Below are 144,179 nucleotides of genomic sequence, written 5' to 3' on the forward strand. Positions count from 1 at the left end.
TCTCATATTATTTTAGTTGCTGTATCTGTTAGCTGGAACTCAATATTATACTGCTTGATTGTGACAAAGGCCTGTTACTTTAATCATAGCTTTAAAAATTCCAGCAAATGTCCCACTGAAAACAGGATTACCATTAATTCATGCTGTACTATATATGTTGTACTATACATATTATACTATATTTTCTATTTCCATGGACTGTTATGGAATGATTTAATATTGTTCTGGGTTTAATATTTATTTGAAAAAAGAGGTCTATCATGTTAATTGGATACTGTAAATACATTTGGACAAAGTAACTCTTCTAATGGCCTTTTGTTTTCGTCACTTTGGGTATTTTGTGTTTAAAAATAATATTGTTAAAAATAAAATTCCAAACACTTTCACATAAATGATTAAAGTATTAAAGATGGAAAAAAAAGTGTGTTTAATCTACTTTTGAATTATGATTTTGTAAATGGCTATTAAAAACTATGTTTCTGGAAAATAAAATTATGAATTCTTGGCATCAAACTAGAATTTAATGTATAAAATATCAGCTAAAATATCTGATATTAGGCCACAATGAAGATAAAAAAATTGATTTGGCTACACTTACAAATGCGTCTTTACATTTGCAGATCATTTCAGACAAACGTGGAGTTGGGGTTGAATTTTCTCTTGAAATAAATAAATAAAGGGGAACCTCTGGTATTAAAATTTCTCACGACACCGTTCAGGCCAGCCATTTTTTATTCTCTACTGAAATAAAGAAGAGGCAGACATCAAATTTCTGATGTTGAAAAGGGACATGGTATACAGTTAGAGCACCTGGGAGTGTTCTTTGTGCTGTTTTCTTTCCTGTCACCCTTTTGAATCTATGAATCATTAAAATGAGTACATCCAGACAAAACAAGTCCTTCACATTAAAGCATTTCAAGTGCATTTCATTATTTTTTTTACATTAGCCTTTACTGTCTGTGAATTTATCTTGGACAAATGTTGGAAACACATCACATAAGATAACACACACACATTTTTTCTCCAATCAGCTCTTTATTTGCAGATGCTGTGTTAAACAGGGTAGAACATTTGCTTATCCAACTAAAAGTGCCATTAGGCTGCTCCAACGGAACTTATTGTTTCGGAGGAAAACACAAACACAGCGTACAGTCGAGTCTTAATAGCTTACTTACAACTGGGCTTGTCAGGCACTCTTCTTGGTTGCAGTGGCTATTATTATATTTACATGCTTCCAGCTCCCGTTTCTGCTCGGTGACAACTCGTACTTTTCGACTATTCTTTTTCTCCCTCCCTGGCGCTCACAGACACATAACGGGTATGGCAGTCCATTCTCCCTGCAGCACGGACTACACTGCCCATGAGGTTACATTCTTTAGGGCGATGCCTGTAACACTCTCTTATTGCCTTCATATTAAATCATTTTTAAAAACATTTCTTCACTTCATTATGAGACGCGAGATTGAGACACAGGCATTTGAGTCTCTTAATGCGTGTTTTGTTTGGGTTTCCATCGGCGTGCGAGGGCATAGCCTAACATATGAAACAGGAAAATACCGCTGTGTGATCCCTTTATTTCAACAAAGTAACTGTATTCTGAATACCCCCTTTTTAAATGGTAACTGTAACGGAATATGGTTACTCATATTTTGTATTTTAAATACGTAATGGAGGTGCATGTTACTCCCCAACACTGCTTGTGAGTTTGGTCTAATCTGTAACGTCACCTGCATAAGTGTGGGGCAAAACTGGTAAAACAAGAAGTTCTTGTTCTGACATCCCGACTTGCTGCCAGGCGTTTCAGTGGGGCGTATCAGAACACTTGTGAAAGTGTTTGTTTCTAAAAAGCAGAAGAGGAAGCTTCCAGGATCATGCTTGAAGAGCTTTTTAAGTCCTCCACTTCACTTTTGCTTTTGGGGGTCATCATTGGCCTGTTGATCATTCAGATTCTTTTATCCAGCTTCAGCTCTAAAGAAAGGAGAGCGCCTCCAGGACCCAAACCTCTTCTTCTGCTCGGTAACCTGCTACAGGTTGATCTCAAGAGGCTCGACAAATCTCTCTTTGATGTGAGAAACTTTAAAAAAAATCTTAAACAATACAATTTTGTGACTTTGTTGATTTTGTCAGTGTTGTTTCGGATTATGAGTCTCGCCTATGTGCACATGAATTCTGTTTAGCTTTCTAAAAGATATGGACCAGTGTTTACAGTCTACTTTGGACTAAAGAAGGTCATAGTCATAGCAGGTTACAGGACAGTCAAACAGGCTCTGGTAAACCATGCTGAAGAGTTTGGAAACAGAGAAGTCACGCCCATCTTCTATGACTTTACCAAAGGACATGGTAAGAAAATCCTCTTTGAGTTAGTGACTTTATTTATTTTCTCATTTTCTTCTTGTTAAAAAGTCAGTTTTATCTGCTTCCAGGAATACTATTTTCCAATGGTGACTCGTGGAAGGAAATGAGGCGCTTTGCTTTAGGTACCCTGAAAGATTTTGGAATGGGCAAGAGGATTAATGAGGGAAAAATCATTGAGGAATGTCACTATCTGATCCAAGAATTTGAGCAGCATCAAGGTAACATGAGCTCTACTGAACAATTTGACAAGTTCAAACACAATCACATTGGTTAAACAAGTGACTCAATAAACAAAATACTTAGTAACCTTAGCAGAGAGCAATATAAATATACTCACGGCCATTTCATCAGGTACACTTTGCTTGTACTGTTTTAGAGCCGATTTTGGGCTCAGAAGTGGTTTAACTCATCATGGCACAGATTCAACAAGGTGCTGGAAACATTTCACAGATTTTGGTCATTAACGGGACGGCATCACTGTTGTAGATTTGCCAGCTTCACATTGTGGATTTAAATCTCACATCCCACCACATCCCAGAGGCACTCTATTGTAGTTGGATCTGTTGACTGTGAAGGGCATTTGAGTACAGGGAACTCACTGTGATGTTCAAGAAACCAGAAATGAGCTAAGCTTTGTTACGTGGTTAACCTGTTGGAAGCAGCCACCGGAAGATGGGTATATCATGCTTGTAAATTAATGGATATAGTCACCAACAATACTTGGACAAACGGTAGCAATTAAAAAAAAATGGTATTAGTGGCCCCAAAGTGTGCCATGAAAATACACCACTACACAAACCACCAGCATGATGGATCCATGCTTTCATGCAACTTACACCAAATTCCTTCCATACCATCCAAATGCCATGGCACAAATCCACACTCATTAGCCCGGGCAACATTTTTCCAGTCTCCTTTTGGTCAATTTGGGTGTGTCTGTGCAATCTGTAGCCTTAGTTTCCTGTTCTTATCTGACACCTGGTGTGCTCATCTCCCGCTGTTAGCCCATCTGCTTCAATGTTCAACATGTTGTGCATTCAGAGATGCTCTTCTGCATACCTTGTTTGCAACACGTGGCTTTGTGAGTTACCATTGCCCACCTCTTAGCAGTTTGAGCACTTTGAGAACTGTTGTTTGCTGGATATTTTCTCTTTTTTGACAATTTTTGTAAACCCTTGAGTAGGTTTTGCTGGAAAATCAGAGTAAAAACATCATCCTTCATCCTCATTCTGATGCTCATTTTGAACCTCAGCAGGTCTTCTTGACCATGTCTACATGCTTAAATAGCAGTGAGATTGTTGTGTTGACAAGCAGTTGAACAGGTGTGCCCAATAAAATGGTCAGTGAGTGGATATTAACATTATTTTGTTCAACTAACAATACATTTACATTTTTGGCTTACGATGTCTAACACTTCACAATAATCCTACTTTAGTTTTTTTTTTTTTTTTTTTTAAAGTAACCTTAACACTGAGTCAGAACAGTCAGTATGACATTAATGCTACATTATCTCAAAGTGAGCCTAAACTGAGGCATTTATAATGTGTAGCAGTTCATTATACATTTTGTATCTAATTATTATTTATAACTATTTTTTATTACAGGGAAAGCCTTCAACAATAGCCAGACAATTGTTTATGCTGCTTCAAACATTATATCAGCTATAATGTTTGGAAAGAGGTTTGAATACAAAGATCCTGTCTTCCAAGCTATGGTGGAAAGAGACAATGAGTCCATCCGTCTGACGGGATCAGCTTCCCTCCTGGTACTTATATAATTTAATGCTGACATGGAAAATCAGCACAGATATACATTTTTTCTGAAATTAGAAATTGTAACATTTTCCTTATTTTTCTGATGAATTCATTTAAATGTTAAGAAGACAAACATGTTTAATTAATAGCACAACAATGTGTAGAAAAGCATCATTACACCTCTTCAAACATAACGAAAAAGGCAAATATTCCAAAATTATCAGCATCAGGATGAATAGGTCAAAATTTGAAACCCATGTTCAAACAATAATAAGTAAATGAGGCTCAACTGGGGCTCATGATTTTCATAGTTATGTTTTCTGGCTATAATTTATTTGTATTGGTCACTCTAACAGATATACAACATAGTTCCGTGGCTGGGACCATTTCTTAAAGACTGGAGGGATTTGATGAAAAATGTTGAAGACAACAAGGCGGAGATGAAAAGGATCATAGGAAACCTTAAAGAGACTTTCGACCCTGAGATGTGCAGATGCTTTGTTGATGCATTTCTGATTCATAGGCAAAAACTGGAGGTGAGGTATCAGCGCTCACTCCACTCCTATACTGTTAATGTTGTTCATTGACAGCATTTATTCTTCTCCATATGTCGTGTTAGGAGTCTGAAATCAAGGATTCACACTATCATGATGATAACCTGCTCTACAGTGTGATAAATCTGTTTGCAGCTGGAACCGATACCACAGGAAATACACTTCAGTGGTGTCTGCTGTACATGGCCAAGTACCCTCATATCCAAGGTGCAGAAATTCCTCGCCAGGCTTGTTTCAATTTACATGAACTTAAAAAGGGTCACATATTGTCAAATTTGATTTATATTTCATTTACATGCAGACCAGGTTCTGGAAGAACTGAACAGGGTGGTTGGAAGTCGACAAGTTTGTGTCAAGGACAGAAAGAACCTGCCGTACGCTGACGCTGTTATCCATGAGTCACAAAGACTTGGCAACATTGTTCCCATGGCTATTCCTCACAGAACCAGCAGAGATGTTTCTCTTCATGGCTATTTTATCAAAGAGGTTTGCTGCTAACATTTATTCCAATTAACACAAATTAGTTTTTCTTTATTTGTTATATATTAACTTACATTTTGAACATTATGCTTTACTTCTGCTACAGGGAACTACTGTATTTCCCCTTCTCACTTCAGTCCTATACGATGAGCGTGAATGGGAGAACCCGTTTACTTTTAACCCTTCTCATTTCCTTGATCAGGAGGGTAAATTTGTCAGGAGAGATGCCTTCATGCCATTTTCTGCAGGTGCCATTAAAAAAAAATTAAACAAATATGTTATGCTTGCATATACCTAGGACCATTTTCACCTCTGTCCTTGCAGGGCGCAGGGTGTGTCTCGGAGAAAGTCTGGCCAGAATGGAGATCTTCCTGTTCTTTGCGTCGCTCCTTCAGCACTTTCGATTCACCCCCCCTCCTGGAGTTTCAGAGGATGAACTGGACCTGACACCAATTGTGGGCTTCACACTCTCTCCTTCACCTCAGAAGCTGTGTGCTGTCAGACGCCAATGAAAAAGAACCAGAAATTTTTGATAACTAGGTGTTTTTTTTTATTTTTTTAATGAAATAGCATTAGTCGACAGAGTGAAGTACCTGTAAATCAAATGCACAGTGATGGTATTCTACCTACTGACATCTACTTTAGTCTATATATCCTCCTTGATTAATCTTTTCTAATGACAAATTAAGACCAATAAAAAGACTACTGCTTTCAAAACAGTAGTCTTTTTATTGGTCTCAATCAAGGGCGTAGATTTGGTTCTGGCATTGGTGGGGACGGATGATTCAACCACGGAACCCTGCCCTGTTTCTTTTTTTTTTTTTCCTTTTTGTTTTTGCTTCTTAATAAAAAAAGAGGAGAAATATACTTGCCTACATATGCAATTCTACATGCTTTTAAACCATTTAAAAATCACAATTCATAGTTTTATATGTTAATTATATAATGTTAAATTACTATTAAACAAATGACTAAGTATTTTAGGCTTTAGTTTACTTCAGCTATATTCCATATAAATCAGGTATCATACAAAAATAAAAATAGCTTCAAATACAGTCATGACAATAAAAGAATATGACTTTAAGGACTTAACAACATTACTTCAGTTATAGTACACCAACATCTTTTATACATTAGCACTAAGGGAACACTGAATGACCTCGTGGTTTTTGTCCATAAAACTACTCATCTAAGATTACCACAAAGTAAAAGATCTCTCAGCAAAATCATGCAACAGTTTAGGCACACTGTTGCCCCGATCAAATCAGTGAGCTGGGATTTTTTATTCTAAACATGAACTACTGTTACAGCAACAGACATGGACTACTGGTGCCCCACACAACAACTCAATGTCCAGTATGTGAAGGAGCCAAATGCATGCCTTCTCCTCTTGTTAACTGAGATAAACTGCTGGCATATTTGTTTTACATCTATACTGTCCAGTCTCTCCTGGTGGACATGGCATACAGCAGCATTGTTTAATCTCATTTGAGTCATTGTTTACCTTAGCCATGTTTTTAGTCTTCTGAGACACTGAAGCTTCTTTCAGCCTCAGTACATGCGTTTTATCCTCAGATTAAAATTATTATTCTGTGCTTGATGTGCCTCACCTTTGGCCCTGGCTCTTCCCCTCTGACTGCACTAGAACATATTGCCACCTGATAAAATAACACATTGATTCGTGCCATATAAAAAGTGAGACATGTCAATTCAGATTCTTTGTCAAATATACACTAATGAATCAATTTACATCAGCAGCCTAACAACTGTCATGATAATAAATACTAGTTAATCTATAGCACCAAAACATCAGTCAGTCACCTGTGACCTCGCCTCTTCACCTCTGTCCGAGCTACAACATGGCAGAGCTGCCTCTGTCACCTGATAAATAACAGTGAGACATTCCAAATACATGCAGTCACACATGTGCTTCAAATACAGTCATGAACCAACAAGTCATCATCCAATTCCACCTGTGATCTTGTATCACCATCACTCTCTGAGCTTTGTGTTGGTTCTTCTGTCACCTGACAAATAGGACATACATGACAATAAGAATAAAATGTGTAGCTGCTTCAGTGTTTCTGTCAATTTGTGCAGATCTTGACTCATCAGTAATGTTTGTAGGGTGAGTGCATTTTTAAAACAATTTGTGCAAACTGCACTACAAGTTGAAATATTTGCAAAATCACGACTACCTCATGATATTTTGTCTCAAAAATGAACCCTATGAATATGTCAACACTATTAGGATGAAATTATTGTGTCACCAACATTTTAACGTTAAACATATAATTTTAACGGCCTCTGTAAACTAATATCCTGGCTTGCTCGAGGCTGCCGTTTTCTCTGACAGTTTCAATCAAAATTAGAAATGCTACTCTGAGACTGAGATAACTAATAGTGCTGCCTGTTGTGCAGTTAGTTTCCAAAACACGTTATTTATGGTTACATACAATTTTAGACTGATGTGGGCCAAAGCCTAGCATAGCCTGTAACGTTATTATGACGGACACATTTTATGAGTGAACTTGACTTTAAGTGACTTACAGGTTTCTTTGAAAAATACTTTCTTATATCCAGGTTCTTCCTTTTGCTGCCATCCCCCTCTCCTCCTTGCAGGTCCAGCGCAGGCTTGCCGCTGCTAAAACTAAACAGAGCTCTCTGAAAGGCACAGCCAATCACATTGGCCATATTTGTCACATGAGGTAGAGAACGTAATTTAACTCTTTCTGCACCGCTGGGTGAATGAGACGTTGACAGATCGGGTTTTTTTTTCTTCTTCTTTCTATCAGGTTTGTTTTTCTTTACTCGAAGAGATCAAATTATTGGTGGGGACAGTTCAGTAATCGCTGGATATTGGTGGGGACGTGTCCCTTCCGTCCATGCCAAATCGACGCCCTTGGTCTCAATATAGCTATGCTTATGTTTGTATTGTAAATAAATTAAATCGATGCTAACACATACACAGTATCTGTATTTAACTACTGAATTACACATACTTTGCAGAAACAGGTTATGCAGAAATGTTGCCATGGCAATATTGCTGAAAGATTGCATCAAGTCCTCTGATTTAGGCCAAAGGTTACTACACAGTTACTACACAGTTACAGAATAGCAGCCTATTATTGCTAAAATCAGCAAATTTCAGCTGGGGCCCTACCTGTGTCTGCAGAAGTTCCCCTACTGCTGTTTACTTAAATTACAGAGCCCTGACCATGGTTTTCTCGTGACTTTAACTCCAATCCAACAAGCAGAAATGAAGACCACACTAATTCCGATTTCAGACATTTAAACTGTATCAGTCCTTGTTATAGCGCTTATTTAATAACATAATAACATGTAATCCACAGACTAAAGTCTCTTTTAGTAATTCCATGAGAAATTGGACAAAATAACCTTTGGCAACCAATAATAATGCCCACTGATTTTGCTCTTTCTCCTGCACAGTCACATAATAGATATAAGCCAGGTGCTCAACAAAGTAGCAGTTTAGAATCAACAGACATGTGATGAGGAATATGTTTCTATGTTTGTGTGCCCGTGGTGCTATCAGCTTCTAGTGAACTAGAAGCTGATAGCATGCAATGGTTAACCTCAGCTAAACCCACCAAATCGCTTTCAGACACTTTCAGTTAATGACTGTTAGCTTCTGTCATGGGAGGTTGCAACAGCTGAGTGGTGCTTCAAGCTAATGCATGTAAGTCCTGCCTGCACACGTCTTCATGTCCTCATCTTTGCTACACGTTAATAAGATCTGCACATGAACTGTTCCTGAGGTTGTCCAACTAATTCATAGTTTCAGATGACTGTGAAAATAAATACGTTCATGTTATTTAAAGGCGTTAAGCGCAGGCTAAACTGTGTGGCTACAGTAGGCAATATTGTGGTAAATGTAATCTGATGTCCATGTAACTCATGATACTCAAAGAATTGTCAAGTAACTATATGGGAGAATTAGACAACAAAAAAAGATGGTGGTAGTAAGTTTTCTGGTCCCTTTGCGTGGAACCTGTCTCTTGTGGACTGTGTGGGGCATGTATGAGTTACTGCATTATGCAGTTTTTATTGCGAAACTTGTGCCTGATCATGTGTAAAACTCAATTCTTTTCCCTTAGAACCCCCCCCCCCCAAAAAAAAAACAACAAACAAACAAAAGACTCAGTAAATAGTACTGGGAACACAATGTTCCCAGTAACTAATTCACACATTTTCCTACCAAAAAACAAGTAAGAGACAGAGAGAGCTTTAGTTTAAATAAAACAACGTTTGATTCTGCTGTTAATCATCACTTTTGCACTCTGGTTACTATACTCTTAAAGGATGTGTTAAAAATGTTAAACTAGTAGCTCAGTAATTACGTGTTGGCCCTGTTGTCAGTTAAATAAGTTAACTATTGTATTTTTACTATGCAAACTGAATCAGTGTCATATCTAGTTATCAGTCTTTTTCACAATCCTGCTCTCTTTATAATTTTACCAAATCAAATATTTCATGACTGAACTAAGGCAATGCAATTAAAGTGAAATTAGATAATGAAATAAATGAAAACACACAATAATCAAAATACACATTGGAAAAATGAATAAAATTCGGCCCAGCAACCTGAAATACCAGTGGCAGGAAGCGTGAGCCTTTTGTTCAAGACAATGAGTCAAATATAGGATGCATGGCAGGCCCTGCAGTGATGGCACCCTCTGCAGGCACCGATGCTCTACAACAGGGGTGTTGAACTCCAGGCCTCAAGAGCCGGTGTCCTGCAGGTTTTAGATCTCACCCTGGGTCAAAACACCTGAATCAAATGATTAGTTCATTACCAGGCCTCTGGAGAACTTGTTGAGGAGGTAATTTATCCATTTAAATCAGCTGTGATGGATCAAGGACACACTTAAAACCTGCAAGACACCGCCCCTTGAGGCCTGGAGTTTGACACCTGTGCTCTACAAGAATCGTCGCAGCTGTATCCAAGCTGCAAACCTCAAACCCCATGCTCTGAATCTGATCCAAACAAGTTCAGATTGAGCTGACCTGAAGTGCCTGCTGATCACCGAGCATTCCCATGGCCTCCAGGGGCCGGGCCTGTGTGTGAATAGCAATAGTCTCAGTAGGCCAGGGTCTGATTGACTGTTATCCAAACAAGGCATGTCTGTGTTGTTAATGTTTAATATCGGTTGGACAATAACCATAAAGTCTATTGAAACACAAGTGTAAGGGCAGACTCCTCTTGTTTCTAGGTCAGTATGGCTGCAATGGAAGATTTTTTACTACATACTCCGAATGTAACATCTCTGCTCATTACACTTGTGATCCTACTTGTTTTCTATCTAATCTGCACCATCCTTGCTTCTGAGAGAAATTACCCTCCAGGTCCCAGGCCACTGCCACTGTTTGGCAATTTGCTACAGTTGAATCGTCAGCCGCTTCACATTGCGCTCTATGAGGTATGCAAAAAATCAAATACAGTGCTTGACAAAATTATTAGGCCACCATACAATGTAAAGATTATACTTCAACTGCTCTAAAATAACAGTATTGGCTATTACCAAAATCTTTTTTGAATGTTTTTGGAATTAAACTGATATTCCACGCTAAACTATAATTTATTATGTATTTTTTAAAGCAGATGCTAATTTACGATTATTTACTTGAATTCCTGAACAAAAAAATGTTTGTGTGGTTGAAAGTTCTCTTTGAACAATTTCTGACTTTTCCGAGGAGTCCAGTGTGCCCGCTCAAATTTAGGTATAAAAATATGAATTGAATTTGCCTAATAAATAACAATCGAATTCTAAGTTTTAAACAAGTTTTTGACAGACTTCTAAAATTAAAAAAAAATCATGACATAAAGTTGTTTTTTGGGATGCAGTGTTTGTTGGCAAAGGCAAACAGATTTATTATTAACTGCTACAATTTATTTCCACTCAGATGTGGAGAAACTTAAAAACTTGTCTCCTTGTGTTTTACTCACTTCAGCTGTCCAGGAAGTATGGCCCAGTATCCACTGTCCATTTGGGGCCCAAAAAGACAGTGGTGCTGGCAGGTTACAAGACGATCAAGCAAGCTCTGCTGAATGTTGATGCCTTTTCAGACAAAGAAATACTTCCAATTATTAGTGACTTAAAATTAACTCATGGTGGGTGGAAAAATTGTTTTTCTCTGTGTGTATTGAGGTTTCTTTTTAATATTTGCTTTGAAAAATTCTCTAGGAATTGTTTTTGCCAGTGGGGATTCATGGAGAGAGATGAGGCATTTTGCATTAACAAACTTAAAAGAGTTTGGAATGGGAAAGACGGCAATCGAAGAAAAAATCATAGAGGAGTCTGAGTGCCTGATTGAAGTATTTGAAGAAAAAAAAGGTAACACACCTTTTGACACTAACTTTTGCTAATAGCTCTCAGTTTTTACAAATCAGTCTTAAATTTGTATTCATTCATTTAAAATTATCATTTATAAAATGTACATTTGAAAACTGAATGTTTAAGACTAAAATAAATTATACAAACAAATAAAAGTATGGACCCATCAACACATTGCAGCTACAGGAACAGCTTGGCCATTGAAACTCATGCCATGTAGCTCCCAGCGCATACTTGTGCTGATGTTTGTGCCGTTAATGAGGTTTGGAACTCTGTACTTATTGAGTCAGCACAGGGCAATAACTAACATTTTTAATGATTTTTACGTACTATGTAACTCAGCACTCGCATTGTGCAACCACATTCTGTAACATTCCCCGATAGGAGCTTTGAAAGAAAAGCATCTGGACTTACACAAATTTACATTGACCCTTCCCTTTGTGCAATACCCCACACTGGGTAACAGAGGCACCAGACCCCGATTTATTTAACTAGATTTTCTCATTCAAATTAGTCATTAACCAGGGATGTTGGCCCACATTTTGCTTTTCAGCCTTGTACACTTTAACTTATTTGAACAGGTTGTTGGCTTTAAATTCAAGACAAATATGTTTATAAACAACATCGAAAACAATTTCTTAGGTTAATATATTTTGTTTATACAGTTTAATGTAATGTGATTTGTAATTCACAGCAATTAAGACAGTGTGACTGAATGGCTGCAAAATGCATGACTGCATTTATTTTGTTATTTTCATTTTACTTGTAGTCCCAACTTGGTGCCTTCATAAAATGGTAGTTATACATTCATCCCTGGTTGGAGACCTTGAGCAAACATATCAGGAAGGGCTTCTGCCAAATGTGAAGATTGTGAGTAGCTGTAAAAGGTTTTGTCACTGTCCCAAGAAGGTTACATAGTCCAAGAACAGGAAGTCAAGGTACAGGTATGAGGTGTGGGAGCCGCTCTCCCGATTACAACTCAGTGTAATTGTCATGGTCCTGGGTCGTTCATGGATTTTTTTCATGTTTGCTCCGTCCCTTAAGTTCTGTTTCTAAATAATGATCCTCAGGGTGATTCTGAGTTTATAATAAAATTTTTTGCATTTTGTACAACAAAAGGAGTGTGGAAAACAACCCTACAAAGGTCCCACGGCTCCTGACTTATCCTCGGTTCACTGCAATATAAACACCAGGCTCACAGCCACAGAACAAAAGAAAACCTAGTCAGGACAAGACAGCAGTTCCTTAAAGGACGGGCCCAAACCAGCGGTTACCATTTACTACTACAACTGACAAAGTAATACCAGGAAACAAAACGTTGATGCACTGGGAAATGTAATTATAAAAGTGTTACCTATGTGAGTCTGTTGGTGGACTAATGAGGCGGATAATCACCCTAAAGGGTGGAGAATACCTGCTCAACCTTTCCTGGACTCTGCAGGAGTTGTAACACACAAACCAAATTTGTTCCTGCATCCTGCCTTTGTAAATGTTTATTACCTGAGGCTTCTAGTTCTTACTGTGTTGGTCCTTAAATAAAAACACCTTCCTTTTTCTGTCAGGTAAAGCCTTTGACACTGCTGAGGCTGTAAGCTCTGCTGTTTCCAATATCATCTGTTCGATTGTTTATGGTAAAAGATTTGAATATGATGACCCAGAGTTCAGAGTGATGTTGAGTCGAGCTATTAGGAATACTCAACTCCTGGGCTCTGCTTCAGTGCAGGTATGATAACAATCAGACAGAAACAGTTCTTCACAACCTCACTCCCCTGTCACTTGTCAGGTTGTTTTGCTGCTTACTGCTACTTACTACTACTCCTTTACATGTTTGTAATTATTTGTCTTTTTGTTTTTTTTGTCTTCTGTTTGCCTTGGTGACTGCTGACCTCATGAGCCTGATTAACCTTTGATTAAAAATGTAGATTTTAGGCCTTGCTCTTGTCTCCTGTGTTCTAAGTTCAGTAGATCAGCATTACTATTTATCTTTAGTCAAAATGCAGTTTTTAGTGTAAATTCAGAATGTTAAAAGAAGACATTAAGACCAATAGCATTCAGTCATTACAAAATATCTGCAAAATCATAACCATGTCATCCATGCCCTGCCATGAACCAGATTTCAGGTTCTCTTATCTAAATCGAAGACTAATAGCAACAGGATATCATGTCCAGTTATGCAGTTTTCTATAATTAAACATATAAATACAATGTATTTGTTAAACTGGTAATGTGTGGTGAATCTAACTTTCTTGTTTGTTCAACAGTTATATAACTACTTTCCTATGCTGTTCAGTTGGGTTAAAGCCCGCAAAGAGCTGATAGAGAACGCCTTTGCTAATAGAAGACAAATAGCAGCACTGATCAAAGGTTTAGAGGACACCCTTGATCCACAGATGTGCAGAGGTTTGGTGGATTCATTTCTCGCTCGGAAGATTCAGCTTGAGGTAAGACCTAAATTTGATTAAATACCTTTCCAAAGGAATCTTATTATTGAGACACAATTCTTCCCTTTTTTCTACTTGTAAGGCATCTGGAAATATAGATAAAAATATAAGTTCTCACTATCACGAAGACAACCTACTGATTACTGTTGTCAACCTATTTACTGCTGGCTCAGAAACTACATCTACTACTATAAGATATGGCTTAATGTTCATGGCCAAGTACCCTGAAATACAAGGTAAGAAATATAATACACTTATTTACTGGTGATGCTTCATTCACCAGACGTCTGGGCAATGTGGAAATGAAACAAAGGCATTTTAGGTGAAAAGAAAGCAAAATCAAAACTTTTTCATAAAATTTAGACCGGGTTATGCAGCTTTTTCTAACATGGAAGGAAAAGATGGTGAGAAAAACCTACGTCAAAGAAAAGGCAAACATAAGAAATTATTTAGAACAAAAATACAATCATACCATAGGCAAATAGCCATTGTCTAGTAACCCAGAATGCTGTCAAACTGGCTCTCTGGCAATACTCATCATTTCCACTCCCTGGTCTATTTACTTATTAGATTACTACCTACTACTGGGTAAGAATAAGATGGTGGCAGGAAGTGTGGCAGATAAAGAAGGGTGGAAAAAATAATACCAAACACAAAACCAATAACAAACACAGTAGACTTGCCACGGCTCCACCGGGAAGGAGGAGTTCACCGTATTTTGTGAAGATATATTGGCAATCAAGAAGTTGAAGCATATAAAACATAATCAAATGTTTCTCTTTTCAAGTATGTTCTTCATTTTATGTATGAAAGAACTGAATCCTATGACTTCCAAAAACTTATACAATGGCAATTGGATATAATTTGTCCAAAATCTGAATTTTTGTTTGACTACTAGTCATTGCTATTCTGACTAACATAGGTTTGCTAGATGTCCCTTTTACTTAGCTCCAGCAGTATGCAGGATACTGCAAAATTAACATGAATTCAAACCTAACAACAAATTAATAAATTGCTCTTAAATAGAAAAATTTGTGTAACAACACTACTACAGTTTTAATCATTATTTGGTTTGTTTTTTGTTCTTTTTGTAGACAAAGTCCATGAGGAACTGGATCAGGTAGTAGGAAATCGCCAGGTCCGAGTGGGAGACAGAAAGAGCCTGCCATTCACTGATGCTGTCATCCATGAAATACAAAGAGTGATTAATACTACACCTTTTATTACACGTTGCGTTTCACAAGATGTCACCTTTCAGTCCTACTTCATTAAGAAGGTAAAACAAAAGTTAAACAGTCCCAGTTCTGAACCGATTAGTGACACTGTACACGTCTATATTTTTATTTTTAAAAAGTGACACACAAGTGCAGAACAAACAGCATCAAGAGTAACATGAAACTAACACATTGGGCTGTATGGGACCCTCATCGTAAGGGCGATCGTGGCTCAAAGAGTTGGCAGTTCGTCTTGTAACCGGAAGGTTGCCGGTTCGAGCCCCGGCTCAGACGGTCTCGGTCGTTGTGTCCTTGGGCAAGACACTTCACCTACTGGTGTTGGCCAGAGGGGCCGATGGCGCGATATGGCAGCCTCGCTTCTGTCAGTCTGCCCCAGGGCAGCTGTGGCTACAACTGTAGCTTGCCTCCACCACTGTGTGAATGTGAGAGTGAATGAATAGTGGAATTGTAAAGTGCTTTGAGGGCCCCGAAAAGCACTATATAAATGCAATCTATTATTATCATTAGAACTACCCTATAGGTTATTTATTTTTTTATTTAACAACAAATGTGCTGAAATAAACAGTTACAATAAAAAAACAATAAGGAATGAGTATATTGTATAACATTACTGCACAAAAGATACAAAAGGAACACAGGGGGAGGTTACAATAACAAGAAAACCCCCCAAAATGGGATGGGACAAATGCAACTTTCTATAAATGTTAAAAAAAAATCCATGTAAAATGTACAACAAGCAATTAAACTTATCCATATTTAGGGAACCCCAGTGATTGGTCTGCTTTCATCAGCTCACTGGGATGAGAATAACTGGGAAAAGAGTTCCACTTTCAATCCAGCCCATTTCCTGGATGAGAAAGGCAATTTTAGAAGGAGAGAGGCTTTTATCCCATTCTCTGTAGGTAAGTGTGTGGGTTTTTTTTTTTTGTTTTTTTTTTTTTGTAAACACAAAGAAATATTAGCCAGATCTAACACATTAAGATGGCTTAACAGTTTGTGATTCCCTGATTTCTTGCAGGGACGAGGGTTTGTGCTGGAGAGAGTCTGGCCAAGATGGAGCTTTTCCTTTTCTTTGCCTCCCTCCTCCAGCGCTTTCGATTCACTCCCCCACCTGGAATGACTGGAGATGACCTGGATCTGACACCAGTTGTAGGCTTCACCCTCACCCCTTTACCTCATAAGCTCTGTGCCATGAGCAGAGTTTGAAGATTAAAAGTGTAGAACTGACAAATGGTATTTTTCTTTAACCATTTTGGTTACACAAAACCACAAAGAACAAGCTGTAGGAGTTTGATCTGCTTGTTCTTATGAAAGGGTATTGTTGTCATTGTTAAAGCCTTAACCCTGATTAAAACCATGTTTGACACTGTTTTTAAACACACCTATGATAAATCCCTTGAGTGGAGTTTTTAAAATTTGGCTACAAACACTATGAAATCAAGGATGAATAATTCGATTTTGGTGGTCTAAAGCCATTGTAACCTCACGAAACATTTTTGGCAATATATCAAGAATTCATTTAAGAAGCAAGGATATTTATATTATCCCTAAAGGACAATTTGTTTTTCAGACAGCAGAAATCACACAACCATCAAGCAAATGCAATAAATGTACAAAAAAGCAGGAATAAGAACACAGCATGGTATTCAAAATACCAGTCGCAGCAGGGACATTGACTTTTTCAGTGTATTTGTCCTGGATGTTGCACATACAATGTTTGCAGTTAGGACAGATTTACATTGCTTCCACCTAACTTCAAAATCCTAATCTTATGCATACAGCTCAGAAAGGTCATTCAGGGTCATACCTACAATTCTGCAATATCTAGACAGATGGCGCGAGCGAGCAAATGGAAGCATATGTACAATATTTGGTTAATTTGACACATTTTATTGCATCTATTTCTACTTTCTTTTAATTTTTCTCTCTTAGCTTTTCAGGTTGACCTTTTTTTTTCCATGTGTATCAATCAATTCTTCCACACTGAACTCTGTTCAACAAGATATGTGAGCGCACGGTGAAGGTAGTGGAGGGGCCCATATTTGCATTGGCCCAGCAGGCAAATGCCAGATTACCAGCCCTGGGTTCAGTGACCCTGTACTAGCTGATCAGAGATAATAGTGCCACTCCCCTCAGCTGAGCTGTAATGGTGGCTAGCTATATCTAGATGCCATAGGGCGAGAGGCAGGGTACGCCCTGTACAGAGAGAGATTTACGCTCACATTCGCACCTACGGTCTCGACCAGCTGGCAGATTAGAACCCAGGACCTTATTACTGTGAGGCAACAGTACTAGTCACTGTGCTGCATCCATACCTTACCATTGTGGACAAATGACTCCATTTTTGTCTCATCTGATCCTAAAGCCTTTCTCCAGTAGACATTTGGCTTGTCCATGTGGGCAGCTGTAAATTTCAGTCGAGGTGGAAGGTGTTGTTAGGGACCGGGGGCTTTTTTTTGTTGGTTGGCACACTCTCAGTACATGGCAATATAAAACCCACTTCACTGTGGACGGTGAAACTGCCATTCCAGCAGTTTCCACTTAATAGCAGGCTTGAGCCATTGTAGTTTTTAGACATCCTAACCAATTTCCTCTCATGTGGAGAGTGACAGTTTGAGTATTCTTTCACTCTGGCAAAGTGGTTACACATCTGAATAACTTAGATACAGTTATTTAAACTGATGATCTTGGAATCTGCATCTATCTATCTAAAAAAACCAAACTACCAGTTGTAGTGAAACATGATCACTAGCAAGAAGTTAATAGGAGTTAAGTTAAAAGACATTGTGAATGTAGCATGTGCACGTTTGGCCCTGTGTGGATTAGAGAAAATCCAAGATAAATTCAAACTGCAACCAATTCTTGATTTTTTTTTTAAGTCATTAAAGATGTATGCATTACAATCATTCCACCCTGAAAAAAAAAACACTTCAAAGAAATCATTAAAAGCCCAATTACTACCCATTTATGCCCATGATGACCACAACAGTATACAGCTTGTATGGCTAAAAGCACCTGATTTTCTTCTGTAAAAAAAAAACAAAAAAAAACAGTTTTACAGAAAGAAACATAACCAGTAACTTTTTTAGCATAACAGTGAAAGTGTTGTCTTCTTCCTTTATATTCAAAATAAGGCAGACACCCAAAACTCATCACCAATCTAGATGGATAAATGCAAATACCACAGAAAAAAAATATACACACATCTGATTTTGTCCTGAATCGTCCCTTGTAAGAATCAAGTTTTTTTTTGTTTTGTTTTTTTTTGTTTAAGCATTCTCAGTTTCATATGTTAGCTTGTCATCTCTAAAATAGTGAAATGGAAGCATGCTTTGGATCATTATAAGGTCCTTATGTTTTATAATCAGTTTGCCCATATGTATGAAAATTAACAGTTGATAATGCCAGTCATGGTGATATAAGATAAACATGTCATTTAAAATGTGAGAATTATTTAATCGTTGCCTGTGGCAAATACAAATTACAATATTTACTAAAAATTGTAATCAATGTATCCTATTGCTGATTGTACCCTCTCCCTTTGGAAATAAATAAATAAAAATTGCTACACTGTTTATTGTTATATTTGAAAACATGTTCATAATGCTACAGTCACTCTAAAAAAGTACATCAAAGCCCTTGTGGTCCTAAAACAGTGTGTGGAATCTAAAGCCATCTATGGTCCTTCCACTTTGATAATATTGATCTGCTGATCCTGTGAAGAGTGGTCAGAGTTCAGCACTGGTTGAGTGGAAACGCTGCAGTCCTGGAAAGTCCTTGTTGAGCAGCTGCTTTGGAATTCTGATGTTTTACTCTCCAATGCCCTGAAAGTCTGAGGATGTGACTGTATGCTGTATGTGGAGACATATGATTGCGTGTAGGGAGGCATGAGCGCTTGACTGGTTTGCTGAATATATGCAGCTGAATAAGGTTGTGTTTGAGAAGGGGTGTGAGTAACAGGAAGGCTTTCAGCATTGCTACATGCTGGAAACCCATTCATGGTTGTAGGACTGAGTCCCGGCAATTTAAAGGCCTCCACATTTTCTAAACCTTCTAAAGAGCTGTAGCTAGGCTGGGTTTGGCTACACTGAGTGTAAGTGCCTTGACTAAAACTGAAGGTGTCTTGGTTAAACGAGGTAGAGGCAGAAGCTGCTGCCAAAGCAGAGGGTGAAGGAGTCTTGTTTTGCTGCTTTTGAACACTGCTACCATGACCCATTTTGGTTGCAATGGTCTGTAGAGTGTTGAGGATCTGCTTCTGAATTTGGGTCTGCTGCGACTGCTCCCTCTCCAGACGGCACTGCTGCTCTACAAGCATCTTCACTGCCAGGCCCAAGCTGCGCACTTCAGAGCCCAAACTCTGAATCTGATCCTGGAAACCGCTTCTGACTCCAGCGTCCTGGGCTGCCTGCTGTGGACTCGGGTTCCCTTCAGTACGAGGAGCACCCTGACTCCCAGGGGCCTGTATGCGGATAACAGCGCCCCCGGGAGACGCAGATGTTAAAGGTGCTTGTGGCCGGTTAGAAAGACGAATCCCAACTCGAGGAGGAGGATGAGGGGGAGGAGGAAGGGAACGAACAGATAGCCCTGGTCTCTGGGTGAGAGAACGTCTAGGAGCGCTGATACTTCCAGGCTGATTCCCTGTAACAGTCTGTGTAACATTGAAAACATTTAATTTAAAATGGTGTTCATATTGCAGTCGTACTAACAAAAAGCTCAACAACAGACAGTGTTTGTATGGCCAGACTCCCATCAGGTGACAGCTAAAATTGTGTAAGGACAAATAAAGCCTATGATTTAACAGGTACTCTCTGATGGTGATAAACTCACATCTTTGTTTAGTAAAAGGGATTAAAAAGCTAAGTGTTAGCTAAAGCTAAATGTATCTCACCTTTTCAGTGGTCAGATCGTAGGTTTCAGGTGGTTGTGGCACAGCATTCCTCATGTCAGCGCCCTGGACACTTGACGGATCTCTCCTTAACAATGACGCCACTGTTGAAAACTGGTGAAAAACAACGTATGAAAGACTGAATAATATTTGGAGGCTAGTTTATGGTAAATTACACAGATTCCATGCACCTGAAGACAGTAAATATAAATGCTACAACTGGGATTATGACAAGTACACTAATGCTTAGGTACCTTCAATCTGTGTGACAATGCTTTATCCAAAAGTCTCTTTCGAGCTGCCAGCATTGAACTAGTGGCTGGAGAAGGTGTGACTCTCCGCCTCACTGCTGGCGTGGAAGTCATAGCACTGGTTTCTGACCTTGGTAGAGTGGACTGGGGAGCTCTTTGTTGGCTCTGCTGTGCGAGTGACGTGACACTGACAATCTGGATATCATTTTCATCCTTATGTTCTTCAGGTTGCTGTTCTTTCCTGTTGCCTCCACTGGTTTCCCCGGAGGAAGAGCCCTCTGAGCTGGTGGGAGTCTGTTTAGCAAAGTCAGCAGCAGCTGCAAAGCCAAGACGTTGAGATGAATCCCGCAATAGATTTCGGATTTGAATGTTACTCCAGCTCTGCTGTACTGCTCCAGTTTGAGCTTGCACCTGTGCTGGTGATGTGCTACTTCCAGGCTCTACAGGTCTCACCCTCCCTGGCGGCCTCCCCTGGAACTCTCTCAGGAACAAGTAGATGGCCTGAGCGGAAACCTTAATGTTCTCCAGCTCCAGCACAGCTTTGATTTTACGGAAACTCAGGCCCGCCTTTCGCAGCTCTACCACTTTGTGCTTTGCAGCATCATCGAGCCGGCCCATGGTGAATTCACCTGTTCTGACCTGTCATAAAAAAAGTAAAATTTAGAGTATGTTTAATAATATTATTATCAATAATTATATGTTTAATAATAAAGAAAAGTGGGATCTCTGTAAAAATGTTAGAGGTGTAGGGTAATAGCAGCCTTGGCAATAGCTTTGAAATAAAAAAAACAAACTAAAAATCCACATACAGTGAAACTTTTTCATAGCACACATGTAATACACATATGATCTAAAAGAGGCCACCCAAACACGTGAGATATCAGTGGAAAGCCCAGGATGTCCTCTATTTAATACATTAGGAATTAGGACTTAGTAGGGTAGCTCAAATAAGTCAAAAGACATAGACCAAAAAACAAATGTCCATTATAGAGGAGGATATATGATTACCTCACCATCTCAGATACTTTTAATGTCATTATGATGAATTCTTCCTGCCATGATAATCTAGTATTATGAGAACCCTAATATCTATCTATCTATCTATCTATATATATAAATACACACACACACATATATATACATATATATATGGAGAGAGAGTGACTGTCATAACAAAAACATTAACTTACTGGCTAAACAGAGGAAACTGAAAACACTGCCATTACATTATCATATAAATATGAAATACAACCAACTACAGATCCAGCGCATAAAAAACAGTTTTTTTAAATTTCTTCTTTTTGTAAGTTCTTCTACGAACAAGGCTGTGTGCTTTTTAAATTTAATTAAAATTTCCTCAAGAAGAAAAACATATTAGTGTAGGATCATTTTTTTTTAAAGGGCATTTTATTGCTGAGTGAGAAGGAAGGTAGTGCTGCACAGTAACTCCGTGTTAGCTGCGCGGGGTAACCGCCTCAGCTAGCACAGTATCCTTAGAAAGTGATGCACTCACTTGATCTAGAAGAAGGAAGCTCGATCGATGTTTCCTGTTCGGTTATTTCATTTCACGCAGCTCGACGAAACAACAAGGTTTTTCCACGAGTGCGCTGGGTCGCACACGCGCTCACTTACAAACTCACATTTTGTCGTCAAAAAATGTAAAATAAACAAATGAGTTGTAAGTGGCGCTCAGGTGGTCACGTAACTTCCGCTTATCGTCATCATCGTGCGACGTTTTCTCGGGCCGCAAGTGGTCGAACTGCGCCTAGCTCCTTTGGAAAACATGTAAGTTTAACCTTTTATTTATCTTCAGTTGAGCTTTTTTTTAAACCCGAAAACGTATTTAGGCTTATGCGGAAAATTATGCGACATTTTCTAATCGCAGTTGAGGTCGATTTTGGGTGAAACAGCAGCTCGTGCGTTGCCTTCTCCTTGTTTGAATGAAATTCAATGGCGGCGCGTTCGTGCTCAAGATGTTAGATGTGAAGTCAACTAGTTTACTTTAATGATTATTTTCCCTTGATAAACAATGTTCTTATGGGAATTTTACTATAAAAATCTAATAAGAAGACAAATAATTCTAAAACTATTTAAATAATTTCCAGTAATTTCTGTTTGTTAGAGGCAAGAGGCTTTGTTCTATATATATATTGGAGATTTTTTTCACCCCACAACATTTTGCTTACATCATAATAATTTAATCCTGCACGTGACAAATACCTACCAGATTATAAAAACGTAGAGGAAGTGATGGTGGATGAGTTTAAAACCCCGGGGTCAACAAAATTAGACAGGCCAGGCTGAAATTGTTTAGACATATGCAGGAGGAAAAGAGTAAGACCATAAAGAATGTTCATAGATGTAATGAAGGAGAACATGTAGAAGGTAAGAGCAGAAATAAGAAAGCTCAAATGAAATAAATAGGTATATTAAACATGCAAACACAGAACCTGAATGACTCTGATGGTAGTAATATAACATTAACCTGCATTAACCTTAAAACATTCAAGAAAAGAAGACATCCATAGACACCAAGCATTTAAAGGTTCCAATATCAGACCAGTTATTACTTAGATGTATAGGGAGAATTAAATTCCATACTTGTTAATGAAAAATAAATGGACACAGAAGTGGCAGCACAGAGGTGCAGTGGTTAGCACTGTTACTTCAAAGCAATAAAGTCCTGCCATTGAATGCGCTGGCTGGGGCCTTTCTGTGTGAAGTTAGCATGTTCTCTCCCCGTGTCTGAGTGGGTTCCTCCCACAGCCAAAAAACATGCAGTTAGTGTGTTACTGCAGTTAGGTTAATTGCAGGAAGGCGTTTTCTTGCATCCATGGCCGATGTTTCTAAATCGGCCATAGATGTGAATGTATGTGAGTGAGTGTCTGTCTCTGCCCTGTGATAGGCTGTCTAGGTACCCTGGCTTTTGGCCTGTAACAGCTGGTATAGGCTTGAGCAGTTGGTGAAAAAAATTAAAGCTTGTAGAGAAAATGGGTGAAATTAATAAAGATTTAAACATATCAAAAGGATGTTCTAATTCTAGATCAAGAGATTTGAGGCTGCTGCTCGTCCTGAATTGTTCGAGTATTGTAAGTTTAGAAAAACTTGTATTATTTCCTCAGTGCAGTTAATTGTTATTTTGTTCTGAAACAGTAACTACCTAACAGAAAACATATGACCTAAAATACAATTATTTTATCTGTGAAAAAAAGCTTTTATCTTTAGAATTATGAAATATGTTTAGCTATTTTCTGTCATATTTTTTTTACTAAATGCTTAATTGAAAAGTTATTTATTTGCAATGAAAATAATCTTAAGTGGCAAACTTTGTGCTATCCATAATGTAAACATATCAAAGTAACAGTGGCTTTCCTCTCATCTAAGGGCACCCTCACCTACAAAGCGGAAGGAGGACGAAAAAACAAAAGACAGAGGCAAAGAAAAGCCGGGAACAAAGGAAGGAGAGAAGGAGAGAGGACGAGAGAAAGCAAGGAAACGCCGCAGCGCATCCACTGGCAGCAGCAGCAGCAGGTTTGCCCTCTTTTAATGGAATCCTTTATCCCAGCGTTGAAAATAAAAATCTGTCCTCTTTCCTCATATATTTCTCTTTTTTATTGATTGTCACCAGATCTAGCTCTTCTTCGAGCAGCAGTTCTGGTTCCAGCTCAGGTTCTTCAAGCGGATCCAGCTCGTCTGGTTCCAGCCGCTCCGGCTCTTCTAGCTCCCGATCCTCTTCGTCTTCCAGCTCCTCGGGTTCTCCGAGCCCCAGCCGCAGACGCCACGATAACCGTCGCCGCTCCCGCTCTGTGTAAGTCTCGTCATCTAATGCAACTGCTTGGTAATTGTGCACAATGATGTGTTGTATGTTCTATTGTTTGAGTCTTGATAAGGTTATTTAGTGTTTTGCTTGTGATTTTCCAGCTCTAAAACACAAAAGACCAGAGATGACAAGGAACGCCGGAAAAGAAGCCCAACACCCAAACCAACTAAAGTTTACTTAGGGCGACTCACCAGGAATGTCACCAAGGTTGGTTTTTATAGCAAAAGAGAGACCTGAGGACCACTCACACTGGAGGGGAAAACAGGCGATGACACAGTATGCAACTGAGGGTTGAAATTACATTAAATTAAATTTATTTAGCACCAAATTACAACTACAGTTGGCTCAAGGCACTTTATATTATAAGGTAAAGACCTAACAATAATAGATAGAAAACCCCAATAATTAGACGACCCCCTGTATATTGATATATAGAGGGGGTATATTGATATCAGTATAAATATACTGATATATTGTGTTGGCGTTTGACATAAATGGAGACAGAGGAAACGTCCTTCAAGCATGTTATTGCTGTTGGGATTAAATAATTTGTCCACCAGAGGGCACACTGCAACTTTCCTGTTGGCAACACATCAACCAGGTGATCTAGAGTCCATTAGAGTGTAAACAGGCGACCGACAACTTGTAACAGTAAAACACATTTGTGACTGCACTTTTCTTAGTAAGGATTTTAAATCACCAAATATCAGTACTGATCTGACAAATCATACATCGGTTGGGCTTTAAAGCTATGGCAACATGTTATTACTGATTTTTCTACATTCCTCTATAATACCAGCTGCACACCAGTACAGTACTTTAGCTTAACTGACAGATAGTTGCCTAAAAGTGAAATTTAGGTGTTTTGGGGCGTCACTTATTAGTGACAAAATTCCTGATGTAAAAATCAGAAAACTAAGTGTGTATGTCACAGCTGTCAGATTGTTCCTGGTAAAAGCGTCTCATCTTTTACTGCCCTTTTCAGCTTTTTTCTCTAACAAGGTTTAGTTTTTAAAAAAAATTTATTTGACTGTTTATTTCCCCTAGGCTTCTCTGGGTTTCTTCTTCACTGGCTTTTTCCCCCACTTGATATTTATATGTCACTCTGCATTTAGTAATTAGTTTTTATTAAATAACTGCTCTCCTCCACAGCATGTTTTTGTACTGTCTTCCTCCCCTCACCCCCAACTGGTTTTGGCAGATGTCTGTCTTTCCCTGAGCTTAGTTCTGCCATAGGTTTCTTCCTGTTAAAAGGTTTTTCTTTCCCGCTGTCACCAAAGTGCTTGCTCATAGGTGGTAATCCTATTTCTCTAAAGTTTAATAACGTCTTTACCTTGCAGTATAAAGCACCTTAAGGCATCTGTTGTTGTGATTTAGTGCTATGTAAATAAGAATAGAATAGAATTCAACTTTATTGTCATTGCACATGTCACAAGTACAAGGCAACAAAATGCAGTTTGCATCCATCCAGAAACTGCTTTAGCCATAATATAGATATATTACAAAAATGGAATTGAAAATAAAAACTTTCCCTGCATAATGTAATTATTTTAATTTAAATTTTATATTTTTAAAACACAAATGTTTTTTAAACTAACAGCTATGTCTTTGTTTAACAGGAACATATCCAGGAAATCTTTTCTACTTATGGGACAATCAAAGCAGTCGACATGCCAATGGACAGACTCCACCCGCACCTGCACAGGGGCTGTGCTTATGTGGAGTTTGAGACCCCCGAGGAGGCCCAGAAGGCACTCAAACACATGGACGGAGGTATGTGGGTAGTTCTGTGACTTCGTCATGGAAGATTAATCTAGACAGACTTGCGTTCGTGTTGGGTAACTCTTTGTTGACTCTTACGAATAGGTCAGATTGATGGACAGGAAATCACCGCTTGTGCTGTGCTGCCTCAGCGAGTCCGCCCTCCACCCCGTAGACCATCTCCACCCCGCAGAATGCCCCCGCCACCACCTATGTGGCGTCGCAGCCCACCGCGCATGAGGAGAAGGTACTATGAATGATTCGACCAGTTACTGTTTCCATTCGTGTTTGACATTTGTGTTTTTTATTAGGCCTACTTGCCCTCCTACACTTACTTATTGATTTATCTTTTTCATCTTGCAGGTCCCGCTCCCCAAGGAGGCGATCGCCAGCACGCCGCCGCTCTCGCTCCAGATCTCCCGGTCGCAGGCGTCACCGCTCTCGTTCCAGCTCCAACTCCTCTCGATAGACGGGTTTTCGTACTGTACGCGATCTCTCATGGTGCCGAATCGGCTTCATTTCTTGATTCCTCAGTATTCATGTGGGCTCAACAGAATTCACTCATCTGCATTGTAGCCAACATGGACATTTCTTTAATAGTGCTCTTTGTGCAACATTTTTTTTCTCCATGTTTTGTATAAGTTTATTTTGGAAAGCTAGACCAGTATGTGTCTTTTTAGGCTGAGCTTGCTCTGCATACAGATCTACCAGTCTTCGAGTGTGTCTTCTTTTTACCTTGTCTTGAATTTTTAGACATTTTGAAAAATAAAACTTTAACAATGTGAAAGGCCTTACCTCATTAATATTTAATATGTGCGCCATACTGTTATTGACCATTTCCTAATGGTTCCTGTTTTAAGAGCACAGGCATTACAACCACAGGAAAGGAGAAAGGGACAAGGAAAAAGAGGACTTTGCTGACATTCGGGGTGTGGTGGAATAATCCGTTTTGCTTAGGAAGGTTCCTGCCTGAGTGACATCACCCAGAAGCATCTATGTGACAACATTATAAAGTCAAAATTTCTAAATGCTGAGGAAACTTTCCTCATTACTTCCTTTATTACCTCCTTTCAGCATATTATTCCTGGTATAGTTGGATGGGTTTGTAAAAATAGGCTCCTTCTTCACATTTCCCTTTTCCCATGAAATTTTCTATCACGATTATAGTAAATTTCATGCAGTCTTAATTTTCTTTAACAGGAAATGGTGGGGTGAAACGAATTTTATTAATGAGGATGTCCAGTTAACTGTGCCAGTGAGTCAGCTTACAAAGTACCTCTGTACAGTCTAATGGAACAGATCTAAAAGAAATGCAGTTATTATACACATTAAAATCAGTTTGTCCCTAGCATATTTAAATTAATCAAACCTTGATCTAAATTGTTCTTTTTTGTGTGACTGTGCCTGCCAAGTTGGTTAGTAGATTTGAATGACTGATCTGGCAGACTACATTTTGTAGTGAAGTGAAATAGCGAGGAAGAGGTCAAATATGGGTGTATCCACTCTCTGCGAAAGTCTCCATTATGACCACTGGAGGTCTCCCTCCAAATAAACAAAGAAGAGTTGCGTTTGCATTTGATGTTTCAGTGTTTCAGCATCTACACAACGCTGAACGTGCTTCATTTTTTTTCTTCTCATCGAGGCACCACCTAAAATCGACGCCGCTCCTGTGTGGCCAAGCGCGCTCCGACGCCCTGCGAATTTACTTCAGTTCGTCTGGGCTACTTTCTATGCAAGACTGCTGGAGGATTTTAGGGGTTGATCAGGCGTCGGAGCAAAATAGGTTAAACTTAAATGACCTCCGATCACGAAATGATCAGACAGCGTGTGAAAGCGCTTCTGGACAAACCCGGGAATGGGAACTGTGCCGACTGTGAAGCTGCAGGTAGGCTGGAGGAGTGGAGTCACTCTCAGATGCTGGACATCCAGTTTTAAGAGTCTTCATACATTCTGTGGCAATCCCGACTGAGACACACGAACGTAACTGCTTTAGTTTCTCTTCTCGGACAGTTATAACACCTGTGCGATAGTTGACATAATGAAGATTTTCACACTGATGCAATACGTTTGTGAGTTCTGACAAAAACAACAACAACAACCAATACTCTCAGTCGGAGGTTTTCAGTAGTTTCAGTGTGAAAATGTTTTATTTTATTATTATTATTATTTTTTTTAGTGGCCAAATAGGTGTTTATGTCCGTGGTTGGTTTTCTTCTTCAGCATGCAGACATGTGGTCACACACCCTGAGGAACACACCTAGTTGTTTAACATTAGTCAAATCTGCAGCTTAGTATATGAGAGCAAGCATGCATTTTCAAAAAGGTATTGCTTGTGAAATTTACTTTCACTTATCTACTCTGCAGCCTTCAAGATTCTGTTGTGTGGAAGGCGACAAGCACATGAGAGCATCCTATTAAAATACCAGTAATAAACACGGCTGCAGTTCTCTTGGAGTCCTTTCTTTCAGCTCTAAGTTTTGAACACACTCATACATTTTTAAATATATTTTTAGGCTCTGCGTGCATTACACTTTCTGTGTAGAATGACTTCAGTGTTAGACCGAGAGGGTGTGTCGGCCTGGGACTTGCTAACCACGCGGCAGCATCTTGTCTCAGTGTTACAGATACACGTTTTCGCATGTGCACAGTTTTTAAATTATGCTCGAGGAAGTAATCGAGCTCTTTGTTCTCATGCTCTCTTGCATGTGTGCGGCTTTGCCTTCCTCAGAGACGGTTTAAAGGCTGCTGAATGCTGACACCAATCTTGTTGCCCCAGTTCTGCGGTTGAGTTACAAAATAACCACAGTGGCAGGTGTAATATAGCCTCACACTGGTCAGTGCAATGACGCTAAAAATTAAACTTCGAGATTTATTTGCATCTCCTCACACCTTCACCGTATTATAACCCTGCTCAGCGTCTGTTCTCTGCACTAAATTTAAAAACATTAAGTGCAGCTTGTCATACTGCATGAGTTAAAAAAAGAGAGTGTGTGGTATATATAAAACTCTGTGAAGTTGTTTCTTTCCCTGCTTGTCAACTTTTAAACATTTTAAGCATTCATGTTAAAGGTGAATGTGATGTGTATTTATGTATCTATTCCTACATACAAACGCTTATTAAAAACACGGGGTCTTGATATAAATACTGAAGATTTAGGCTGCCTAAATTTAGGTCCTAGAAACAAGCTTATTGCGCACTAGTAGCTTCCTGTGTATACTATAGTGAGCATATGTGGAAATCTATTTATGCGGTGCGCTGATCATCTGCTTATGTTAAAGACGAAGAGGCAGAATGACCGAGAAACAACAAGAAACAATCAAGCTTTTATCGTTAGCTTGTCTTAATCTTGTTATGCTTCTGCCTGTGCTGATTTCTGTTCTTTCTCAGGCGACATTTGTAACATATTTGTGTTTATTTGAAATCTTAATCAACTACAGCAATGGTTGTTCTATTTGCCTGTGATAACCACTTTTCCCAGTTACTATTTGGAACCATTAGTGTCTGTCAGGAATTCAGTGTGGCAGTTACGTAAGGTAAAATATTTTGTGTTTGTGTGTGGTCATACACCTCTTTATCCTGCATTACAGGCCCAGAGTGGGCATCGTACACACTTGGCGTGTTTGTGTGTCACAGCTGCTCAGGCCTCCATCGAAACATTGCTCAGATCAGCAAGGTCAAATCTCTTATTCTGGATCCCTGGACCCCTTCTGAGTTGGAGGTGAGAAACCCAGTAGGAGATCCTCTAGTAAGAGGGGATCAGCAATCAGGCTTGAAATCACATCTGCACCCATCTCCCTCAAGCATCTATGAGCAGCTATCTTTCTGACTCCCACTCTTCCCCCTGCATCTCTGCTTGAAAAAATAATAAAGGTCATCTATATGAATTGAGCTTGGACTAAAAGAAACGGGCCAGCAGCTGACAGACACAACCAGCTTCTTTGTGTACTTATGCAAAGGCGTGTCTGTGTATACTTCTCTGCGTGCTGAGCAGCGTCCTCAATTTTAAATACGAAGACACAAAAGTGCAGCAGTCAAACTTTGGGCAAAGAGTCAGCCAAACTAACACTGAGCTCCAAACACAGCATTTTATATATCTACAGAAAGCTGTGAACAAAAACAGATATTCCTTATAGAGTCGTGTTTTTTCCCCTCCTCTGCAGTTTATGGACTCTGTTGGTAACAATGCTGCCAAAGCCATATATGAACAGCTAGTTCCTGCTTTTTACTACTGCCCCACCTTCAAGGATTGCACGTAAGTAATCCATCCTCTTTTGTTCCACTTTATGTTTGAGTCACCTCTAAATACGCAGTCATAATGTAAAGAAAGTACACCCTCTTTCACTTCGAATGTTTTACATATCAGTACATAATAAAAAATATTATGTTCCTCAGCAAATCTTGAAATTTGGTAAATACAACCTCAGACAAACTACAGTACACAACATACTGCACTGTGCCATTGCATATTTAACAAAGATTAAGCCAAAATGCAGAAGCCATGTGAAAGTATAACCTTAGGGATTGAGAGGGAAGGTAGCACACAGGTTCTACTAATCAAATGAACTTGATTGATCATCAGTAAGTGTGAGCACCTCAAACAAACAAGTTTTGGCAGCTTGTTGTTCTGGATCATTCAGATATGCATTAACACAATGCCAAAGATGAAAGTCATTTCCAGTGATGTTATAGAAGCAATTGTTGCTGCCCACTAGTCTGGAAAGGGTTATGAGGTCATTTTCCAACAATTTTAAGTCCATCATTCTAAAGTGAGAAAGATTCTTCACAAGTGGAAAACATTGTAAGACCTATTGCCAACCATGTTAAATGTTTAAGTACATGACAGTAGAAAATTAGAAAAACAAAAGAAATATGGCTTCTTTAGAAGGGTCGCCTTCGTGGCTTATGCTTGCAAAGTTGCATCTGAGCATACCAGAAATCTTCCTGAGCAATGCCTTTTGGACAGATGAAACCAAAAGTCAAAAGTCTGGCCATAATGCCAAGAACTATGTTTGGTAAAAAATAAATGCAGCACCTCAGCACAAACACCCCAAACCAACAGTCGAGCACAGTGACAAAGGGGTGATGATGATAATTTTAACACTGGCTAAGGACCAGACTATTTTAATTATGTCTTGATATGTAAAACCTTTAAATTGAAAGGTTTCCTTTTTCTTATTATGACTGAAACATGGATAGGCAGAAAGCAGTGGGATATGACAGAAACTGTATACCTTTTCGTTTTTAGTAATTAGTATTGAAAACTATTAACACTAGTAAATTTCTCTCTATATATACTCTAAATTAATTGTTATTTTATGCAGTAAATATTAGCAATGGTGCCTTTAAGCCTGCAGCTGTTGGGAAAATGGATGTCTTCATTAACAAGTGGTTTTGGTTTGGCAGGATGACATTGATAAGAATGCCCAGTTCCTGTAGTATGAACAGGAAGCAGCAATTCAGCATGAGGGTTTCTTCTTAACTGTTCAGTGATATAAATAACAATTTTGAACAGCACCACAATGACCTGTCATGTCAGAAAGTCTAAACGGGCATGTGTTGTGTTTTGGAGGGGTGACTGATGAGTAAAGAAAATAGGGATGAAAAAGGAAGATCCATTTACTACAGTGAAGAGCTGTACACACAGTAATACCGCAGCAGTTTGAACATACTGAGAAGAATGCTAAAGATGCATACAAGTGCAATTATTATGATTATTATTATTAAGGGAACCAAAAAATACAGAAAATGGAAAAAAGGAGAAGAATATGACGCTAAAGAACATCACACACCATCTAATCGTTATTATGTTTGAAACAGGACAAGGGAGACACAAATGATAATTACAAGATGATGAGGTCGTATTTGATAGATGTTTGCACAAAATGAATCCCCGAGGGTCGGCATCTGCGCAAGTTAATGAGATGTTTACAACAAATTAGCTGAGGCATGAAGTACACATCAAACCCAGGCAAAGCTGAGTGTCTAACAGCCACCGTTCTGCAGGGTCCTGCGGGATCAGTGGATCCGAGCCAAGTACGAGAGGAAGGAGTTTTTGTGTGTGGAAAAGCAGGAACCCTACTCGGCAGGTAAGAATACAACGTACCTCTGCACAGTTATACCCTTTTACATGACCAAGAGAAGAAGTATTTCTGCGTCTTACGCTGCACCACCCATTCAGTGTTGATTGAATCAGCAAGAAAGCGTCATCTATTAACCCAAACAAGGATCGAGGACAGAAAACACCCCACTTTACCACCTCCACTTCAAGTAATAATTCAGGATTTTGGGAATAAAGAAAATAATTGAAGGGCATAAAAACAGAAATTAGATATATCAGGTTAATTGGTGAGATGTTGGCAGGTGCAGTTGTTGCAGGAGGTGCTATGTGACTTGGTAATGGCATCATACTTTCAAAGGGTGTAATAGGAAATAAATAGTCATGGTCCACCAGGCACCATCACCCAGTGCTCATTTACATAGCCCAGCCCAATTAGTCCGCTGTTTAGAGATAGATGGTGTGTCAGCATGGCTTATGTTGCAAAGACATTGAGGGTTTGTCATCAAGTGAAGAAAACGGCCTTTTTCTGCCCTACAGATTTGTCCTTTTTATTCTCGTTTCTCACTAATTACCAAAACACCCTTTTCTCATTTTAGTTTATCTAAACTCAAACTTAATGTGTGAACACTTATCCATGCCTTTTGTGCTGAATCATCTCCCTTTCATAATGGACGTCTGGCTAATTGCCCAATGCAGTCTCATAAGAGACAAAGAAGCACCAGTGTAAACCAGACTCAGTTAATCAATAACGGACGCCTCTGCCACCGACTGGCAATGAGTGTGCAAATGCCAAGACTGGACTATTATGAGTCTGCCTGTTATGACTATCGTGATTTTCGCATGCACAAATGTATGACGCAGCTAAGATTATGATGCGAAGATTATGTAGTGTTTCCAAAATAATTCTCTTATTCAATTCTCTGAATAATATAGACACACCCTCATTAGTGGACATTACATTTAGAGTTCTCATTTCATATCGTCAGTATCATCTGTTGAGTTGCACAATGGCCATGATTGTAAAATGAGGTGCATTGCATTGCATTGCTGAGTGTGTAGCAGAAAATCCCTATGCTGTTTAAATCATGGCATAAAAATTGCTTTTTTTCTACAGTCGTAAGGGCAGTATGCAGTAGATTCAGAACATACCTAAATAAAATAGTAAACAGAAAATGTATTTGAATTGAATCCATGCTAAAAGCAATAAAATGCACTTTAAGATATTTAAAGTAGGTGATATATTTAACACCGATGACAGGAGAAACTTTATTTATATAAAAAAAAACTCCAGTTATTCGATTGTTATCTTTATACATCTTTATTCTTTCTAACCAATGTCTGAACAGTTGGTAACTATTTATTTATATATCGTTTTAAGACCTTTATACACAGTGCATGTGTGGTTTTCACCAAACTCTATTAATCGGTGCCAAAAAGATAGGTGTAGTTGTATTAATGACAATAAATTATTATTTATTTTAATATTTACAACTTGTATTGGATTTTGGACACTGTATGAAATGTTTAGATACAGAATATAAGTGCTGAAAATGGGCAAAAAGTTGAGGCTAATGTGTGAATAGTTAACCCGGCACTCTTTGAGATAAATGATTTAACAGAACGGAGTAATTTGAAGTATTTTTATTGTGATTAGACCTTTTTTTCAGAGCAGGCTGTCTTGTTTTTGAGGGCAATGGGGATCTTGTATTGTGTGTTCATACCTATTCATAGGATCTTATTTAAAAGAGCCACACATAAAGGATAGGCCTACCCCACAATGTTACAATGCTGCTAAGTTCTGAGAAATCCACTCTTCTCTTTAGCAACTACTCAGAGTTGAGCAAAGTCTGAGGAAATGGGAAGCTGTCAGACGTGTGTATATGTTACCCAGATAAGAAATGATGGTCACAAACCATACATACTATCAAGCTTAAAAGACTGCTTCCCCTGGTAACTTCTGTTTGGAAAACAGGAAACAGGGCAAGTTAAATTTTGTTCAACCTGACAGAAAGCAGTTTTTTTTTAAAAAAAAATTGTACATTATATAACACAATACTTTGTTACTCAAAACCACACATTCAGAAGGTGTGTGTGTGCGATTGTGTCTTAGAATTTGTAGTAGAGCAGCATCACAGATGGTAGGTTCACATGCTGTAGTCCACATGATGAGGAAGCAGAATGTGATGGGTAAAATCAACACAGTTCCCTTTTAACTAAGTCGTATGAGGTTGTCACTGGGTGTCTCTGAGGAACCCCGTGCATTTTAAAATTAGCATAAAGCTTAAGATTTGCTCTTGCTGTGCACCAATATACAATCTGAAGTGTATTGTGCATTGTATTGTTAGTGCTGCAGAGTAGATGTGCAAAGTAATCAGGAAGGTTTGTAACTAGTTGCTCTGGTCTCGTGTTAGTCTGGTCAGCTGAACATATTTAAAATGTAGACTGCAGATTTGAGTCTGGGCTAAGATCCTGCCACACATATGGATGTTTGCATGCAGAAACTAAAAGTCATCTCAGTTGCAGGTAGAGAATATAAAGCCCCGTTATCATAGTCTCATGACAGTCAAACTTTGTCTCTCTGTCAATGCTCCCTTGTGTTGTGCTGTGCAGAGGTTTAGAGCATGTGGATATGCGTGCCTGCCGTGGAGGAAGAATGCCCTCTTTTGTGCATGAGCATTGTATACAACAGCGCACATAGATTTTATGCCAAAACATCCAGTATTCATCTGTGCAGGATCTGGAGAGAGACAGACACTGCCATCTGAAACTCCCTTTGCTCTTCCAAGTGTTTGCAAATCTTTAACTTTCTGTTATCTCAGTGAATCATTTCTCTTCTTCTCCTCCGTTCTGTCATTGTGGAAGGTTTGACCCCATCCCAGAGGTGGAAGAAAACAGGTTCAGGTTCATAAATTATTGATGAAGCTATTGCTCAGCCACAGCAATAGGTTCTATTTGTGACTCAAAATGCATATTTAAGTAGGAAAGTGAAGAAAAATGCAGGTGTACCATAATTCTAGATACATTTGCCCCGGAAAGCAGTGCTGTATAATTTTCTGGCACATCCTCCTCTTATTTTGAAGCCTCTGGCCTCTATAGCAATGTATTTAACCTCATGCAGCAGCAGCAATTAACTAAGATGCTTTTTTTTGGTACAGTTTCTTGCGGGGGAAGTAGTTTTCGTTGTTTCTGACGAATCAATGTAATATATTACTAGGAACACATGCAGCTATTCATATCCAGTCAGATTTCCATTTAATTTTGATTAAGACCATTTGCTTACGTAGTATGCACCCTTAAACACTTGGCTGCCTAATTAGCCTTTTGAGTGCTACATGTAAAAATGGGGAAACTTTGTAGTTCACGTGTGACTATGGCGATTGCGTTGTAGCATCACAGTGTTGGTAGAGTAACTGCTGAGGAACAATACCCAAGTGTTTTTTGATTTCATATCAACTTCAGCATCAGGATCTAGCTCTCTGTTATTTGGGTGCATTTTATATTTCCTTAGTGTTTCAGTTTTAATTGTCTGTATGAGAATAATGTTATTACGGTTTTGTGTGTGGCCATGGTCAAGAATAGGACCATCTAAAACTGTGTGTGTGTCTATGTGTTTGTGGGGAGGAGAGAATAGTTGAATGATTGACATGATTATTTAGGTATGACTAAAAATAAGTGGAGTCATTCACTGCTCCCGATTGTTCTGTTACAGCTATAAAACAAACGTGCTTAGTGTGTGTGCTAGCATATTTGTTTCAGTCATTTTCAGGCTTGTAGATCAGTAGAAGCTTAATTATTTATGTATAGTAAAAGCCATTACTGAGGTTCTTAGAACAGTGGTCACAAATACTAAAAGGGTACACACACAAGCACAAGGTCATCAGTATGTCTTTCAGTGGCCTCCACCAATGTTGTTACTGGTTACTGGTTAGCTCTTCAAGGGATTGTGTAATAGGTGTTCAGTGCACTCACAGTTCACCGGATGAGTAACCACAAGACGGGGTTGTGCAATAATATAACTTATGTTTTCTTTAGCATTTGGATTAGTTTAAACGTATTTAGCAAGACAATGTGGGTTTAGGGATTTCCGTACTTGCTTTCTGGAATTAAAGTGTCAGCTATGAGTGTAAGGCGGCATGAGTCATATATTATTTTTTTTAATGGCAAGTGGATATAAAAGCTTTGTGTATTGCGCAATTGCTGCAACTCTTCAGGACAATTTCTGTCTAAATATATCAAAATAGTAGGAGTTAACTGGCAAAGCAAAATAAACCATATAATTTTAGATTTTATTTGAAACATAGCATGAACATAAGCGATGGGACCTGAACACTCATCAGAGGGTCAGAAACAAAGGTCCAAAACAAATGCCAATGCTATAGTATATGCAGAGAGGCTATCATTGTTTTATAATGTATATGGATCAGCCTTAAAAGTGACAGTTATCTTCTTGCTCTAAATCACCCAGTGCACATTTATCTATCTGATTATCAAGTTAATAACAGTTTGTTTATTTGTGGACATTTCTTTGATGTGTGTCTGAGATTTTCAGCATTAATAAAAGTTCTTTTGCTTTCACCCCCAACCTGTGTTTCTCTCCTCCTGGCAGGCTACAGAGAAGGGTTTCTGTGGAAACGTGGCAGAGACAATGGACAATACCTGAGCCGAAAATTTATTCTGTCCGAGCGAGAGGGCGTGCTTAAATACTTTAACAAGCATGACGTGAGTTCTGTCTGTTTTGCTTACACTCTGTCACTTCATACATGTCCTGATTTTTCTCTTTGTAATATATGAAGTTGTATAAATAAGGAGCCTGTGTGTTTTGGCAAATGTGGTTATCTCCTAGTCTACAATTGGTTAATAATGTGCAAAAACAGCCTTGATAATGGCGAGAATGTTTAACAAAAAGTCTTTACTTTCTGCAGGCCAAAGAGCCTAAAGCGATTATGAAGATCAATACTTTGAATGCCACTTTCCAGCCATCCAAAATGGGCACTGCCCATGGCCTGCAGATAACCTACTTAAAGGACAACAGCACTAGGAATGTCTTTGTTTACCACGAGGATGGAAAGGTGAGCTGACACGCCCCGTTTGGTGTTTCAGATGGGAAATCGTGAGCTTGGGAACGTTAATGTGTCCCTCTAGAGGAAAAGGTTGGCAATTACAATTCAATATGTAACAAATTAATTTTGGTAAGAGCTTCACAGGGATCAGTCTACATGGTATACTGTTTAATTAAAAATAGTTACCAATATATTTCCCAATAGCTTAGTTTCTTAGTTTCAGAGGGTTTTCTTACAAAGCATTTTTAAGAAGTTACCTTGTTGGTGGAGTTAATTGGGGATGGGACCAATGGTTTAAATGACATGATAATGTGTAACTTAGCCATTATACTTCCTTATGTCCTTCTCTAAAGGAAATAGTGGACTGGTTCAATGCCATCAGAGCAGCTCGATTGCGCTACCTGCAGGTGGCTTTTCCTCTAGCTCTAAACTCTGAGGTGAGTAAGTAAGTAAGTGCTCTCACGTATGGGCTCCTGCATGAAGGCAGCTACAACTAAGGTGGCTGAAGACAAGTTTTTCCTTTTCTTTTGAACTTGTCATTATGAAGGTAATATTGCACACAATAATGGCATCTTTTGTACTTCAGTCTGGTTGCTGTACTCATGATTTAAGCTTAATTTAAACCTTTTGCAGGAGTTTTTAACTTCAGTACAGCTCGGTAAACTGTATTCATTTCTAAAATGTCAAATTCAATTCAATTCAGTTTTATTTATATACAACACTAAATCACAGCAACTTCTCAATGTGGTTTAACTGCAAACCAGTAGTCAGTTTAATATAAGCATGCGCACATATACAGTTAAAAAAGAAACAAACAACAAATCAAATGTTTTCCTGAAATTATTGAGTATGTTTCTTTTTCTTTGTGCAGCTGCTGCCAAAGGTAACCAGAAACTACCTAAAAGAGGGCTACATGGAGAAGACTGGTCCAAAGGTGATTTTGTTTTGTGTAGATAAATTGCTGATCATATATCACAGGAGAAAAATAAAAGAAAAAAAATCACAGCGATGCCGTCAAGATGACTTCGATGTCTTGTTTTCTGTCCTGCAGCACACAGAGGGCTTCAAGAAGAGGTGGTTTACGATGGATGACAGGAGGCTCATGTATTTCAAGGATCCACTGGTAGTAAAGTTTCACCAGTAAAACATATGAAAAGAATTTTAATTACAAACTGTGACCAGCAGATGGTGCTGTGATGTTTCTCTACAGTCAATTCTTTTTTTTAAGAGACCATGACCCAGAATTTGTGCAAGTAGCCTTTAGCACAGCGCCTTTGATTTTATTCACAAGTTTTTGTGTGTTTTTATACTTTAATGAAGCAATTTCCATATCCATTAACTCTTCTGAATTTAAGTTTGATTCAGGTACATAAAACTACATTACATACATTAAAACTGCTTCTCTCTCTGCTTGTAGGATGCCTATGCACGTGGTGAGGTCTTCATCGGTAGTCAGGAAAATGGCTACATTGTGCTTCCCAACCTCCCTTCCACTATCCAGGGTTACCATTGGCCATTTGGAATAACAATAGTGACCCCAGATAGGAAGTTCCTCTTTGCATGTGAGACCGAAGTGGAGCAGAAAGAATGGATCACTGCTTTCCTTACAGTTATTAACAGACCAATGCTGCCTCAGGAGTATGCAGGTTAAAATAAAAAAAAGTTACAAAACACATACAGTGCTGTGCAAAAGTCTCGAGCCACCCCTCATTTTTTTTTATATTTTGCTAGGAAATGTGCAAAGATACAAAGAAGTGCTGTACAAATAGTTATCAGGAATTGTTCTCAATGCTTCTTTAGGGATGTTCAAAGCTTTTGGCTTTTGTTCCATTCTTTGTTGAGATGGTCTCACACTGATTCAGTAACGTTGACCTCCGGGCTCTGGGGAGGCCAATCCATGACTGATACTGTCCCATTGTGTGTTTTCTATCAAAGGTATGCTTTTACTGCACTTGCAGTGAAAAATGAAGCTGCTGCCAATCTGACAATTTCTAGATAGTATTGCACAGTGGATCAAAATCAGATGGTACTTTTCTGTGTTCATAATTCCATCGTCCATCCATCCAAACATCCTCTTCTGCTCATCCTTATTAGGGTTGTGGGTGGACTGGAGCAGGTATAGGGCAAGAGTCAGGGTACACCCTGGATAGATTGCCAATCTGATGCAAGGCTCATATTTCCACCAATTTTGACAAAATCCGAAACACGACTGGCTGAAAACCACGACAGAGCTTGGTTGTAGAAACTTACACTGTTGTGTACACTTTTTAGCTCAAAGCTCTTTGGGAATCACCTTATTAGTACATAAATACTATTTTGTACCTGTCAAACGGTGTTATCTTTGGCATTTGTTAAGATTCAACAAAAGAAATGGTAACAAATTTTAAATTGGTTCTAGTCTGTTATGTGCAGAGACAGCACCGGCTCATGTCCTAAATGCCTTATAATGCTTGAAAGAGTAACAGGTTAGTCTCGAATGGTTTAGCAAAACAAAACATAAGATATTCTTCAGGTCAAGAACAAGACCTGGACTTAAAATGAGTGAAAAAGCAGCTGATGTCAAAAGAAAATCTTTAGAATATCTTTAGAAAGAATGAAACAAAGTCGGGTCCTTGGAAGCAAAATATAAAGAAATAAGGAGTGGCTCAAGACTTTTGCACATTACTGTAAATCGTTTTTTAATACATAGAAGAACGTGCCACTATTTTGTTCACTCATGTGGCTCTATTTTCTTTCTCCTTTTCTACAGTGGAGGCATATTTTAAGCACAAACCGTGATGAGGACGAAGAACTTGGTGCAGGGTGAGGAATATAGAAACTGCCACTGGAAGAAGAAAAAAACCTTGACATCTTATAATAGAAGCACTTACGAAAACTGAAGGCTCACATAGAAACGAGCCTCACGGTGACACAGCTTTGATTATTTGTCATTCCAGCAGTTACCCTTTTGTCTCTGCCTGTCGTCTTCGTCAGCCTCACCTGCATGATGTGCCAGACACGTTTCGTGGGGAGCCATGAATGTTAGCTAACTCATCTGCTATGTGGTCTGACTTACTTTCATACTTGAAACAGGACAGTCACACTGAATGTGCAGAAGTATGTGTGTGTGTCTGTATACTTTGAGTAAGAACTGTTGCTGCTCGCGAGATTTCAGTGTAGTGTTCTGTTATCAGTAACAAGATTACATTTCAGATGTATGAATTGCAAACTTCTGACCAATTATATGCAGACCAAAACAGATTTATCTGACATAAAACTGCATGTCAACATCATTAAGGTGGTATACATACATTATTTTATATTAGACTCTCTGTAAAATTATGTGTAATTCTGAATGTATTTATTTTTTTTTAACTGTCTAATTTTCTATGTGCCACACAGGTAGAATAAACAATTTTGCTTTTTTTTGTTAGCACAGATGTAATCAATGTAACAACTAAGTACTGCCTAGCCTTACTGCTTCTTCTATTTTATACAACTATTTAAATATTTCCTTTATGTCATGAGTTATTATCCAGCAGAGGGAGACATAGGAAAGCCTTTAGACTAAAAAAGGCTCCAGCGGCTTAACTTCATCAAACCAGTGATTGCTGGTCTACACTTTAAGTGATTTGTGAAAGCAGCCCTGGGAGAAAGCACAAGGAGGTTTGAGCAGTACTTTCATTGTACTGTCGCACAATTTGTTCAAACCTGAAGAGCTGACATCAATCAGTGTGAACACGCACATGCTCTCTGCTGCACTCAGTGATCTGTAATTGCATGCTTTGTATTGTGTAACTGTCCAAGAAGAGAATTTGTGCAAGAGAATCTGAAATATGATGTATACATATTTTTTTTATTTTAGTTTTAAGTTACAAGAAAGAAGTTACACACTGAAAGGTAGTAAACCAAATAAACAATACTCTTAACTTCAAGGCTAAAAAAAAGAAACATGGGCATGTACAGTAAGTGCAGTATAGCATGTGGTTTCTGTGACTGAGATGGAGTCTTTCTAAGCAACAGTATATAAAATGACATCTGTGATTCTTATATTAATTATAAGTTAAATACTGTTAACCGATTAAAGGTGACATACTGCTCAAAATGTTAAGAAAACATGGCACTATATACCCAATTTATATACGAATGTACAGAAAACACATACATGCAGTACTGTGCAAAGGTTTTGAGTCATCGGTCATTTCCTTTTATTCTACTTCCAAAGACCCAGACTTTCTTGTTTTAAGGTGGTCTTGAGGATTAGTTCTCCAGGTTTTCTGTTATTGTTTTCTGGAGATTGGCTGCATTTTCACCCATTTTCAGTCCAACTCTTGTACCTGACATCACAAAATAACGTTTTGTTGCTTTTTGCTATAAAAAATGATTTAAATTATTGGAGCATTTAAAAAGGCACAAACTAAAATACAATTTAAAAATTGTATCTTTAGCTTCGATGTTACTGTTGCAAAAACACATCAGTTGTTCCCATTTCTTTAGTTGAATCCAAAAATGCCAAAGATAAACAAAGATGGGCATAAAAATATTATTTTTGCATCAACAAGATTGAGTTGATTTCTCAAGCGCTATAGCTGAAAACCTAGCATATCTCAGTATAGTGTGCAGATGTCCTTAAAAATACTGAGGAAACTGGACAAGTAGAAGAAGAAGCAGATGAACAGTATTTGTAGGTCAGGGTGGTGATATCGTATTATATAACAAATGGACTGAAAATCAGGTTTGAAGTGATGAATGCAAATTTGAAATTTTTGGTTAAATTGATTAATATGTGTTAAGGAGGTCAAGAGATAACAGTGAGCACCTACAGCCAAGTGTAAAACATGGTGGAGGCTCTGTCATTGTCTGATGCTGCATATAAGTCAGGGGTGTTGGCTTCAAGTTTTAGCATGGAAATGATCCCAAACACACTGCCAAGACTGGAGGTCAACTTTACTGAAGCAGTGAGGGATCATCTTGACAAAAAACAGAACAAAAGGCATCCAACATCCAAAGAAGAGCTTCAAATGTCCTTCAAGACCGCTAAAGAACTATTCCCAATGATTATCTGAAGAGATTTCAAGCTTGTTAGAATTCTATGATCTCTGTGTTTGACTTGTATACAGTATTTCAATGTATGTTTGCACGTTTCGATAAATCACTGCAGCTATTTCCCTGCAAAATATAAAGAAATGAGAGGTGGCTCAAAACTCAGCATTTAAATACACTGTCATGATTTGCATGGATTACAAAAAACAAAAAAGAAACAAACAGAGAAATAAAATTAAAAAAAATTACATGTTTCATGTACAATACTTCAGTTCTCTATAGCTCTTTATTTCTCACTTCACTCCCATGCTCTTATTCCTATCTAAAGTGCTGTTCTCTTCTATCCAAACTATTTTACATGCAGAAAAAAATGTAGTATTTACACCATAATGACCAAAAAAGCCCCCGTTTTATATTCCTGTATATTGCATACAGTGTGTTTGACTATCTGTTTTTAATAATTTAAGAAAAAATACAGATCAGGAACAGTGGTCGCATTACAGCTCTTCAAAACTCAAATGTCTAAATTTGTTTAAACATTATATTAATATGGATTCATATCTGAATGCTGTTAATGCTCATTGTATCCAAAATAGCGACACCCATTTGCTTTTATTAGATTTTTGTGTTAATACAAATCCCCCCCACCCCCAAATCCACAGCTGAAACACTTAGACTAAATGTATGCTGGTGAGCTAACCCGGCTCCAGGGAGCCTGTTGAATCATTGATTTGACCACAAACTGTACAGAGGACACTTCACTACACATTTACTATTTGAACATTCATCCGTAACATCCGAAGAAAATGACAGTTACATCTAACACATTAATTATATGCAGAAATTAAAGTGCTTTAAAAACATGCATTTTATCTCTGCAACAAACAAAACAAAGAAGACCCTTCAAAATAAAAGAAGGACACCAGGCAATGGTGAAGATAATTGTGTAGCTGCAGTTGAAACAGGGTAATAACTGAGGTGTGCCATCTTTGCCTTTTGCCAATTATAACCTTAGGCTACATTTACAGCTACAGAAGGAGATGGGTGGGGAAAAGCAAGACGCACATACACATGATGCAGGAAGGTAATGAGACTAGTGAGGACAACAGAGTGAGATTGTGTGCACTGACACAAAGACGTCTGAAAATGGACGAGTAGAAGGTCGAACGGGTTTATACCTCGTTGGAGCTGACTCCTCCTTTCTGATCACACCAGATATGAACACGTACAGTATGGAAATAAGTGGCACACATACACACACACACAGAGCCAAAGAGTGACTGGGGCAGGCTTTTAAGACCGGCAGCAGCCAGTACCCTTCATTTCCTTGTTCACGTACTCATGGAGCTTAAACTTCTCATTGGGATCCTTCATGGACCTGTGCTTCAGCTCCCTAAGGAAAAGGAAGAGGATATTGAGGTAAAGGACTTTCACACACATTAACCTATTTTTGAAAATCCTGTGTTAGTTGACTGGATTGGCTGTCAGTCAACTAACACAGGAGAATCACATGCATACCTATGGACAAATTAGAAAATGCTCAGACTGAAATACTAAAACTGGACTGTGAGAGAAAGCCCATACAGAAAAGGGGAGAACAAGCAGAAGTCAGAGGTAGAAGTTTGAAGCCAAAAATTTAATATTGTGTAACCACCTGACTTTCTGCCATCATTTTAGCCAAATAAATACATAAATAAACACTAGTAAGGGAAAACTATTATTTAAATCTGTACTTGAGATCTTTATTGAAACATTTGCAACTTCAAGGAAGCATTTACACAAGTAACAAATCTTTTTGACTCCACATTGATGTCCATGTTTATATGAAAATACTAAACATTTTAAATTAAAAACCACATTTTATATTCATACATCCTTTATATAATCCCTGACACTTGCAAAGAGAAATATACTTACTTGGCCACAGCAGTGAAAGCCAGCTCTACGTTGAGGCCTGACCTGGCGCTGGTCTCCATGAAGGGAACTCCGAATTCCTGCAGAGCCAAAGCAATGAATCTTAATGCAAAGTGCTTTTTTTTGTGCTCTCTGTGATGTTTGTACTAAAACTTAGAAAAATCCCCAATGTTCCTACCTCAAAAAAATAATCTTTTCTTTCTTAATTTTTTAAGAAGCAGCTTTGAGCAGAGGAGCTCAAGACACTGGAGAAAGATGTTTACAGTCATAATAAACTGCAAACCTGTCCATTAATCTGTTTTCCATTTATGGCAAACATTCAGCCATGTGCTGCATTGAAACATTGCTGAGGTCTGAACTTCCTAAATTTTCATTTGTGATTTGATGCAAAACTTCTGTTCCACCATATCCCAAAGGTGCTCTATTGGATTGAGATCTGGTGACTTTCGAAGACATTTGAGCACAGTGAACTCATTGTCATGTTCCAAAAACCAAACAAAAAAAACTAGGAAATATTTTTCCAATCTTCTGCTGTCCAATTTTGGTCAGCCTGTAAAATTTGTAGCCTCAGTTTCCCATTCCGAGTGTAGCCCATCTACTTCAAATTTCGCAATGCCGTCCATTCAGAGATTCTGTTCCGCATACCTTGGTTTTAACAAGTGTTTTTTTTCAGTTACTGTTGCCTTCCTATCAGCTCCAAGCAGTCTGGCCATTCTTCTCTGACCTCTGACAAAAACAAGGCATTTTTACCAAGATAGCGCTCACTGGATAGTTTCTCTTTTTCACACCTTTCTCAGTAAACTCTAGAGAGAGCTGTGTGGTAAAATTCCAGCAGATGAGCAGTTTCTGAAAACACACTAACAACCATGCCTCAAAGTTACCTTCCTTTACCGGTCTGATGCTCGGTTTGAACTTTGTCTTGACAATCTCTACATGCCTGAATGTACTGAGTTGCATTAGATATTTGTGTTAATAAGAAGCTGACCAGGTATACCTCATGAAATGGTTTATAAGTGTATGTATAAAAAGTTAACACAGCAGGATTAAGCTTGAAAGAACAAATTGTGACTGGTGGATAAAAACTGTATAAAAATGTAGTGCCCAGCAGCTTCACACTTGTTCACTTGTAGATAATCCAGCTCAGTGCTGTCTCCATGCTTTCCCTCTGCAGGCAAATTTGTCTCAGCAAACAGAGATGATAACTGATGTGTCTTTTTCCTTCCAGGCTGAGCCCCGAGTTACTTATTGGCACTTTATTGCTGCCATTTCTAAAAAGAATTGCTTGGCAGTTTACCTTTTTTTTCAGTGCACTTGGTTTTGAGGCAGTGCAAGGATTTGCAGTCGCACTGAAGAAAGAGCTATAAAACTGGGGATGACTGACAGTCAATACATGTTATGCAGTAGCTCATAAAACATGATGAGCCATAAGACACAATTCTACAGAGTAAATACTGACTATCACATTCTTATTATCTATGGGGGAGAAAACACATCCGAGTCTTATCTTCCGTTTCCTAACAGCAGAAGGAAATCTCAGATAAAGAGCTAGAGTGAGAATGCAAACTGATTTCCAGATAATCACGCCTTTCTGTAATATTTATAATCCTCACGTTTGCCATAAAAATCCAATCAGCCATATAAATCCCTTTGGAAAAGCACATATACAGAAAAATTAATGTTTTCACTGTTCAGAAAAAGATTCTAAAACAATTAAAAATGTGGGGCAAAACTTCTGCTTATATTGTGTAGACCTTCAGACTCTGACACAGCTAAACAAATCCCCATGCATCTTAGTTCTTTACCTTAGCAAGTCTCTCACCATCTTCTCTCTTCACCACCCTGTCATGAGTGGCATCAGCCTGATGAGACAGGAAAAACAAGGTCACATTCCAGCATCAAGCAACCATCAGCATCAGCGCCAAATATGCTTTCACCAGTTGCAGGCTTTTTGCCATATATAAGCCTCGTTCTGATCCGATGGCAGCTAAGGAGTCTCGGGATGCTATTAAAAGGCTGTTATGGCGTGTTAGGTGACTGAAAGTAGACAGAGCTCTGAGCCAGAGACATCTGTTCTCTGCTCAGAGAGAATGACAGTTCCAGAAAATGTGTTTCGCTAATATTTGCAAATTTGATTGACAGTTATTAGATGTGTGCGCACACAGAATGACTCAGGACTCCCTGGCAGAAGAGATGTTGTATTTCAACTGGACCCTCCTGGCTAAATAAAGGATACATAAAAAAAAAACAGGTTTTTAAGCAAATGTCACCAATAATCAACGGACTAAGCTTCAAACAGCTTTGGCAAGTAGTTGTGCTTAAGCACAGACATCAGTTGATGCTAAGCATGCGTCTGTTGGAGCAGCAAATTATTACTGATACTTAGAAATACAACGATAGTTATTTTTTCTTAATTTTCTTAGATGCAACATTAGAGAACTTTTTTTGTGTGTGTTTTGGTATTTGTCGCTATTAACAAATCCCATGAAAGACAAAGTCCAGTTCAAAAATCAAGTGTGCATTATTTTGTCCCTCACTTCCAAGCCCTATTAAAGGCTATAAAACCAAAGGCAAGACCCAACAGTTTCATTGTCAGGTGCTAACTTGACAGTGGAAGAATTTACATTAGGTGCCACAATAATGGGTGTGTATAAAAATGATGGGACTTCTGTGATGTTTTGTAGTGTCAGATTGAGTGCCTTTAAGCACAAATCAGGTCAGATTATTGCCCAAAGCTGTCCTTTCAAACATGTAACACATGTGTTTAAAGTATTTCCACATGCCCACTCACTGTGTATCCAAAGGGCAATTATCTGTGCCACTATCGTATTCCTATCAGACTGGTTTTGTACATGTGAGCTGGCAGCTCACTCAGGTAATCTCGAGAAAAGTTTGGGATTGCAATGCATGTGTAAAAAAACTGTTACCGCTATGAAGGAATTTTAGTGCCTTGCCTTGTTTCCAAGCAGCATGAGCACTACATCTTGTTGGGCGTATTCGTGGATCTCAGTCAGCCATGCCTGATAAACACAAGAAAAGAAGAGACAAGGATAAATGTGTGGTATGCATATGGAAGGGCTCAGAAAAAGCAAACCCTGTCTGGGACTTTGGAAGGGCAAGCTTAAACATTATTAAACATTATTTTTGTGATTAGATTTAAAGGGTAAAGAAAGAGGACAGAGGATCTGGGGAATGGCAATATTGTAAGATTTTAACAAACTGTATAGTAAGATTGTAAAAAATATCATCATCAGTTAAAATCAGCTGCATCGTGGTTTAACAGTAATATGTACCGTGGGGAGAGATAGAGTCATCCAGGGGAACAAACAGCCCTTCTTACTGTGTGAGCTTCGACAGCTGCTGAACCGTCCGTTCACTGTTAATGAGCAATTAGTTAGCTCAAACAAACACCTGCTGAAATATTACCCGCCGTCTCAGCACAATGCCTAATTGTACCCACAGCGAGTTATTCTGCATTAGTTTCTGCAGGTGATCAATCCATTTTTTTTGTTTAGTGGTCCCGTTCCAAACCTGGTCCCATTCAAACAACTACAGTTAAGTCTGCTGATGACACTGCATTTGTAAAGGAATTTCTCAGCGTCTCTGTGTGCCAGCATATGGCCGAGGGAGACTATAAGCGGGTTTCATGTAAAGCCACTATAAACAGTATGTGTCTTCTTGATGTGACTTCTTGGTATACAACAGTTTTGTTTATTCAAAAATCTGGAACCTAAACGATAAACTTTGTCTCGCCACGTTTGGATTTAGTGTTTTTCCTTTTAAAAGGAAAAACACTAAAACAAAAATTCAGGTTTTTGGAGAAAAGCAGAGTTGTTGCAAAGCAGTTTATTGAGCTTCTCCTGATAAAAGCAGAGTCACCTAAGAAAAGAAGCAGAAGGAACAGTAAAGCGACAACAAAGTGATCCCGGGACGTCAAACCTTAAGCAAGCAAAGTGAGTGAGAGACAGACGAAGGACAAGCAAAAGGCAGAGGGAGACAGGAGCCACTGGCTCAGATTTTTTGTTACAAAGAAAAAAAACACAACAAATATATTGTACACAAGCATAGACGATATGTGAATCCTAATCAGTCACAATATGCAGGGACAGCTGACTAATCAGGACAGTCGGGCTGATTGCTGATGGGCTGGTTTATGTTCACCTCTCTTTTGAGATGGATGAGTGGGAAAAAATAGTTCTGACAATTACTTTATTTTTTCCACTATCTCCATTCATCTAACAGCATCATAGTAGATCAGATGAATTCTATCATCTGAGGAATTTCTCATAGGGGCGTTGGAGGAAAATGCTGTCAAATATGCTATGTGAACCGACCTCTTTACCAAAGACAGATCCCAGTTGCAGCTGGGAACGGGGAAATGTGGATGAAATTTTGTGTTATCAGCTTAGGCTACAAGGCTAGTACAACGTTTGATATAAAACCAATTCATATAACTGAGGTTATTAGCCTAGTTTATTTTGCGCAGCCCAGTAGGTACAAGATGAATCACAGATGACCTACCATTTTAAGTTTAAAAATAAACTTAATTTAAAGGTTCCAGTATGATCTATGTGATATTGAATAACTCCCTTATAATAGAATTTTGTGGTAGCTTTGGAGCAGCAGATAAACCCATCTGACACTGCTGATAATGATAAGCATGAAGAGGCCATGACTGAGGGGACAGGTAGCGACTAGTCTTTTAAATAATTTGAATTAAGTTATTTATGTCTCGTAAAAATATATATCACACAGAGAGTATATGTGTTTTAAATTGTATCAAGACATTCAGAATACATCTGGGTAGCCTTCTGCAAACATGAATTGTAGACTATTATGATATGACTTGTTAGAAAAAACAAAAATGATCCCAAATTCCTCCACCATGGAATAAGTAGACCGGTCCTCTCACAATATTTGAGTACTAATCAGGCATAACTCGGCCTTACCATTGCATTCAGCATGGCAACTACACAACAGCTCCCATCAGGGTTGGGAACTCCCAATATGTTCAGCATGCTTCCCAGTGTGTTCTGCCCACTGACTGTATGACAGCCTTCCTCCGAGGCCTGTCTACTGTGCTGGGGCCAACAAATAAGGCTTGCAATTCTTAAGGCACAGGGTTAAACAGAGTTCACTCACTAAGGCACACAATAAAGGCAGCTACAGTAGTTTTCCCACAGAGGATACATGTAGCATATTAAGTGAACTTCAGATCATATTTAATAAGATTACATCCAGTATATTAAATGAACTTCAAATTATATAAGGTGAGATTATCATATTGAATGAGGCCAACTAAGAATCGTTCCCTCTAGTGTATACCTCATAATTATTCCCATCAGTTTAAGCTACAGTAGTGAAACAGACAGTGGTGAAAATTCACAGGGGAGCCTTCCAACTAGAGCTCATTATAAATAACATGACAGCACTGCCGCCAACAGTCCTACAAAATGACAGGTAAGACTGGAAGAATGGAAGAAACCATGTTTACTTCGGCAACAATGCTCAAGCCTAAGTATACTGGTTAAAAAAGTGTTAATACTGTAACCACCACCCTCTATTATATTTCAGCCTGTTTGATATGCTAATGAACCAGTTACTCATCTCTGACTCCCAGCAATGCCCACATTAGATTCAGTCGCATCATGGCCAGCAGAGCTAAACACACTTGCCTGCTCTGTTAGCTCAATTAACGAGTATTAAACGTCAAAGTGAACTAAGGGCCCCCTAAGGGAGGTCAGGTCTCTCCTACTCATTGGATACTTTGCACATTACCACTGCTGGAAGTTTGTCATCCCTTGGGGGCCTCCCACTGGTCTTGGGCCCTAAGCAGTTGCCTGCCTCACCTTGTGACCAACGTGCTTCTGGAAATAGAACATGACCAGGCTCACATGTGCAGCTGCATTCAAAAAGATGTGGATTTCACTCTACTGCCATCCCACCATACTGTCCACTTTTTAATATGAGTCAATGATAAATGGACTCATTCTTATATAGAGCTTTTCTACTCTACTGGAGCACTTGTGCTTTATACAGCTTGCCACATTCACACAAGCCAATGCCTAAGAGCTTTCTAACTAACATTCACACCCCACTGAACGCATCAGAGAGCAACTTGAGGTTCAGTATCTTGTCCAAGAAAGCTTTGGCAAGTGGAACAGCCAGGAATTGAACCACCAACCTTTCAATTAGTAGATGACCAGCTTTATTCTCCTGAGCTATAGGCACCTCAAAAGGGGGAGGAGAACATCTATTGTTCTATTTTTCTAAATCGACTGTCTATACTCAATATTTTTCTGGAATATCCTGACATTGAGTCAAAAGCCATAAATATCTTAGCTATAATAAACGGACCAAATTTCTTAATCTTTGAATTCAGATGCTGACTTGTTGTTTCTGGAATTTCTTCCCTCCCTTCCTTGCCTGATCCCAGATGATCAGCTGTAAGTGGTATTATTGCAAAGTAGAAACATTTAGGAACCACAGCAACACAGCCACAAAGTGGAAGACCATGTAAGATTACAAGTACTGAGGCGTATACTGTGTAAAAGTCCCCAATGCTCAGTTGACTCAATAACTGTACAGTTCCAAAACTCCACTTGCACTAAGATCAGCACAAAAAAAAGAAAGAAAGAAAAATAGAAGATTGTGGGCCAGGAGCTTCATAGTACGGATCTTCATGGCCAAGCAGCTCCTTTTGACCAGTACTTTTATCCTTATAGTGTATCCTATCCTAAACCCTTTGGACATAAGAATGGGACATACATAAAAAGATTTAGTCTTACATTTCAAATAGTGTTTTGTGGGAATGGTAAACTGAGTGAAAGCTATTTAACCTACATCTGTACAAGAGCTATTTTTAAAGAAACTACTGTGTAGACTCCCTTTGTTCACCTGCACAGCCTTTGTCATCTCACCAGTACTCTACTTTAATGGGTTGTCTCAAAATCAATGCTGAATCTCATTTGTGTTTTGATGGGCTTCAGAGTTAATGAGGTCAGCGAGGTCTGGTGATTTGAGAAACCTGATGGTGGCTCCAAGATTCTTTAATCAGAGCCCTGAGCCCTTTGCTATTTTAAGAAAGATAAAAAAGACTGGGCTGGATTTGAATTTGCATCACCAGTGATCTTCAGCATAGTGCTGAGGGGGGGAAATGTTTCAGAGGAACACCTTCCATGTAGCTAATCACTTGCTTCATGTATAATTCAACTTTTTGTCAAGGTTTCACATATTGCTTAGCTAGGTCAGCTGCTACAACTGCTTGTCTCTGAAAATGATGCATCTTTGAATTCTGTGCATCCTTCGAAAGTTGCTTATGTTTGTATGATGTAACCTCTGTTCAATACAATATTTATCAAAATATTGGATCATGCATTTGGCCTTTGGTTATTGTTATCTACCTCCCAGCCGTGCAAACTTTCATCCTCCCACAACTACAAGCAACCCTCTGCAGGATAAAATCTGACAGCCTGCCTCTGAGTGATTCTCTCCATATGCTGTGATTACTGGTGATGAACCATAGCTTGTAATTAGATCATTTGGCTGTTCATAGCACATCGCCTCATGGGTCATTTCACGGATGTAATCATTGATCATGATGCCACTTGTCACTTTCATCCTGGAGAACTGCAGTCTTCTTTTGTGTTTTCATTGCAGCAGAGGAAATATGGATGCAATGATGCAGCAGAAAACAAAATGAATCAATGTGGTAAATCAGTAGATTCTAGGTGCATTTCTAGTCCCAGTAACAAAGCATTTAGTATTCCAGAAAATGTGATTTAGTGTCCAGTATGTGAAATGCATTTCAAGAATACCAGAAAGTCCTACTGCATCTGGCTACAGGATACAGGCAAGTTGAGCTTTTCTGACCCACAAATCTCAGTGGAAGCTAAACATTACAACAAGAAGGTCAACGTTCAAGGCAAATAGTGTGTCCTAACTGTATGCAACAAGAGCTTTTAACTGTAAAACTAATAGTGTAACAACTGTAACAGCACATCACTCAATAAAAATACAGCTGGAAAAACTACAAAGGATTCCAGTTTATGATTGCCAAATGACTTTTAGTTAGCAGGAGTAGTCTGCTAATGCCTGGGGCTAAAGCTAGGAATAAAATATTAAACAGACTTAAAGGACAATAGCAGTTAATTTAACCGGGCATAAAACAAATTCATGTGGCTATAGTGGCTTTACCTTCATTGTAGAGATGAAAGGGAATTAGACATAGCACAACATAGAAAAGAAAGAAGACTGGCACAAGCTTTTTAGGTAGATACTGTGAAAGCAATTTTAGTGCAACTGAAAGTAAAAGAAAGTGAAAAAACAAAATTTTCTGTTGTTGCCTCGTATACTTTAATAAATCTAATTTCTTCCAGCAAACAAAGCACTCTAAGTGTGACTACACACATAATTTATACTATAATTAAGTCAATTTTTAAATCAATAAATACTAAATAATAACATTACATACATTAAGCACCTTTTATCATTAGTTCTTACCAGCATCAAGGCAGACGTGCAGGTAGTGCAACATTTTTTGAAAAGAATCCATTTATTTATCTAATTAAATATTAAGCAGATAAATACCAGCTTCCAAATAATATTGTCAGCAGCTGCTGGGGAAGTCTCATGGCTCACTTCATCTTTTATTCAAGACTAATACCAGGATCTCTGGCCAAATGCTCAGGGAACCAAATGTCAGTGAGAACGTGGCATGGCGTGAGAGGAGGTAATACATTTTCTCTTTGTTTTTCTGACATTAAAAAGTCCATAAATTATGTGACAAATCAGATGGAACTGGATTCTTTTGTTTTTGTTGTGCTTTTCTGTTTGTTTGTAAGGACCCTTAGCAACCCAGTCAAAATAAGCAAGAAACATGATTCATGTTTCATAAATAGCACCTCTGATTTTTGTTCACTTGAGCTCTAATGAATTAAAATGCCCACTGGTTTCTAAAACGCTCCAGGCAACAAATTATTACCTGCTATTTTCCATCAAATATTTCATACAGCTGCAATGCCAAATGTCAGGGTTCATCAAACAATTGAAGAGCCAGTAACGATGTTCTTAGAAAGATGGAGATAGGACTCAAGAAGGACAGTAAAGGACAGTAAAAGACAAGTCAAAGACCAAAGGATCTATATCAAAGAGGAAGGAAAATATAAAGCCAGGCACACAGCTGCTGGTGGCTGCGTTGTGACATTGGCAAAGACAAGTTGTCACTGGCAGAGGTATGTGAGGGTACTTCTGATGTTGCATCTGTTTTTCTTTTGTTGTCACAGGAGACAGCAGGGATGTGTACTACTCCAGGATACTGGACCAGCCTGGTCAGCTGTTCATTCTCTCTCTCTCTCTTCTTTAGAAAGACTGATTGGAAATTTGAATTCTTCTTTAGAAATAAAATCGCATATATGCTACTGCCGTATTAACATATTGTGGGATTAGCTGTGTGTCTTACAGCAAAAACAAACCAACCCATTAAAAACTACAACTGCAGTAGTGTGGGGTGGTGAGGTCATTTTTTATTCACAATATCAGCATTCATCACAAGATTCCTCAGCCTGCTCAAATTCAGAATATACAATCTATACATTTTACGGACCGCTTAAAGTTAGCATTCCTAAAATTTTGAGTTATTGATCTATTAGTCTACATAAAAAGTTGTCTTTGGACTGTGAAATGAAGATGAAGTACCTGGAGAGAACAGGCAAACTCCACACAGAAAGTCCAGTGGATTCAAACCCACTGTTCTGAATTAGTTTTTTTGTGTTTTAGTTGAGGAGGTGTGATGTTATGATGCACCAAACACGGTCTATGGAGACCGATGACAAAATTCTTATTTTAGATTGGTGACTTCTGACTCAATAAACAAAATAGTGACTGCTCTAATGCTAAACTGAGGCTCCAAAATGTGACTTCACAACCCAGTGGATGATATCACGGTGGCTATACCATCTTTAATTTACAGTCTATGATGAACAAATCATTTATAATTCCGTGCTTAAGTCAAATAAAAGATCAGCACAACAATACTCACGGTAAAGACATAGCACGTTTCTATGCACACGTTTGGGCCAAGTCTTCTTTTGGAAGCTAATATCTGTCACTTGTGGAATGGAAAGAGAAACATATGGCGCAATAAAAAAGGAATCAGGAGCAGTGGTAAACTTTTCACAATAAAGGACAATGAAAGCCCCAAAACCTGTGTAATAAATACCATACATTAACACCAATAACACATTAGTTACTCCCAATACAATATGCAGAATCTCTCTGCATATAATAATGAAGGTGACAATCCTCAAGGAGCCTCGTAATTTGACCCAACTTTTCCTCTGCTGCACTTTTGTCTAAGCAGATTTGCTATGGGTGACAACGCTATTCTTGCCAAGCTTTGATCAGAGTATAACACCAAGAGACAAGAGAGAGGAGAAATCTGCTCCCAACAACAGGCAGAGTCAAAATGAACCAACCCACAGGAGCGCAAAGAGAAAATAGGGCTTCTCCCCTGAGAGGAGGTTTATGCAGCTGTGCTAAACAGTGACACTGTGTCACCGCCTGACACGCGGGGAAGACACACTGAAATCCTGTCACACTTGGGGCAATCCTGTCACACGTGCACGCAGAAACAAATCTGCATGCACGTGCGATGCATAATAACAACAAAAATAATACAAAAGTGGTTTTATTGTTGGCAAAATTTATTGTTGGTTTTTATGAATAACTCATTGCATGTGCCATCTTCGGTAGATTTAGACTGTAAGGGAATACACTATTTAGATTAGTGAATTAAGCAAATTTAACAAGCAACTGGTGTGTTATAAAACTTGACAATTAAAAAGAAGAAAGAAAGAAAGAAAAAGACACTGACAACGACAGGCCTGTAAGTTGACGTCTGTTGCCTGACAGGGAAGAGAAAGGCTTTCATGTTTATAAAAGAGCAGCTGACGTGTACATCTGCCAGCAAACATGGGTGTGAGACATGTCGGGATGACTGATGTGCTTTGAAAAGCGGCAGTCGTAGTGAATATGAGCATGAGTAAGAGTGATGCTCTCCTCCAAGTTGTTTTTGCACTCGAGTCGATAAACATATTTGCTGACCTTAACTTTTGTCTCTTTCGTTTCCAAGTTTACATACACCGCACCAAACTGCAGCTGAAATCATGTACAGCAGTGTGCTGCTCTTTATGAATCCAGTTAAACAGCACTAAATGTCAACAAGCATCAACTATATAATCTCATTGAGAAGTCACACGACATTTTTTAGAGCAAAGTTAGTAAAATTAAAAGCTTGTCGTAAAATATTGCTGTCACTGGAGGAAGTGTGCCTGATGAGTGCAAACACTCTTTAGACTGCTCATGTTTAGGTTTTATGAGTACAAGCAACCAACAATGTACTGTAGATGGAGATTACAGCAGGGACACTAACATAATGGTATTATGGCAGCCAAACACATGGTATTATCCTTATTGAAAGTTATATTCTATATTGCATGGTGCTTTAATATTTTACAGTTATAAATAGCTGTTCTGAGAGATACCAGATAACACTGTAATTTAACAGGGAAACGGGGCATCAAGTCTTGTATATGACATAATGGGAGTGAAGTATATAACATTATTTTACTTTCTCTTGCTTTCTACTTTTTAAATCTCTTCTTTAAGAACATTTATGGGATTCAGCTTGGCCCTCTACGTAGAACAAAAATTCCTCTGAATTGCCTGAATTGTTCTATTGATCTAGAACAAAAAGAAAGAAAGAAAGAAAAGAAAATGCATATAGTAAAAGCTTCTTGCTCTTCTCGGCAAGATCTTAAAGTGTAAGCACAACAAGCATAAAAACACACACTCATCATTGGCCACCTTTTTAGGAACACCGTGCTAGTACTGGGTTGGACCCCCCTTTTGCATTCAAACTGCCTCAATGTGTTGCAGCTCAGATTCAACAAGGTGCTGGAAATGTTCCTAAGAGATTTTGGCTCATATTGACACAGTTGCCGCAGATTTGTTGCAGCAACTATGTGATGCGAATCTTCCGTTTCAAGGTTTTTGGATAGAAAGGTATTTCGATCGACATCGTGTGACTGTGGAGACCATCTGTGTAGAGAGAACTCAATGTCATGTTCAAGAAACCAGTTTGAGATGATTTGAGCTTCGTGACATGGTGCGTTAACCTGCCTAAAACAGTCATCAGAAGATGGGTACCTTGTGGTTATAAAGGGATAGATATTGCCTGTAGTAAGTAAACTGTGACATTTCAAAAATGCCTAGTTGGTACGAACGGGCCAAAGTCTGTCAGGAAAATATCCCCAACACGATTACACAACCATGGGCTTCATTTGTTGAGAAAAGCAAATCGGCTTTGAGCTTTGACACGTCTTTAGTTTAGAGATGTTCTTCTGCAGATCTTGATTTTAGTGGTTATTTGAGTAACACAGCAGCTGCCCCTCCCTGAGCCTGGTTTTGCTGGAGGTTTCTTCCTGTGAAAAGGGATTTTTTTCCTTCCCACTGTTGCTAAGTGCTAAGTCAATTCATTACTTCAGTTTTCTCTGTATTATTGTAAGGTCTTTACCTTACAATATAAAGTACCTTGAGGTTACCAGCTGTTGTCATTTGGCGCTATAGAAAGAAAACTGAATTGAACTGAATTGAGTTACCGTTGCCTTCCTGTAAGCTCAAAGCAGCCTGGCCATTCTCCTCCGACCTCTAGCATCAACAAAGCACTTTTGACTAAAGAACTGTGGCTTGCTGGATATTTTCTCTTTTTCAGACTAGTCTATGTAAAGCCTAGAGATGCTTGTGTGGGAAAAATCACAGTAGATGAGTATCTGAAATACTCATAGCAGTCCATCTGGCAAAAACATCCATGCCATTCAAAGCCACTTAAGTCCTTTTAGCCCCATCTTGTTTTAAACTTAAGCAGGTCGTCTTTACCAGGTCTACGTGTTTATATGTACTCCCTTGCTTCTCTGTGATTGGCTGATTGGAAATTTGAATTAAGAAGCCGTTGAACAGGTTTACCTAATGAAGTGGCCAGTGAATGTATGTATTTATTTCTGTGTTATAACAGAAAGTGAAACCACCTACTGTAATGTAATAATTCACTTTCCTATGTAAATGTAATATGAGGCGTCGGTGATTCAGCAGTATTTCCATTTTTAGTTCTTCATCTTTGTGGATTGTGTAGTGTGATATTACGCACTACAGTTCACTGTCACAGTAAGAAAAGGTAAAGTCAAATAATGTTTTACTGCATTTGTTCACACAAATTCTCAAATCAAGGTGGTGCAGTAGTTAGCACTGTTGCCTGTGTCTCAGGTTTCCTCCTATGCTTGTTAGTTTAAGTGGTGATTCTATATTGGCCGTAGGTGTGTATGTGAGTGTGGGTGGTTTTCTGTTTCTCTGTAGCCTTGCAATACACTGGCGACCTATCCCGGGTGTAGCCTACTTCGGCTGGTATGACAGCTGAGGTATGCTCTGGCCCCCTCAGGACCCTGATTTGAACAATTGGTCATGAAAAAGAAGTTATTGGAGGAGTAATTTAAATCAGTTCTTAAACCCTGCCAGTGCACTCGATGGCACCAGTCTTGTAAATGGACCTGTGTTTCTTCAAATTATGCATGCATGACTAACGAAGAGAAAAATCAGTAATTTAAGGTTTCAGTATGTTCTGAAGAGAAAGAAATGGAGTGTTCAAAATGCCAAGTGGCAGTAAAATACTGACTCACTGCAAAGGGGATTAAGGTTCCCAAAGCTGCAATAGAAAAAGAACAAAAGTCATTTATCTGCAAATGTGCCACTTTGCTAGATTTTCATCACAATGAACTAATATTACCTCATGACAGGAATTTGACTTGCGGTAATCCCCCAGTTAAGTTCAATTCAATTTTTTTTGCTTATCCAATTCAATTCGAATACATTCAAATTTGTTGTTGTGAGTTGGTGCTGTATAAATAATCACTTCAATGCGCTTTATACTGTAAGGTAAAGACCCTACAGTATCAAATTAACCCATATAAGAAAGACTTTGTGGAAGTGGGGAGGAAACTGTGGGCAAAACCAGGGTTAGGGAGGGAGGAGGTGTCTGTGGAGGAGAAACAAATTTAATGGCATGCATGATGGTATATAAAAACTGAATGGGTGTCATATTATGAACTTTTAGGGCCTGTTCTGCTTGACTTTTGGTTTACTTATTATTTATGGAGTTTGTTGTTCTAGTTGTTACTCCCTGTTGGTTTTGCCGTCTTTGTATTCTAAGGTTTTGTTAGTTTTAGTTTTAATACCTTTTGCAGTCTAGTTTTTGTTTTTTAGTTATCATTGCTTATAGTTCAGAGCTTCAGGTTATCCTTTCTCCCTTGTTGTTTAGCCTTCATCTCCATTTCCCTCTGTGTCTTCCATCAGGTTTATTTTTGTGCCCGTTTTCCTAGTTTAGTTATTGTCAACTTTAAAAATTGAACTTTCGGCCAAAATTAGTTTTCTTATTAGTCGAGAGGAAAAATAAAAAAACAATCTAAGGACATATTTTATTTAAGTTGATGTGATAGGAAGTGATAAAACAAAGAGTTAAAAGTGTGGAAAAGCTCCACAAACACCTTAAGCCACATATAAATTTAGCTGACTTTGAGACATTGATATGGGGTCAGCCTGTGTGGGAAGACTTTGGCCTATGCTGAGATACTTCTGTTTTAAAGACAGAACATCTTTGATTCAGTAACACTGCCTTGACATGCTGCAGGCTAATTAACACATGAGACAATAAGAGAAATCTAATACAACAAGCTGTGTTGTGTAAACACATATTGTAGGTGGTAGCAAACATGTATAGCACTGTAATTAAACGTTTAAATCTTCTGGTTCTTTTAAGCCTTTGAGAGGTATTCTTTTATACATCCACTATTAATTTTTCAACTTTCAGGTCAACCAAGTTAGTGTGTAAATTTCAGCAATTTTGTTTTCATTTTCTAAGCGAGAAAAAAATAATGTCTCCATGTGTGGCTTATGAGGGTTGCTTTTCTTTGCATGAATACTAAGATGTTAGCTACTTAAACACAAGCTGTATTAAATGAATCCAGTGTTTACTTTCTGGTATCTTTAAAAATGTGCAAAAAAAGAGATCTTTTTTAAAAACAAGAGCCACAAGCTGTTCCAGAAACAATGGATAATCAGCCCGTGAAGTGCTAACAATTTCCTTTTGATTGCTGTTTGTTTTTGTGGTTCGACTGATTTAATAGTGTTGTTCTAAATTCACGTCATCACAAATTCATGTATGTGTGCGAGTGTGTTTTTTTTTTTTTAACGACAGCTCTCTTCTGCTTAAACAAATAATCGAAAAACAAACAGTGTGAGGTCCCTCTGTCTGGATGATAAAAGGACCGCGCCAATGTGATAAAAAGCCAGAATAACCACAACAAACACAATGACACCTCTGCCTTTGTTCATGCAGGGTAGCGATACAACCCTCCAAAAAAGACAAAAGAGGCAGTGTGACAGAAAATGACATTATCTGAAGATAAAATGATACAGACACAGAGAAACAATGTGTAAGATAATTGCATGACTCACCTTGGGCAAACACATTTCACACAAAATATAATAAAAAAAACCTTCCCCAATTTTTTCAACCCTTTGTTTGGGTTTTTTCTTTTCTTTTTCTTTTCTTTTCTTTTTGTTTTCTCCTTAAAGCAACTCCTAAATAAACTATATATCCCTTGAGATGAAGATATTTTATGCTAAGGAAAGTGTGAATGCAGCAAAGGCATACCTGTACTTCTTGTACAGTCTTTAATCTTGATATAATAACAGGAGAATTGAGTACTTTCATTTATGACTAAGTTGTTTTCTTTACTTTAACTTCTAAGTGGGTAATGATGCTTTTTGAGGAAGCTAAAGGAGAGACAGTGGCAGCCAACAAATCATATTTCTCTTCTGAAAATATATGATAAACAGCTTTGACCTTTGACCTGCCAGCCCCCTCACAGGTAAAGAGCTTCTTTCAGCAGAGTTTCAATACACTCAGAGGACCATAAAAGGAGCTTTCTGGTGCACAAATGTGGTGTTATATAACAAAAAATGGTGAGATGAGGAAGAGAAAAAGGCCTATAGAATCACTGATTTTGAAGCTATTTTAACGAGGCACCTGTAACATAAATCCATCCGCTGGGGTCTGGTCATATCGCTTCTTCTGGAATTGGTTCAACAACAACAATAAATAGCAAGCGACTTAAATCTTGAGTCTTCATTCATCTTGCATTGCTTGTGTGCACGTACTGTAAGTGCCCCCATTTGTTTTGTCACTTTGGGGCTGACATCAAAGTAAATGGAAATGTCCACAGAAAGCAGCTGCCTGAACAATGGTACATCATTTTTTCCTCTGGCGCTTTGCCTCGGCAGGTCCACGCTCCACTGGCTGCATCATATATATGACTACAGTAATCTGCGGAAGCAATGGAGCTGACATACTAATAATGTTCCATGCAGGACGCCAATTTAAAGGTGATGCCTGAGCGACAAGGTAACTAAGTTGCAGAGGAACCGACTGTGCAGAATAATCAGGATGATTTCAAAGCACAACGACATAAAACACCTGGGAGCTTGAAACAGGTCGTTTCACAAATGCCAAAAGTCTCCACAGACTGTGAAATGAATGGTATTTGACTTCATATCACTGCATTATTTAATGACAATTTCTCTCATCACCATCTGGTGCAGTGGTGCCATGACATTTAGCGAACAGCAATGTGGTAGGCAGGCGGCCATTTCATTTGAAACCAATCCATGCCCCGGGGACACAACGAGAGAGATGAATGAAGACAGACAGATGAAGGTTTAATCCCCCTCATTGCTTTCATTGTGTTTCTACAACGCAGACATATAAGCATGATCAGGCATTTGGACATCGGCAATGCGAGTGCAGTTAGATGGTAATTAATCTTTCAATGATCAGTACCAAAGCCAGACTGTTCAATAAGAAACATTACATTTCATTTGCGGAAAATGAATTTCAATCTAGGCTAGAGCGACTGATCTGCATAGTCAATATCCCAACAGACACCATGTGCCTTTGGAGAGATTAATTTTGATCCCTGTCAGGGGACTGATCAATTCTAAGGTTATCAGAAAGCTATGGGATTTAATATTTTAAGTTCGAAATAAAACTGCAGGATTAGAAGCGGTATAGATCCCATGAAATAAATGCAAGCTATGTTGGTTCTTAATACCTGATCGCTCTCTTTCCAGTCCATTGACTTCTGAGTCCAACTCAAATGTCACTTTCGGAGGCTCCCTTGTCACAAGGGGTGGCCACAGTAGATGGCCCTGCATGTTTGATTTGACAGAGTTTTACGCCAGATGCCCTTCTTGATGTAACCCTGAAGGGATTTGTGTCTCTGGCTGGAATCAAACTAGTGACCTTTTGGTTGCTTCTTAGAAACATAGTGTCTAACCAGATATTTACTCTGGATGGCATTACCTTGGCCTCCAGTACCACTGTGAGGAATCTTGGAGTCATTTTTGTTTAGGATATACCCTTCAGCGTGCATATCAAGCAAGTATACAGGGCCTGCCTGTGTCATTTGTGCAATAAATAAAAATAGAAACATCAGAGTGATGCTGAAAACTTAGTTCCCACATTTATTACTTCTAGGTTGGACTACTGTAATTTATTACCATCAGCTCGCTCTAAAAGCTGCCTGAAAGCCTTCAGTGGATCGAGAATGCTGCAGCGAGAGTATCAGAATCAGAATACTTGAGTAATCACAGAAGAAGTCATATTTTGACAGGGACTAGAAAGAGAGCACATTTCTCCCATATTAGCTGCTCTTTATGGGCCCTTTGTTAAATTCTGACTTGAATTTAAAATTCTTCTCATCGTCACATACAAAATCTTGAATAATCAGGCCCCTGTCATATCTTAAAGACTGCATAGCATCTTATTATCCTCACAGATCACTTCGCTCTCACACTGCTGGCTTACTTTTGGTTCCTGGAGTGACTGGAGGTCACTCTAGCATGGGACCAGCTCTCAGCTTGGATTCAGGAGACAGACATCCTCTCTACTTTTAAGATTAGTCTAAAAACCTTCCTTTTAGATAAAGCATATAGTTAGGGTTGATCAGGTGACCCTGAATCCTCCCTTAGTTACACTTTAGTTGGTGTAGGCTGCTGGGTCATTTCCCACGATGCACTGAGTCTTTCCTCTTCATTCTTCCCCTCATCCTAAACCAGTCTTGGTGGCTGGCTGGCCCTCCCTGAGCATCGTTATGCAGAAAGTTTTTTCCTGTTAAAAGGGTATTTTTCTTTCCCTTTGTCGCCAACTGCTTGCTCATTTAGATTTTTGGGGTTTCTTTCTAATATTGTAGAGCTTTTAATCCTAGAATATAAAGCGCTTTGAGGCAACTGCTGCTGTGAATTGGCGCTATGTAAATGAAATTTATTTTAAATTCCTTGAATTAATACACAGCTTACTGTACATGTGTAAAACTGGTAACTGTAACAGAAAGTTAATGAGGCTATGTTAGATAGAACTGTTAAGTAAACTTACTTATTTTATGTATCTAAGCAGCCATGTAACTATTTCACTGACAGACGCTTCCCTTCAGGTAGAAAAAGTGTTGAAGCGACTGCAGTGTGTAAATCCAAGTATGGATTTTGTTTTAACAAAGAGAAAATAGGTCTTAAGAACACTTACAGTTAGTTTGCCTCTGTTGCAGCTACTTAGAAAGCGGACATTTAAGAGAGAGAAGTTAAAACATCTCTGTTTAGAACAGATGATTAACTGAGAGGCTGTGAGACATTTTTTTTAAAACTATGAATTATGCAAAGTTTCTTTAGAGGAATCCCAGAATAAAAATATAGACTTGCAGAAGAAAAAGCATAAATGTTAACCTACCAATGTTTATCGATTTTGCCCTGACCTCATGCTGTTATAATGGTCTAATAATAACTGAATATCTATTTTAAGACCAACTTTTTTGTTAGCCCCAGATGTTAATGATCAGGAGAAATCTCTCATGACTAGATGGTTAACAGACAAACAGACAGGAGTGAATAATTTTGATTGGACACTCTAATTCTCTAATTCCCACAAAGAGCAAATGATCTTACTCCTGAATGATGGCACCACAGGGGCCAGGCTGCTATTTAAAACACAAGCCCAGACAAATAATTTGCGGCAGAGGTCTAAATAGACTTTTATAGTCTCCCTGAAGCACCACTTCTGACAAGAAGGCATTCATCATCTTACTAAATGGGTTGTGTAGTTCTGCAAAAATAAAGACTTGCGTTACTTGCCACTGTGTATTATATAAACAAACCACTGATTGATAGCTCTTGCCAGGACAGCGTGAAACACCTGAGTAACTCTGAAACAGCCAGATGTTTAAGATGCAGCGCACATACAAGAAATCATTTGTGGATGAATTTGACTTTATCTTCAAACCACTTAAAACACAATCCAAGTGACAGCGGCTGGATATTTCAAATGTAACATTCATGAGATGAACTGATTGGACTTCTATTGCCTTACAAGTTGAGTCTTCCTCTCCGAGATGATAGACAGCTTGAATGATGTTAATGCGCTGCTGTAATTGTGTCCTCGAAACACTGCAGAGGGGAGCGGGTCTGAGGGCACGAGAAAAGGAGAACTATTTGCCTCTCTCATTTCTGCTTCTCCTTCAGAGTGGCATTCATCACCATTAGTGTTCATTAACATGAGTTAGTGCTCGTTAGGCAGCAGTATGCCAGCAGGCATCTGCAGCTTACCGCCAACATATCTCCTGCCTGTAATAGACACTGACTGAGTGTGAGAGTGGTGGAAGGATATGAAAGAGGGAGGGAGAAGGCTGAGCAGGGTGGGGAAGGACTTGTCAATCTGTGCCTCAGAGGATTAGTGTAAATGTATCAGTAGGAGACTATAACTGTATTAAATAAACGTCAACAATCTCGGGGGCAGTGGTGGTGGGGGGACTCCACCAAGCTGTGAAACATCAAACAAGACAACCAAAAATAGACAGAAAGTCAAGCTGTTCATTTAACTTCGCTTATCATACTATTTGTGCCTACATTTACAACTCTAAAAAGTAAAAATAGTCTTGTATGAAAAAGACAAATAGGGAGTTTTAATTAGGTAAGAGCGAAAACAAGTGGGAGACTTGACGAAAACAGTGGCAGATTTAGATTTTTGGAAGGCCATACTGTGAATTGCTCCATTTGTTCAACTTGGAAAATTGTTGAGTTATATTTAAATCACGTAAAGGGGCTGGTTGTCTACTCAGACTGTAGCGCCATAAAAAAAAGCAGATATCCATACTCTCCAAAGAATAAATCAGACTGACTTTGGTGATCTCTCTGACCTTTTTGAGGCAATTTTACACATTTGTTTTTTTCAAGAAGCAACAGTTATTTAACAAGCTGCTATGAAACCTGACATATCCACAGATCCATTACCTGAAGTGAACTGACACCTTTCATCTATCATTTTACACCAAGCTTACAATGTTTACACGTAATAATGTTTGCAGCACACTAAGCTAGAGGTCTTAAGCACATTTGCTTATGGGCCACAAACTGTGTAATTTGATCCAAGTTGGCCCGAACAGTAAATTATAAGCTAATAATCGAAACAAACACAAAAATGCTCCACAGCCTCTCACAACAGTACAACAATAAGCCCACACAACCCGTCTCACTTGGTTCACTAAAATAAAGTGCTTTCAGGCTCATTTATAGTCATTCTCAAATATGGTATGTTTGTACATGCACTTCACTGAATAATATATGCTTGGTTTTTCAAAGTAATGCAATAAGAAGTGCAAACTGTTGGCACAATTAATGTCACAATTAATACAGAGATGCATTTTACACTTCTCTCCTGCTGCACTCCCTTTTAAATCTTTTCTAATCAGTTTGCACTCTTCAAATCTGAGTGTTGTCCTTTATCTTTGCTAAATAAATTTAGATTTGGGACAAATGAAAGAAAGTCTCACACTGGGTTTAAGAAATTTCTATAGCAATTTGTTATATTTTGTGCTAATATATCTATATATCTATATATGAAATATATACAGTAAAAATGTAGTTAAAAAGTCAAATTTGATACACAGCAGGTTAGAGGAGTATGCAGGTATACCCAGTGGTGTCCTCACAAGCTGGAGATTGTTGGGACAGTAAAGACTTCCATATAAAAAATAGCCCGAAGCACTGTGTGTTGGACCATGAAGACAAGGGCCAGAGGCCTGTTCTAGCTAGATTTTGTGTCAGATAGCTGACAGTTTGCTACTCGTACTCCCCTGTGTTACTATTTTGCCAACGTATCAGTCCTTCCTCTCTGCATTCTGCACTCACATAACCCCCCCCAACCCCCACTCTCACTTTAGCTGTTGTTCAAATCTGGACTTGAGAAGCATCATTCCTGCTTCAGTGATCTCACAGGGCAGATAGGCACATCACATTTCTCTAGCACAGGCTGGTAACAAACAGGCTCTTCGTGCCTTAACAAGCCCTTTGGTGCACTGAAAGAATCCTTTTTTGGTCACTGTAAATTAAAGCAATTGCAAATTGTGTCCCCTTGTGCTGCAGGTTATACTTATTACACAGAGGGGAACAAGTGCTATGATTACAAAGTGACACCAGCTGGCACAGCTCTATCTCTTTTGACAACTGTTATTACTGAGGAGGGTAAATGGTGAAATAGAGGTTTCTGTAAAAGCTGCCATTTTGCAGCCCTTTCTGACAGTTATTTCACTTTTACTGGTGCCAAATTGTCAAATAATTTAAATTTATTTTTGATAATGAATGAGTAATTGTTTAGCCTGTGCTCCTAACATCAATGAAAACTATTTTTCCCATTTAAATATTGGAACAAATTGGTTTCTTTATAGACTAAGTGCATCTTTTCATGTCCTCCCCTGTTGTGCTGCTGGCATTTCTTTTTTGATTTCTAACTGAAAGAGTTTTGCTTGTTCTTTTAACACAGTATATAACATAGTTTTGTTCTGAAATCTATGAATCAATACAGAAAGTTCAGGGAAGAAAACACTACCCTGCAATTTGGGATTTCAACAGTGTTATATGAGACTGATTGGATCTAACTGCTGTGTTTAAGTAAAACTATAAGCCCACAACAAGTTCTGGATTGAATTGGTCTCATTATAAAAACAATAATAAATGGTTTCATATACACAAGTGGTCATGTGATTATTATTAGTTTAATCCTTCATCATCTAATCTGTTTTGAGTGCTCCTGCTGTCCGAGTGCACCCATTACTTCCTAGTAGACAAAAAGAGAATTTTAAGATGACCTTGCAGAAATACTAATATTGACCTGCTGGCCAGTATTAGTGGTACTAGCCTAGGTGCCTAACGATAAGGCCAAATGTAGCCGACAGATGCCCCCCTAGTGATTCATAAAAGAAACTAAGTTAACTACATTTGTAAAAAATATTTTTCACCTAAAAATTCAAATAGTCCTGAATTTTAGTCTTGAGAAATATCACAAAGTTTAGACAATAAGGTAACCATGCTACCCCTCACTCAGTAACTTTCAGTCTTCCTTCATATTCCTGATCCAATTAGTTATTTCATTCAAGTCTCCCCTTTGCACAGACCTCATTCATACTTTTCCCACTGGACAGTATGGGAAGAACGCCATAAGGCCTTCCCCCAACCACCCCACCACAAATTACAATGACATAGTAATCAATCTCCATTTTCCTGATTGCCATTTGGTCATGATGTTGTTCAGCATTAGAAAGTCAGATTGTACTTCCACTTATTCCAGTGACGATGAATAATGTATGAGATGTCACAGATGATTTTTTTGACATTTGTGGCCCTGATCCAGCCACATCCTTTCACTTTTTAAAGACTAGTGAAAAGCACATGTCAGGCATAGAAACCCGTGTCCCTGACCCACCCCAGACGTCTTCACTAGCAGCTTCCTCTCATCCTCGACTCTGATCACTTACATGCACTACTTTTAAGGTGAATTTTGGAATGGACATGTGATGCTGTCATACTATGTACTTGCATAAAAGTGAGTACTATTTCGTTTTATGGACACAATTATTTAATCAAGAGAATGACTAACCTGTATGTTGTCAAAGGACGATTTGTTGGTGACGTCATACAGCAAGAGAAGAGCTGAAAGAAACAAAGCAAAAGATGCCATGTAGAAAGTTGTGGCATTAAAAAAAACAACTGTCTTTAACCTTGATGCATTAACTTCATGTGAGTACCAACTTAATTTCGCAAACAAAAACATATAAAAGTTTAACATTTTCAAGCATTCTAATGAATATAAATGAAATACAGAGAGCCCCTAAGCTGTTCTAACTCTATGTAGCAGTTTACCTGAAGATACTCAAGAAGAAGAGACACTGCAGCTGAGAAAGGAAGCGCCCAAGGAGGGATGAACACTATGAGGACTGACAGCTATGTAACAAAGCTGAGGTCTGCCAGACTTGTGCTGCAGGTGTTTCTCACTCTTTTGCAATTGGTCACCACTAAGTGGATGAAGTCAGGACACATTAAAATCATAACCTGCAATTCTCCGTTTTATTGGATATCTTTCTGCTATCTGAATTCTTATCCAGCTTTTTTCTAATACTAATGTTAAAATGTCAGCAGGTGTCAGCTTCAGGTGTTTGGTTAGTATCTTCCCCTCACAAATCTGAAGGATTTTGCACTGTAGAACACATGGCACAGTCAAGCTAAGCTTTAAATGAAGAGATTGTGAGGATAGAAGAAGGGAACTGATAAAAAGCAACAATTAAAGAAAAACAGCCAAGCTATTAAGATGAAATAGGGGACCACCTCCCATCACTGTGGCTCCAAGACAGAGCTAGACTAATAGGTAATGGAAGAATCTTTATTATGAAAGCATACTCACAACTTTCACGTCACAGTTTATGCTGTAAAATTTGTATTTTTAGACTTTTATTGGCTCTACCCTTGAGTTGTTTTCCTGCCTGCCTGGCTCTTCTTGTTTGTGTAGGTGAATTTCTTTATTTCTGTTGATTCCTCTCATATTTTGAAGGTTATTCTTTCTTATATCCATTCTCTTCCCTTTCCCATTAAGGGAAAGGGAAGCATTACCCTTCTCCCTGATGTATATTTAGACTCAGTTCCAATATGGCCCATTGACTTAGTTTCTTGTCCAAGTGAACAGTACACTACCTTGAATGAGCGTCCAAACCAGCTTTGAGATTGTGGACTCACTACACATACAAATACAACTTCTTTCCTCACTCATTATTTCAGGATGGACTCAGTAATAGAAATAAATGGTTTTGGGGGAAAGTTTGCACATGACTTTGTACTCGTTTCTAAAAGGTGCTCCATTATTTATAAATTATAAAAAAGACAGACTACCAAAGAGGAGCATTTTTGGAAGTTTTGTTGTAAAAGCTGGTATAAAATTGTCCATCACTAAGCAAAAAAGACCCCATGACAGGCATACATAGATCTGACAGTGGTAAAAATGTTGCAGAAGATTAGTGTCCTTCCATCTGAGACAGCTGAGGGCATTTAGAGCTTATCAGTGTATTTCTACCTTACTCCTTAATTAAGAGTCTGTTCAGCAGCTCCAAGTGTGACTCCCCACCGAGGAGTTCATTTTTATGCAGTCTGAATATTTTGAAAGAACTGGATTAACTAATCCCTTCTTCTACACCAAATGGCCTGTATATGTTTTAGAGATGTAGCTTGGACAAATGAAGTTTTTAATACTGAAATGCACCATAGTCTTCTGTTTTAGCCCATCTCTTCTGTTCTGTGTCTGTCTTTAATTCATAACTTGTTCTGATCTTGGTATTAATGCAGTGCTTGTGTAGATAAAATTTTTCTGCCTTGCTTTAACTTAACTACAGGAAATGTCCCAGTGTTGAAACAATAACCACAGTTTTCTTTTGAATTGAACTGAAAAATACCTGATGACTGTCTGCATTTTTCTCCCACACACCAAATACGCTGCCTATCCACCAACATCTAAAATAATCCTGCCGTTCTCTCCATGTCCTCTTGCAGAGCAATTCCTAATTCAGCGTGTCTTTGTGCTCCTACACTTCTCTCTCTGCGGTGCTACTTTAGCTGCGGAGCCCCTGGCTCCAGCTCTACTCCGATAGCCTAAATATTATTTCACTGACAAATGGCTTCATTTATAATTGTCCATTTCAGCTTCATGAAGGAGTGCAAATCCACCGAGTGTAAACAGGGAGAAGAAGGAATTGTTTGACTTTTCCAAACTGAATGAAGTGGAAATACATGGAAATGCCAAAATGTCACAAATAAATCATAAAACAATTACAGTTACCTGTGGGTCTGATCAGTTTTTTGGGGACTTTGACAATTTTCTTGTGTGGTTTTTGGCATTGGATATAGCATAAGGTCTGGTCAAAAAGATCTGCAACTCCACCAAAAATCTATCTAATTTGCTTGTCTCCTTGTGCACCTGCTGACCGCTTCAAGCATCGCTGCAATTTTCGCATCACCCCATTCTGACTGCATCTATATTATGACTGCATTTTAAGGAAGATGATACAGACGCCAGGTTGGTGAGTAGTGATGATGTTTGTTAGGCTCAAACTGCTTTATTAATGTGCTCAATGATGCCTTGTGATGTTACAGTAGAACTGAAGCATTAACAAATCATTAAAAGTCTGACCCTGGAGGACGACTTCACAATGAATGTGCCTGTGCATGTGGAAATAAATACAGAGCATAAGCGCTGCCTTTGGGCTTGAGAATTCTGCTCTTCAGTTGAAGGCTGGGGTTTAGTCTCTAGGTTGTAGTCAGAGAAGCAGCTCTCTTTCTCAGCGATGATCTTCAACAATGGGGTTGGACCAATCTGACACAAAAGTTGATATTTGTTGTCTGTAAGCAAGATTTCAGAACAGGAATTCCACAGAGTGATCCAAAACACAGGAGCTGTGGGAGTGGTGCAAAGCTGCCCATGGATACCACCTTAAAGAGGAGTCAATTTAATGCAGGACTTTAAAGATTTAACATTTAGAAAAGAAAATTTAACATGTTTTATATACATTTAATCTTGTGGTACACAGCTTCCATATAGTTGCAAAATTAATTGAAATAAAACACCTTGTGCCGTAAAGCACTTAAACATTTATGTACCATTTCAGTCATAGCCTTGCCCCAAGGTCTCTTTGCATTAGCGGTACATTGATGTAGACAGACGTATAAAGCAGCTTCAAACAGTCAGAAAGAACACAAAACCTGCAACAGCTGCCTGGTTACACGAAGAAGCAGAAAAAAGTTACACTGCTGGAAATAACTTTGGTTTGTTTGCAGGCTTTGGGGGAAGCACAGAACACAGCATGAAGACAGACAGGGAGATCAAACTGTGTGAGCTTTGGTTTGCAGAAAGCTCACACAGAAAGCTGGGGAACCACTACAGCAGACCTTCTGCACAACGCTTCAGAGACTTCAAAAATCAACTGACAGTCTGGTCCTGAAACGGGAGTTTTGTTCAGATTAAACAACGTTGCACAGATTCACAGTCAGCAGCACTTATAGGCTTGGTATCAACATGAGTTTTGAAGCGATGTGTGAAGGACTTTCTTTGTGCCAATAGGCACAAAGAAAGAGTTTTGTGTAAAGAAAAGTCTACACTATTTCAATGAACCTGTCACGGTTTTATTAATGCTGCAGTGGCCACAAAAAAAATTTAATATTCACATCACATCCTGGATATTTTTCTCCAATAGCAGTTCAGGCTTTATTAAATTCTTGTCTCACACACGCTCTTAGAGCGGCATTAAAAGAATCTAAAGTTGATTAGGATGTTGGAACATTCTCTCATTTGCTCCACGGCAGTAATGGAAAAATAACAAAATTCCGACACAAAGATGAGTAAGGCTACATTCCAGACATACGTGATGTGGTTTTGAGAAAACAAGATATGTCCCCGGGGCATCTTGCCTGAAACTTACCCTGCTAAAAGTCTGTTAGGGTCCCCTTATTACAGGAGACAGAGACGATTCGGTGAAACTGGTGTAATTATGCAGGCTGACCGCCAAACCTTAGCATAGATAATACACGGAAACAGATGATTTTGTTCTATCATTTATGCATAGTTGGTCACACACCAAACCAAATCCCAGCTTAAGTTCCACAAACTTAAATTGATTTAAACAGGCACACTGATCCAGATGGTTGATCCCACAAGAATCCCCAAATGACCAAAGATTATAAGATGAAAGGAAGTGATGCAGTCACATAAGTGCACAAAATTACAAACACATACTGAAACATTCAGTGAATATCAAGCAGAAAAAAACAAACCAAAACATAGAAACAGAGCTGATATTTACTTACTCAAAGACAGGTTAGGTCTGCTTAGAAATCTGAATTAAACAGTAATTTTTATTCAGTAATACCTTGGTGAACATTATTTAGTAAGGATAAGATCCTGGATAGGAAAAAGCCTGAGAAATCAGAGTATGTTTGTTCAGATTTAGTGTATCATGCACCAGATTATTCACATTTGATCAAAGACACTTCCAAAAAAGACTTTTAACACGATTACCAACTTCATGATAACTCAATGTAATGTCACAACTAAGAGCTTTCTAATTAACTTACATAGTGACTAATGCCATCAAGATGAATACAAAGTAGACATAAACACATGCTGACTCACACCCATATGTGATGACTGATTACACATCATCAGAGAGTCCCCGAATCCTGAAATTGCTGCCCTTCTATCTCAGCTGAAGTGTTATAAAGCTTCAGCGCTTGACAATTCTGCAGCGTGGAACAAAAGCAATCTCTTCTACGCTTTGATACGAAAAAGGCTGTGAAATACAACTGCTGTAAAAGTTTCGTTTGATGGCAATGCATTGTCTTTGAAAACATCAACACTCCCTTTCATTGTGTGCAGTGTATGAACTTGAATCCAATGCCATTCGCAAAATATTCATGTAATGGCAGGAAAAATAAAGTTCACAATTTGCATACAAATTCACTGGCTTTCATTGCATAATGGCTGAATGGCAGCTGCATATAATAACACATTTTGACAAGAACAAAGTTAAATCATTAGTATAATAATCAGGAAAAGATATTAAAGTGTGTATTTATGTGTGTCTCACCGTGGGCATCACGGTAGTAGGCATGAGTGACACTGCGGAACCGCTCCTGTCCAGCTGTGTCCCAGATCTGCAGATAATTAGAGAGGGAGGTGATCATTGAAACAGAAGAAGAAGTTTCCGTCTTTTTAATAAGCCTTATGTTTGCTCACTCAGCTGGAAGGCACTCACTGTGAAACCACCCATTCAATTCACTCTGTGATTTTGGATAAGCATAGAATATGGTAATTAGATCTATGGGACTCAAACTATCTTACTAACACAGCACTGAAAAGGATTGGTAGCTCTCAACAACACCGGCAGCTTGCATATCAGAATTGTTCTGGCTAGTGTGCAAATAATTTCCTTGGTACTTGTCACACACAACAAAAAATGATGGTATTAATTGAAGTCATCTTTCTGTACATTGGAAAAATGTGGGTACTGTGTAAATTAATTCCAATTCAAGCTCATATTTTATCACCAGCTAGTCAGTTTCATCAGTCTGCTATCTGTTGCTAGGGAGGTTGTCTATACTGAGTATCAAAAGTTGTTGCTGGAAGCAAGGTTTGTAAAAATATTGATATGATTGGTGAAACCAAACCAGTCACAGGCCATTTCACCAAAAGATGCCAAAACATCTTTGGTCACTGCAACCACCTCTATTTGTAATTTGGTCCATAATCATTAGTATAAAAATATTACCCAATTTGCAGCTTGAAGATCATACCATAGATTGGATATATACAGTAGTAAAAATTTCTTGTGTCAGATTTATTTTTACCTCAGTCAGGGTCATAATACTGAACAGAAATCACCTGGCCGATACTAAGTTTTCCAATCTCAGTGGAATTGGCTCATTAAGTCTTTCTCCCCCATCAGCACTGTATCTCCCCAGAGTTTGGCTCCAATGGCAGTAATGTTTTCTACTCGCTATGACAGACCTGTGATAATGACTTCAACCTATCAATGTGTTTATTTAACAGTAAATAAATATGGCATTTCAAGATGTCTGTCAATAATCTGCACCTTTGTAGGGACAGGTTACATACCAGACTATGTTTTTAGAATATTATCTTAATACATTAGATTTCTTACCTGGAGCTTCACCTTGACTCCATCAATGTTCAGGACTTTATTCTGGAAATGAAAGATAGGAATGATGTAGGTAAGCAGTGATGTAAATGACAGTACCTAAATTTAGGCATGTTTTCCAACTTGCAACAATATTTTTCTGTATATGGCACAATCACCCTGATGTGTATATGTGTGTGTATCTGAGGTTAGACAACTGGTTAACAATATTTTTCCCCTCATCCTCTAGTCTCTTCCTTCCACAGTCTCCTCTCCACTCAATCAATATTGCATGTGTGCACCTTACTTTGGCCCCTTTTTGAAGAAGCCTCGCCTTTTTCCTCCAGAGGATTAACCCCCTTTGCTCTCCTTACCTGCCTCTGTTTTTTTTTTTTTGTTTTTTTTTTAAATCTTATGGAGACATTCCTCTGATCTGATTCAATCTGCTCTAACACACAGCTCAGTGATGCTCAGCCAAATGGACCTGGCAGGTTTGAGGTTGGCCTGGTCTTGACAGCGGGTTTCACACCCTTCCATCAGGTTTCTGTTTTGTCAAAATTATACAAAAAAGATTCGGTTCAAATAAAAAACTCATCATTTACAGAAATATTTATTTTTAACCCGATGATCAATACTAGTCATTGTAGTCCATATGTCCACCTGACTGTGGACATACTGTGGACTGTGTAGTCCACCTGACCTAAGAGAGAAAGTAAACATCACAGCTTTTCCGCGCGCTTTCGTCCATGATCATCATGTAAATAAAGTAATAAATAAAACCATCCTGACAAAGTGAACTAGGCTAAAAGATCTAAAAAAGGAACACGTCATGCCATGATCTAAAGAAACAATGTCCTTGACAGGCCTTGGCTGCCCTACCAAACTTATTCCAATAACATCTAAAGAACTGCAGACCTTGTCTCAGGCTATGTTCACACTGCAGGTCTTAATGCTCAATTCCGATTTTTTGATCAAATCTGATTTTTTTGTCTGCTTGTTCACACTACAAATAAAATGGGACAGCAAACGCGCTCTAGTGTGAACCCTCAAAGCGGCCTGCACAAAAGAGGACGTCACACACAACGCGCTCTGTTTAGACCCAGACCAAACAGTATTGTTTGACTGATGGGCCTTAATATAAAGACTTGTTTCAGACTTTGCGTTTCCCAATTTTGCTTTAAGTTATAAAGTTATTTTGTTATTTACATATGGCCTAATAATTATCCTTATTGCTGTTTTAGAGAGGAGCGTTGCTTCAAAGGATAGTTGCAGATTTCTGTCAGAATCTGCAGATTATACAGTACAAATAAAATGTTCACGTTTCTCCAACGTTGTCTTCCCAACAGTTTCACTGACATCTACACGGGATGGCCAGGAAGTGTTTGCGATGTATTCTCGGGCACTTCTGCGGCGCTGATAATTGGCGTCTGTCTTGTGTCAGTGACGTAAAAGACGGATTTAATGTGACATGACCATTCAAACAGCAGTCGCTTTCTAAAACATCAGATCTGTATCGGATTCAGTACCACATACGAAAGTGACCCAGATCGGATTTGAAAATATCGGATTTGTGCTGTTCACCCTGTCATACCATGATCGGATATGGGCCGCATAGGGTCAAAAAAAAAATCGGATTTGATGAGCTTTCGCCTGCAGTGTGAACGTAGCCTAAGTCGTCTTGTATCGTCTTCAGGTTATTGTTGAATTGTGAATTCTGACCTAAGAACCTCATCATGATGATCCCAAAGACTTTTGGGAAGGTATTCTGTGGACTGATGAGACAAAAGTTTACATTTTGGAAAGACTGAGTCTTGTTATATCTGGTAAAACTAACAGCATTTCATAAAAAGAACTTACCATACCAACAGTCACACTGTGAACCATCGACTTAAAAAAACAAAAAACCAGCTAATAAAAATGATACTTTTCACCAGAGTTAGTACTTTTCTTCCTGAGAGGAACATAAAAGTCTGCAAGAAATATCACAACATTTATTCTAGTAGTCATCAAGACATTTCACCAAAACCACAAAGCTCAGACTTATGGGACACAATTTCTACAGTCTATATTTTGAGTGACTTTAGTCATTAGACTTTAGATCTTTAGATCTACTTTAGTAGGAGAACCGACCACCTGCCATTGCCACCCCATCATCCATCCATCCATCCATGTATGTCTGGGAGGCTTTGCCCAGGCTTCTCTCTTCTCACCCACCTCCTCTAGCTCTCAGAAAAACTGAAGCATTCTCAAGCCTGTCAAGGGTGTCCTTGGTCTCCCCCAGAATCTCCATGCAAAAAAAAGGAAAAAAAACAAACTGTAGCTGGCTCATTTTTATACAGAAGAGCACAGGCTCTACAATGAGTCTCTACTAAAAGACAAAGTCCCTCATTTCAAAGGGTGAGGTCCGACAAAACCTGGAGGAAGCTCTTTTCTGTATTTTAGGTATCCACGACCTCATTCTTTCCGTCACTACCCACAGCTTGTGGCCATAGGTCAAGGGTAAATCGACACCATTACCGACACACTCAGCTCTTTCTTCACTGCACTGTAAACGTGTACATTGTTTGTGTCACTGAATATGGTGCTACTATCCATTTGTCAATCCCCCACTGCTTTTCTGCCACACATTAACAAAACCCTGATATACTCTAACTCCTCCACCTAAGGCAGTAGCTCATAAAGAGTGGGTAATACACTCTGTATGAGTTACCTAAAGACTGTGATTCTCAGGCAGGGAGGTGCCAATATTCATCTCAGCCTCTTTGTGCTGGAAAACCTGGAGAAAAATGATAAGCACTGACTGTTCGGTCACTTATAATGTAAACAGAGGAAGAAGCAGATAAATGATGATTTGTGTGTGTGTGTTTGTGTGTTCATTTGGTTAAAAAAAATGGTTAAAGTGTTACGTCAGGGATAAGTAGGAAACATTTTGGAAAATCAAAGTTTCCTTTAAAACAAGGGATCAGATGCTTGGAGGGATCAGACGAGTTTTATAGTTTATGTGAACCTTGTAAACACTGAATGGAGCAAGATAAATATGAGCAGTATTAAAAGACATTGTTTATTGTGCAGGACTGTCTGTCTTTTCTTGCTATTGCCCATCTAGATTAGAAAACAGAAACACCACTGAGACAAAAAACCCTCTCAACTCACAGTGTTAATGACAAAAAAAAAAAAAAAAAAAGATTTTACTTTATACTGATTATAGGTTGTAGCTACTTGACAGGCCATCTAACACATTAAATGCAATGAATAAGAGTCTGTACAAGTTGGGGGAAATCAGCTATATTTTTTCCGAGATGAAACAATGAAGTAATCTAGCTTTGGTTTCACTGCTCCTCAGTTGAAACTATAGCTAGCTTACCAAATGCTGAAAAATGTTTGTAAACTCATGTGGTGGATCCAAAAAAAGGGGAAAAACTCATGTGGGTTTTAGCAGAGAGTTTGGGTTAGTGGCCTGGGAGTGTATTCATTAATGTCCTCGAAGAAATAGCCATATGGTTGGTGTGTGTGTGTGTGTGTGGAGATAGCAGGTGCATTAAAACACCACTGTTACTGTGGTCACAGGGGCAAATATTAGCTAAGTGTTTTTTTAAGCTTGGGGCTTGTTCGAGTGTAATCAAATGTTTCAAAGGAGGAAGTTTTTTTTTTTTAATGTTTCAAGGTTCTTCCCTCGATTTAGGTGCTTTTTTTATGCTTGAATGATTCATAAGTCAGTGTTTAGTGGTTTAACAAAGAATTGAAAAACAAAAAAACAAAAAACATTTTGAAACTGAAAAAGCAGCCAATGTCCAAAGAAAAACTTTAAAACACCTGTTTAAAACCAGGTGAAAAATGAAAAGAGAGACGGGCTACTAGGAAGCAAAATATAAAGAGACTTTTGCACAGCACTGCATTTCTTCACATTGAATTTCTGTTTTCTGTGAGTTAATGTCTGCTAGAGGAGGTCAAGATGCCCTTCGTTGTTCTACTATGCCAATGTGCATTATATCAGTCGGTGCTGTGGCAATGCTGAAAAGCCTCCTCCTAACATCATCCCCTCTGGGATATTCTGAGAGTTGCTGATGACCTTCTAATTCCCTGATCCCTGAGGAGAAACCCAAGATATTCAGCCCTGACAATATGCTGCTAATCCTCCAGCAGGGCACTTAGAAATAGATATGGTCCTTGTTAATGTCTTCAGTTGATCTACCTCCCTGAGAGTCACAAAGAAGGAACGCCATACATATTCATGGGGAACTCAAGCTTGAAGCTACTTTGTAAGTGTTTTCTGATAGGAATCAGTCTCAAAGGACCACGTCCCTGTTGTTGTTGTTGTGTCTAAAAACTATCTGTAATGTGCTTGGAGGGTTCATGAATATTTAGTGACCCAGAAAAAAAGACTCATGATAACACTGGGCTGAGTATTTTGGGTGGTTACTCTTGAGGCTTGATTGCACTGATAATTATGTTGGATTTGTTAATAGGAAAATCAGGCAGAACAGAATGTAATAAAACAGATATAACAATCATAGAAAGTGTAGAGTGAGCTGGATAAAATATAATGTATTTGAGCAGCTTATATAACAGAATCACATTTTGTGGGACAGAAAATTTAGGTATTGTAGATTAAAGAGTGTCAATCTCACTCTGGCAGACACAGTTTCCACCATCCTTTAGACTTTTCTAAAGCTACAACTTACAGCCTGACACAGCTCTGCTCTGTGTAATTACAATTGGCTCACAAGAGGCTTGAGAAGTTGAGAAGCTTGCTATACTTTTTAGGTCAGCTTCAATCCCTGAGCTGCTGCAAACACCCTCCAAGCAGAGGACGTCTTCAAATGCAAGCCTCTTCACCAGTCAGATGCTGGATGTATTCTTTTCCCCAACGGTTCATGAGTGAGAACGTACACATCAGTGCAGAATGACTCTAACAGCACCTTACAGGGATCATAAATTACAAATGGATGAGGAGCTTTCGGGGAGGGGGGGGTGGGGGAGCCAATAAAACATTAATGACATGCATGAGACAGCTGACAGGAGCATGATGTCTACAAAAAGGTTACGCATGAGAGAGGTGATACAACCCATATGTAAAAAAGAGTAAATCAATGTAGAATGCAGTGGTGACTGGAACTCAAGTTATAATCATCAATGTCAGAAACAAATATTTTTCTGGTCTTTAGTGTGGTGCACGTGGGCCCCTGCCATCAAAACAGACACCAGAAATAAAATCCCTGGAGTAATCAGCTAAAAAAAACTGCATGTAGGCATACAGTACAGAAAGGCAGTACTCTACAGTCAACTCAACTCCAAGCTGTCAAGCTCTCTGATTTATGATGACAGAGATATGCTGCATGTTCTCACACATGCTGCACAAAAACATCCAGTCCTGCTATTACAGAAAGCAGAAGAAAGAGATACTTTTGGCTTCTTCCTCCTTCACAGGGGGTCACCACAGTGGGTCATTCTGCACTGAATGCTTTTCCTCATGCAACCCCCAAAAAGTTTGTGTCCGCTACAAAAGGGCAAAGATTTAACCAGTTATCTCTTTGTGAATGTAAAATACAAGATTTCATGTCCTCTCTGCATCTTTTTCAGTTCACATCTGAAGTTATATCTGTGTTGTGGAAGCTACAAAGAACTCACTGATGTATACAGCTAAAATCAAATTTGATTTCAGCACACTGGATTAGCCAAAAGAAAAAACTTTCTAATGCATGCCAGAAAAATAAATCTGTACATACTCACCAGCCACTTTATTAGGTACACCTATTCAGCCGCTCTTTGACACACATAACTAATCAGTAAATTACATAACAGCACCTCGATGAAATTCTCTAAGGAATATTTCGAGCGTGTTGTTGAATCTATTCCACAGAAAATTAAGGCAGCTCTGAAGTCAAAGTGGGGACTGAGCTGGTGGCAAGTTTATCCAAAAACATGGCTAGCTTTCATCTCTGACATTTACTTTATGACAATCTGTAACTCCTTAGTTTCTCAGTGTAAAGTGTAATCATCATAATGGAGTGTGAGTGAATTGGGCACAGGAAGAGCTCTGTTATTTAAGGCTGACTGCACACATTTAACTTTTTAAGGGAATAAATGATGCTTTATGAATATCATGTTATTGAAGCATAACTGAACACATAGATCCTTTCTTCTCCTCCACATTCAGAGTAGAGCTTGGTCAGCATTTTTAAGCCACAAGATACAATTCAAAAATATTGGACTTTTTATTAAAATGCAATGAAAAAAACCTCTTGAAGACACAGAAAACACAATAAATCACATTACACCAGACACACAAACACTGTGCAACTTATAGACAATATGGGATTCATTCATTGATGGGCTAAACTTGCTGACCCTGCACAATTAACAGCGAGGCCATAGCTGCTGCAGCAATAATGTTTTTACCTGTATGCTTCCAAATGTCTGCAAAGCAGTGAAGCAGTAACATGAAATGACTGAAAATAAGAAGTACATTTTTGTGCATGACTTTGATTGAAAAAGTCCACCCATTAAAGCACCTGTATATATTCAGTGGGTTAACGGGAACCTTTGCTGTTATTGACTTTTCCACTTGGGTGACCAGACGAAGTTCGAGACTGAGACTAATTGAAGGAGCAGAAGGCCTCAGGGGCATTTCAGATGAAAAACTGCAAACTGCAGCAAACTGTTATTACTGCTGCCATTAAGTATGCTTCTTCAATGTGCTGAGGAAAATCACAGGTGAACAAAACAAAAATACATCACCAAGAACAAGGAAAGAGGCTGGGATCTATCTGGCAAAGAATAAATTCCAATTCTGTCAGTACAGCATTGGTTAAAATGCATGACATGGAGGCATGTAGTCCCAGTAGTTCAACTTAAGGCACATTTTTTCTGGCTAACTTTTTAGATTTGCATTCCAAGAAGTGTAAAGCCTCAGGATTTGATATCTAGGACTCTTATAAGAGAAGGACTTTTCCAATTTAAAAAAAAAAAGGTCATACTTTGCCCTTGATGCATCATCTTTAGCTTATATTGCTCAAGCAAAACAACAACAACAAAACAACAGTTTTTTGTGAAAACATTTAGATTTGTGATATCACTACTTTGCTATTAATGATATTGATTTCCCCATGTTGCTCCTTGATTTGGTTGCATGAACCAAATCATCAAAAACAAAACGTAGTTCAGTATGGAACAAAATACAAAAATACACCAAATCTACACAGACTTGAACACATGTCCCCTGTCGGGGTTATCTCTTGGTATTTTCACATGCTGGGATGACACAAATAATAATTCCCCTGTCGTTGAATCGCAAAGCAGATCAAAAATGTGTTTTGTTAGGTCACTGTGACCTTCACATGACACCACAACAAATTCTGACAAGTTCATTCTGGAGTTCAAGTAAATCACAAGAAAGTCCCTCAAGGTGTTTGAGATTTGACAAATATCACACTCACAAAAATGTGATATCTGTAAAGACAACCACAATCCCTCCAGCACCAGTACAGAGCTATAAAAAAAAGAACATCAAAATACACGAAATTACCATCTTCCTTTGCTTTATATTGCTTAACAATCTCTGTCTCTCATCGCTTGTTGAGTGATGCTTCCACAGTCCAACAATTCACCCCCCACCTCTTTCATGTCATCATTAAATATTCATCGTGCTCCTCAGGGCTCGCCTCTCTAGATCGGAGTGACATTAGGGCAGCAGGTGGCAAAGCTGCTTGTCATTAATTACAAACACATCCCCAGGCAGGTGTGAACCTTCGCCCAATACTTTTAATTTAGCAGGGACTGGGGCTCATATAAAACATAGCTAAATATCTTTGCCCTAAAACAACAACTGTGACAAGCAAGCAAAGAGGTATTTTCATGCGCATTTACAGTCACAACCCAGGGTGCGAATAATGAGTCGATTTCCAAAAAAGCTCTTTTTGAGCAAAACACTTTTCTCTCTGTCTTTTACAGTTTCAAAATAAGAAAAATGGGAAAAAGCCTAAAAGGAAAAGTTTTGTAGATCTCAGTAACGCTACCTTCGGCAAATATAACAGCGTGGAGAATCTTTTTGTAGCATTTAGAAGTATTTCACTTCTTGTTTTGTTTGGGGGATTTTTTCCTACTTTTCCTGCAAAAGCATTGCACTTCTGTTAGATTCTTGGGCGCCTCTCATATGTATTACTCTTCTAATGTCTGGCTGCAGATTTTTGATGGCGTTTAGGTCCCAGGATTGTGAAAACCATGTCAAAAGCAGAACCTTTAAAAAACAGACAGTGTGATGTTTGCTTCCAGAAGATGTTGGTGAAATGTACCTCACGTCAATGGCTGCAACACAACCCCCCATGGGGTGTTGCTTTCTTCCTTTTTATATCCAAACATATGCTTGCTCATGATGATGGAAAATTCAGTTTTAACTTCTGAATACAGGAAAAGCTTCAGGCTCATTTAGATATTTATTTGCAAACTCCTGTTATTGAGCTTTTCTTCTCATGGCTCGGTCTTCTATGTGCAGGTGTTGCTGCCCAGTGCACCAGAGCACCACCACATAGGCGATCTCCAATATTTCTAATAACAGTCACTTTTAAGATTCACTATGACTGCTAAAACACCTCCTGATTGTCTTCTCCAGCTTTGTGGGTGTCAGTTACAGTAAATACATTTTCAGAATGCTAGGCAGCTTTGTAGAGGGAACCCACGACTGCAGAGTGACTCCTCAAATGTCGTCTAAGCTCTAATTTAAGTTAGCAATCTTTATAAAACTCTTCTGAGCCATCAAATCTCTTGTAGTGCCCAAATCTTTGATCTTCGCCCTTTGCTTACTTCTCTGCAAGTATGCAAAACATAAGGAATTCCACTGACCTTAACCTTCTTCTCAGTTAACTTTGGTAACAGTAACATTTTGCCAAAAAATTTTACTTATAAATATTCATGCATATTGGTTCTCTGTTTTAGTTCTCATTTTTAATGTGTCCAAATATGCATTTTAGGGCCCAGTTCATCTTGATTCAAATTATTTTTAAAGCAGAAAAAAACCCCATTACTGCCATTTGCAGTGCATGACTATGCTTGGCACTTTAATTCCACCTACTCAGAAAAGGCAGGCGGGCAGACAAACTGGCAGGCGGGAGAGTGGATAATGGAGAAATCACTCAGGCATCTTGACACAAACTACCAAAAAATAAATAATAAAAAAGTATAGATGCTGGAAACTACTGACAGACAGATGCAAAGAGACCATTATCAGAGAGGCAATGCACTGCCAGTGACATGCACACTGACAGGTGATACATCAAAGAGAAGCGGAAGCTTTCAGAAAAGAAGATGCAATCATCAAGCCACAGCTTGATTTTTATGATGGGTCCGTTATCAGCCTCTCACATGCCAAAGATACGTCTCTCCCTGCTGTCTTGCTTTCATCTTTTCATTGCTTTCTTTCAATAGACTCTTACATTTGATACAAAATTCTGACCACTTGAGAAAAAAGAAAACATTTTTTCCCAGAAACAGAAGTTTAGAAAAGGTTTGAATCATCTAAAGAACTTAAATATTACAAGTAAAGATTTGCAATGCATTCAGGAGTTGCGAATTTGAACAATTACGTGTTTTTTTCCACCAGAAAAACAACAGCAAAAACAAAACAGAACAGAAAGTAGGAGTGTTTAACATTACTGGAGCAAAATTATTATCAAAAATATGTTATTACTTCTCCTGAGGTCCAACTGAGTTGCTGTAATGATGTGATGACTAACATCCACTTGTTGCATGAGTCACCATCCCAACACCATCTAAAGATGATGACCTCATCTTACTTTGCATAAAGCAGTTTTTAGCCATTACACAGACACTTAAAATGCAGTGCATAATAATGCACTCAGTAAGGTCAACAATCAGCAGCTATGAAGTGTGTACACTGACGACAGAAGTCAAAGGCAACCTGCAGTCAGTAATGGGTAAATACACGCACACAAGCACACATACAGAGGCCAGCATTAAAGTAAAATGATTCATATCATACTTGTCCTTATTTAGTCTATTTCAGAGTGCCTTTGCTGAGATGGTCTGGCTCATGACTCACTGGTGTTAAGGACGGTGGCTCACACCATGAGCATGAATGTGTCTGTGGATTCATGTGACTGTTGTGTGTTCATAGGGCTGTAATTATTTTTGTTGAGAAGTTCTTAAATAATCATATATATTACTTTTAATTATAATATTAATGGATCTGGTTTCAGTTTAATCGGTGAATCTAAATTGCCCATGGTTGTCTGTCTCTCTGTGATAGCCCTGCATCAGGGTAAGAACATTCAATGACTGGTGAGTCAACAACATTGCTTCATGGTCAGCACTCTATTTGCTCAAAACAGACCATTTGCATTGGTGCTGATGCCACACATCCCATCTATTATACTTTTTATTATCCAAATCTGTAAAATTGACTATTAGCTATATTTAAAAATGCCATGCTAAATCCTCAAACTTAGTGGAGTTGAAGGATAAAATAGAACAGATTTATATATAAAGAAATATAAAGAAAAGTAAAGAAAATGTACTTTCTGCAGTTACTTACCGTGTCATTTTACAATAATGTGAAAATTCACACATTCAATAGAAAAAGAAAAAAGGTCAATTAAACAATGAAGTCATAAGAAACTAGTTTCAGATGAACTAATGTTGATTAATGTTGAATAAATGTTTTATTTATTATCTCAGTTGCATTTTTTAAAGCTTGCTAAACATATTACACGTGTTTTTTTCTTTGCAGCCTATTTTTATAAAAATGTTGCTTTAGAACAGCCCACCTGCAGTATATGTGCAAACACTGATGTAAGACACACAGTCTACTGCCTGCGTTTATCTCCCCTGGTTCATTAACAGTCGTCACATCTGTTGAGCATCGTTATCAGGTTGCTGTTGTACATTTTGCGTACATCTGTGTGTGTGTATATGTCCGTGACAGCTACTAAATGTGCAGCGTAATGTGTGACTGAAAGGAAACCACACCAGCATCTCGCTTCATGATGCAACTAAGCCCATCCGGACGGCCATTCCCATCAACCGATTACAAGCATGTTTTACACAATTATCTACTTGGAAAGATAATGCTGCCTCATAATCACACTAAAATGTCAATTTAAGATTGATAAACCGACTGTTAAGCATGTCCCATTTACCTATAAAACTGCTATCAAAACAAGTGACCACAGATTAAAATATGCCTTCCAGTGCAACTGCAAACTACCGAAGACAACCACATAAAGGTGTGATGACTGGCTCAGTATTATTGGAGTGAGAGGTCAGACAGTAAATCAGCTTTTACACTTCTACTTCCATTTAGAATTAGAAAGGTCACAATGACTTTTAATGACTTTAAATCAAAAGGGAACTGGTTAAAAAAAATAACCGCTTTAAGCATTCAGTATCTTTGTAGTAAAGCTGCACTGAGCATGTGTTTTAGGACCTGATATCTTATGCACTGCGATCACTGCTCAAAACAGTGAGTGGGCGCATACATGGGCACGCATCACATCTCAGGTCATTTGTGGCAAATGTTCTTCACATGCCTCAGGACGTTCTACAACTCTGCATTGACAGTCTGACTGTGGGGGACAAATTCATGGTGCATGGCTCTATCAGTGGTGAAAAAACAATTAACATGCTTGTGGTCACACTTATGATCTGATGAGCCGCCTTCAGGCTTTGATACTGTGGGATTTTCCTTTGTAAATTCCCTTTCGGTTCTGTTGTAGCTATATAGCTATATATATATATATATATATATATATATATATATATATATATATATATATATATATATATATATATATATATATATATATATATATATATATATATATTCCCCACTCGCCCTGCGGGTGGTCTTTGTCCTTCAAGCTTGAGGGTCCTGCACAGTATCTTTGATGTTCATAGGACTGCACTTTTCTAGGCAGAGATGTCATTCCTGGAATCTGCTTGAGCCACTTACCCATTTTGGGGGTCACTACTCCAAGTACTCTGATTATCAAGGGTAGCACTATTGCTTTTACAGTCCACATCTTTTCTGTCTCCTTTCTCAGGTTTCTCAAGCGTCTTTTGTTTCTTCCTCTTGTTGCTATCACTTCATGTAACTACCTCTATTACTACAGTCTTCTTCCTCTGCTTGTCCACCACTACTATTTCTGGATCTTAACTCATCTTAACTTAACTGGATCTTATTCTCAACCACCCTATTATTGCATTTTGACCTTGGGACTTCCTGGCCAAAGTCAGCATAGATGTTCCTGTACACTATGCTGGCCACTTGGTTATGGTGTTCTATGTATGCCCTGCCTGCTAGCATTTTGCACACTGCTGTTATGTGCTGGATTGTCCCTGAGACAATCTCAGATTTGCCTAATCAATAATTATGTCATTTTTTGTTTTAAAGAAGTTTTTCTAAAATACATTTTTGTGTTTTTCATTTAATAAATTTCTAATAAATTTTTATTTAAATTTGCATGTAAGTTCACAATATTATTTGTAATATGTGTCTCATATACTACAGCATAAATTGTCCCCTAAAAACTAGATCAAACAAAGAAAAACATATCACCAGAGGTGGGAAGTAACAAAATACAAATATTTCATTAATGTACTTAAGTAGAATCTTCTCTGACAACTTTTTACTTTACTCCCTACATTTTTACAAACAAATATCTGCACCTTCTATTCCTTACATTTTCAAAATAGGCTCGTTTGGTAGAAGTTATTGTTTCACGGCACTGGGTGGCTTCAAACATGAAACCGATTTTTGCCTAAACAGTAACACATGAAAGGCAATCCTGTGTAATAATCACCAGAGGATGTCACATAAAAAGAGAGAGGTTATAATGAAAGGTAAGGACTGCTCAGTGGTATTTGATAGAATGTAAATTTAAAGCTTACATGTAAGTCTTCATATTTTTAAATCAGATATTGGGTCTGTACACGTGAAATTGCATTTTTTTCAAATTGTGAAACATACTGCAAAACAAACTGAGGTAGACCAACTGTGTTATTTAAAAACTGCATGAAAATACTCTGCAGGTTGGTGCAGGATAAACAGGTTAGTTTGCTGTACTGTGATGAACAGTGTATAACTGGTGCTTGTCGTCCGTTTCATCAAGTGTAGCAGAGATTAATATGAATTTTAGATGATGATGCTTAAATGTAGAAAACAGTGCAGTGTTTTCATGAAACATCTGCTGACATCTGGTTGAATTCAGTTGGTCTAGGCGTATGATTCTTGCTTCAGGTGCGAGAGGTCCCGGGTTCAAATCCCGTACGAGCCCCCACTTGTTACTTTCCCTAATTGCCTAAAGCAGAACTTTTACTGGAGTATTTCTTTATAGTAGTATCTGTACTTCTACTTAAGTACAGAATGTGTGTGCTTTTGCCAAGTCTGAAAACCACATAAAAGAACAGTTGTTATCATGCTTAGTCCATGGGAAGTGAGGAAAATAGGCAGGTGTGCTGACCTGAGTGACTTTTGGAAGGGCCAAATCATTATTGCCAAGTGACTCGGCCAGAGCAAGATGTGATGCTTCTCAGCCAGAAGCAACGCAATCCACTCAGTAACAGTGAATACCTACCAAATGCAGTCTGAGCAGGGAAAAAAAATCTAACCAGGATATTTGCTTTGACATGGTATGTGCTGAAACAAGTCTGAGCCATGGCAGCAACTTAAAATAATCATGTACTGTTCAGGCCTCTGTGTCATGGTAAGATTTCTCTCTTTTAAGACATGAATAAGATTTGGTTTCAGTGCATTTCATTCAAGGTCCTGTTTTAAAATATAGATATTTCTCGCATTTCACAGACAAAATGACTAAAAGCACAGAGAAATATTCTGATCCCTATTAATCATTACATTTCATCCTCATTATGTAACATATTCATGCTCATTGATGTTTTGTTCCTGTGCCAAGATGACAACATAATTTACAGCTGATTCAAATCCTCTGTAACACCACTGACCTTCTCTCCCAGCTCTCTGTGCTGCCGCCACCTCTGTCATATCTCTGCGCTTTCTGCACTGGCAGGAGGAACACACCCGTCTTCACTGTCATGTAAATGCACACACTTTAACAGACAATCCTCAGCACTGCCTTCATAATAAGACTAGACTTCTTTGAATTATTCAACATCTGCTCTGTTCACAGATGAAAAAAAGATAAATTATAAATAAATTGTTGCTGATGACTAATGCAGTAAAATTAACTGGGCAATTCACATGAGATAAATGAAGGTAAATGGACACAGTGTAAGGTAATGACTATACCAGCTTTTGTAAGAAATCCTTCAATTAAAAAAATTTCTCCATTATCCACATTAACTTAGATAAAAGTGAGCCTACCTTTCGTTGTCGTTATAACAGTAGTAGGAAGTCTCTGCAGTTTGCCTGCATCATAGACCCCACCCCCATATGCTGCACATATTAAGTACTACCACAAATAACATCAGTGGAAAGTGCAATATGAATCAATGTTGTTCCCTGGTGAATGTGCGAATCACGCCTGCTGCACTTAAAAATGGAAGCTTGATGTTTACATACTTCTCCGTCATCACTGAGGTATGAAAGTCCTGACACACACACGAGTCTGAGGTTCATTAGTACAAATGAGAAAGTGCCAGGTGACGTCTGTAGGCAAGCCGAAAAGATAGTGGAGGAGGATATTAGAGAACATTTACAGATAAGAATAATGATTAGTTTACAGTAAGGGGCAGGTGGCTCCACGGTGTAGTGGTTTACATATTTGCGTAACAAGCGAGAGATCCTTGAGCATCCGCCATAAAACACCAGCCAAATCAAACATGCTGAGCCACCCGCTTCGGCGACGCCCTGTCAATAAGGAAGCGGTTGAAAGCAGCTTTACGAAGGCAGAGACAGTACCTTGCGTTTTAGTTATTTTGAAGTATTGTAAATGCATTATGTAACATGGTGTGTTATTAAAAAAAAACCCCACCAAAAAACACATAACCTTATTCATTTCATTCTTTTATCCAGCTCAGAAAGAGGTTGGTTTTCTATGACTCACAAAAAAAAAAAAACATGGTTGACTCTCTTTCTCACACACACACACACACACACACACACACACACACACACACACACACACACACACACACACACACACACACACACACACACACACACACACACACACACACGGATGTACAGTAATACTCTGAGACAAATCACTAGACAAGAGCATTAAAGTGTTTACCAGGACAAGGCTACTGCAACAATATTTGTGCATCCCATAACTCAGTGATAACCATGGGCTCATCCATTGTAGCTGAAGAGCATTAATGAATCTTGCCTAGAGTTGCACTGCACTGATAAAAGGTCTTAAGTACAATACAGACTACAAGCAGGAAGACATGAATTAGTATTCAAGATGTGAGCCATGTCTCTTAAATGTGTCAGGGACATTTTATAGACCACTCCTAGACAGAGCCCTACTAGAACACTGGAGAACTGAGACTGTATTGTGATATTTCATCTGTTCTGGGCTGTAGTCTGTGGGCAGTTGTAACTGATTTAATCCTCAGAATGAAAGATATTTATTAGGGCTGTGCCATATCATAAAGTCCACGATAATACTGGTATAATTAAAATACCAGCATTATATGGGGTAGCTGTAGCTCAAGAGGTAGAGCAGGTCATACACTAATTGGAAGGTTAGTGGTTTGATCCTTGACTGCTCCAGTCTGCATGCCAAATACATACATACATAGAAAAAACTGCTTCTTTAAAGTGCTTTAAGTGCTCCAGCAGAGCAGAAAAATGCGATGCTAGAACCAGCTGATTTATGTTTTAACCTTGTTGTGAAGCACTTTGGTGTACCTTCAGTTTTAAATGCGCTATATAAATAAAGTTGTATTATATTGTATTGTATAAAAATCTGCGCGCATACACAATAATGACCAAGCCCAGCTATGTCTGAGAGCGAGAGCTGGGTGTCAGTCTCCAATGGCAATTTACTACCTAAAAAGGATGTTACTTTCAAACCTCCAGCAAAGCACCATTCTTTGCAACTGTTCATTACTTAAAGGAAAAAAGGCACACCAGCAACTACAATTAGGCTACAAAGGCACAAGAAGAAGGGATGCTAGCAGCTGGTGATGTGATACCCCAAAAGTCAACAAATAACTCATCGAGTATCGCTAGAGCACTTGCCAGCTGTGGTCGCAATCAAGTGTGTGGGAATAGAGAGGGAGGACCTAAATGACATTTGACATTACCTTTGTCACTATTAAACTAAAGCATTAAGCAGTTATGTCATACTTTTGCCTAAACTTTCCATTGGTGACACTAACTGGGCTACATTTGTGCTTACATTTGACCCATGCTGTGTCACTGTATATAATGCGTCACTAATACTGCATTATAATCTTCCAGCTGCTGGCACCTCAGTAGATTCACACTTCAAATTAGGTAATATGACATCAGTGACAGCAGCTCACTTATAGATGCTGATGCCTGCAAGTTGCAATCTCCAATAAGCATGCCTTAGTATTTATATAATTGATGATTTCTATTTAATTATTGCAAGTTTCTTTGAAATATAGTGACATAAGGCCATATGACTCACCCCTAGAGTTAAAATGATCTGTTCCTAGCTCACTGGGCAACTTTCAGTATACTGGTTAGCCCACGTGCCAGTACGAGATGAGCCCCCTGGACATTTTGTTCAGAGATCAGACAGAAGCAGAGAAAGAACTCGGTAAGGATGTTTCATAAATTCACACACACTGTAAAGCACAATGTACAGATCACCACAAAATGAAAAAAGAAACATTAATTTTAAGCCCATTCAGTGAGAAAATATTACTCAGGACTTATATGCAATATAGGTCTTAATACACATTCCTTTAAGACATTTTCTTAAAAATAACAATTTCACTGATCAGCTGTTTTCTCTCAGTGTCTTTAACCATTTTTGCCCAGTCCTAGCACTTGTACCATAAGTGCAAGGGGATAAGAGCAACACAGTCCAAACAATGGCTGTTGAACCTGTGTTGTTCCCACACATATTACTGTAACACTGAGTCAACATATAGCTTTAAAACATTGAGATAATAATGAATTCTTCAACTGGGCTCTGGCTGTTCGGAGAATGTGAGGGAGGACAGAAACACAAGCACACAGTTACAGAAGAACAGGTTAGGTAATACAACATTAAACTATATCCATATAAACTTCATATAAACATCCCATATCTCATTTCACTATTATAGAAATACATGCTGAAAAATGAAACTACTGCCCAGCCGAAGCTAAATCTGTGGTTGCATAAGAGATCTATCACTTTGGGTGCAGCAGACATAACTGACAGCTGAGAGCAGCTCCCTTGTCTCTTACTAGAGGTGAGAAGTGATGCTCTTCTCTCAACCACTCTGTCAAATGAAGGACTGAAGTATTAATTCTCTCTGTTGTCCTTAAATGAAACAGACTGTGAAAAAGAAGCAGCAGGAAAGGTTGTTTTTCCAAGTACAGACATAAAAAGAAGGTTTGTTGGAGTAATGGCTTCTTTTTGAGCATTTTGTGTTTCTTTTTCTCTCTGGCATCATTTCCCTTTGTTTCTTCATTCAAATAACTTTTCTTATCTAAGCTATAAATACATTTTGTTAACGTTTGTTTTCTTTCAATAGCTTTTATACTTTCCACTTATCCCCCAGCTGGTTGCAGCAGATGGTTGCCCATTCTTGAGCCCGATAAGGCAGTGGGCTCTTCCGGTTAAAAGAGTTTTTCCTTCCCACAGTTGCCAAGTGCTTGCTCATAGTGGATTATCTGATTGTTGGGGATCTCTCTCTAATATTGTAGGGATTTTACCTTGCAATATAAAGCTCCTTGAGGCAACTGTTGTTGTAAATTGGCATTATAAAAATAAAACTGAATTAAATTCTGATAAATTCCCTGTTGCTATTTGGAACTGTGGGATTGAGTTAAATGTGAAAAAAATGCATCCCTTCGGGCTCCAGCATTTAAAAGGATAAACAAAACATTATTTTTAGCAAGAATATGCATGAAATGCCAAACGGGATGCCAGGGAGGGAAGTGACAGAAAAATGAAGGAAACTTAATGTATGATGGATGTGAACAATTACAGTTGATATTGGTTTCTCAGTGCATGAAAATCTCATTGCAACAGACAGAGACGTACAGGCTGACATGCTAAATACTGTTTGGTGATAGATTGATGGACTTGATAGTAATACAGGTAGTTTATGCTCACTTCTGTTGTCCTTGTGCACGGTGCACGCTTTCCTCTGCACTTTGGTGTTGTGCACCTCCTAATATTGGCATATTACATGCACATGGCCATTCTAGTTGGGCTCAAGTCACAACCAAGTGGAGCTTCACATGCTTTTAAGCGATATAAAAATGCAGTAGAGTAGAGTTTCCCAGATGGCGCAGAGGGAGATTAATAAAAGAGTTGAAAAAGATGAGACTTCTCCAAAAGAATTTGAAACAAAAGCCTCTTTTTGCTTTGTTTTTTTGTTTGTCCTTTGATTTGACTTTTTTTTAATTAATGTTCCAGACTTTATGCTGTGATCTTTTTTTCTTAGGTGCTTTGCCTCTTGTTAGGTAGACTGTTTGATTTGGCAGATTTTAATGCCAAATGCCCTTTCTGATGCGACACCAAAATTCTGGTGTCTTCTCCCCGGATCAAACCAGGAATCTTTTGCTTGTTAGGCAAATGTGTAAATCACTAACATACGCTATATTGTAAAAGTTGTCCATTCCAGTCATTCTAGTTAACTTCCGTGGCCACAGGTGTATAAAATCAAGCACCTAGGCATGCACACTGTTTCTACAAACATTTGTGAAAGAATGGGCCACTCTCAGAAGCTCAATGGTGCCGTGATAGGATGCCACTGTGCAATCATGAAATTTCTCTTTGAGAAATTTATAAATATTCCACAGTCAACTGTTAGTGGCATTGTAACAAAGTGGAATCAATAGGAAACAACAGCAACTCAGTGAGGAAGTGGTCGGCCATGTAAAATCACAGAGCGGGTGTCAGGGGATGCAGATGCGCAGAGTCAATCACTACAGACCTCCAAACTTCATGTGAACTTCACGTTAGCTCAAGAACAGTGCGTAGAGAGCTTCGTGGAATGGGTTTCTATGGCTGAGCAACTGCATCCAAACCTTGCGTCATAAAGTACAATGCAAAATGTCAGATGCAGTGCTGTAAAGCACACTGGCGCTGGACTCTAGAGCAGCGGAGACGTATTCTCTGAAGTGGCGAATAATGCGTCTCTGTCTGGCCATCTGATGGACGAGTCTGAGTCTGGAGGTTGCCAGGAGAACTGTGCTGTCTCACTGCATTGTGCCAAATGTAAAGATAGATGGAGGGGGGATTGTGGTGTGGGGTCGTGTTTCAGGAGTTCATCTTAGCCTCTCAGTTCAACTGAAAGGAACTCCTATGCTTCAGCATACCACAACATTTTGGAAAATTTCATGCTCCCAACTTTGTGCGAACAGTTCGGGGATGAGCTCTTCCTGTTCCAACATGACTTCGCACCAGTGCACAAAGCAAGGTCCATAAAGACATGAATGAATGAGTTTAGTGTGGAAGAACTTGAGTGGCCTTTACAGTTGAGTCCTGACCACAACCTGATAGAAGACTTCCCAGAAGAGATGAAGCTGTTTTAGCAAAGGGTGGGCTGACATCAGACGGTAGACAAAAACTTTTAGCAACACAGTGTATGAAAATAAAATATCAAAATTTATTTCGTGTAATGGAGTGATGGCACCAATTGTGTAATTTCTAAAAACAATCATTTAATATCTGTCATAATTTATTTTGGCTTGGGTAACAAGACATTTACACACACTAATACCTGCAAAGTCCCGATCCATTAGCACTTGTATTAACTGTCAACACACTGACTCTGAAGATGATCACTTGTCCCACTTTTATGCAAATTTCAATTGAACTATAACAAGAGACAGAGTTCATTACCCTGAAAACTGAACTTCTCTGGTTAAAATTTTAGTTCCTAAAAACCTTTACATGTGCAAGACAGTGATGTGAAAGTAGAAACGCATTTGAAAGACAGAATTACGCATTTCTGGAACCAGTGATAAATCTGCGACACAAACATTTCTTGGTGTGATTCATTAGTCAGCTATAGACTTGAATTCACACCCTATTAACCTGGTAGGGTTGATATCATATCATCGTCATAAGTGTGGAATAGAGAGTTATGTCTGCTTCCCATTTGTGTTATGACAGTAAGCAAGGTACGGTCTAACCTTTCACTCTTATCTGTAATTTAATCCTTTATAAGCATCCTGCATGGATTTTTGAAGCGAAACACAAGTGCAGAGATGCAGCACATTTTGCATTCACACTCATTGTATCTTAAGCCAAACTATGTACTACTGCAACTCTAATCCCGAGAACATGTTGAGGTTTAAATGAGATGAGAATGCAATAAACAAGAGGGGAAAGGAAAACATTGCGTCTTGCTGGAGAGCTTTGAAGTGAGAACTGGATCAAATCCCCATACGAAGCAAATTGCCTCTCTTTCCCACCAACTAAAGGGGATCAAAACTGTCTGTCCTAAAAATAAGGATCACTCCCCGTCTTTCTTCCTTTCTCTGTGTATTCTGCATGGGAAGACAAACACCACAGACCTTCAAGTTTTCCCCCCAGCTCAACAAAGCCCTGGTCTTTTTGTCTTAAAAACAAACAGATAAGCCCCTCACTGTTGTCACTGTTTAAACAATATATGAAGTTCACATTCATTTTTTCATAGATATCCGTGTCCAGTTTTAAGCGATTATGTAATTATAATCATTCGGTGATCTGTTTTAAACATAAATTTTTAAAAACCCCAACAAAATATAATAAGAGAAATAGAACTGTAGACGATCCTCATGAGTCCTGGGAGATCTGTTTCAAGAACTGAACCGCTTAACGCGAAACCATGCAGAAGACAAAGGGAGCTTTGACGAGAGATCATTATTCACGTAATACAGCTCTGTGCTACACTGCGATTAAATAATAAGTCAATAAGGCAAAAGAGCCGAGTAAGTGCTAAACTTTATGCGTCCGTTTTTTTTTCCTCCATTAGCATTAAATGTAGCAGACAGAGATGGCTGATGAAGGCCTCCTCTGTACTTGGAGAGGCCTAAATGTGCATCAGCATTACGGTGCTATAAGTGTCATAAGAGACATTGCATAAGTAAATAATTCAGCCGCTCGCCCACCCACAAAATCGTCCAGCCCACACGGGACTATACAATGGTTGGATATTTAGTTTACCACACACAGACACACACACATAAATTACTAGACTACTGTACATTTATGTAATATTATAACCCTGCTCCCCCCAAAAAGTTGGGAAGCCGTGCAACCTGTGACAAAAACAGAATTTTATTTAAATCATTTCGGTGATTTTACAAAGCAAGTTAAAACTAAAAAGCTTTAATTTTAGAGAAATATGAAGAGGTTAAACACATAATACAGACTGAAAGCAACACAGCTGCTACAAGTAGATCAGCAGTGTGTGCGCATGCTTATAATAAAAAAAGTGCTTACAGTAGTATAGATTTTTGTCTTTCTATGGTAAAGAATTTGTAGATGTAGTGACGTTAATCACATCTCAATTCTTTGCTTTTTTACACTGACACATTTCAGTTTCCGCTTTAACACAACGGCAAACCCAACCAAACCTTCCTACAACTGCTTTTTGTACCCAGCCATGTTGCTGAACTATCGCCGGTGAATCTAATTAGTTGTGAAATTTAAAAAAAAAAGTATTGCTATCATCAAAATCAAATTAGCATATAATTGTCAAAAACAAGCAAAAAATATCTCAGCATGAACATGTTAAGATTAATTTTTATGTTATTCTCGGTTACATGTGGAGTTTGAACTGATTTGCAGTCACTCGTCATGGGCATGAATGTTCTTCTTGACAGAAATAGTAGAGGTAATTTCAATCAATTGGTTTCTCATCACAGACCTGGATTTCAAGCGTAGTCCACAAATTCAATTTCTGTAGGGTTGAGGTCAGAGCTTTAGGACGGCCATTCAATAATCTTATTGATGGTCTCAAGTTTCAATTGTCTAGCTGTTGATTTGAAGTGAAATTGAAGAATTTGGAGGTAGTTCTCCTTTTTCGTTATTCCATACACTTTGTGCAACAATCCAGTGCCACTGGCAGCAAAACAGCCTCAGAGGATAATGCTACCACCACCTTGCTTGACAGCTGGTGAAAGCCTCACTTTTATCATCCTTTAAACATACATCTCGTCATTGTGACCAAAAGTAAAGCTAGAATTCTCCTTCTTAGCTCTTCACTGAGTTGCTTGGACTTTCCCATTGTTCTGAGTACATCAGTCCAATAAATGCTGTCAAACAAATCCTTTTTATGCTGGCAAAGAGAACCTAACAGTTGCAGTCAATCATGATCACCGATGATGTTAATAAGCCTTGGCCTTGTCAAGTTAAAAAACTTTTTATTTCCTTCAGCATCAACTAGTAAGTGTGTGTATTTAAGCCTGGATGTATACTTTCGAATGTGTGTGGATTAGAGAAAATCCCCCAAAATTTCAAATTGCACACCCAATTCTTGTTTTTTAAAAAAGTAATTAAAGATGTGTGCTGTATAATTATTCCATCCTGGAAAAAGAACAGTTCAAATCATTTAAAAGCCCCCAAAATTATTACAACAATCATTCTGATAACAAGTGTATGTAAACTTCTGACCACAACTGTATCTGCCAGATTCTATCAAGAAAAGGATGTTGCAGCAAAAAGATATATCTGTTTCTACTTTTATTTTAATCTATGTGCATTAAATTGAACAACGCATTTTATGACTTAATGGTTAAAAGTAGCAAATTTTTGCAAATATGATTCTCAGTATCACCTAAGTGAACACCTGTTTCTGTCACATGCACAGACACCTGAATGTGATCAAAAGAAGACGTGGATAAATTTCTTTATAGTTGCCCATGCGGGACCATGAAACTGGCACATGATAGGCACTGTGATTGCCCAGGGAGACTAAAAAACTAAAGCATGTCGAACTAATTTAAGAAATCAATATCTTATCTTGTGAGACATCTCACACAGGAGATAGTCATAGTTCTGGGACATGTAAAGTGACTGAATAGCTTTTAAAAAAAAAAATCCCATTAGAATATGGCCCCATTTAGAAACAACACAATCTGAAAGTGTGTATGAAAGTGCATGTGTGCAGGGAATTGGTTTATGTTTGTTTTTGTTTGGCTCTCGTGATTTAAACTCACCCTAAAGTCGATGCCCACAGTGGAGATGAAGCTGCCAGCCAGGAAAGCGCCGTCTTTGAATCGGACCAGAAGACAGGTTTTCCCCACACCAGAATCTCCAACCAGCATCACCTGCACAGGTATTCCAGCAGGAGTGAGTTAGAGGCATGCGAGGGATATGATTTCAGACTGACCAATCCCCCCCCGCCAAAAAACAAAAAACAAAGTAAATGCCAGAAATAACTGAAATAATTAGCATGAACAGGAGGGAGCTGTTGCTCATTTGTTTAATTAACTATCAGCGTCTGATTGTTTGTCATCGCCGCATCTGAATCACTCGGCTAAATCGGTCCTGGTATTCTGGTGCTTGGCCAGGAAGAAGGTGTATGTGGATGAATGTGTGACTCCTTGCTGCGGCCAGTTGATGTCCTTAAAGCCTTTCTGTAAGTGCATGATGTATTTGTACGCGGCTAACTTTATTGCAGAAAAGCGAGCTGTACATTTCTCTTTTTATTCAGAGCTGTGATTAGGTTAAAGGTTTTATGTGATTACTATTATCAGTTTAGCTGAGGCACTTTGGGACCTGGAGTATGGAAATTAAAAGAGCCTCCTGGGTCCGTAGAGAGGAAGCAGAGAGGACACGAAAGAACCAGGAAGGAGAATTCAAAAAAGGAGTTGCTCCCACTTCTTTTTATCTCTGAAAATCTTGTTTCTTTTATGACCCCTCCCTCAGAAGCCTCACCCATATTCCGACCTTTGAAGGAGTGTGCAAGAGAAGGTGCTTGGATTCTCTGTCTCTCTTATGTTTAATGCGATTATTGACCAGAGAGAGCCATAATACATGGAACATGGCAAAATGCCCGACAAATGACATGGCACTTTACTTTTCAAAGCACGATCAGATAGAGGTACAGTGCAATCTCTCAAAAGCCTCCTGCTAACCTTGAATCTACAGGTTGGACTATAATCCAGTGCTGAATTATCAAAAGAAATCAAAAGAGAAGGATTAGAGAGAATTTCGAAAGCACTTGTCAGAGCTGTAGGAAATCAGTGTGGCAGCATATGATGCTACTGAAGAAAAGCCAGGCAGTAGAGATTTTCACCAGTAGAAATCTGAGCCCAAACTGAAACAGGTTAATCCAACCTTTTGGAAATATGGAAGTAGAAGCCCTTCATTTAAGTGGCTTACATGGAACAATCCATTCTTTCAAATGGAAAAAAAGCAACACAAAGCCATCCCTCCTCTCACATCAAACAGCTGCTTCAAAAACACGGAGTAGGTGGCAAGGGTCCCTTGAAGCTACGCTGGGAGCACACACAGGGAATCTGTGGGTGTAAATCTGTGTTTGTGTTGAGGTGAAGTGGCAGCTCTGCACACCCAGTACCCTCACATTAGGTTGAGTACACCAACAACTCAACCTGCTTCTGAGGAAAACGTGCAATTAACCGGTTGCACGGCAGGAGCAAATGATTTGTTGGTTGGCTGTTGTAGTGCGATGCACCCCTTCTCCGGGTTATCGATTGTTTATTGACACAGCTGCTGTCGCGGGTTCGCTGCTGTTTAAATGATAAAGGTGGTGGTAAAACGGAAGACAATGAAAGCTGGGCAGGACAACGGCAGCAACAGGGATAAAGTAGACTACAATCGAGTTTATCGTGCCTAAAACACACACACACATACACAAAAGCATCCATATCATTTGCTCGATATTTAGTTTTTGACCTTCGTGGGTGTGTTCTTTCGCAAATTATACCCCACCGCACCCTTTCATGTTTTCATGCAAAGTCCTACAACACAGTCGACTTTTGCGTGACTTGGGTTGACTGAGTAACATCGGCGGGCACCTTTACCTTGAAAGCGATGTCATAAAACTCGCTGCTGTTGCTGATGGACGGTCTGCTGGGATGGACTACACCATTCATCTGAACGATGCCCGGGCTTCCTCTCGCAGATTTCCCGGTCCCTTTCCCGGCGGGGCTGCCCGCGGACGGGCTGCTGGTCGCTGCTTTGCCTTTGACTGCCTTCTTGCGAGACATGTCTCAAGATTTTATAGTTTGTTTGTTTCTTAAAAAAAAAAAAAACTATTCTCAACAGAATCAAACAAACAAAAAGGAAATCTAACCGGAATCTGCGCAAAGTAGGGACGAAAAGTTGGAGCAGCGAAGAAGTTAAATCAGGTAATTTTTTCACCTGTGCGTTGAACGCATGTTCCTCGACACCTTTCCACTCAAAGTAGGAGTGAATTTGTCGCAAAACGCTGTCGCTTCCGTTGTTGATCTGCCGCTTCCTGCTCTTGATAGGTTGCTCTTTCCAGGACAGCAGCTTCAGCACTGCGCGTAGTAGCGGCAAAGCCGAAGGGGGCAGAGCTGAAGTCGATTTAGAGAGGAGGAGGGATTTTCAGGTTTAAACACAATCACGTCTCCAAAACGCATAACCTCCAATCGAGGGGGTCAGGGGCGCTCTCCGTGGTCCTGAAAAAGAAGAGAAGGAGGCGGAAGAAGAAAAAAAAAAATCAGCGGCACAGCTTTGCTACAGATTTGTGTGCAAGGAATTCTTCCACCTGAAAACGAAGTTTTGCGTTCAATGAAACCTTGATATTTGCAGGACTTTGGATCAGTGTGTGCTACAGTACAGAGCATTCAGATATTTCTCTGTCAGCAGTCTGATTTTTATGTAATAAAGGTAATATGCTGTAAAGCCTCATAATAATTTGCATTATACTGTAGAACAAAACTGCTTTTAAACCAGCTAGTTTTGCTTTTTTAGTAATATGCTTTCCCTACTTTGTGTTACAGAAGCCGTTTTAAGGTGAGTGCGCCAATATTTCCATGTATTATCCTGATGATCAGCTTAGAAGAGTTTTTGTAGCTGGTATGTATGTATCTCTCTCTCTCTCTCTCTCTCTCTCTCTCTCTGTGTATACATGATGTGTGGCTGCGGGTCAGTACAAATAATTTTAAAAGATTCTCTTATACATGAATAATCAAAAGAAAAACAGCTGAAACACTTCAGCCACCTGTGGAACGTTCTTGTCTTGTGATTTCAACATTGCGCCGCAAGAGGGCGGTATAGTAATAAGAAACAAAGTCATAGAGCTTAAAACTCAGACCTACAGTTGCACTTTATACTCTGATTTCTAGAAAATGAATATGATTGAATTAAATGTGTGAGTTTTAGAAATTAAGAAATGACTATATTAGATCACTATTAGGAGTAAAATAAAAAGAGGTGCTACAGTTGCATGAGTCTGGCTTATATATCAGTATTACTGGTTGCTTCTGTCCAAACTACAGTAGGTTTTTCTGTTGCCTTCATAATCAAGAATGGTAAATGATGGTCACTTGATCCTCTCTGAACTAACCCACGCCCTTTCTAATTCATATAATAGTTTTTCCTTCCGCAGCAAGACTTCCGCAGCAGTTTTCTTTCCGTTCATTTTCCAGACTGTCCAGGCTCATTAGTCTATTAATGGCGATCATAGCCCAGAGACATTATTTGATGCCCACATCAGGGAGTCAAAGTGAGCGCTCATTATCCCTCAGCTTTTCAGTGTGTGTCCGTAATTGTAATATCAGGCTGAATTTTCCACAGAGGAAGTCACATTTTAGATATGCAAGTTACAACTGAAAATTAATCCAGAAAGAAACAGCAGAGCATTAAACAGGTTATGAGTCACATGTATAGAGGGATCAGTGTATTGAAATCACTCCGTTTGGAAATCAGCTGATCCCCAAGTGGTTTTGACATAACTGTGGTAAACTTTTGCTGCTAAAATGGCAAATTAATCTCTTCCTTTCTTTAGTTTTGAATCTCAAACCGTGAATTTCCCAACAAGCTAAATTATAGCCCACAGATTATTTGGGGATGTCTCTTAATTGGACCCCCAGCTCAAAAGTCAGTCGTTTTTGAGCTGGGGGTAGAAACAGAGCAGTTTGGTTGTAAACACACAGACAGCTGTAGCCTCTGCTTTCCGTCCCTCAGTTTGCTGTCTGTCAGCATTTTTCCACCCAGCTTCATGCAGGGCAGTGAGTGGAGTTTGGGGGAATACAAACCCGAAAATCCACCAACCTTTTTGCACAGCTCCCTTCAACAGCTGAGATTCCTTCTGCCCCCAAAGCAGCTGTCTGCTGTGGCAACAGCTGGGCATTTTGGAGGGAATTAGGGACGTCGATAGGGAAGGTCACTGGAATCCATCCCTGCTTTCAGGAAAATTAACATCCTTGTCAAGATGAGTTAAATATGTCTGACGACTGTACTTTACATCGAAAGACTGTAATGTATAGTTAGGGTGCCATATGCTTGTGCATGTTTATGAGTTTCTGTGCCAAGGCCTATGAATACAAAATGTGGAGGCAGTTCAGAGAAATCTAATGAAGTGAGTGTACTTTTTCTTTGCTGAAAGTAACAAACCAGACGTTAATTTCAAGCACTTGTTTAAGTATCGCACACTGTAAAACATCATCCAGTCACATAAACATGGTAATCAGGCACAAATTACAGCACTCTTTCCCCGGTGCAAGGATCATTAGATTTGCTCCATGATGATTACTGTGTGGGAGATTGCAAGTGGAATATAGTTGGTTGACAGCTTGAAAGACAGACAAAAAAGGGGGGAAAAGTGTTAAAATAATACCTGTAGTTGTGTATGTGTCTGGGTACCTGGTGCAGTAAGGTCATCGAGCCCTCAGGGTCACATCACTCTGCAGGCACACCCAAACGTTTGGCATTTGTCAGTTTACTCAGGGTCAGGTGCCCTGAGTGTGTGCTGGGTGGCGTGCAGCAGCCTGGCCAGTCGCTCAACCAAAGTCACAGCAACTGTTGATCTTTTGGCTGCTTCTTCTGTCAGCTGCCTGTGGCCTGAGTGCTGCAAGAGGGGGCAGGGGGCATCTTGCCAGCCCGAACCCCTGTTTGTCAGGCCTTGGCGAGAGCAGCCGACAGTGGAGTGGTACCGCCTGGCACTTATTCGCTCCCCGAGGCATCTTAAATGAGAAAAACACACTGAGTGTATATGTGTGTCTCAGAGAGAAGTATGGGTGGGTGCTAGTTGTTTGTTTGTGGTTATATCAAATATATTTTAATAAAAAACATTAAAAAAGAGTGCACAAGTATAATATGAACAGAACAGTTTTTATTATAGCTATTTAAATACTCAAGGAATGCTTTACTTTAGCTATAATTCCACAAGTCTTATCCTGCTTTTTATTCCATGACATTTGCCACATGTTATAAGTTAGTGAGGGAAACAGCTTTATACTTACAGGACACACACATTAAAAAGAGGTATTATTGGATTATTTTGACATTGCTATGTAGTGATGTTCCCCAACCTTTTCCATTTATTACTTCTGATTCCTTTCTGTGTTCCAGGTTTCCATTAGCTGTCAGTATTTTAGGACTCTTTTTCTGATTTCTTAAAAAAAATATTGACGACACTTTGTCTGATTTTCAGAAATAAATTCAAATTCATAGACCATTAAACCACAATATTAAAATCACCTATCAGGAGCGCTTCCGCATGCCAGCAAAACAGCTTTGATCCACTGGAGCATGGACAGGGACGACTGAGGATGTCCTGTGGCTTCTGGCACCAGTAAGCTGGAAGTGTATCACTTGGGTCCTGCGTGGGTTTTGGGGTGTCGGCCTCTGTGGATCAGGCTTGTTCTGGCATATCATGTTTTGAAGTTTTGAGGCTGGGTTAATGTTTTGGGCACTGTGTGGGGGAGTGAATTGCCCTTCTGGAGGAGGCCGGAGGCTCCGGCCATCAGGGAGTGCTGTTGTGACTGTTTGCAATAATTATGTGTGTGTGTGTTAGCATATTACCACGGACAGACCTGAGGTTTCCCAACAGAGTAAATCATTGTAACGGTCAGAGAAACTCCTCTTTATGTCAGTGCAAATAAGTTTAGAGATATTTTAAAATAAAAAACAAGTGCAATTTCAGGAGTACATCTCAGTTTTTCTACATGAGAAAGAAATGCTGCTTTGGGCCTAAATTGTAAAAAAAAAAAGAAAAAAGTTCTGCTATCTATTTGTGCTGACTGTCCTGTAATTATACAGATGTGTTAATGTCCTCTTTTTGTCTTTGTTTCTAAAAATCACACATTTCTATATTAGATAATATAATAGAAAACAGGAACCTTCTGCTATTTCATTGTTTATCTATTACTTATTTACTTTGGTGTGACATGAATGGTTTTAGTTTTATCAGTAGGAAAAATTGTAAAACCTTTGAAAATACAGTTAAAAGTCTAAAATTCATGCCCTTCTTCACTTTGACAGCCTTTGGTGGGCTGATTCTGGCCCGGTTCACTAAAAATGAAAATATTTTAGATGGATAGTCTGACTAACACCATGAATATCTAATGTGAAATCCTGATATTTCAGCTGAATTTTAATGCAGTTTCTTTGCAGCCGTAAGGTCATTTTGTTAACTTTTCTCTACTTATAAATTTTGACCTAGAAGCAGAAACAAAGGAACCTTTGTGTACTCTAGCTGAGAAATTGCAAAGAAACGGTGCTTTGCAGAAACAATGTGCTAAGGCTGCTTGAAATTGCCATGGCACAATCATGTCCTTCAATGCCTCAATTCTTTTAATGTGCTAAACAAATTAAGCCAAGCACCCGCTTCAAACCTGTCATCCTGAAAATGTTTTAATTCTCTTTCCTTGGCATCATAAAAAACGAAGGTGACAACGATAATTATTACCTTTCCAAAGACGTCACCACATCATCCCAGTGTCACACATGCAATTTCCACCTCTAGTTTTCACAGTTATGTTTTTTTCTTTTTCAATTTTGCTGCAAGTCAACAGGGGGTCTGCATTAGTAAGGCCTCAGGGAGCTGTAGAAAAGTTTAATCTGAAGTGTTGAAAATCAGACATGCCCAAACCTCACTGGACCCTTTAAAAGATCCAGACATAAGAGTCTGAGCCAGGGTACCAAAATGGAAAAAACTCCACATGGGTAATAATCACTACCAGAGGTCCAACTCCCCTCCCAGATATCTGCTCCTTATTTCAGTTCCCCTATTCAATTGCAGATAGTTACTAAAGCTGAATTCAGTCTGAGCATTTTCTATTTTTGTGGATTGAAGTATCAATACACTTTTCTTTTCACTTGCAAAAATCCCAATCTGCCGTCTTAAGAAACAGGATACTGGGTGCATTCACAAGTGATGGGTTGTGTTATCCAAAGTCCACCCATAAATCCTTGCTAATCCAGGGTGCTTCCTGCGAGCAACACTGTCACTGTATCTGCTGCTCTGGTGATCAGATTTATGACCTTGCACATGGTGTTGCTGTCAAACAGGAAGCATTTGTTGTTGCACTTACTCACTCTCACACACAGAGAGACGAAAACATGCATGGTAAGCACAGGAGTGATTTCACACGCACTAATCATAAGATCCAGTGGCCCAAAATTAACTCAGTAGGTGAGCTAGATCAGGTTGGACACATGGAGCAAAAATATAAGGGTGTGTAAAGCAGAGAAAAAGCAGAGATTCACAACAAGGAGATACAAAATTACCCGATGCCATTTCAATACATTCCCCTCTCTCAGACGCAGAGCAGACTGACTTTTAGGTGGCTGTAATTTTTCACAGCTTCAAGGCGGCAACTCTTTGTCCACTCTACTGCTTCAGGAGCAGAGGTGGGTTCTTCGTGTCTGCACGCAGCTGGAACCGCGTCAATAAAAGACACGGCACATGCACACAAACATAAACTTTACATACAAGCTGCAGCTGAGAGTGGGCACACGAGCACCAACTGGAGAGAGCCATGGTGAGCGGGAAAAGGTGTGAGCAGGAAAAGTGGTGTGTGTGGGTGAGTGTGAATATGCAAGAGTGCGCGTGTGTATTTGTAGAGTTTTTGCAGTTGTGACAGCTGGGATGAAGGAGTGGAGGCGGCCTGTGTGATTGGAGGAGGTGCCAACAGAGCAAGTGTCTCTTTATTTTCATCACAGACAAGTGTGTCTGTGTGTGGATATATGTTCATGGACAGCAGGTACATCTGTGTTTATGTCTGTTAATAGCTATGTTCATGATAATTTAGGCTGTACGTGCAGGACAGGATCTTATTTAATGCGAGTGCAGTAAATGTAAACTTGCATCATGTGTTTTGTTGCATTTGTCACTTTTGAGGATGCTCAAGAAAAAGTTTGCACAAATACAGAGTGCTGTGAAAAAGTGTTTGCCCTGATTCTGATTGTCCTATTTTATATTATTATTTTTTGCCCATATATCACTCTTATGTGATTCAGATCATCAGATACTTTTAAAATTAGACCAGGATAACCAGATTAAATCAAAAATACAGTTCATAAATGATGATTTCCTTTTTTTAAGGGAGCAAACTATCCAAACCTACCTGGCCCTGTGTGAAAAAGTGACTGCCCCCTGTTGTTAAATCATGATTTACCTGTGATTAGCTACATTCTTTTTGAAAAGGTGCATTCAGTTTCACTAGAAACACTCAGACTTGATTACTTCAGACCTGTTGAATTAAGAAACTGCTTAAATAGAACCTGTTTGAGAAAGTGAAGTAGCCTAAAAGCAACCCATCCTGCCACAATCTGAAGAAACTGAAGAAATTTGTGACAAGAAACAATGTCATTGACATCTGTCAGCCATTTCTAAGGCTTTGGGACTTCAGTGATACACACTGAGAGCCATTATCCACAAACAGAGAAAACTTGGAACAGTAGTGAACCTTCCCAGCATTGGCCTGCCTAAAAAATGACTCCAAGAGCTCATTGACCATTCATCCAGGCGGTCCCAAAAGAACCCAGAACAGCATCTAAAGAACTGCAGGCCTCACTTATCTCAGTTAAGATCAGAGTTCATGATTCAACAATAAGAAAGAGACCGAGAAAAAACGGCATCCATGGAAGAGATCCAAGGAGAAAACAACCACTGCTGACAAAAAAGAACACAAATGCCCGTCTCACATTTCATAAAAATGGCATCACACCGATAGTCAAACAGTCAAACATGGTGGCGGTAGCGTGAGGGTCTGGGGCTGCTTTGCTGCTTCAGGACCTGGACTGAACTTGCCCAAATGGATGAACCATGAATTCTGCTCTCTACCAAAAATTGTACCTGAAGGAGAATGTCAGGACATACAGCAGCACAATAAGCTGAAACACACCAGCAAGTCTGTCTCTCAATTGCTAACTGAAAAAAAGGTAAACAAAATGGTTTTGGTCCGGCCAAGTCAAAGTCTGGACTTAAATCCAATTGAGATGCTTTGGCATGACCTTAAACAGACCGTTCATGCTCAAAATCCCTCCAATGTGGCTGAATTAAAACAATTCTGCAGAGAAGAGTGTGCCAAAATTACTCCACGGCGATGAAAGACCCCTATCAATTATCGAAAATGCTTGATTGCAGTTCTTGCTGCCAAGAAGGAAAACCAGTTATTAGGTTTCGTAGGCAATTGCTTTTTGACATAGAGCCAGGTAGGCTTGGATAACGTTTTTCTCTAAATAAATAAAATCATCATTTAAAAAGTGCATTTTCAATTTTCTCGGGTTATCTTGTCTAATAAAATTTTTTTGATGGTCTGTGACAAAAATGGAAAAATAAGAAGGAAGGGGCAAACGCTCGTTCACGACACTTTATCTCTAATCTGTTTCATTTACTAGTTCAATGAGTTCATATTTCTTACTGCCAAAACTTTATTGTGGGCTTAAATTGAATGATAAAAAACAATGAATACATTTTACCCCAAATACTCAAAATAAAACTAATTCACCTCCACTTTATCAGCTGGAGGTAGAACTCTCACACTGAACATTAAAATGATCTAAAAAAAAAAGTCTAATCCATTCTGGTTTTGCATGTTTTGGATATTACACCAGCCTATTAGCCTACTTTGCATGTGATTCTGTGAGTGTGTTGAGTCGGTGAGGTCATTCTATTGCTGCTGCTGTAACGAGTCACGGCAGCTATTTGAGCAAGGCAGGCAGGCAATGATGAGGTCATTCAGCAGGCAGGATTAAGGCCGTGACAACTGGCGCTGTGGCCAGTGCCAGTGCTGACCGGGGCAGTTGTGCCGTGTGCACGGTGCTGCGATCCCAGCTCCACACCAGCATTACCCTTGTGTTGTTTTTTCATTAGCTTGGTGCTGGCCCAGAGTGCTGTGGAGCTTGCCAGACCCACAGCATGAATCTACAGTTGTTGCAAGGCTTTAGGGCCTTCTCACTCCTTCTCTCTCTCTCTCTCTCTCTCTCTCTCTCTCTCTCTCTCTCTGTCTGTTTGTCTCTATCTGTGGTCAACACACTGTGACCACAGTCCTAACAGGGAAAATGGATCAGGTTACATACCAAACACACTCGTTAACTCAATTATGTTAGCCTTTAACGCTTTGATGTGTAGTTATAAAACCAGGATTATTAAAAGGACAGATGCCATCTGACCACAGCAGAGCTTTGTTGTTGCATTCCTCCTTAGCTATGGCTGAAGAAAGATGTACAAAACAGAATGGTGAAGGTCAGAGGGATGACCACTTATAACTTGATAGGGTTAAAAGAGATGGAAGATAGCAAAGTAGATGAAAGCATTTTTTAAAAAATCTTCAAACGTAAGCTTGACGTTTAGAGTGTGAAAACCTAAAATAGCTTTAAATGGATGAAACAGGTTCAAATTCACTTTGCCTAACATCTGTTAAATACATAAAGGAGTGGCAGGATGTGCTACGCGTGGTTTTAAATTAGCTGATTTAACTCTCCTTTTTCAATTGTGTGCACCCTGCATTCTACGTCTCTCGGAAAAATGCTGAAATTACATAAAACTCAGCAGTTACACACTTCATTAGTTACCAGTGGACACAAACGTAAAACCAATTAGACAAATGTAGCCAAACAAATCCTCCCTTGCTTTTACAGGATTTTCTGTCCTTGTACCCTTACCCTCCTTTGTGTATTCCCCCTCCCCGCTCTTACAAAAGTACTGCCTTTTGACATTTATTCATTGTGAGTGTTCTTGATCCTCTGCAACTGTGGAGATGTGCTCCTCAGCCCCAGCTCATCGCCCGAAGGCCTGCTGATGTCTATCTCCCCATTCAGACTCCAGATGTGAACTCACTGGTTGGAGATTTACTGGAGGACTTGACAGAGGAGCTCAGCTGGAAAAATTCACTGTCACAGACCAGCAGTTTGCTGACATAGGCAATGATGGTAAGAAACTGCTGATCTGAACACTTATTCTGGGCTTAATTATTTCACTGCTTTACCTAAACTTTAAACAGAACATCTACGTTTAACAGCTATAAATGAATTAAAACCGCCATGGTCTAAAATCAGTAAACATCCACTCCCACTAGGTGGCAATAAAGTTGCAGACTGACATTACAGAGGAGAGAAAAACACCTGTGGGACTACAGCATCTCACTTCACACTCTCTCCCTGCTGTCCTGTTATTCTCCTGTCTCTTTTGGAACACGTTATGTTGCAGTTTAGAAAACAAAGAATCGAGCACCCTATTAACAGCTAAATCCATTTATTTTCTCCGTTAACAACACAAAGGAAACGAGAATGGACAAGACATAAATTCAGTTTTGCTGGTTTTTGCAGTCATTTTTTAAATTAGATCCAAATGTTTTAGAAACACAAATTTATTCTCATTATGTGACAATTGTTAGTTGTTATAGTAGTTGTTATAACAGGAGTGACAGTTATATTTTAATTTGCATTTAAAGAAAGTAAAGAAGCATTAACTAATAAAAGATAAGTTACAGCTGAAGCTGCCTGAACTGATACAAATCATGTTCTGGTGTTAGCTTTTTCTGTTTCTACTTTTATTCCCCATAATATTAAAACTACAAAAAGACACAATTAGGATAAGCTCACAAAAGGTTTAACTTTATTATTTTTGATGTTAATGCATTTAATAATTAAAACCATAAACAGGCACATTACCAAACACAATAAAACTATTACAGCTGAAGACAGAAATTACAAAATGTTAATTATCAAGTGACAAAGAGAAATATTCTACTATACTAAAACATAAAAACGGTTTTGTCACCATCGTTACACCAAACAAATTATTATAAATTATGCTCTATGCTCACATTAGAAAGCAGTGAAAGTCCTCAGGAGATAAGGTTTTTCCTGGCCTGGACATTGTTGCTTGACAGATACAACATTAACAAACAATGGCAATGATTTTTCATGACCTTTTCACCTTGTTGGTTTAAGTTCCTGTTCTTAATCTACAGCCAAGAACAACAAAAACAGCGTTTGATGTTGTTAGTGAGGTCTCTGTCTCTGTCTCTGCCTGGAAGTCCCCTTCCCGTCCTAAATATGACCAAATGGTGTCTTTAATCTGCAGTGTGCATGCACTTCATTTTAGAGCAGACTAAACCCAGAAGCCTAACCTTGGAAGTTCTCCACCACATGAATTGACTGCCATATTTAATGTGAATGTATGGGCAATAAAATAACAGTAAAACAAATAAATAAATCAGTGTCAGAAATAAAATAAAGCGGAGCCTATAAATCAAAAGACTTGTTAGCCCCCTGAGTGTAACTGAATGGGATCGGGGACGATGCGGTTTGCCTGTGTCCACAGTGTTTACTCACATCTCGTACGGACAGGGAAAAAGTAACAAAAGAAGAAAGGGATGATGTCAAAAGAAAATAAAGTGGGTGCTGAGACAAGAGAGAAAGAGATGAAGAATGGAGCAGACAGAAAAAGAACAATAAAAAAAGACAGGACGAGGAGAGACGAGCCTGGAATCAATAATCTAGTTTCTCTCGTAAGGCTAAGGACAGGAGAGTGAGAGAGAGGCGCCTGAGGACAACAAACCGCATCCTTCCTTCCTGAGAGGCAACACGGGGACAGGAAGGGCCACCAGGGGAGGTCACTTGGCCAGCGAATCACTTCCTGTCAGGGTCACCAGGCATCGGGGGATAAGTACATCCGGGTCACTAGAGGGGACACCTGCGTCTGATTGTCTGCCTCTGCATTTGAAGCCCCCACCACCCGTAGATGGAAACCTCAATGACAGCCAGGTGGGGAGTAGATGCAGGGAGTCGGGGGATGGGTGCTGGATCTAGAGAGGATAGCAGGAAATGGAAGAAGTCAGTGTTTGAGCAGGGAGATGGCATAATTTTTGTCTTCGTGTCCACCCTCCACCAGCTGGAAGTCTGGAGCACAAATGAGGGTAGGAGTGAGGTAGAAACATTGGCAACAATCCAACGTGTCCATCTGACAAAAAAAACAACTAATTGTGTTCCTCATTTAAACAAAGAAAAATGAGAAAAATGGCAGCGTGGCAAGCTGGCAGCAGTACTGTATGTTATTGTGTGGTTATACAGTATTTGTACATTAGAATATGTGCAATCTACTGCAGTTTGGTAGCATACATCTCATCTCTTCAATCTGAATTTCATTTGTTTTGTCCAGGTTTTAGATATGCACTGACACCAGCTTACTCAATCTATATATTTTTTACTTATGACCTTCAAAAGTGCAACTTTAAAACAAAAAATCCAGGTATCAAAATTACAATTCAAGCATCGTGTATTCACATAAATGTTAAAACAACGGGAATGTATATTAAAATAATATGGATTGGATGCTGAGGGCTGGAAAGCTGGAGAAACTTTGCCACTGGGAGTGAGAATATATATATAAATGTGTGTGTGTGTACTGTGTGTTTGACAGTGTGCCAAGCTGACCAAAAAGTGCTGGCAATTTCCTTGAAATGCAGAGATTCACCGCGCTCCCTAGGGGGAGGCCAAATAAACTTCAGATGTGCAGCAGGATCTGTCCCCCCACTCTGTCTCCAGACTCCAAAGACTACAGAAACACATGGAAGTGAAGAAGAAGAGAGGGATAAGAGGACAGGGAAGGCACAAGGGAGGTAGAGAGGAAAAGAGAGATTTCTGCTATTCTCATTTAAAAAAAAACAAAACTCTTTCTCTGTAAGCTGTCATCGTCGTCAGCTCTGGGGAGGTTTGCAGATGTTTATCATGTACAGGGGGGAAAGAAATAGAAATCATAAATTGTTCCACGATGCATCCAGGGTCACAAGTTCAGACCCATAAAATACACGAATAACCCTGCAAAGTGTAATTATGGAAGTAAACCTCCACGTTGAAGGCCACAAGATTTAACCTCACAAATCCATCTACATCATCGTGGCTGGAGATGGCTCTGTGATGTATGGACGTGCATGCGCATATGGACACGGTGCAAGGGCAAAACAGAGACCGAGTTTAAGATGAACACATTTAAAGATAGCAAATTGCTCTGGAGCGAATAAGGTTTTTCCATTTATGGAACAAGCTGTGTGAAACTCACAGCCAGCGCTGTTATTTCTAATCTCAATCACATGATCAAAGACTCTTCACTGCTTCAACCTAATTTTCTGGAATGAAAATGTGTAAATTAAGACCATTTTTTAAAAGTACCTGATTTAGAAATTACACTGTTTTGAGGAAACTTTCCAGCAGTTAAGGACCATTTTCCTTCATTTTAAAAAGGTGTCTCTGTTACACCCACTTTCCATCCATAATGTGTGTTTTTTAACGACCCCGTACCACACACATGGATGCATAAATAAGCCTGTGACACCCCACCCCTTCCTAAGAGCCCTGTGGCAATATGTGCGTGTCAACACGCCTTGGCGGGTAAACAAATACACATTTCAGCAGGGTGTTTACCTGTTTACCAAGTGACCATTATGCTACCCCCACCCTGTGAGAGTAATCTGACTGCATGGCTTAATAATTGTAGTTTTTTAAAATGCCTATGCTGCTATCATATTTAGTATTATGCCAATAGAAAAATGAGAAAATGAAAAATAAGTGTTGTTATACACAGAAGAAGGGAAAAAAATGGGTGTGTTAATATTTTGCACAATTTAACAAGATGGGAGAAAGCATAGTGTATTTAACTAAAGAAGCCATCTATGAGTGGCAGCTTTTGCCTTTGTTCCCTTTGTTTTTGAATATTAAACAGCAACAAACCAAAATCCTGAAACTCAAAGAGCTGAATTTAAGATGGTAACAATGTATGTATTATTATATATCTTCAAATTTAAATGACACTTTTCAAACTGAAACTTTAATAATGTCACGCATTATTAAACATTATACAACATTAGATGTTTTATGATGGCTGTAAAAAACTGTTTACTCCACTAGTGGCTTTTCTGTTTGCCTGCAAGCATTTCCATTGACTGGCCTTTGTATATAAAAATGTAACTTTGTGCTTTCTCTTTTTATCTGTGTGTAAAAAATCTAAACCTAACCAAAATATTTTATAGCACTCATGGCCAATGTGATCTCTCTCAAACAAGGTGGTGATGGACCCACGAACCTTATTAAACAACCTGCTCTACCTCCTGAGCCACAGCAGTGCTTGAAGGAACCAGGGGCATTTCTGGTAACATTAAGGATTAAATGATAAAGAAAAACATGTTGCAGTTACATTGTCAAATGTGCAAATGGCTATATTCTGCATACTAACATAAAGTGTTGGGTGGCTGCTGGCAAAAGTGTGTTCCAAGAGAGAGGAAATCGCTCCAAGACACAGTATATATATATAGAAGAATAGCGTGGAAAAGACATATGGATCATCATCTGTTGATAAAATCACTATATTATTAGAACATGAAACTGGACGTCTGTTATGTGTAATGCCACCTATCCTAACAGTGGCCAGAAATATGCAGAGCAGCGTCCTAATTTATTCCACATTTTAGGACCATTACTGCTGAATTAGCAGACTGAATTGTAAGCAGTGTAATAAGTTACAAAACAACATGTTATTGTCGTCACATTATGTTTTTCTGTAATGTGATTACAGAAAAATGCTGTGCAAAACTGCGCTAAATTAGGTGCAGTAACAACAACAGAGGATGTAAACGACACTATAGCTCATCCGGCTCATTGCAGTTTACAGATAACTGTAATGTATGAAGTAGATAAATACTTCATATATTGTTATATTGCTCACACATGAGAAATGAAGCTGAGAAATCAACAAACTGTCATATCAATCTGAATTTAACTTCTTACAGTAAAGATGTTTAAAGATCTGGTGAGATCATTACAGTTTAACTTGTCTGTGTGCAAGTGTTTTATGTGAGTGAGTTTTAATGTTGTTAATTTAGTATGATGTGTGTTTCTGTGTATCAGTGTTGCTCCCTTCTTGGCTAGGTGTCCCTTGTTAATGAAATCTTAGATCACAATGGTACTAACCTGGTTAAATACAGGTTAAATGAAAAAAAAAATGGCATAGATGAATTAATCTAGCTCATCTCCAAATGGCTTCAGGGCTAGAAAAACCATGAAAATATAGGAATGCATCAGCATTTCATATCTCTGACTATATTGGTAGCAAGGCTCCATTCAAGCCTTTCTAATGTTGGCGTCAACTAGTAGGACGACTCTCTCCATGATAGTAACAAACAGGACGTTATCTTCATCTAACAGGATACAATGCTGTGCAAGGAAAAAACATCTAATTTAACATTGAGAATATTAAGTTAATGACTTTGCTAAATGGTTTAAAATGAATATTATTTAGTAGCTATATCAGGAGGATGAAGGTTATAATTAGGACAATAGAAAAATGCCCATAAAAGGGAAACTGTGACCTTGAGCACAGTTTGGGTGAACCAATAAGGTGATCATTATGTGCAGTAAAATCTGATCAATACTCTTAAAGGAACTCCTTTGAACTGAAAACGACGGATAACGGTTGCCTTGATTGTTTGGCTGTATGATTTAAGTCATCAAACATGCTTTTTTGGGGAGAGGGTTTCAAACACACTTGTGTTACAATCAACTTGTTTTGGTTTTTGTGCAGGAAGGAGAAAAGTAGTGTCCAAAACTATTGGAGCTATAGTATTGGAGCTATGGACATAAGTTTTATGTTTATTGCTCAAAAGATTAAAAACCTAACCGCGAAGTGCAAACAGTGTCCAGGCCAAAACCAACTCTTGATAGCACTAGATTGATTCTTTGCAAACATATGCACAGGGAGGATCATAACACAAAGAAAAGGAAACACGTTAGGCTTGTAGCATTCTAGCCTCCACTTTTACCAGTGCTTGTTTTCTACAGCAGAACTGCCGTGGTGATAGCTGTCAAGGGATCTTTGGCCTGGTTTTCAGGCCTGCTGTCAGCTATGTGTTAAAACTTAAAACAGAACAATTCTCTGTGTGTGTCCTCATTAGGATGGGCATTTGTGCTAGTGTGTGGGACTGTAGCCTAAGGTTTATCTTGTTACCTGGTAATTATCTGACAGAACATCTCAGGTCATGTTATGAGTTAATGCAAAAGCAATGCAATTAGTATTTTCTTCAGAGAGCATTTCATTAATGCATCAGTTAAAAAAAATAAAATAAAGTAATGTATTTGTTTAATACATTAATTTTTGAGTAATAACTCCCAGTAGCGATTGCAGGTTTCCAGATAAAAGATAGCATATATGTGCACTGATTGATTCAGAGCTCCAGAGAATTTTTTTGTTTTTTTCTTACGAAAGTAGCATCTTCTTGTCTTTGCACCTTAAAAAAGTTTTTCACACAGAGCGTATGAAGAACATATTTTCCATTTCATATTTATTTTCATGTGTTTAAGTCTTATTTAAAAATGCGTCATCAAAGTAAATTTATTTCCAGGAAATAATGTCACACTGCTCTGTGTTCACAAGCTCAGCTGCTGCCAACCCTTTTGGCAATTTGATCATCCTCCTGCATTCCAAGCTTTTGGCGAACACTGGTTGATATACTTTAAAAATATGCGTAAATTCAGTAAATCAAGCTTGGCTTTGGACTTATTATAAAATGTAATTACTGTAAACATTTTCAAAGCTTGTGCACTAGTCTGAGCTACGTGAGACTAAACAGGTTCCCTGCCAATCCCAAAACCAACTTACAAAACCACAGCCACACCTCAGCTCCACTGCCGCTACCTTTATTTTCATTTGGGACTTTTTCTGTTTAAGTAATCATCATTTAACAACTCTGTGAGCTCCAGCAATGCCAAGGACTGTTGCTAGATATGAGCCTGCAATGGATGTGGGTTTACTTGTGCCATACCCAGACTACTGGGCTCACAGTGGGGAAGTATCCGTTTACCCGGGTCTCCCCTGCTCATTCTTACTCTGGAAGGGTGCCTGTAAAGCTAAAGTGGGGGGCGGGTGGCAGAGTATGTGTTTCCATTACGAATATTGCGCCCCTGAAACACTAGAAGACTCATTTTGAGGATCCAATTTTATTAAATCAACTGTGTGACAACATTGGGCTGTTTCCCCAACATGAGCAGGTACGGTGGGTGTGAGGTGTGCAGACAAAGTGCTCTTTGAGTGCTGTGGTCAGGCGTTTTGCCAGACACCTTTCCACACCTAGCACTTGGGGAGCCTTACTGAGAGTATGAGCTGAGCCTGTCATTGCCTTTACCATTATTGCACTCAACACATGGCCAAGAGGCTCTGATAGGTGCAACACTGTTGCTACTTGGGACCTGTGTGAATGCGTGTGTGTGTGTGTGTGTGTGTGTGTGTGTGTGCGCGCGCGCGTGTTTATAGGCTGGCTGAATGTTTTTGCTTCTGTTGGTGCTCATGCGTAGGAATAGCAAAACCTGCTGCTGCATAAATGCCCTAACAATGAATTTACATTGCTATAGACCGGCTGGCTGCAATTAATTTAATGACGAAATATCCAGACGTCGATATAAATGAAAGAAACAGGTGACAGGTGTGTGTCTGAATATCAGCAGTGACGTTTGTACAAGGAGGGAAAGCAAAGTGTGACAAGAAAACCATGGTCAATTACTCAAGTAGAATAATTAAGAGGCTACAAATCAGAAAGAGAGTCTGAGTAAATAAATAAGGGAAAGATTATTTATTTGATTTCAGGGAAGCTGGAGCTATAATTCTTCTCTCATTGGAGTTGGCGCCGTTAGTTCTGTGCTTTCCAACATGCTGGAGCCTCCTCCCTACCAAGCTCCACTCAGCTCAGACTTGTGATTCACATACAACAAAACATACAACTACTAGCACCCGGTAAAGCACAGCAGCAAAAGTGTAGGGGAATAACAAGATAGGTAAGGGTCCTAATGTTAATGTGGCTACTGATGTAGCTACTGGCCACGTGACCTGGAAGACTGTTATCGGGATGTTTTCCATACTTTGCAAGGTTGCGTTGGTGCAGTGCGTCTTCACATTCTCACATGTACATTCTTACATGCTGTCAACAGGAGGCCTGGGAGAAAAATCACTCTTATTTTTGCTTAGATTCTAATCCCATCCTTCTTTCGCTGGCTGTCAGCCCGCCAGCTGAACAGTGTACTGCCATGTTGGCAGTTTAAATCTTTCCCTTTACTTATTAAAGGCTGATTTTTCCCTTGGCTCAAATATCCTGAAACCAGGTATGATCACACAATGGACACCAGTTTAAAAGGGCGAGCCAAGAGGGAATGGGCTTGCTGACATGCATGAAAAAAAGAGCTGGCCGGAAATCAATGTCACGTCACAGCCAGATATGATTATGGTAATCTGTAATAATTTCGCCACAAGTACATAAATTCACATTAGCCATCAATGCAAACCCGTCCGCCCACCAACACACATACACAATTCCACATACGCTCCCGGTTGCACGGCCAACATATGGAAATACCTATAGATGCAACAATAATGAAAGACAAGTTTACAAATGCGCTTGTAAGAAGCTTCACATGCTCATGTGGTGGTGTCAGCTGGTGTCACATTGCATGTGAACAACCAAAAAGAGCAGTTGCCATGGTGATATGTCTGGGAAGAAACACATTAACACATACTGTACATGGACGTGTAGCCAAACACGCACACACGCGCAAGCACTCACAGAAAAATAAACACACACATGCACAGACACCCAAGAAAACACAATTGGCCACGAACGTAGTCCAAATGGTGATACTTTCCTGGATGAGACAGCACCCTCTGGCCTGTGGGGCTACGACAATGGGATCCATTCTGCACAATTTCGTCTACACTGTTCGCAATCTTTCCCGCTCCCTCTTTCTCATGACTGATGATCGCGGGGTAGGGATAACATCATTACAGGAGTCAAAACCCAGCCTCTGTCGATGCCTCAGCAACAACATTTGAAAAGACATCAAAAATGTTCTCAAAATGAAAATCTATCCAAATTAGATTCACAACTGAAACTGCTCTGGATTTGCATATGATATGTCAGTCACTGTCTCTAAACAATGGCTTCAGGAGCCAGTATCAGTGATTTAACTCATGCCCGTCCGTGAGGCTGCTACAAAGAAAAGTCAAGTTTCAGACAGATGAAGGACTTTTTTCACTGGACAACATTTGCTACTTCAGTGTGCATGCCAGAAAATCTCTGAACATGTGTCACAGTGGGGGGAAAAAAGACATTCCATGTTAGGGCCATTAGAACTGCAGTTATAGGGAATCCTCACGTCTCCCCTTTAATTAAAAAAGATGTTTCAAATAAAACTTACTGTATCACATTCCCGTTAGGAATACTTTAAATAGGCTACACGACTGTATGGCTGTCTGAGGTTAGTGTATGTATCACTCAGCTGGAGAAATAAGGGAGGGTGGCTCGAGGCCAAACCCAGTTGAGGGGAACGTGTGCGGGGTGTGGGGGCTGGAGCCAAAGGTTTGAGCTGGAGCACACAGATGTGAAGGCACTGACGGATGTATCTGCGACAGATGCTGGCTTTGCTTAAGCATGTGCAGCTGTGTGAATGCGTGCACATGCGTCTTTACACTTCTCTGTACAGTATTTGTACACAGTCATCCATACAGTCTTTTTTATCAGCGTGTGTATGAATGATCCCGTGTATGTGTGTGTCTTTTGAATTCTGGCTTCTCAACAAAAGGAAGGGCAACTCAAGATGTTCTCTGTATTTAATGTTCCCTGACTGTTTATTAGCTACTTCGCGAACATGAAAGAGTAGGAGATAAGAAACTGGCCAAAGAAAATATACAAAGGCAGAAAGAGAAAAAAAAAGGGAAACTAAGCCCAGAACACAGAAGAAAAAAACCGAACAGGTATCAGTAACTTGACGGCTCACTTGTTGTTGCAGTCGGTTTCACATAGCACAGAAGGACAACAGAGTGAATCAGAGTGTGAACGGTATCTGCCCCCCCCCGCTGAGTGTGTGCGCGCATGTGTGATTGTTGTAATCACAGTTTGTGTGGGTTTCAGTGCACACGTTTGGCTATCCCTGCACACATGCCTACTGTATACATGTGAGAGGAGTACTTGCATGCATGTGTGGCATGAATATGACATCAGCCTTGCTGATTTGAGCTAGCGAGGGCCTAATAGGACCACATGCCTGATTACAAAGAGATCCAGGTGAGTGTGTGATAGCATCCTTCTCCTCCTGTCTCCCGTCCTTCGTATCCTCCCTCACGTGCTCCCTATCCCTGCTAACTCACTTTAACGTGTTTCAAAAGCTATGTCGTGCACGTTGCTCATGACTGCAATTTGGCCAGCCGTTCGCATAAGGAAGTGGCTATTAGAGCCCTATGCCACATTTGAAAATCCTCCCCCACTGACTTGGCACACAGAATTTTATGGGCACAGGTGATGGAGTGTCACTGAGGAATTGCTCTGCACCATCAAAGCTCTAATGATCCCTAATAGCAAATGCATGCATTTTACAACTGTGCAGCTAACAGAAAACCAACAATTATATGTAATGTCATTCTCAAGGTGCAATAAAATACATTCATTTTGAAAGGAGGAGCTTAGATTTTGGTGTTAAGGCAGCCAGACAGGAAACAAAACTGATTTTTACAGAGCAGGGGCACCCGAAAGTAATTACTTATAACATAGGTTGAGGTCTGTAATAAACAATTACTTGGATTACACCAGTGTTTGCCTCATAAACACTGCGGTTCTAAACTGTATCTAAGTTTTCAACCTTTGTGCTGGCTGGCCGAAAGCCCTGCCTCACTAAGGAACTATGTCTGATGCTCTCATCATGCTATAATTTATTAAGATTATAAAAAGAGGGGAAACAAAATAAGGTAACTGAAGAATGAGCTGGAGATAGATAATACAGACAGCAATTGCAAAAGTTATAGTGAGAGGCAGTGGCCAGCTAGGAGGAAGACAGATGCACCAGAAAACTAGGGTGACAGTAAGAGACAAATCTTTGACCTGTAATGATCTTTCAAAGAGTTGAATATTATCCACAAACAAGGTACAAGCCATGTGCTTCCTGGTATTCAGCACAAATGTTGTGTTCCTTTTCCCCCCTAAAGGGCAATAAAACAAACAGCATGTACTCCTCGACACTCTTACCTCCCCCCGAGCAGAAGACAGCAACTGAACCCTCTCCTTTACTCTTTTCTTCTCCATATTCTTGTGCTCTCCTTTGCTCTTCACTAAATCATTCTCTTTTTTTGAATCTCAAACTATTTCAAAAAACAAAAAACTGAACCTACAATATCTGTAAATAAAAGACAGGAAAGCATATGACAAAAAGGAGAACAGTAATGGATGAAAAAAGCTACAAAAAATAAGGACCTTGATTATAACATTCAACTTCATCCTTGTTCAGGCTTTTCTTTTTTCCCTCCCTCTCTGGCCTTTTCCCCAACCTGTGCCAGTAGGCGTAATGCTGTAGCGCTGTCCTGTTCTATGCGTCATCTTAGCTTAGGCTGAGCCTGGCAACTAAACTGTCCAGCAGCCCAAGATGCAGCCAGGCAGGGTGAGATTAACATGAACCCGGCGTCATTATGCTGTTCATGAGCCGTGTCCAAAGCAACAACTTTTATAGCACCTGTAACACACCAGCTAATCTGTCTGACACCCCTGACCAAATAAACACAGTAAATGCCACTCCAAACACACTCCCACAACCTACAAATGTTGGCTTTGCACATAAGCAAATTTCAGGCTCTGAAGGAAAAACATGGAATATTATTTAGGAAAGAAAGCAAATGAACGTTGGTGTTTGTGTCTGAAAGCGCAAAGAGGCTTTACATTTGATTGTATATGTGTTGCCCTTTGACCTTCTGGGTGGATTGTCCTTGCAGTTGTAGGACAATGTGCTCACACATCGTACCAGATCCCTCTCTGTTTAAGCCAAACACCACCGCTGTTTTACCCATCAGTCAATGCCAGAGCCAATAACTCGAAATAAATTGAATAAACTAAAATGCAGACCCCTACATTTAATTACAGGAATTGGGATGTCGTAGGGGGAGCGCACTCTGCCAACAGACATACTAGGCTCTTTATTGACAAGCATACTGCACTAATTGCAGCCTCTGTGATTACACAATTTAACTGTATTTAACTACATTAATAGAATAGTGTGCACTAATGGGAGTGGGCATAATCCTTGGAAAGCGGAGATGTACATAATTGGATAATCTGTGATTCACTCGCCAATAAGCAGAAAAGTAATGGATGTAAACCTCTCTATGTTGGTTGCAATCCTGTACCATAGTCTTCTCATTAGGCGTAGTCAAAGGAAGCCTTGTGGTTGGTTTGACCTGAGCCAGTGACTACTGCTGTGTGAGTGAGAGCACAGGAATGAGCATGTTCCCAGGGAAACCGGGGGGTTAAAAGGTCTCCAGTGATCAAGCATCGTGGTTGATTATTAACGTCTTCGTATTTGAAAAATCAATTACAGGGTATGAAAATGGCTAAAACAGATAAAAAGTTTAGAATGGAAAAAGCTTTTTTTTAAAATTAAAAATAAACATGTAGACCTACTATTGGAAAACATTTACTGTATTTGACAGTATGATTAATTGTTGTCACCTTAAGGAGCTAAAAAGAAATAGCTCAAGCTAGCCAGGAAGCTATGCTAACTCGCTTGGCAGATCCCAAGCCACCTTGTGCTTAGAGTATATTATTAATTGTCTGCATATGTTGGAAACCTTTGTAAAATCTCTCGGAGTATCTTCTAAAACAGTCTAAAAATCCATTACTTTTATTAGTAGCACCATTTTACCCAAGCTAAATATCATCCATTAAACACACTACACACCTATAAAAATTACTAAACTGTTTTGAGCACAGTTTTAATACAGTTCCTTTGACAGCATCTGCCCAACACCTGTAACACCAACTACCCACCAAATGACTTTGCTATGCTATCTGGCTGGTAAATATTAAAATATATAAAGTTTAAAGTTACAAATACCCAAGAAAGTAAAAAATATATATGTGGGAGTGACAAAGAAAAAGTGACAAAATATGCTGTGCTACAAGCTACAGTGTGTGTGACTCACCATGCAAATTGGTGGAAAACCGTCTAACAGCACTGACACACAACTGTCAGACAGGCACTGCCATGGGAGCTGAAACATAAGCGGGATTTATGGACTGTCTAAACTGCGTGTCAGGTTGTCAGATTCCCCTCCAACATCTGTGCTGCTTTATTATGTGCTGCCTAACTTTTGGAACCAGTCAAGCTAATTTTCACACCTTATTCACATGAGCCGTGGGGAGATGAGTAAAAAAGACAATCTCTCATCCTCGCTTCTCTGTGACATTGGGCCTTTAAGTTGGCTGTAAAGCATGACCTCTAACACTATAAACATATGATTTTCAACATGGCTTCACAAAATGGAATGGCTATTACATATGTAGCTCTTAAGAGGTAATTTGGAAAATCCATAATCCAACATGCCGTTTACACTTATACTGTTAGAAAAACATTCCCAGAAAGTTTTAGTAAAGCACTCAAACTTTTCTCTGCATCAGCCACATCACCAATTGAGTTTCAAACAACTCCATGAGTAGAAGGATCTGAAGAGTCTTGTGAAACATCCATTATTGACTTGGTGTCATCAATCACAGACCGACGACAGCAGGAAATAATAATAAAGGACAACACCCTGATCCAACAGAAGTAGCTGCATTACATTTGTACACCAGCACCATTTACATTGTTTAAATGATAAAAACTTATACTTGCATTTTTTTGTGCTTTTTTTAAAGTAATAAATCTGTGACTATATAGTTGTTTGGTTAGTAGGAATGACTGGAAACAGTACTGATGGATATGTGGAGAAATACTGAAAAAGAACAGCTAAAAAACATAAAAGTGAACCAGTTTGCTTTTTGACTGTGAACTTTGGTTCTAGATTCTAAAGTTTTATTCAGTGTGATGAAACATTTCACTAGCTATTTTGAAGTGTGAACTTGCACAATGCTGCTGATGATCATCCTTATCATAACAGTGGTGCTGATGAGTTTGGAGGTTTCTTTAGCCCAAAGAGCCTCTGCACAGCGGAAGTGTGGATGATCAACCAACAGACTGGGACATGTGGTCAGGGTTGAGGGTCAGCTCCCCCCCCCACCTCCAGTTCCCCCGCACTGTTGCACACAGGAAGTCTGAATCAACACACATCAGTCAGTGTGCACACACACACATTAAGACGTGCACAGCGAGGAAAAAATTCCTGGTTGCTCCTTCGGGTATGACCCAATAACAGTCCCCTTGCACAGACCATGTTCTCAGCACAGTGATGACCTGCTCCTGGAACTCGTAAACACAGGCCACCCAGAGTGAGAAGGGGCTTGCACTAGCCTAGAGGCTGTATTCCACCAGCAAACTGTCATGTCCTGTGACCTGACCTACCAAACCTGGAACTTACAATAACATAGACGAATAAAAAGCCTTGTTTCCATGACTTCACAGAACATACATGAATTCGTTGGACACTTCGACTAACCTTAACCTTAACTTCTGCTTGCCCAGCCCTAACTTTTACCAACCCTAACCGAAATCTTAACCTAATAATACCTTTTAATATGTCTTCTGCATAAAATAGCACCCTCATAATGTAACTCTGTAAAGATATTTAGCCCCCTACGACATGACAACCTAAAACACAACGTACATTTTGTTACCGATGCTGCAAAAACTTCCTTTAAAGTGATCTGAGCTTGGACAAATCATTTAAACATGATGATAAGAGTTTCTCCCCGAGCAGTTCTGGTATCTTAAAAAAGAAACCTGTTCCACAGGTTAATGAGGAAGAGATTAAACACCAAGCATGCAACAAGCTTTGATCACTGATCAGTATGACAGGTGGCGCAGATGATGGTTCCTCATTGGATATTCATGCAAATATTCATGCAGGTGAAGGAGGAAGTGCACCTGTGAACAGCTTAACCTTTGGTCTGCATTTCAGTGTGACAAACCAGAGATGATGATCTGTCTGTTGCATTTATTTGCCAGAAATATGAAACTAACTTACATGATTTATTTGCATAGCTTACTGCATAACTGGGCTGGGCTGGGCTGAAATTTCTTTTCTTTTTTTTTTATTTTGCGACCAGCGAGTGGTTTATATTCTAATTTGCAGCCAAGATGTGTTGAACAGCAGTATGCAGAGTGAAGCACAAATGAGCAGCTACAACTGTAGGGTGCCACTGTGTTTCAGAAGCAGCCAAATGATTCACAAATATTCTCTTAGCGTACAAAAACATCTATAAATGGCTTCTTTCAACCAAACTTTTCTGCCCGTCCAGAGTTAGCAAACAGAGGTTGCTGTTAGACAGAGCATTGATTATGTGCAGAATGTGTTTGGTACTGAAAGATGGTGGTGGTGTGGGGGGGGTGTTAGATGAAATAACAGTGTGATGACTGTTCAAAATCCCGCCCCAAACACAGTCTTTCATTAATGAGCAGAGGTCTGGTCATGAACTTGTGGCCTGGTCAAATAATGAATCCATTTGTGGTCCAGCAAAAGAAAAAAAAAGTCACTTAACTTCTCTCACGTCTTAGAGTAGCAACTGAAAGCATTCTGTTATGTTCCTGCTGATTTTGATAGTGTATTCCTTTGAGGGCCATCTTAATTTAACTTATCAGTGCCTCAGCAGATGTGTTTGGTCGTGTGAAGCACCAGATGTGCGGGGCACCTGTAGCATGCCGTCAACACTGAAGAGAGACTGCAGCGGCAGGCAGGACAGTGGAGCTTGTCCGGGCAGACACAGATGCACAGGGTCACACAGGGCGACCATTGTGTGGTCATCATTTATGCACACATACACACACATGCACACGCACACGTACACACACACACACACACACACACACACACCTGGGACTGAAGGCAGTAGCAAAGTCCCACTGTGTTAAATGTTGAATTGAATCAGCAAGCCAGCTGCTGTCTTGCTGTTAAAGGGATCTACCAGTATACTGGTCTGGACTGGCTGTGCAACTGGAGAGGTCAGGCAGAGGCTGGGTGACTGACTGGCTGCCCTGTGCGCCCCTCACAAGTAGAGTGACCAGACAGTGATAGCTCACTGACATGTCACCATTTATAATGTATAAAGTCTTTCCCCCTCTTAGAAATGAAGACGAGAAAATGAACAATTCTCCAAAATATCCCCCAAAATGCTACACCTCTTCTCATACAAATCTAATGATATACTGTATTCACATTTGAATCTATCACAGATGTAGACTCATGCTATAAATAAGGGATTTTAGCTTTTAAAATAAAATTTAAAAAAGCCCTTTGAACTTGACCTTGAATTCAGTATAAATGTCTAATGGCAAGGACTTTTCTTTTTACTTGGAAGGATTTCATATGCTCTGCAAACCCCAGGATTAGCAGCAACTGCTGATGTTGTTTAAAGTGAGCTAAATTTGGGAAATCCACAGAAAAGACATCCAAATACTGACGTGAGTAGGAGATGAGACTGAAAAAAGAGAATAAATGTAATATTTTTCAGTTATATTGGAAAATATTACAGTCATGGCTACCTAGTGTTTAAAAAAGAAACTGTCTTCGCTACTTCACTGTGTTCATCCTTTGATCTTTTGACCAGAAAGTCCCATTTTTTTCAGTTATATTGAGTTCTGATGATTGCATTAGCACGATTCTCAATGGATGAATCCAAGTCTTGTTAGCTTTATCCGCTGAAAAGGCTATCTATTTGTGGTACTAAAAGCACCAACGCCAAATAATGTATTACCAGTGAAAACTGCTGTTTGATTTCAAATCTAATCCCCCAATCAAATAAACAGAAATAGAATTGTGTCTGCATGCATCACTGCAACTGCTTGATATGTAGGCAAAAATAGCATCTGTTGCAACCATCCTGGCTGACCTATCTGATTGATCATTACAGACTCGTGGATATAAATCACCTCCACTTTAACCTATTTACACTAACAAACTTTGTAGTAATTCCATTATTTCATAGTGCATAGCATCTATGGACAAAAAAATATAGATATACATTTGAAAAAAAACCAACCTTTTTTGACTATTCTTTACAAAAAGCCTAAAACCAAAGGCATGACCACAAAACACGGATTACTTTGATACCAGTCTGATTATAAGTAGAACCCCGATCTCATGGGTGTAGGGAGTGTGAGGCAAAGAGGGGATTTAGAGCTTTTCAGATGTCTGAACATGCTATAATGTGATGCAGAATTCTTCACCATTGTAGCAATTGCGGGTGGATGATAACAACATTCTTCCAGAGCTCAATGCCCAGTTTAAAAATGCAGATGTCAGATAGCCCCCCCCCCCCTTTCACCGTCCCCTCTTCTCCTCCACTCTTGATCTCTCCACTTTGATTTATTCATTTTCTATGTTGGCGAGCCAGATAGGACAATGGCGTCTTTCATAACTGAGGCAGCGTTCCCACTACCAGCACCCCGCTGTCCCCCAGAGTCCCTCATCCACCAGGCTGATCTGATGTGACCTGGTCATGGTGGACTGGTTCTTCTTAAGGAGGAAACACAGAAAGAAGGAATTGTATCTTTGTACAATCTTTTTTAAATCATATTTTGCTCATATAAATATCTATCCACTAAAGCAAAATTTAAATTCAAAATATAGTTTCTAATGTGAGACTAGGGTGTAGTTGAAAATTTTAAAGTAATAGAACATTTTCAGAACTGACCCTAACAGCTGTACAGCTAAAAAGATTTTCCAGCTTTGAGTTTAATGTTATGATTGCTATGAATTGATATGAATTTATGCTGTTTGGAATAATGCCTTGCTATGGTAGAGCAGGCACACATTTCTAATGGAGTGGGACTGTTTGAGCACAAGCTGAAACAAAAGTTAAAGGTCTTCAAGGGCATATAAAAACAAGCCTCTAAAACTTCATATTTCTTCCTCTAAGGACAGAAAAAGAAACATCAAATGCATGCACACACATAAGTACACACACTAAGACTAATTTTTTTATTTTAACAAGTACCAGAAACAGTTTTTTTGAGTATTAAAGTTTCATTTCACATCAGATGAAGCAGTCAGTGTGGGAAGAAAACACAGAATGAGGAAAAGAGACAAGAGTTGGAGGGAATGAAGCAAGCAAGGGAAGTACAGGCAAATGAAGGGGTGGGTATGTGTATGTGTGCTGGGGAGGGGGGTGGGGGGGCTGGGGGGTGACCAGGGGTCATGTTGCCTCCCCCTGTACTTGCTCTCTGAGGTGCATGGAAGGAGGCTGACTGCATAGTCAAGACTCCTGCTTAGAAAGACAGCCTTTCTTTTCTCCAGGCCCTTGCTAATGCAATAGAGAGAAATTAGTATAATTATGCTCCATATTGCAGATTGAGGAGGCAATGTGGCCCGTGGGATGAGGACAGGGAGGGCAAGCTAGCGTGGGTATTTGCTGACGGGAATAACTAATTCATCAGCTACTTTTGCCATTTATCAGAGTACATTCTTGCATTTATGACATTATAGTAATCAAATAAAGAGGTCCTGGAATGCTGCATCTATCTCAAAATGTGATTCTGCTAATGCAAAAGTGACTCCTCCTCCTCCTGTCTCCTTCCTATTAGCCACATCCAGTTGCTTTGCCCAAAGTGTTGCCACCACACTGGGCAGAGAAATCTGTCCGAGTCTTTGCGTTTGCTCTACGGCTCCTGATGTCAGTGCCAGTTCTAGTGCCACTGTCCTCTGTTAAGCAATAGCTGCACAAATGCTGAAACACATGTTGAGTGCACTGCAGAGGACAGATCCATCAGATGAGTCCACACTGAGACAGATGTCTCAGATTCACTCATGTTTATGGAAAAAAATGCTGAAAAGAAACGGTACAAAAGAAATCCATGTCAATAACGTATTTCTGTGTTTGATGTCGTTTCTGAACTTCAGAGAAAAGACACAGGAGGGCTCCTTCCAAATCCAAACCAGAAATATGCATTTGTCACCACAGTTTGACTGAACATGGCTTCAGAGCCATGATTTACCATTATATATGCAACTATGACAATAATTAAAGAGTTCTGTGTGTAGGGGTCAAAACGAGGTGCCGAATGATGAAGAAAGATGATATGATTTGGTTTCAAAGATATTTCACCCCAAAATCAGTTTTCCTCATGTTTTTCGTCTGGTCTGTTGTGGTATTTATCCAACTAGATTATAATGGAGTGTCCCCAGTCTTGGGATATGTGCTGTGGAGATGTCTGCACTCTCTTTAAAATAATACAGCTTATCTTGCAGTTGTCAGATCTGCAAATTAACACATTTACAAAGCATGCATTCAAGCTAGTGACGCCATTTTTCTCAGCTGCATCGTAACATCAGCAAGCTGCACACTTCTTTTGGTTGGTGAATGTAGGTTGGTTGAAACTGGCCAACCAACTACATCCATGGAATCATTTTTTTTGAGTATCCTGGTATTGAAAGGGTTTTAAGATGTTTTTTATTTAATTTAATTTGATTTAATTAAAAAACTTTCTGTACTTTGACAAGCAAATGTCATTTAACTTCCTTCCTTCCTACAGGCAAAATATCCAACACTAGGCAACCCAAGCAGTTTAGATAAACAGTGCTATAGGCCAGAGGAAAAGCATGTAAATTTAATTTTGGAGTGAACACTCCCTTTAAAAAAACACCAGGAATGAGACAATGTGGATTTCATAGTCATGTGAAAAAGAAAGTTTTCACAGGAATCTATGCAGTCCTGTGAGAACTAAGTACACCCCATGTTTGAACAGTTTGTAGAACCACCTTGACATTATCAGTCTCTCACATTGTTGTGGAGGATTTGTGGCCTACTTTTTTGTAAAGTTGCTTCAGTTCATTGAACCTCGTGGTCATTTGTTTATGTGCAGCATTTCAGTCAGGTTTAGGCCTCACTTTTGATTGGGTCATTGCAACACCTTAATACTTTTCTCATTCAGCCATTCTGTAGATTTGCTGCCGTGCTTGCGACCATTGTGCTGTTGCACGATCTAGTTTTGGTCAAAAGTTTAGCAGTTGTAAAGATGGTGCCACAATTGACTCTTGAAGACTTTGGTATACAAAGTTCCTGGTCGACTCAATGAAGGGAGGGTGCCCAGGTCGTGTAGATGCAAAACAAGCCAAATCATCACCCCTTCATCCCTATAATTCTGTGTATGGTTTCCTGTGTATGGTTTCCACCAAATATGGGGCTGTGTATTGTGACCAAACATCTCCAGTTGATTCCCATCTATCCAAAGGACATTAGCCTAAAAGTTTTGCCGTTTGTTCAGATGCAAACAGTGAGAAGAGGCTTTCTCCTGGCAACCAATCCAAACAAGCCTTACTCAACCAGTCTTTTTCTAATTGTACTGTCATGAACTTTAACATTTTAAGTTGTAAACTGAGGTCCGTAGAGTCTGAGATGTAGCTCAAAATGATGTTTTGCAGATTCTGTGAACACTGCACAGTCTGACCTCTGATCATTTGTAAAGTTTTTATCAATATTTTAACATTATGTTAACATACACCTCAATGTTTCACACTGCAAATTGCCAAACCTCTGTTTTTGTAGACATGCTCACTCTTGCTGATGATTAGTTGATCAAATCCATTTGATGAGCAGTATCTGGCTACAACTTACATTTTTAATTCCAATGGAAGCAGTAAGGGCATACTTTGTTTTTTAACAGTACCATCTGTTTTTCAGATGACTGTACATATTATGAAAACCAGAAGAAATAAAGGTGATGGAGCTATGACAATTTGACCTTAAAGCACACTCCTCCTTCTCAGGCCATCCATCCGGACTCCACCCTATAGAGATGGAGGGAGCAGCAGGGGGTGGAAGAACACCATTTGATCCTTGCTTCAGAGATCATGGGCCTACACATCATCTATATCCTGTTTGGGAAAGCAGCCTTTTGAAACCCATCTCATAGCTCCCAATGGCATCATCAAAGACACATATGAGACAAGAACATGCAACAAGAAGAGCCCGGAAACTGGTGACTTTTTTATGACCAGAAATTCGGCATTTGTAATTAAGATTTTCAAGAACAAAGCTTTAGAGAGGATGAAAAGGCATATTTTAAATAAATATCTGCAGACACATGCACACACATGCTCACACACACATACAAAGTAAATAAAGAAGAGAAGTTCTCAGCCCTCACAAATCTGATGTCAACCCACACACACATTAAATGATCAAACATATATTGGGGATTTTCTTTTTGGGAGTAACAGGTCAAAAACCAGATGATGCATGGTTTTAGCCCACCAATGTATAGTTACATCATGTGTGTTGCAATGTAAGTGACATGAGACAACACGTGCACAAATGCACACAGAGAAGAATCACAGAGAAGATATCTGTTCAAGCTAATAGTCTGAGCAAGTGATTATAAAATAAGAAATGTATTCACTCCAGAAAGGGAAGATAAAAGGCTTTTGAAAGAAGTAAGTGACAAATATGATTACACCCAAAAAACAACTTCTATTGAATCTGAATGACCTAGTTTAGAAACAAGAAAAATACACACGGTACTAATATTTATAGGCAACAGAAAAACTGACCAAGGAAAGCAATGTAGTAACCGAATATTCAAGTCTGATCTTGTTTTCTTTTCAAGTTTCAATAAAATTCGTAGAAGGGTGCAGTTGTGTATAGCTGTCTGAGGATGTGTTGATGTGTAATGCACAATGTTAATCACAACATGATGCAAAACTGGTGAGATTTATCTACATGGATACATGGATACATACTGTGGAATATATATATATATATATATATATATATATATATATATATACATTCCACAGTATGTATCCATGTATCCATATATATATAATGTTTAACATTAATTAGAGCAACAAAATTTTTGAATGCTTTAACTGCTTCACAATTAAAGTGGTTTGAAGGAATGTTTAAACTGAAGATTTGTGGCAGCGCAGTGTAATAAAAAGTTTTGTGACCAGGAAGAAAAAAAAATTGTCAAGGTTGTCGAGACACATAATGTGGGCCGTTCATCATTCACTGAGCGAAGGGAGGCGGTTCCCTCAGGAAGCAATTAGCTGTGTTGGACCAGTTGCTAATAAAACACTTGGGTTACAAGCTACCCACAGCCCAGCCAGACCAGGGGACCCACAGTATTTTGTGTGACTGTATGTGTGCGTCGTGGCCTATCAGGTAGATGGAGAAAGCCACAGTAGCAGTCGATCAGAAGAAGCTGCTGTTAAAGTGTCGTCACAACACAGCCACAGAAAGCTATCATAGGAAACACTCATGAGGAGGAATTACAGATTAGCGATACACTGTGATACAATGCTGTCATGAAATAGTGATTCAGCAATGCTCAATCCAATTCAAGACAGTCATCGATCAATGAACTAGTACTGGGTTGGACCCTCTTTTGACTTAGGAACTGCCTTAAGTCCTTAATAAAAGATTTTGGCCCATATTGACGTAATAGCATCAAGTAGTTACTGGTGGTTTTCCCATCTAGAGATCCATGATGTTAATCTCTCACTGCATTCCAAAGGTTCTCTATTGGATCAACATCTGGTGGCTTTGGAGGCCATTTAAGCACATTAAATTTATGGTTATGATGAAAAAGCCTTTTTGAAATGATTTACGTGACGTGGCATGCTATCCTATTGGAAGCAGTGAACACAGGATGGGTAGATGGTGGCCATAAAGGGATGGACATTTTTAGCAACAATACTCAGGTAGGCTGTGCTGTTTAATTGATGCACAATTGGATGAAAAATGTACCAAAACATTGGAACATTATACCAAAACCAGCAGCACGAAAACATTGATACATGCTTTCATGTTTATGCCAAATACTGATCCCAACATCTGGATGTTGCAGCAGAGATTCATGATAATGTTTTTTTTTGTTTTTTGTTTTTTTTTTTAACCAAGGAAACACACTTTAACCTCACATGGTATGATCCAAGCAGATCATACCATTTCCTCATGAATAAAAAAAAGCGTCAGACTCTTAACCGCCACCTTTATTGAATGAATGAATGATTGAATAAACAAACTGAATTTTATTTAGGTGTCTTGCAATCATGTGGCCTTTCCCTAAAACGGGCTTCACAAAAGAGCGATTATCAAGTTTGATTCCAGATATAGCCCAATTTTTAACGAATTTTAAGAAAAAATGCAAAAAAACAAAAACAAAAAAAAGGAATTATTGTGCATTTCTAGCCAGTAAATTTATGTGGATGTTAGAAGATGAGCGCTTTGAGATAAGGTCTTGATTCTATAGTTAGAAAATCTGATAGATTTTTTGGGGTTAAAGCCAACAGTAGTAGAATATTTATTCATGCAGTCAGTTTCTAACCATAATGCTCTTCTTTGTTACTAACGTTTCAACAAGTTTTCTATCTCACTAACTAAAACTCAAGACAGTAAGCTGTATTTAAGGAAAATTTAGGTCAAAGTTGGTAGAGGAAGCCAGAAAACCATGTTCCCATGATGAGAAGTCTTTGCCCATAACAGGAAGTCTGCAGTGTCCAGAATTAAGAAGCCACCAGCCACTAAGAGGATCCCAAAAACCACCACTTGCCATGTGCCCAGTGCAGCATTATATTATGTTTCAGCTCAGCCCTGCAAAAGCTCAGACACTAGACACAACAAACAAGCCCATTTAGGAAACAAAACTCAAGAAGCGCCACTTCAGCCTTGTCCCTTGGGTGAAGGACAGGGTCAAAAGACACAGAGGGAAAGGCGTGAAAGACAAAAAGTGAAAAAAGGAGGAGGTGGTGGCTGTAAATGGAAGCACCCTGATGACGGCAGGCACTCCTTTTCATGCCTAGTCCACTCTTCAGTAGAGATCTGTTGAAATGACTGGTTACTGACGATTCACTTGGGACATAAAACTCCATAAAACTCCAACTAAAATCACATTATTTGGATTTTAAGTCAAATGTTAAACACTGCTTCACCATCACACCCACAGTGGTTTAGTGTACATCATGTCTAATACACAATTACATGGTATTTGTGATATTTTTATGCTTATTTTCCTTTTTACCACCTCCATTACACTTCCCACTTTATAAGAAAGTTGTGTAACGGTGGCTAAGACACTTTTTGGTCTCTAATGGTGTCATGGGGAATTCATTTAAACTGTGACTTTATTTTATTTTGAAGCACTAAAAACACCAGAGATGGCCTTTGCTTCTTTGCTTGTTAGAAAGTTGGTTTCTCAGTTTTCTTCCAACAAAGAAAGCTGCAAAAAGAGACCTTTAGAATTCTAAGATTTTGTATTACAGGCTGCAGTAATTGGGCTGCTTCAGCGGTTACAGTTATTTAAGGAAAATGAACAATGTGGAAGGTATAAAGAGATTAGTTCAATGAAATCGAGGGTTTGAATTTTCAAAGAATGTCATGGTGGTCACTTCGAATCATTACTGACAAACATGAAGCGGCTGAATGTGCCGACCAAATGCAATTAGTTACACCAGACACACGCAAACACAAATGACTTTACAAAATTCAATCTGAGTCTGCCTGGCCAAATTCGACGTAATATAAATTTGGAGTCTTCCTGGAACTGAAAACAAATCAGAAAACATATACAACTGAAAAAGATTGGTGTTCGCAAGTTTTGTAACTGGGGTAGGCTCCTCACATCCACATCTGATTTTAATAGGAGAAGTTTTTTTTCTGTTTGGAAAAAATTGACATACTAATGCCACTGAACTCCAGGAAAAATGTCTATTTGCTTTCAGTTGTTTAGATTGCAGCAGTGCCGCCGTCTTTCATTTGTTACCTGTTTCCTGAGATATGCACAAATTTAATTATTTCTGAGGTTATTCCCACAACAAAGCGCGGATGAGTCTGCATCTCTCATTTGTCATGTGAAGCAATTCGTTGTGGGAAAACATGTATGTTTTATTGCACATGGAAACCGAGGTGTGTCTGCAGAGCAGATTTTCACATGCTGTGTGGTCCTGCCTCAAGAGGTGAGAAGAAGAAGAAGAAGAACCTCACCCTTCGTCAACAGAACTGGAGAGCGTATTCTCTGTAATCTCTATGGAGCGCTGAATTGCTTTTCCCAGAGAATGACTCAACATACAGTGGAAGAGGGAGAAAGAAAGAGGCCAGAGAAACCTTCTCCACTCTTTCGGACCTGAGGGAGCCAATGGCAAGCCAGCTAATCCCAAGAAGGCGGGTTTCACAGCAGAGATGAGTCAGCAAATATGAATCAGGTTGTAATCATCCTTAAGTCAGATGAGTTAAGAGGGAAAACAGAGAAATGTTCTGATGTCTGAAAAAGATAGAAAAGTGTTGGAAAGGGGAAGCTCCAAGGAGCGGTGGGAACAGTGAGAAGGTGTGGGAATCACAAGGGAAATTCTCCATCATTATTGTACTTAAAACATTTTAAAAAATAGTAAAAATGATTAAATTCAGGCGTGCCTGAGGCCGGAAGATGACTCTGACCTGAGGCTCTCCCAAGCTACAGCCTATAGAAATTATTGAAGCCTTCCTCTCTGACAGGTGCAACATCATGCTCACATAGTCTGGGTGATGAACTCCTGCTGAGCCAAAACAGAACGTAGTTACAAGTTCACCTCTAAGCAGGTCATCTCTAAGAGAAACCAGGCTATAGACAGTCATACAGACTAGTTTAAACAGAGGCAATCGGTTCAAGTGACAGCCAAAGGCAGATGTTAAAGACTAGATGTTGCTGTCATTTTCTTTCCATATTTTACTTTGGTAAATTAGTATTGATATGAAAGCCCAGTACATCTTCCACAAATTGCAGTCTCTGGTTTAACCACAGCCAGTGGCATTTCCCCCAGAGGAATCACACACAGCCAACATAAATTATCAAGTTAAAAATTAAACCATTCAAATGAAACATATTTGACAAGGTTTTTAAAAAATGCAATTTGAATGGTTTAACCGAATAATGTTTCCCGAATTCTACGAAAACTAAAGAGCTTGCTGCTTCACCTTTTTCTCCAATTTAAATGATCTGTAATTGCTTTCAGTCTCAACATTGGTTTTTACAGTTGTAAGCACTTAAGGAAAATTATATTCTTGGCACCTGAATTTCAACAAGGCACGGACAATGCTTCCCAGGTCCGCACCAGCCTGATTGAAAAAACACCAGCAGCTAGCAGCACACTGTGGCACTCTCAGGGTTTGGCAGGCAACACCATGCAGCAAATGCAGAGAAACAGTAAGAATCATTAAAAAGGGGAGGGGGAAAAATCCAGACACGCTGTCTGTCTGCTTTCCAATATGCATTCTCAACATAAAGTACAAGAAGGCAGCAGTAACCCAGAGGTGGGCGTAAAATAGGATGTTTACAGTTTAAAAATGAAAGTGTGGAAAAGAATCAGAATTGCAACCGAAAGGAAAAACAAGTACTGACAAGCAGACGATGAGCACAAAAGACATTTAAAAAAATCCCAGTCAATAACTGCCCACTAAATTTAAACTAATATAGTTCAAATTTATAGTCAACAAGTTGCTCTGCTTGTAGTGATCTTGCCTGTGACGCCTTTAAAGTGAATTTTTCTACAGAGAAAACATTTCTGGGAGCACACTTGGCTTAATGGGAGTACATGCTCCACTTGCTCAAAATTGCACTGAACAGTCAGTTAGACATTTATCACCCTAAATACTTAAATACACCATCTTAAATAATGTCTCTGTTTAACATGTGAGGCTAGGCAGCTCTGTACTGAAACTGTACAGTGATGCAAATTTTTTGTTTTGCATCTTATTTTGCATTCAAAACTTTCCAGTTTGCTATGACTGCTGGAGAATGCGGCCCAGAAAAGAGAGTGACAGCTTTGAATAAGCAAATAAGTTCAGTTTACCTCTGTGCATTTTCCATATTGCCAAAGCTTTTTTTTTTAATGCAAAGTGGCCCACTTGGAGCGATGCCTATCACTACCCACATTACTGTGGCTGCTGAAAAATAGGGAAATGAATGGTGCAAATATGACAGTTAGCTAGCACTGGTGTGGATAATTTACTTCCTTCTTCTGCTGCAGTTCAGTTTAGTTGTTTGCATGTTTTTTTTCTCATTTCAGACTATGTGTACCAGTTCATAGAAATGTCAAAAAGAACTAGGTAATCATTTCACAGTAAGATTATAACATTACGAACAAGGCTGCGCACTTTCTATTTGTTGTCGCTCCAAAATACACATAGAAAATAAAATTTTCTATTGTTTGTGCTTTGGTCTAAACACAAAATCCTTGTGGACCCCATCCCCCGGTTCCTAACCTAAACTCCTCAGCTGTGTCCCGGGGAGGTGAAACCCAAACCAGAGTGCAGAGAACTCTCTCTACTCCTCAACCTCTCAACACATCCTCAGCACAACCCTTTGAAAATAAACCACACCGGCAAGCCCCCGTCTCAAAACTCTCGCCTCATATGTGAGCACACATGCCCCACACTCCACTGGGAGCTCTTTGGAGACTTCCCCACTGCTATCCCAGGAAGCAGATGTGAGAATGACGGCAATCAGGCCCAATGCATGTGTGGACCATTACACTTATAGCAAAGATATGGAAGAGAGGTAGGAGCTGGCTCATCCTCTGCTGCTGCCTAGAGTTGGTTAACATTAGACAGCGCTAAGCTAAACGCATCTGATTAGTGCCACATCAACAGCATATGGCTTCATTTTGTCAAACTCCAGAAACGTGGGTTGGACACAGATTGCATGGCTTAAACAAATTTAATATGACAAATGAATTGATGTAAATGAAGGTAAATGACAGCGATGGGAGAGTAATTGGCCACAAGAAAAAAAAAGAAAAGGAAAACCACTCAAAGAATAACTTCCACACACCCACGACTGAGCACAGAGTTGATGAAATATTTAGTGATTTGATATAAACCAGTGACACACTCTTGCAGCTTCCCACACTCTAAAACATGTGTAGAGATGGAACTCCAGATGGCTGAGAGTCTGCATTTTCAGAGATCCACCTTCTAATGGCGATCACTCTCCCACACAAACTGTTATCTGAGCAAGAAAGAAACCCACAATGACCCAGAATGTGTTGTTTCTTCGATATCACATGAACCGGGATGACATATTAGAAAAAAGAATAACAACCTGAAGCACTGCATGAACAGTGGGACCCGCGTTTTCCTCGCTGGCGCAAGAGGCAGCGAGAGGTCTGCGGGGTGCTTGTGACAGAATTGTGATGGATATCATGTCACTGAACTCAAGTGTACCCACAGATAAAGCTACGTGAATTGTGGACGATAACTGACCCATAAAAAAATGAAGTCATTTAGACATAATAGAGGGAAAGAAATACGGATCATTTTGGTGACATATTGCAGCTTATGTTTATTTTGTTTTTGTTTTGAGAAGTGGAAGAATAAGCTGAAGGAAATTTTAAAGTTGCTGGTTTTTACTTAAGCAAAAATGTGGCGAATATGGTGAGGGACAGCCAAGAATACTAAGTGTGCGGGACAGTGGCCTCTTTCAGAGTAAAGCCTAGTGTATGAAATGACATTCAAGCATTTTCAGGGAGGGACAGAAGAACTTATTATCAATGTGGCTGAATTATTGCACACATGAAGGGGGGCTGGGCGCTCCAAGGCAATGGGGAGGGAGCCACGTGCGTCAAAACTCTCATTAAGTATACAGAAAGACTTCAGTAAGAGAAACATAAAGCTGAAGAATAGTTCACAAAGCCCACAGCTTTCAGTGCAGCACAACTGCTTTGCATCCTATTAGCATATTTCTTTTATGATTATCAAAAAGCTTGCTTATGGGACATGACGGGAGAGAGGACACATATGCAAAGTTAATACAAAAATGCATCCATAATTTGGTGGGTGTTTCTATAAAGTTTAAAGTACAGAATTTGGATCTGGAGCTGATTAAGGGTGTAGAAGGAGATGACAAAGGAAAGTGGAAACATCATCAACATTTGAATTTTTCAAGTTCAGCAGTACAAAAATGAAGAAGAAGAAGTAAAAACAAAGTAAATTTTGTGCTTTTTATGTCACCTTGGTCCAGCATCGTGTCCCCTGCAGTCAGGTTGGCGGTGAGACATCTGATCCGCTTCAACGGGAGCGAGAACGCTCGCCTGCATGACTTCCTCTTCTCTCTTTCATTCCTTTCCTCTCTCCATCTCCTGCCGCCTCTTTTTGAGCTGCACAAAGCCGGATGAGGGTCATCTTACCAATGTCCCCATTGTGATTCAGAAATCCAACATTTTGGCAGCATCCTGACCTGTTAACATCTTAGCTTCACAAAGCTGACAGGATCTTCCTCTGCTTTCTACAGCACGTGGACTGCCCGTGTCATTGCTGCTGTTAATTAAATCATAAGGTGCGACCTAGAATTAGCATAAGGCCTTAGTACACAGCACTAAGTGTGTGTGCGTGAATAATTTGTGTAGCTTTCAAACTTTCTGCCAAAATTCTCCCACTACATGAATGATTCTTGTTAAACACACTTGTTTGAGTGGGCAGTATTTCCACAGAGGTAGTCCTTTGACATGTGCATATTGCTGTATTGCTGTTTTGTGGGTGTTGCTGTGTTTTTATTTTGACATGTTATAATGTTTGTGTGTAATGGGCTGGGATTGGGGTGCTCTGAGGATGTGTGTGCATGTGTTGCTGTGTGTTTGTCTGTGCGAGAGTGCCTGTGTGGGGGAGGGAGGCACAGCTCTGCAGCCTGATATTCTGGGAACAGCAGGGTGGCGTTGTTGACCCACCTGCTCCCTTCTCTCTTCAGCTGGATCTAGTCGGATTTCAGCAGCTGCATCCCCTCACAAAGCACCTCTTTGTAATCTTCCCAAGGCGCACAAATACAACTGCAACCAGGAGAGGCGAGAGGAAGGAGGGAAGATGGACAGTGGAGACAGAAAGAGGGAAGAGGCAGTAACTGCTGTGCTCGGTGTGTACCAGTGTCACTGGGGCATCATCCTATATCTATAAGTGAAGGGTCAGGTACTAAAAAAACAACAACCTCATATCCACATAAATGATATGACTGTACACTCTCACCTGTGCACAAGCACGTATGCAAAAGCATACTGCACGATGGTTTGGTGAATATTATTATAAGGTGTATGCAAATCATCTTTGCAAATGAATGTCTATAAAAAAAAAAAGAAAAAGAAAAAAAAAAGATGGCAACAAACTGCCTCCCAAATAGAAAGTGACATGAGCTCAGAAGTGTGGCCCATTTGTTTCCCATTAGCAAAACTTCTTCCTGGCACTCTCACTTGTAATAGATCTCATGCGTCTGAAATATGCCATGTCACATGCATGTCATCAAAAAAAAGAAAAGAAAGAAAGAAAGAGAAGAATCCCGGTCTCTTCCACCTTCTCAGTCACAAACACAGTTTAGTTTAAGCCCCTAGCCCCCTAAAATTTGCATCCCAAAATCATCGACCACATTCCCCCCTCCTGTCTCCAGCCAACTGGTCCCTGAAGTCCGAACCCAGACTTACTGGTAGCAGAGGAAGAGAGACGTCATTAGGAGATTAACTACAGCAGCAATACTTTACAGCCGTCATAAATATATGTACCTGAGTTTCAAGCTATAAAGGCACCAATGGAGCTAAAATTGGGCTATTGGGGGGGAGGTTATTTGCTGTTTTTAAATTTGGCCCCAATTTATCCACAAGCATGGAGTTATTTGTGGCTACAAAAACTGGTCTGAGCTGCACATTCATCACCACAAACATATCCAACAAACGGTACACACATATAGTATTTAAATTGAGCTGCTTTACTTTTAGATTTAAGTCTAGATTCAAAGGGTTATAAGTGTGCCAAATTATAATGAGAAATTCCCAAAAGTAAAAGTGGCCTTCATCAATCAGGCTAACCAGCAACGGGTCTTTATATAATCCACAAGAGGAAGTTAATTTTTGCACATCACCATAAGGGCTCTGTAGTTGGGTAGATTTATACTCTGCATTAAATGCAGCCAAAGCTGTCCCGGGGTGGTCATTACCAGGCAAAAGTGGTAAAGTAAAAGTATATCCTCTTAATTTTGCTAAAATAGACAGATAACTAGTAAAAAGTTTAACTGAAAACATTTGTCTTAAAAATCAAACTGTTATTTAGATCAAAACATTTAGAAATCATTATCTTTGAAGGAAAAAGTGACTGAACCAACAGGCAAAGAGCACTGAAACACACAAACACAGAGGTAATCCAAGGTGAGTGTGTTAAGTGGAATCAAATGTTGGTGATTTGACCATCTTCAGCTAATATGTAATTTCATCTCCACACTGATAACCCTCAGAGCTGAACAGTCACCAGTGAGTTGAGGATAAACACTCATCAAAAGTGATACAGTGGCCTGAAGTGATCTGAGCCATACAAAACTCTTAAAAGGTTAATTATTAGGGAGGCAAAACACATATAACTTATTAGATAAAAGCAAATAGTCATATTTAGAGAAAATAACCAAAGGCGGAGCATGAAATATTTAAAAAGGGAAAAAGTTAGGAGAAAGTGAAATTCTTCTGAACACATCAGACTTAATGACGGTCTAAAAAGCCCTATCCTTCCTGCTACACAAATATTCCCACTGACTGTTCTGTCCCAAAATATACCTCTGCACCTATTCAGAGTGAACAGGAAATGACCTCGGTGACCTTGGTTTCCCACGCTGTATTATGAAGGTGGACACCACCAGCACCTGACCAGAGCACACATACATACAAACCCATATGCTCAACAGAACAACAGCTTTACCTTCACTGTACGTCACATCCATGTTTAACTTCAAGTTTACTGTGAGAGTGAGCCTAAATACTACACATGACTTCATTTTACTTTGTTGCTTTGCATGTTTACAACAGGCAAGCAAACAGTTAGAAATAGTGAAGTGGTAACCAGGAAATACCCTGTAACCTATAACCAGTGGGAACGGTTGGCAAATGCTTCCTTCTTTCCTTGCCTGAGGCGAGTGATGTCTGTGTAACCGTCAGTAGGGAAGCTATATGGCGCGATGTGTCACACAAGGTAAATGAGCAAAAACCCCAAAATGAAACAAAAAAACAAACAAACAAAGAAAAAACTAACAACAAAAAGGAGGCGCTCTTTCACAGATGTGCAGGATTCCTTTTTCTGTTGGCTTACGCTGTGCTGTTTGTAGTGGCTTCACAGTATAGTGCTTTACATATTCACCTAACAAGTGAACGCTTCCCAGTTTGTTCCCAGGAGGAGATCCAAATCATTTGTAGGTTGCATCCAGTGTAAAAAAAAAAAACTGCCAATCAAACAGGCGACATTACCTGTTGTGGCAAGCTCTTGTGAATAAGGGAGCACCTGAAGTTAGTTTTTGGCTCTCTGCTGTGTGTGGCTAATTTATGATCTGTATATGCTGGTTGTTTACTTGCTACAACACTGATCCCCTGGTCCATTCAGACAAACCTGAATGACTAATTAAAGTTACAAAGGGTAAAATATCATCTCTAGATGTCAGTAGATTGCAGACTGCAACCAACTGTCTGCACTGTTCTTAGCCCTGAGCAATTCAAGTGGATAAGACTAGCTACGGGGGCCGCTGTAGAACAAAGATGTTTTAGTCAGCTGAGAGAGATCAAAAACATTAACTTTAGACATTAATCATTAAATTTAGATGCCACAGCAAGCCTGTTCCTACTACATTTTTGTACACACTATATTTTAGCATATTTGAATAAAATCATCTCCTAGCAATAAATCAGGACAGAATAAATGTCAACTAAATATTTTTGCAGTATTTTATATTTTAACCCCTAAGGGAACCTTAAAAACTCTGGCCACCATCATCTGTAGTGAGCGTACCCAGACAGCGACTCCTGACCGGATCCGCCCCAGAGTCTTTTGCTATCTGGGAAGGCCGTCAGTCCACTGTTTACTTCAGGCGTCGATTTGCCGGGTGAGAAGTGTCCAAATCTATTTACTCTGGACGAGGCTGAAAGTAAAGTCCAACTGAAGTTCGTGAAAGGAGTTTTGCAATTTCTCTGACATGAGCCCTGTGGGGACAGCAAATGCTGTAGCACCAACCAGTTTTCACTTGCACATTAAATGAATCCACATCAAGCCATGGGAATACCCTCAGGGCTGTAACATCACATACTATAAAGCTCATCAAGATGATCACAACACACTACTTCTTCATGCGGTTAGGAGCAGGTGTGCTTATGCGCTTTTTTAAAAGTTTTTGCAAAATCAGGTTGCAGACAGGCTGGAGACATGCAGACTAACTGCCGCTCATAAACACTGAAAGTCTTGGCTGGTTGCACTAAAAGCCTAATTGGAGAATTTGATCCACTTCACCAATAATCATTTTAATAGCTTATAAATTATGCTGTAATATATGAATTGTACACAAGAGATTTATGTTTCACTCTGGTTAGTGTGTGTGCACTGTGCTGCACACTGGCTTTGTGCACTTGCATGCGTGCAAAAATCAGTGCAGTCTTGTGCTCGTAAAAGGGACATAAAAATCAAGAGTGAAAATGGGATTTTTATTCTTGTTTTAATTATCTGTAAATAAAAACAATGCACCGCAGTTATCATAGCACTATGAGGCAAAGGCCCCACAGCCAGACAACTCCTTTAAATAGACTTAGTATTGTGGAACAGGCTCTCATTTCCCGTAAAGTCAAGGGGTGGGCTTTCTGTTCTTTCGCCGCCCCTGAGTCCTGTTCTTAATGTCTACATGTCCCGCACCATCTAATTCTCAAGCAAATTAGGGAGATGATTTATGAGAATCAAGGATCAAAAAAGTAGACAATGTGGAAAACTGAGCACACCACAAGTTTTACTCAGAACATATGCCCTGAAGATGTCAAGGAAGAAAGAAAGAAAGAATGATGGGGGTATAGATCACAAAGTGTAAAAAAAGGAACCCACATACCGCCTCACTCCTCCTGGGAAAATACTGGGAAAAGATATGTGAAATATTGTCCAATCTGAGCATCTAAGCAGTTAGGCTGTCATTTCAGAAGAAAATAATGTGGAATGGACATTTCTACTGTGCATGTGTAAGATTAAATTAAAGTTTGCTGATCTGTTCTCCTGGAATCGACCTAGAGCTTCACCTTTACCCAATATTAAGAAACTATTATGCTGACAGTCATTTTTCTGTATTTCACAAGCTTGCACATGAATTGAGTCACACAACCAGGATACCTACTAACAGCTTTTAGATCAAAGATTTCCAAAAAGGCCTACGAATGACAAGAGACTGAGGAACTGTCTTAAAATAATTCTTCCCAACAGGCTACTGCAACCACTTCCAAAACCTCCCCGTTCATAATCCCTAATTCATATGAACATATACAACTATCACAAGCAAAACCACTGCCTCACTAAGCAGTTATGTGTCAGGGAGAAAACACAGCAAATAATCTGGAAACACTTGAGCTCTTTTTATGCTCCTGACATTAAAATGCGAGAGTGGCCGAGGGCCAAACACACCCAAAGATGTTTTGGACTAATTGTTTCCTTCAGTTTCAAACACTCCCCCTTACATCTCTTCAAAACTCCTTTCTGTGCAACCCCTCACCTCCACCTTTCTGCATCTACTAATAGGTTTAAATAAAACCTGCAATTGGTCCAGTAAACCCCTCATTATGGTATTTTAATAGAATGAATTTAGGATAGTGTGAGGTCAGAGGTCAATGGGAGGTCCTAACGCGCAGCAGCTGTCATGGGGGTTGGACTGTGATTGGAACCAGTGGAGTCAAACATCCCCGGGTCTTCGACCTTGCTAAGTAGACAACCTGGAAAATACATTTGGCCGCAGACCAAAATGGAAAACATCCACCACTACGCGGTTTCAGAGGGGGTGTGATAAGTAGCAATGAATCTGAAAACAGGAGTGTGTACATCCGTCACTGAGAGTTTTCTTTACTGTGTGTGAACCTAACTAAAAAATCTGCATCTTTTTGGCTTAAAGATGTAAAAATGTATGTATCCTTTAACTTCCCCAGAAATGTTAAATGTTAGATTTCATAACTTAATAAATAATATCTAAAACCTGCATCTTAGCCTTCCATTAGCATTTGCTACAACTGTAAATTCTGCCCTAAATAACCTATCTGAGTGTGAAACCAAAGAAAAGTGGTCCGGTTGATGCGGTGCAGGGGTGAAATATGGTTTGTTAGTAGCCCAGGAGTTTGCGCCACATGTGGTTATGGAGTGGTTGGGATTGACTGGGTGAGATGGAGGGCATGCCAGTCTCCACAGTTCACCAAGTTTAAACTGACTCAGAGTGCAATCAAGGAGATTATTAGACAAAATGAAGGCCTGCTGTTCTGGGTTAGGTTTAGGATGCTGTGGTGGCTGTAAAGAGAGCTTATCCTCATGTAGGAAATTGTAAAGAAGTTGTTTTAAGATTCCAGTGTTGCAGGATTTACACGTCATGCACAAAAAATGTGGTTTTAAATGTTTTATATATGGTATTTATGGACCTGATGACCCGATGAACTTCAGAATCATGTCAATACTGTGACAATTTATGCCAATTTAACTGCTCAGCATTATAACTTGGCTTGAACGAAGAAATGTGCCTAACTGTATTAAAACACAGAAGCAGAGACCAAAGGAAGCAAGATTCCTGTGGGTGACTGTGTAATTTAATTTTGTATGCACATTAGAAGCCAGAAAGTATAATTTACATGTGGGATAGAAGTGACTGAGGCCCAGGAGAAATTGGCCAACATGCTCTGCAAAAGTCTAAAAATCTTTACCCGGGTCTTTCCTTTGAGATGAAACTCACAAAAATAGGAAAATTAAAACCTTCCTTCATTCTTTAGGACACTTAAGGTTCATGCGCGGTTGCCTCTCCTCTGTTGTTTCTTCCTTTTCTAATCAAGAGCCCAAAGCCCACAAACTCTGACCAGAGTTTTTCCCCACAATACAGGCAGACATTAAGAGGGAAGGCTGGAGTCTGTTTAAGTCTGTCTCCTCCTTTCTGTCTCTTGCTGTCTACCCCAAAAACGAATACGATCCCAGAGCTAAGTGGGAAGTGACGGCAGCTGCCACTCATGTTGGACTCGTGCTGATTTACACTCACTGTCATACCTGTGAGCAGATGATTGAAGAGTCATGTCAGTGTGAGTTGCTTGGAATTTATTTTTCTTCTGCCTTTTCATTAAATGCTAAAGTGAGTTTTAATATGTTTAGCGTCACACTTACGTCAACATGGAGCTATTAAAATGGTATTACAACACAATGAATCCCTTAATTTTCCCCAGAAATAAAAACCCAAATAAAGTACTTTTGGAACTACATCACACTTACTGAAATCTACTTGCTTGTTTGTTTGTCTTTCTGCAGGATACCTCAGCCCGGGCAAATGAATTTCCATGAAATTTGGTGGGAAGGTGGGACTTGAGCCAGGAACAGTTGATTCAGTTTCAAAGGTGTATTAGAGGAAGGATTTTCCAGCATTATATGTGACCCAGATGAGATGATTTGATTGGAAATCCAGAGGGGATGTTTAAATAGTCAAAAAGTGACAAGAATTAAACCTCATGAGACTTGACAAGATGTTACTGATAATTGTGCCAGTGGATCTTTCTACTTAGCTGTTAACAATAACTAAAATTAGTATGAAGAAATATAATTGAATCTATACATGCAAAAAATAGCTGTGCATATTTAATACTTTTCTGTGTGTGTTACAAGAGAAA

The 144,179-nt window shown here is 39.2% G+C and overlaps 5 protein-coding genes across 8 annotated transcripts; 3 read left to right on the forward strand and 2 right to left on the reverse strand.

Moving 5' to 3' along the window:
* Positions 1-1,615: 1,615 nt before the first annotated feature.
* Positions 1,616-16,589, forward strand: LOC134626243 (cytochrome P450 2K1-like). 3 transcript variants are annotated; one of them, XM_063471874.1, is made up of 14 exons: positions 1,872-2,066; positions 2,178-2,340; positions 2,424-2,573; positions 3,960-4,120; positions 4,466-4,646; positions 10,418-10,584; positions 11,117-11,276; positions 11,350-11,499; positions 13,062-13,222; positions 13,761-13,940; positions 14,023-14,176; positions 15,035-15,216; positions 15,936-16,077; positions 16,194-16,589. In XM_063471874.1, exons 1-14 carry the CDS (start codon positions 1,872-1,874, stop codon positions 16,379-16,381), a joined length of 2,334 nt encoding a protein of 777 aa, XP_063327944.1. In that variant the 3' UTR covers positions 16,382-16,589. The 3 variants fall into 3 exon arrangements, with proteins under 3 accessions (XP_063327945.1, XP_063327944.1, XP_063327946.1); XM_063471875.1 differs by lacking the exons at positions 10,418-10,584; positions 11,117-11,276; positions 11,350-11,499; ... (4 more) ...; positions 15,936-16,077; positions 16,194-16,589 and adding exons at positions 1,616-1,651; positions 4,729-4,870; positions 4,965-5,149; positions 5,250-5,391; positions 5,468-5,655 and having other exon boundaries at positions 1,884-2,066; positions 4,466-4,645; XM_063471876.1 differs by lacking the exons at positions 10,418-10,584; positions 11,117-11,276; positions 11,350-11,499; ... (4 more) ...; positions 15,936-16,077; positions 16,194-16,589 and adding exons at positions 4,729-4,870; positions 4,965-5,149; positions 5,250-5,391; positions 5,468-5,655 and having other exon boundaries at positions 4,466-4,645.
* Positions 16,590-16,725: 136 nt separating this feature from the next.
* LOC134626244 (uncharacterized) lies at positions 16,726-22,006 on the reverse strand. Its single transcript, XM_063471877.1, has 4 exons — positions 21,825-22,006; positions 20,315-20,950; positions 20,064-20,174; positions 16,726-19,823 (listed from the first exon to the last, which is right to left on the reverse strand). Exons 2-4 carry the CDS (start codon positions 20,927-20,929, stop codon positions 18,852-18,854), a joined length of 1,698 nt encoding a protein of 565 aa, XP_063327947.1. The 5' UTR covers positions 20,930-20,950; positions 21,825-22,006; the 3' UTR covers positions 16,726-18,851.
* LOC134626247 (RNA-binding protein with serine-rich domain 1-like) lies at positions 21,999-26,658 on the forward strand. Its single transcript, XM_063471881.1, has 7 exons — positions 21,999-22,096; positions 23,696-23,842; positions 23,940-24,119; positions 24,233-24,338; positions 25,751-25,904; positions 25,998-26,139; positions 26,256-26,658. Coding segments are annotated over exons 1-7 (837 nt in total). The 5' UTR covers positions 21,999-22,094; the 3' UTR covers positions 26,362-26,658.
* Positions 26,659-27,464: 806 nt separating this feature from the next.
* LOC134626248 (arf-GAP with dual PH domain-containing protein 1-like) lies at positions 27,465-42,550 on the forward strand. Of its 2 annotated transcripts, XM_063471882.1 has the most exons (11): positions 27,465-27,777; positions 29,481-29,611; positions 30,054-30,145; positions 31,897-31,979; positions 36,558-36,670; positions 36,874-37,020; positions 37,365-37,448; positions 37,883-37,945; positions 38,063-38,134; positions 38,429-38,657; positions 39,761-42,550. In XM_063471882.1, exons 1-11 carry the CDS (start codon positions 27,687-27,689, stop codon positions 39,787-39,789), a joined length of 1,134 nt encoding a protein of 377 aa, XP_063327952.1. In that variant the 5' UTR covers positions 27,465-27,686; the 3' UTR covers positions 39,790-42,550. The 2 variants fall into 2 exon arrangements, with proteins under 2 accessions (XP_063327952.1, XP_063327953.1); XM_063471883.1 differs by lacking the exon at positions 29,481-29,611.
* Positions 42,551-42,681: 131 nt separating this feature from the next.
* Positions 42,682-98,783, reverse strand: LOC134626249 (ras-related protein Rab-26-like). The gene is made up of 9 exons (XM_063471884.1): positions 98,212-98,783; positions 96,382-96,492; positions 73,128-73,169; positions 72,054-72,120; positions 67,031-67,083; positions 46,899-46,964; positions 45,750-45,806; positions 43,951-44,027; positions 42,682-43,426 (listed from the first exon to the last, which is right to left on the reverse strand). Exons 1-9 carry the CDS (start codon positions 98,395-98,397, stop codon positions 43,327-43,329), a joined length of 759 nt encoding a protein of 252 aa, XP_063327954.1. The 5' UTR covers positions 98,398-98,783; the 3' UTR covers positions 42,682-43,326.
* Positions 98,784-144,179: the final 45,396 nt, after the last annotated feature.

Source organism: Pelmatolapia mariae, linkage group LG4, assembly GCF_036321145.2.
Source record: "Pelmatolapia mariae isolate MD_Pm_ZW linkage group LG4, Pm_UMD_F_2, whole genome shotgun sequence".
NCBI lineage: Eukaryota > Metazoa > Chordata > Actinopteri > Cichliformes > Cichlidae > Pelmatolapia > Pelmatolapia mariae.

Coding starts and splice junctions, on each gene's coding strand:
- LOC134626243 (XM_063471874.1), top strand. CDS start 1,872: ATGCTTGAAGAGCTTTTTAAGTCCTCCACTTCACTTTTGCTTTTGGGG. Junction 11,277..11,349: donor TGACTTAAAATTAACTCATG/GTGGGTGGAAAA, acceptor AAAATTCTCTAG/GAATTGTTTTTGCCAGTGGG. Junction 11,500..13,061: donor AGTATTTGAAGAAAAAAAAG/GTAACACACCTT, acceptor TTTTTCTGTCAG/GTAAAGCCTTTGACACTGCT.
- LOC134626244 (XM_063471877.1), bottom strand. CDS start 20,929: ATGGGCCGGCTCGATGATGCTGCAAAGCACAAAGTGGTAGAGCTGCGA. Junction 20,175..20,314: donor CATTGTCACACAGATTGAAG/GTACCTAAGCAT, acceptor GTTTTTCACCAG/TTTTCAACAGTGGCGTCATT. Junction 19,824..20,063: donor ACGATCTGACCACTGAAAAG/GTGAGATACATT, acceptor AATGTTACACAG/ACTGTTACAGGGAATCAGCC.
- LOC134626247 (XM_063471881.1), top strand. Junction 23,843..23,939: donor ACTGGCAGCAGCAGCAGCAG/GTTTGCCCTCTT, acceptor GATTGTCACCAG/ATCTAGCTCTTCTTCGAGCA. Junction 26,140..26,255: donor CCACCGCGCATGAGGAGAAG/GTACTATGAATG, acceptor TTCATCTTGCAG/GTCCCGCTCCCCAAGGAGGC.
- LOC134626248 (XM_063471882.1), top strand. CDS start 27,687: ATGACCTCCGATCACGAAATGATCAGACAGCGTGTGAAAGCGCTTCTG. Junction 30,146..31,896: donor CCCACCTTCAAGGATTGCAC/GTAAGTAATCCA, acceptor ACCGTTCTGCAG/GGTCCTGCGGGATCAGTGGA. Junction 36,671..36,873: donor AATACTTTAACAAGCATGAC/GTGAGTTCTGTC, acceptor TACTTTCTGCAG/GCCAAAGAGCCTAAAGCGAT.
- LOC134626249 (XM_063471884.1), bottom strand. CDS start 98,397: ATGTCTCGCAAGAAGGCAGTCAAAGGCAAAGCAGCGACCAGCAGCCCG. Junction 96,493..98,211: donor TTTATGACATCGCTTTCAAG/GTAAAGGTGCCC, acceptor ATACCTGTGCAG/GTGATGCTGGTTGGAGATTC. Junction 44,028..45,749: donor ATGGTGAGAGACTTGCTAAG/GTAAAGAACTAA, acceptor TTGGCTCTGCAG/GAATTCGGAGTTCCCTTCAT.